The sequence below is a fragment of the Alligator mississippiensis genome, chromosome 6 (assembly GCF_030867095.1).
Source record: "Alligator mississippiensis isolate rAllMis1 chromosome 6, rAllMis1, whole genome shotgun sequence".
Classification (NCBI taxonomy): Eukaryota; Metazoa; Chordata; order Crocodylia; family Alligatoridae; genus Alligator; species Alligator mississippiensis.
In genome coordinates this window covers 48,525,861-48,647,756 of record NC_081829.1, presented here as the reverse complement: position 1 = coordinate 48,647,756, position 121,896 = coordinate 48,525,861, and the positions used below count along the sequence as shown (strand labels likewise).

General features: G+C 44.7%; 1 protein-coding gene across 4 annotated transcripts; it reads left to right on the top strand.

The window, feature by feature from the left end:
• Nucleotides 1-19,565: 19,565 nt before the first annotated feature.
• TMEM26 (transmembrane protein 26) lies at nt 19,566-95,597 on the top strand. Of its 4 annotated transcripts, none has more exons than XR_009463036.1 (8): nt 19,566-19,922; nt 28,544-28,622; nt 58,081-58,194; nt 59,451-59,671; nt 62,310-62,386; nt 86,383-86,428; nt 86,525-86,962; nt 94,846-95,597. XR_009463036.1 is itself a non-coding variant. In XM_059729857.1 (8 exons), the coding sequence occupies exons 1-8, from the start codon at nt 19,732-19,734 to the stop codon at nt 86,770-86,772; spliced, it is 804 nt and encodes a 267-aa protein (XP_059585840.1). In that variant the 5' UTR covers nt 19,566-19,731; the 3' UTR covers nt 86,773-95,597. The 4 variants fall into 4 exon arrangements, 3 of the variants coding, with proteins under 3 accessions (XP_059585840.1, XP_059585839.1, XP_006267487.1); XM_059729857.1 differs by having other exon boundaries at nt 86,525-86,592; nt 86,765-95,597; XM_059729856.1 differs by having other exon boundaries at nt 86,525-95,597.
• The last annotated feature ends 26,299 nt before the right edge of the window (nt 95,598-121,896 follow it).

Below are 121,896 nucleotides of genomic sequence, written 5' to 3'. Positions count from 1 at the left end.
CCCCCTCTATGGTAGAACCCTTAAAGCCAATGCAATTCTAAATTTATTTCCCATGAAGTTTGGAGGCAATGGTGCTAATCTACCTCATTTGTATTGTTTTAATTTAGGAGAAGAACTCTTAATGAGATCATCTTTTTCTCCCCACTATTGTATTTCTTTAGTATTGACACTGGATCATATATTAAATATGAAAAATTCAGCATGTAATTATACAAGTTCAGTCATTACTTTTTCTTTCTCTACTCAGGTGCTGAATATTTCCTTGTCAAATAAGAATGTAATGTCTAATTCAAATAATGTTTATCAGACTCAGCAAATTCCATAAAGGACTCTGGAATCATTAGTGGTTTCCATACTGTTTTTTCCTTATGTGACTTTTCCCTTCAGAAACATTCATCCTTGACATTCAACTTTAAGGCAGCTTAAAGACCATTAGAAACAGGCTGTGACATTGCTGAGTCTAGCTCTGGAAGATATTTGTAGGTGCCTATTACACTGTACAGTCCCTTTTATTCTTACCTCTCAAGTCATTATCTACACCAGGAACAGCATAGACAAATGTCTCAGATAAAGGATGAAGCAAGTGTAGTCAATGGGATAAAGTACTCAAGAGGAGGAACAGATTAAATTATTTATAAACAAGCTGCCATTGTTAGCCACATGGAGGGTGTTATCAAAAACAAAATTGTTAGTGATCACTCATTTTTTGATGCTGTCAGACAACTCAACAATATTGTTTTACTTAGAAAAAATGTTCTAAATCTCTGGATGGCAGATCAGGTATTAATAACTTGGAAATAAACATTCAAAAAATGTTCTGGCTCTCAGTCTCTCTTTTTCCTGATACAGAAAATGTTTGAGCAGATGGTTTGTTGAGAAACTACAGCCTTTGGGAGGACGCTTATTTGCAAAATTGAATATATTTTGAAGCCAACAAACATGTGGAGATTTCTGCCATTGGAAAGGTTTTGCAGCTGTATAAGAGTGCAAGGAGGAAACTAGTATGTTTAGCTTCAAAGAAGCTTTGGCAAACTGTATTCCTTTCTGTTCTGTTTATCAGGACAGTGGCAGCTAAGATGCAATAGAAGAACATAATTAAGCATCTTGACAGTCACTGAGGCCTTGCTTTCAGCAAAAACACCCATCTTATGTTTCTGCTACAAGTAATGATGAATTTCATTAGCAGACCAAGTAACTTGCATTCTTTTTTAAACCTACATGCAAGCAATCTGGGCAATGGACTTAATTCATTTTGAGGCATGTCTTTCTCTCGGTTGGCCAGACCTCCTGCCTTTTCTTGCCCCTCTTCAAACTCCACCCAAGAGGAGACCAGAAAGCTGTCTGGAGATTCTTCTAGCATGCAGAAGCCCATGGATTAAAAAAAAAGCAACATGGACAGACTATATGAGGGGAATATACTATTATCCTCATTAACCCTGGGTGCACATGAGAGCATTGGGACATAACTGGGATAATGAGCGTTACTGAGCTTTAATTGTCTCAGAAAGTAAACCAGTCTCTTGGAGTCAAAGCCATTTGGCATTGTTTAGAGCTGCCCTGAGGTTGCTCTGAACCATGTTTGGGATGCCATAAAGCTGGCCTCCATATCCAGGAGCTAAATGTATTCTTTGCTGATTTTTCATTTGATCTGTAGCAAGCTGTGCTTAGAGCTCAGTATAGCCATGTAATTCCTATTAATTTTCCTGAATGATGCAGTCTAGTATTGTAAAGAAATTGCACTCCATATTCTCATTTTTACTGAGGCGCCACTAACACTGCTCTGTCAGAAGAGCTACTGTAAATGAAAATCTAAAAACTGTTCTGGTCTTAAGCTTATTAACTTTTCTTCTCTCATTATATCTGTAACTTTCTGAAATAGAAGTTTAGTGTCTGAGTCCTGTGAATATTAGGAATCTATTGTTTCATTGTCACAACATTCAACAACATTTTCTGGCATGACCACCAGATGATGTTAATGTTTATATAACAGGACAAATAAAAAATAGAAACAGGGGGTAGGAGGGGGACCAGATGATCTTGTAATGATGTAGAAAGACTAAATAGGATTCCTAACCTTAAAAGGATGTAAATGTCAGGCAGACTATTAATCTCTACAGTCTCCTAAAAAGCTAGATGAAGTGACACGATCTCATCCCTATGTAGTATTAATTCCACAATTTTTCATACACGGATATACTCTATACCATCTGCCCAGTCAGTGAGTGAAGCAATGACCAAACAAAAGGGTTATGGCACTGGGCTGCTTCCAACCATGACAAAAATCTTATTTGATGTATACAATATTGAATAAGCCTGGAGCCATTTTTTTTCAAAAATGGGGAGATGAAGGGAGCCAGGGATGGGGAAGAATGACTCTTAGAATGTCACTGAATTTCTGGGTACAGTTTTGTTGTCCGGTTCTCAGAAAAAACAATAATCCCTCTGGAGCATTTTTCTGTCACAACTATAAAGCTAACAGGAAGGATGTGTCATCGCAAAAAGTCTTACATTATGCACATGCTTCCAACTAACTTTTCTTTAATATGATCAAAAATGTTTCCTGTCATGCATCATTTTGGAGCTGCCCAGATTTTGTTGTCACTGGAACTATACCAGTTTACAACCACCGAACATCTGGCTGGATGCTTATAGCTAGCTTTAGCCCCTCACCACTAATAACTGAAAACACATTATAATTGAGAACACTTCATAACAAGTACTTTCACCCCTGAAAATAAGGTATGATTTGGAATCAGTGTCAGGACAGCCCTGGTCTCCTCAGTTCAGCACAGATTTTGGGGAACTGTCCCAAGACAGGCAGCAGCTTCCTGAGGTCACTTTTTTGAGAAGCATGGCCCTGGACAATAGAGACAATAGCTAAGTGGGAGAGACTATAGAAAGGCAGTGAGAGAGAAGGATGGAATGAAATGTTTGGACAACATTATGACAAGAAAAAGAAAAGGTGAAGGGAATAAGTGGAGGGAGGAAGAATGAGGGAACTAGAGAGAACTGACAAAACAGAAGAGATGAAAAGGGAGAAGAGAAAGCATGGGAGAAATGGAGGATTTATAAAAGAGACAGGGCAGCATTTTAATGCTTACAAAGCCACATGCTTAAAATGAAAGGAAGAAAAACATTAGAGGAGCCTCACTGCAGGGACTGTTTACTACAGCTGAGAATGTGAAGTTCCTTTCAGTGAATTATGGCTTAACAGATACCACACATTGAAAGCCTCCCTTCTCACCAACACCTGTAAAACTGCATTGGCTTTATCAGATAGCTCCTGTTGAGCCCATCTAGTTGATGAACATTCTTATCAACTAGCAAATATAAATGACTTATGGGGATAATATTTCAATGTATAATGACACTGCTATATCTAGGATTCTTTTAAGATCTAGGTTATTAAATATTAAAATAGCAAAGCCGTAAATTATTGTAGCAGCTTTATATAACTAAATTAAATTCAAACAAAACCTAATTTCCTTAATCATTGACTGTAATCCTCCAGGAACATATGCTATTAACTCTGCTACAAATGGCACAGAAATTGTATGACTACAGTTAAGTTATTTTATATCAAATTCTAATCCAGGGCAGAGTCCTCAGTAAATCTCTGACAGGGATTTTAATGCTTCTGCAATTATATTGGCTCTTAACTGGAGAGCTAATCTTTTTATACTCTGTTTTTTCACTCCTTTATCCATTTCCCTCACTCTCTGATTTTGCTAGCTAGTATATTCTACTCTATATCCTGTTTTTAAATATTTGGCTTTCTTTCTTCTCATATTTGATCATTCAGAGTCAAGCTTTTTCTTACTTAAAAATTAGATTGATTTTTGTTTTTCTCATGTATAAAACTGAATCACTCAATCACTTAAATATATACGTTAACTACCCATTTGTTTTTTGCTAGAGCTAGCATAATTGTTCACAGTTTGCAGCTAAGCATCCAGAAAACAGACTAATTTTCTCTTCTTTTTAAGAATCCTCTTGGAAAAGAATATTTGCAAATGTCATTTAAATAAACAGCTTCCAGAGTGGCTAAGGACAATGAGAAGATGATAAAGAGAAATGAATGCAATGATACAAGAAAGGAATCATTAACATTTCTGAAAGCCCATGAGTTTCTCCAAGAAGACTTAATTCCAAGAACAGAAGGTTCTGTGCATTTTTAAATGAACTACTGTAACTCAAGAGACAGTAGATGATACCTACCTATTGCCCAGAACAGATAATTTATTGGGCAATATGAGGCTAGCCAAGTAATTGTCCATCATTGGCATCGTTTTGAGATATTGTTAGGTATCTCAGCAGATAGATGATTAAAGAAAAGGACGAACAAACTATAGCATACATTTAGTTGAAGCTAATGCTTTGAAAAATAGCCTAATGTGTGCTGGTAAAAGATTACCTGACGGTCATGTTGGAAGATATTATGAAGTAGTGCAACCAAAAGGAACCAAGTTCTAATGCCAGATGACTGTAATAGTATATTCTAATCCTCCAGTCTTCTAGTATTACTCTTTCAAGATGTATCCATGTAATAGGACAGATTATGTTGACAGGAAGTATTGCTAAATAGGCATTATAATATTTCACTGCCATGAAATATTTTTATTTACAAATTCATGTATCCTGTACACAGCAACACAGCAATTCCAGTTAGACACACACAAAGAGCCATCCTAGCTGATTATCTGCTCAGCTTCTAAAAAAGCATTGAGCCACAACTAACAGAAAGCATTTCTCCAATATGTCCTTAGGTAAACATTCAGTTTAGCAAAACTGAAAAGGCTGTGTGTTATCTCTTAATGATGCTACAGATGCTTTTTTTTGCTACAGCAAAAAAAAAGGACACAAGTGTGAGGTTAATGCTGAAAAAATGCTATGGGAATTTTGTGGCTAGGCCATTCAAATGTTATGCTGTTGGTTATGAACCAATTACCACACATACAAGCATGCATATACAGTCTTTAACTGTAAACCAGAGAAGTCCTACAAAAGAAGTTTTTTCCTACAAAAGGAAAAAAAAATGTGTGTAGGGGAAGCCATGGCTGTCCCACCCCTCCTCATCGGGGACCCTGCATAGGGCTGTCCAAAATGGCTGTGTTTCATTTTGGTTTTGGATTCAGTGTTTCAGAGGGACAGTGTTTTGTTTCAGTGTTTTGTAGGGCTGTGCAAAATGGCTGTGTTTCATTTCAGTTCAGATTTAGCATTTTGGAGGGACAGTGATTCATTTCGGTGTTTCAGATCGCTGTCCCGTTTTGTTTCGACCAAAACTGTTTCAAAACTGGTTTGGAATGTTGACGTTGTTTCAGTGTTTCAGCCATAGGCTATAATGGGGAGTTTCAAAGAGATAGGTAAAGGGGTTCCCAGAAATCCCTGCCAAGTTTCAAAGAGATAGGTGCAGGGGGTTCTGGGAAAATGTACCTCAAACTGTTCAAAGCAAAACTCATGTCACTTGTGCATGTGTAGGCAGAGTGGAATAAAAAATGCAGGGATGCCCCCTCTGAGTCCATGAAGCCTGCCAAGTTTCAAGGAGATAGGTGCAGAGGTTTCTGGGAAACTGCACCTCAAACTGCTGAAAGCAAAACTCATGATGTTTAACTTTGTGCATGTCTTAAAGCTCAGTGGGATTGTAGCTTTGTGTGTGTCTTAAAGTGCTGCGGGATGGAAATAGAAGGGATGGTAGCCTCTGTTCTCACCCTCACATCTCCACTGCAACCAGTAAGCCTCAGGTCTCTCAAAGATCTTACAGACCTGGGCTTTCCCCAACCAAGACTATGTGGTGGCTGGAGGTCATCAGGTACCACCTACCCACCTTTCACCAGGGAGGTTCACTGTCCTGGCATTTCCTGGGGCTGCTGCACCACTGGCAGTCCCACCCAGGCCTCTCTACTGTGGCAGGGTGCAGTTTTAAGTAATGCCCAGCATGACGTGGGGCCTCCCATTCCCTATATAGCCCTGGCCCTTATACCTCCAAGTTCTTCCTGGCAAGGGAGCTCAGCAGGAAGATGTTCTTCCCTTGCTGGCTGGTGAGAAACTATACTGCCGCCTCCAGCTCTGAGAGTGGTGCATTAAATGGCGACCCTCAGTATCACCTGTCCTGCCACATACATAGCCCCCCATGTGGGCACGAGGCCTGCCAGGTTTCAGGCAGATTGGTGCAGGGCTTTTTGTGAAACTGCATCTCAAACTGCTGAAAGCAAAACTTGTGTCACTTGTGTGTGTTAAGGGGTGTAGGTTATAGCCATGTTAGTCTAAAGACATAGCCCAGACAAGGTTCTTAGGGTCAATCTGATATCTTTTATTAGACCAACTGAATAGTTGGAGAAATTCTTCTTTGCAAGCTTTCGGGTTTAAAAACACTTAGTCAGGCTGAGGAAGCATCTGCAGTTTGTGTGTGTGGGCTCTTCCTGCATGGAAGGAATAGTAAAGAAGCCAGAAACTGGCATGCAATGCAGGCAAGAAAGCCAGTCAGTGAAAATGTAAATTGAGGTGTCAGGGGGTGAGATACAGGCTGGGGGTGAGGGGCTGGAAGGGGGATGTAGCAGGTAAAAGTGGAAAGGTACCTGCTACCTGGAGTGTCAGATGTCAGGCAGGTTGTATTGTGTTATAAATCCAATGTTTATTTTGAGTTCATGAGTTTCTGTACCTAGGAGGTTGATGAAGTGAAGTTCACAGGCCCATCTGTGAAAAGTGGTTTGTAAATTCAAATAAGCATCAAACATCACTAACCTCATCACCAGAAACCAACTTCCTATAGCCCAAAACATACCAAATGGATCCAGACCATGCCATGACAAGAAATGCAAAAGCTGCCAACATATATCCAGTACCCCCACAAAATGCACACCAGAATCTATTACAGACAAGAATACCCAACTACCTGTGGGGGCACATTAGTCACAAGGAAACCACTCTGTCTCCAGTCTCTCAGTTCTGATCCTCAAAGGTAATTTACAAACCACTTTTCACAGATAGGCCTGTGAACTTTACTTCATCAACCTCCTAGATACAGAAACTCATGGACTCCATATAGACATTGGATTTATGACATACTACATCCTGTCTGACATCTGACTCCCCAGGTAGCTGGTACGTCTCCACTTTTACCAGCTATATCCCCCTTCCACCTCCCCCCACTCCTCCCCCCAACCCCCGCAGCCTGTCTCTCACCCCCTGATGCCTCAATTTACATTTTCATTGACAGGCTTTCTTGCCTGCATTGCATGCCAGCCTCTAGCTTCTTTACTATTCCTCCCATCCAAGAAAAGCACACACAGAACTGCAGATGCTTCCTCAGCCTGACAAAGGGTTTTAAACCCAAAAGCCAATGCTTCACAGATGGCATCCCAGGCAGCTAAGCTCACATGGAGCCTCACAACTCCACTGCAACCAGCAAGCCTCAGGCCTCTCAAAGAACTTACTAGTCTGGGCTTTCCATAGCCAGGACTGTGGGTGCATGTTGTGGCTGGAGGTTATAAGGCACCTCCTATCTGCCTTTTACCAGGGAGGTCCTCAGTCCTGGCATTTCTTAGTGCTGCTGCACCACTGGCAGTCCCACCAGGCCTCCCAACCCTGGCAGGGTGCAATTGTAGGTCATGCCCAGGACCTGGTCCCTCCTCCTTCACCATAGTCTCAGGCCACAACTCCAAGTTCATCTTGGCATGGGAGCTCAGCGGGGAGATGTTCTTCCCCTGCTGGCTGGTGATGCAGCGGGTGCTACCTCCAGCTCTGAGAGTGGGGCATTAAATGGTTTTTAAAAAAATTAAAAAAGGAAATAGGTGCAAATGGAGTGAGGAGGGTGGCACACACTCCTGCACGTGGACCTCAGGGAACCCCAGCAGCAGGAGGTTCACCTTGAGGAACACCAACTGCTCCACCAAACCAGAATCCAAGGAGGTGCGGTGGGGTGTCACAACATCCCCAGCAATGGTGAACACCCTTTCACTTGGAACACTGGTCAGTGTTCCTGGCCAACCGTGGCTAGATCCTGCCACATCAGGCTCTGGGTTGCTCAATAGACCAAGGGGTCACAGTCCAGCGGCTCCATGTCCTCACTGAGATAAGGATCCACTGGGGCCTCCATGTTACCTGCCCAGTTGGGGTCTGGTGCCTCTGGACCCCAACATTGAAGCCATGCCCTTGGCCCACATTAGCACCAGCTGCCATGGAGAAGACTGGCTGCTACTGGGAGGGCTGGCATGGAAAAATGGATCCCCCTCTTCTACATCCCCCCCCACCTGTGCCCTTCTGCCTCCCCGACTCTGTTCACCAGCATCTCCATCCATTGATCCAGGGTTTTGCTGCCACATGTGTGCCCCTTTACCCCTTGGGTTGCACATGGCCACCAGCAAGTGGACCCTACTGGACTGCAATGGATCCAGCCATTTCTTGATGCCCTCCCTCAGCCACTTCACCAGTGCCTGCACCTCTGGTGTCAGCAGATTGCCCCAGCCAGGAACAATGATCCCCTAGAACTTCTCCATTTGATTCTCAAGTGCCATCACTATGGGGATCACCTGGCTAAGGAGGAATTGCCAGCATTGATGGTCTCGGTGGCCTCAAGGAATGGCTTGAGGACCACCAAGATCTGGGAGATGGTATCCCATGCTGTTTTGTTAAGTGGGCTGCTGATCCCAATCTCCCCGAGCAAGGCCATCTCATGGATGGCCTTCTGTTGGTTTACCAGCCTTTCCAGCATGAGGTATGTGGAATTCCACTGAATATCCACATTCTGGATGATTTTGTGCTATGGGACACTCAGCTCTGCCTGTTTGTCCTGCAGCATCTTGCCCCCTTTGATGCTCCAGTGGAAGTGACCCACCACCTTCCTGCATTTTGAAAAGAGCTAACCGGTTGTGATGGTGCCATCACCGGCAGCTCTGTCCCCCTCCCAGTCATCCCTGACTATGAGGTAGAACTTGTGTGCCACACAGCAGACTGCCTTGACTATATTGGCCCTGTTGTCAGTTACCATGAACCCTCAGTGAGCTCACCCTGCCCAATGAGCCATCTCTGCACCATGCAGTTTACGGCCATCACAATCTCCGTTGCCACGTGGGACTCATCTCTCACCTCAGCTTGAAGGAGAGCTCACTGATGGCCTGACTGATGGCACCAGTGCCCTATGAGAGAGAGGTAGGCATGATCTCCACTCCAGATGTTCCAGATGTCCAAGGTGAAGTGCAACACCACCTGTGGAGCTGCCTTGCACAGCTCCTCCCTCAAGTACTCCCTGCCTGTCTCATACAGGGAAGGCACCACCATCCTGCTGAAGGTGGTGCATGAGGGCACTTGGTAGAATGGAGCCACAAGCAACATGAGCCGCTTGAACCCTGACTGCTCAACTAGGGCTGGCCATCCAGAGGAAGCATCTCCCTGATGCTCTGGGTGATCTCACTCACCTTTGCAATGCGCCCCCCTTTCTGTCTGCCTTTGCCCCACTGTTTAAGGGTGGCCTGCCTCTGCTTCACTGGGATGGGTGCTTTGGAGTGAGGGGCGGGGGGGGGGGACTTCTTTTTGTGCATGTTCCCACTGGTGCCAGGCTGAGGAGGAGCAAGGGAAAGGGGGTGGTGCCTCCTGAGATGCATCAGCATCCCCATGGTGCTGAAGTGTTTAATCTCCTTGCCCCAGCTAGTCTTCTATCAGCCATGCAGGCAGATAGCATATGTGGGATCATCTTTCATCTCAAAATAATCCCATATCACATGACCCCCTCGCTTCTGAGGTGCGGGTGCGGATCCTGCCTGACCCCACTTCTCAGGAGGCAGAGGCACAACAGGAGGAGCTGACTCAGCTGAGCCACTTGCCTCCACAACGTCAATGTCAACCTCCTCTGAACTGCCTTCCAGGGAAAGAGACCTGACTCTAGGGGAACTTGGAGAGGAGTGGAGTACAAACTCAGATTCCTCCTCAGGCCCCAGAATTTCTGTTGCTAGGGAACTCAGGTTCCCTGCTTCCAAATCCAGCTCCTTTTCTGTTCAGCTCTGCTCTCCCAACACAGGCTGAGAACTGAAATGGGGGTGGAGGAGACTGATATACTGGTGCTGCTTGTCATGCTGGTGGTGCTGGGGGTTATTGTTGTGGCTGGTGTTATTGAAGGGGGTGCAGATGCAGGCACTGGGCCCACCTCTTTGCTGCCACTAGCACCAGAAGCTTCATGCCTCCTAGAGATAGTAGGAAATAGGGTGCATCTAAGTTTGGGGGAAGGGGAACTTACAGCTCTCCCTCTGCCCCTTCTGGCTCCCCTGCCAGAAGACCTGGCACCTGCCTTTCCAGCACTCCTCATATTTCATGTGCTGGAAAAAAATGTGTTTGTGTGTATAATGTATGTGTAGTGCTTTCCTGCAGTGCACAGTGATGAGATACTGGCAGGTAAAGCACTGCTTTCTTTTTGTTTGGTGGCGGGGAAAAAGAAGAACAAACAACAGAATTTTGGGGGAAGAAAGGGTTGCAAGGGATAACAATAGAGAGGGTAGGCAAGGGTAAATAGAAAAGGATTGGCTAGAACTTGTTAGGAAGGCACTACCAAGCTGCAAGCTTACAGATGCTGTTCTCTGCTGCTCCTCTTGCTGCTACGCAGACACAGCTGCAAAATGGCACAAAGCAGTTTACGAACAGCCTTTTATGGTGCTTCTCTGTCCCTCCCCCAGAACATTGGTATTGGAAGGGACCTCAGGGACAGATCATTGTCACTAGCCAGTTACAGATGTCAATATCAGAGCAGCCCTCCTCTCCCTAATCCGTCTTAGTTCCTCTTTCCCTGGATCTGTTCCATTTCAGAGCTGTTTCAGAGCCTTGCATTTCCTTTTGGATTTGATGTTTCGGCTGCCAAAATGTCTGAATACAAAACAAAATGAAATGGCTGCTGCTGAAATTTCACACAGCCCCACTGCCTACCCACTCCTGCCCTGGCTGATGCAGCCCTACATGAGCCATCTGGACCCCCACCAGGCCCACTTCAACCACTACCTGGGCTGGACCTGCACCCTGGTGGAATGCGCCTTCAGCCACCTCAAGGGCCGCTGGTGCTCCCTCACTGCCTACCTCAAGTTTGCTGAGGACAACCTCCCCCAGGTCATTATTGCAGCCTCTGTGCTGCATAACATCTGCAAGGCCTGGGGGGAGCAATTCCATGAGGCCTGGGTGAAGGAGGTGCAGCATGTGGAGGATGCCTAGCAGTGGAAGCACCACCTGCAGTGGTAGTAGCAGTTGTGCTGCCCCCCCACCCTCCCAGGTCCCAGGAGAGCCTTGCACCTGCCATCAGGGATTGGGGCATTGGGTGCAAGAAGCCCTGACCAGCCACCTCCTCCAAAACTCCCTTCTTTAGCTCACCAGTGCTGCCAGAAATGCACCCCAACCCCACCTCCCAAACCCCAGCACCATGCTCACTGCATACACATATTACAAGAACAAGATTTTATTTCCTCACATTAACTAGAGCCCCACTTCCTCCCCAACAAACAGAGCCCCCTCCCACCTCAACAAACAGAGCCCCTCCACCACCCAACCCACCCATCAACAATAAAAAGCTTCTTTCCTGTGAAAACTATGTACAATGTCCTTTGTGCACCATCCCAGGGTAGGGGGTCACGGGGTAGGGAGGGCCAAGGGAGCAGAGCACCCTGGCCTCTGGCTGTTCCCTTGCAGGTGCAGACATGTGGCAAGTGCAGTGGGTAGGGAGCTTACTCAGAGGTGATGACAGGTGGTGTTCCCCCAGTGCAAGTGGCTCCCCCTCTGACAAGTGGAGTCCAGGCCCAGTAGGGCCAGTGAGCAGTCCAGGCACCACTGTAGGCAGCTCTGGCTCTGCACCCACATAGAGCTGGGGCGAGTGGGGTTGGGCCAGGTTGGAGGGCTGGGTGGTAAGGCACCAAGGGTGGGGTGCGGGCCAGGGGCTCCTAGTTAGTGGAAGAACCACAGAACCTCAGAACCACAGAACCAGGTGAGCCTGCTGCAGGGTGGTGGGTTGTTGCCAAGGGGTGTGTGTATGACAGCATAGGGGGCAGACCCAGGCTGCCCCACAACCTTCTGGAGGACTGCCTGTATCTGTGCTATATGTCCCTGCCCCCTGCAGCTGAGGAGGACATTGCCACTGGCATCAATGTGTTCCTCATCCTGTGAGAGGAACATGGCTGCCTAGCTGGGAGCATGGGCTGCTCAATAAAGTTTGGCACGGTCTCCTGCTTCCCTGCATGCTATGGTGGAGAGGGGTGAACTCAGGGCCAGGGAAGTGCAGGTAGGCCAGGTGGGGAGCATGGACAGGAGCTAAGGGCAGGGGCAGGGGCTGGGAGTGCCCTCCCCCCAGTGCAAGCCTTACCACATGGCTGGAGCTGGCATGTCCAGTGGCTCCACTCAGACCTGGCTGGCAGCAACAACACCCAGCTCCAGCCAGTGTCCTCCAATTGGGGGGGGGGGTGTGCACTGTGCAAGCTCCCTGCTGGCCCCTGCCCCCACTGGGAAGAGCTGGCCCTGCTGGAGACTAGCAGTGTCATGGCTAGCCATGCCTCATACCTGGGTCTGGGGCTGTGGAGCTTGCAAGGCAGGTGGTGGCCAGGGCTCCTTGAGCTGCTGGTGGAAACTACAGCTGGAGAACTTGGCAGGATAGGGTGCTGCACATCCAAGAGGTGCTCCTCTGGTGATGTATCACTGGAGGTGCCAGGATAGGGCAAGGGCTTAGACATTGTGCCCAGCTGTGGCCCAGGTCCCGGGGTGCAAGGTTGGCCATCAGTTGCCACATAACGAGGCATGGGCTTATAGGCACCAATGATTGTGGTCAGTCACAGCTACCCAGTGTGCCCGCAAAGCCTTGATCTTTATGCAGCACTGCTGCATTGACTGGTTTTGCCTGTGCTCCCAAATCCAGCCTAACAGACTTCATAGATGTAGGTGTTGGAGCACCCACCCCACTTGTATCTGGCACTGCACTTCTGCTATGCCCCTCAGCACCACAAAGTTACCACGAAGTCTCCTCCTTGGCCCAGTTGGGGTCCCAGGTGGAGGATACAGGCCTGGGCAAAGAGGATGTCAGGGTGGGTCCTACACTAGTTCTATGGGCCACTGTGTGGCTATCCCTGCATTGCTGGCCCTGGGCAGATGTCTGCAGTGCTCAGCACAGGGGCACAGCAAGGCACTGGCAGCTGCATGGCACAGGCAATGCCTCACAGCCATGTGGCAGTGCGGTGCCAAGCAGCAGCATTGGGGTGCAGGCAGGCAGGCACAGCTAGTCTGTGACCTGCCCAGGGGGACACAGGGCCTGGAGTGCCTCAGGGCTCAAAATGCCTGCAAGCTTTTAAAGCCTGTAGGCAGGGGCTGCCATAGAGGCAGCCCAGCCCTGAGGCAAGAGAGGCTCCCAGTCCAGAGCCTTGGGACTGGCCTGAGGCTGGCCCCGTAGTGGCAGGGCAGACTTGGGAGTAAACTTGCTCCTGAGTTGTGTCTGCACGTGTGCATGCTTACTGAGCAGTAAAAACCCTTAATCCCATGTACATTTGATACTTGCATTTGCAGGTAGAAAATTTATGTGGGATTAAGGGTTTTTAATGTACAGTAAGCACTCACACGTGTAGTCGCAAATGCTTACTGCACAGTAAACTACACTAATGCACATTTGTGCATCTCATGTAGATGTGTCCACTGTTTATTAGACCAAAATTCATCCCTGTGACAGGTCGCCCTCCCCAGCACCATCTTCCGGATCATCTGCGCCTTACATGGGGCACCCTTGGAGCCCTCTTGGACCTCTGCTGTCCCACTCTAATCTTGTCTGCCACGTCTTAATGTTATTAGTCTGCGAGCGGGAGACTACCGATCCTATTGTGTATGTTGGGGGTATCTCCTATAAGGTTCTGACCCCGGTACCTAAGCCTCATGGGCTATGCATGGCTCCTACCACCCCAATACCATGCCCCAAGCCTCGCGGATGGAATAGACGTTGTTCAGTCTCTCTCTGTCTCCCTCCTTCCACGCCCTCTCTCAGGGCCTTCTCTGTAATGCTGCCCTCCTCTGGGGCTTTTCTACCATGCCGCCCTCTCTCAGGGTTCTTCTACCATGCCGCCCTCTCTTGGGGCTCCTCAGTAATGCTGCTCCCCACTTTTCACCACACTGCTGCCCCCTCCTCTGGGGATCACCACACCTGCACTGGGGCTTCTCCACAATGCCCCCTTCTCTGGGGCTTCTCAGCTGCCCCTCTCTGGGGCTGGGGTCTATACACCCCAAATACTGCGCCCTCACCGGCGCTGGGGTCCCCACACTAGTGAGAGTCCCCTATGAGGCCTCCTCCATCCCCTGATAGCCTCACCCAAACCTCTGGTCATAAACAACATAACAAAACACAAACCCCTAGGCTATAACATAACTTAAAGCCACCCAGCTGATAGCCATCATCCTTTACCCAGCTTGGGCTGTACCTGTGGTTCTCACATCATTGCTCGGGGAGCTCCTTCCTCTCTGGCTGCTGGCAGAGAACTGCCGCCTGGCCTCCTGCCTGTGGTTTATACAGGAGCCAGGCCCTGCCCCTTCTTGTCAGCTGGCCAGGCAGGTGCGGATCATTAGCTCCCTCTAGTTGCCTCAGCAACCGGCACCTAAGGAGTCTTCCCAGCTTTCTCAGTAGCAGGCACCATAGTGCCCTGCTACAATCCCACATCTCTGGAGGATGTTTTTATAACAAAGTGTTTGGCAATAAACTAAGGCTTGTAGCCAGCTTCCTCACTGGCTTGGATGTTCCCAGGGTTCCTACTTCAGCTTTGCCCACTGTATGCTTAAAATTTATCTAGAGAGCCACAGATCATTTAGTGGTACATTATGAGGATGAGTATTTGAAATGATAATCAGTCATGTCAAAATGTAATTACCATCTGATCACAAAATAATTAGAAATGTTATGAATATATAAAATAATCTGTATGTTACAATAATCAATATAAACTTATATAAATTATGTAGCATATGTTTAAGCACATTATCAATATATTCAATAGATAAATAATTGTGATTAATATTTATAGATGGTTTTATATTCATTATTAATACTCATAACACCAATAAACAACCCAAACACTCTCTGCATCCTCTACCAACAAACCAGCATTAAGAATGTAAAACAGACTGGGCTCAGGGACTTTATTTAGCCTTGCCTGTCATCCAGCTGGCTTTGAGAACATGGCATGAACCATGGTCCATGCATGTGTCCACCAATCATTTGAGACAGGGCCAGGAACACCTCCCAACCCTGACTATCCAGAAGTATGCTTAACCATAAGCTACTTATCAATTCAGCTCTGACTTGAAAGCACCCTCCAGGTATGAAAGAGGGCCACCTGTTAGAGACTTTTTTTTTAATCTGGAGGAAATGTGGAAAGGCCACTAGTGGATTTCTTTGCCACCCAGGCAATATTTCCAGAATTCATTTTAACTTTAAGGGTGTTTTGACCCTTTCAGTGGAAACACTATTTCAGCAAACTGTTTTGAGGAAGAGGAAGTGGAAGACAATTGCCTGTTGGCCCAGCCATTGGCTGACATGACAAAATCCAATTATGAATTCCAAGCAAGTAGATATGAACCTGATGTCTTAGTTTTTGGAATAAACCTGGAGGCCTTAGACAAAGAGGGTCACTGATGCTGAAGGAGGGTGTCTGCAAAGATGCAGAGGCGCCATAGTATAGTTTGAACTGAGGAGGCAGGCTCAAATAAACATGTTAACATGCCAAAGGAAGGGGGAAGGCAGGACTAGGTGGTCAGAGCCAGTGGTAAAGAGAGAGGGAATATGTAAAAAAAAGAAAAAAAATCTAGAAATTGGTGTTTCTTCCTTAAAGTCTACCAACACCCGGATTATACCTTTTTAGAGATCCCCAAGAGCCTGTATGCTGGAAGTTCTGTGCAAAAAAATGATTGGGGTCCAAGCTATTTTATCTTGTATCTGAAATATAGTGTTCAAGACAAACGTGGACCATGATAATAAGGAGAACTGTATGACATTTGAAGGGCATTGGGCATAGAGTTAGCTAAGCCTGTTTCACACTGGGCATGTCTACATGCGACATTACATCACCGCAGCAACATGCTATGGCAACATAGCATCCATGGGCAAAAATGGCAATGCTACAGCTACACTGCCATAGCACTGTGCTCCCTCAGTATAGTGCATCACTACTGTGATGTAGCAGCTAAGCATAACCATGTGTCGTGCAAACAACACAGTATGGGCTGTTATTGTGCCATTATTTAGTACTTCTGACAGTATTAGCACAGTAACAATGGTGCCATAGGGGCATTTGTAGACATACCCACTGAGTACAAGAAAGTGTTATGTGAACTATTTATGGTGCGTGTTTTTTGCAGCGGTATTGCAGGGCAGGTGAGCACCCAGGACAGTAGCAACTTCTAGCTACCAATGTGGCTGTGGAAGCAGCTGTTATTTTAAAACAAGTCAGCACCAGGGACTGCTTTCCCAGTTGTCCTTAGTTACACTACAATTTATTTGTTATTTTACAATATCCTTAAGCATTGTTTGAAGACTGAGGGGTACACCATCAAGGCATTGGGAGAGCCACAACAGGGGGAATTGGTCTTTAGAGGATATAAATCAGAAGTTTTGGTATGTCTGTGCTGATCTGTGTTTGGGAAGTATATGAAATACTATTGTTGCATTAGGGTATGCTATGCAATGTCTGCATTTTCACTCAAAAAAGAAGATCTTGGAGTGTCAAGCAAGTATTAAGCGAAGAGGGGATATATGCACCTTTGGTGCATACAGTGAAGAGTGTTCACATATAGTGAATGCCTACTTGGCACCAGAACTGATAAAACTATGGTTAAGAAAAGAGCTGATTGCAAAAAAATCTAAAATCCTTAAGTAAGAGTATGGTGTAGGAACACATATCAGTTATGGAATATAATCATGGCTTGGTAGTACTACATGAAGCAGTAATAAAAAAGGACTTGTGTGCCTATCTGTGTCACTGTTATTGGACGTATGTAGGCCTTCCACAAAAATGGTGGATACCTTTAGTGTTTTAAAATAAAATAGATTATGAAACACTAGGGTTGTCTTTTTAAGAAAAGAGAGCTGTCCTTTTACAGAAAGAAGAGGTGAAAATGTTTGGGAAAAATCCAGAGGGAAATAAACCTTGTATGTAACTTAATGCAAGGTCCTGCTTTGTAACACTTCATAAAGCATGGTTGTTAAATGTCCAACTCTGCTGCTTAATTACATAGCACAAGCTCAGGACACTGTGTCTTACAACAATGGTTCCAAGTACAAAATGATGTGAAGATCTTATAAATATTTTGAAAAACTAGTTACCCCAAATTGCACAGGGTTCCCCATAATGCTTGGGTACTCCTAGCATGAAGTCACTATTTGGCTAAGTACAAACTGTCAAAAAACCTAAAGCTAAATTGATTAAGTCTTTGCAGGTTAGTTTAAGCTACAGAGACTGAACTGATAAGCAAATGAGGACACATTCACTTTTGATTCAGTAAATGTAGCCACATGTCTACAGTGGCTCAAGCCAGAAGCCAGGGGATGCTAGAGTGCACCTGCTAGCCACTGCCAAAGGGGAGGGAATAGAAAAAACCCTCCAAGACTTTTTCCCCCTCCCTGCTGGAGTGGAAGGGGCAAGGCTAGGCCCTCATCTGCACTCTGCCTGGGTTTGGGGTGGGGGTACTGGCACTGAATTCATAATAGCTCTTTCTCTGAAAAACTATAAACTGACAAACTATAAACACAGCATGGGGTGTGTGTTCACTTACAGTATGCACACCTAAAATATCAAACATTATATATTACACTTCTGGTCTCTAATATTGAATACAATTATTTGCTTACAGATTATTTAATAAGCTTCAATAAATATGTAATAACACTATTTTTATACTTCAATTATTACAATTTTGTTTTTCTACCTACCTGTTGTGCTGTTACAGTCACTGAAGTGCCTTTTATGGTTTCAGTAATAACTAATTTAGAGTTTGGGTCTGCTAATTTAGAGTTTGGGTCTGCTTGTGTTAAAATCCTTTATAATATAAACCATGGACCCTGAGATTTAAAGTGTAGAGTAGAAGGGCTATAAGCAGGGCGATAATCAGTGATAGACCCCTGACGCATACTCATTTCCCTTCCAGTTTGACACTGAAGTTTTGTTGACCTCAAAAGGCAAATTTCTAAACCCATTTATTTACTCAGGCATTTCCTGAGTGGGTGCTCTAAGTGGTGGAAGTGGATTCTTTTGTCTTGGGAAGGATTTTTTTTTTTACTGGTTAAGTATCATTAACCTTCCTTTCATGCCCAATCTAGGTATTTGTTTTTTCACTATGATGCAGGATGGGCAGAGAGTATATAATTAAAAGGATGAATATTTTGGAAACTTTGGGTAGCTTATATAAACTATAAAACTGGTTCTAACTAAATCATGTTTTCTCTCAAAAAAACCCAGGTCAGTTAGGATGTCCAGAAAGGATTTCCTTCTGTTACTGTAAAAATGCTGCAGTAAATGAAAAGAGAAGGAATAATTTCAAAACTACAGCTGCTGAGCAATGCTGAGTCCTTTGTTTAGTGCAGCAGTTTGCCTAAAACCAAGTTCATGGGTTAGATCATTTGGGGACCAAAAAAACCCACACTGGGACTGATTCTCCACTTTGCTACCTTAAGATTGCACATGTATAAAACTTGAGTATTACAGTGATGATTTAGTCCAGATATTTAATTTTAATTTAGGAGACTTACCTTGTTTATTACACAGTATAAATATAAATATTGGTTATCATTACAGTGGGAAAAGCTGAAGTGGTATTAATGAATACTATATGTTATAAATTATTTCCTTGGAAACGGAAAGAACACATGAAAGCAAGTAATTCAGAGATAAATGGTATAACACAGACTTTTGTGTATTTTTCTTTTTTCTCTGATGATGAAGGAAAGGCAGAGCAGCTGACCAGATTCCAACTTGAGTTCTTTGTTGTTTTGTATCGGATATGCTTTCAAACCTTAAATCAGTTGCAGGAATTACTTTTTTTACCCAGTACAATATTTACCAGGGAAGATAGAAAAGCTACCCAGCACTGAAATTTGTGCAACATCAACAGCACCAAAAAATTTTTTTTCCTCCACACAGGAATTAAACCTCTATGTTCTGAATGACATTTTAATTGTTGCTTTATTTATTCAAATGTAACCATTATTTAAAAGACTTACTTCTGCCTTTTGGGAATTCAGAGTCCTAATCATATATGATGGAGGTGAGTTGTACAACTAATTTCAGAAGATGATTTCACTGGTAAATATTCTGATTTGTTTTCCCTTTGATAGAAATGAAACAGAAGCAGCAAGTCATGAAGAGTAGAGTTGGAAATTACCACAGAAGTAAATTCCCCTGATTTTTCTAGCCCCTGAGAGAAGGATGTGAATGGGGCAAAATGAAATCCTTTATGCCTGTGGCTCACTGTGCTGAAGCAGAACTGTGCTGCTGAGTCCTGTAATGGAAATCACTGTATTTTGGAAGCATGATTTTTTTTTTAAAAGAGTTTTCAGGAAGTCTGGGGGAGGGGCAATGCTGTTTCTTTTTATTATAACAGGCCCCTTTGTTGAGATGGAACAAGAGAAGAGGTCTGTCTCCTTGTCCTGCTTACACATATCAGTTATTAGCAGGGCGACTTCCTATCACTCCTAAGAGGCACTGGGCCCCTGCAGTGAAGAATAACGGAGAGGAGGAGGGGCGCAAGCTGAGAATGGAGCTTCTAGTGCTAATCAATGCCCTGGTTACACGGCTGCTCTTTATTTTACACTCTCTGATCGGGGTTTGGAGAGTGACTGAAGTGAAGAAGGAACCCATGTACTGGCTGCTCGCACTGCTCAACCTCCTCCTGTGCCTGGAAACAGGGCTCACCCTCAAGTTTAAGCAGGGGAAGGGCTACAAATGGTGAGCATATTCCCTCAAGTCCTCCAGAGGGTTTCTTAGTTCTTTGCATGTACGTTACTGCAGATCTGAGGCTCACTTGAACTGGGCTGTTATTTTATAGCAGGGCTGATTCTTTCTTCAGTTCTGTTCCAGGAGTTGCTCCTGCTTTGTCTTTGTTAAGCGGTCAGGGATTTTTGCATCAGCTGCTACACCAGGTTTGCCTCTGGGATTTTGGGGGCTTGGGGAGCTTTGGCAGCAGCAATGCCAAATCCAAAGGGCTTTTAAAAGAGGTAACTTGTGAAAAAGGCTGTTTGAAAATCAAACATTGTGGGGTGTGTCATGGGGAACCTTGAGAGTCTCCTGCCAGAAACTTTTTGTTCTTATGCTGCAAGACAAAGCACATTTTTTCCTTTGTGTTGGTGCTCCATCTACACAGACAGCAGCTTTGGGCTCTTTTTGAGCAACACCTCATGAAATAGCAAGCCTGTGCTTGGAGCAGATATCTTGGCCACAGCCCAAGTAGTGGACTGTGGAGAAAGCAGATTGCCAAGGCAATCCCCCATCTCCTCTGATAACCTCACTAATATCTACAGCTTTCCTGGGCATTTTTCCTCAGCAGTAGTGCTTGTAGGAGTGACAGCCCTGAGCCTACTCTAGAACAGTATCAACAGACACAAGATCATCAGCACAGCATGATGTATATTCTACTAAGTATTTCTAATCAAATTGGATGTGAATTTAGAGACTGTTTCATAGAGAGGCCACTGAGTTGTATATGCTCTGGTAAAAATGAATTGTAAGAGAATTCTTAAAATGTGTACCATAGTTCACCTAAGTACAAGACCATTACAGGTGTCTGGACAGCATCTATCTAGAAAGGATGATTTAGCTTTAATCCGCATCCTTTGCAATTCATTAACATAAGGCAGCCAAGCCAAATACTCTGTAAAAACAGAGATAAGGTATTTGTAACTGCCATATTGTGCTCGTCCATTTTTTAAAAACTTTGGAAGACAAATCCATAGGTAAAAGGTAAGGTACTCAAAGGATCACAAATGCTAACACCATCTTGCAAATGTATTATAAAAGTTCAAAGTACTATGGTGAAACAAAACATACAAACATTTCACAACCTAAACTTGAATATTCTTACAGTACTAATTTCCCTTGTACATTTTAATAATACAATAATACCTAATGATTATAAGTGTCAAAGTATTTGTTATATAGGAGCAAGAAAAGAACATCCAGCTATGCAATTCTAAAAAGTATAAAGCTATGCAGTTACATTTAAGGCAGTAATTCCCAACCAGGGTGCCAGGGTACCCTGTGATACCATTAGATCCTTTGAAGGGTGCCCCAGGAAGTGTGAAAAGATAAGACAGTAGGGCTGTGTAAAGCTTCGGATCACGATTCAGATTCAGAGATGATTTAGATGATTTGGAGGCTGAATCTATTAATCTGAATTAAATCTCTGGAAGCTTTAGGCTTTCTGAATTGATTTGGAGCTTCCAAATCGATTCGGAAAAGATTCGGAGATTCAGCCATAGGGTATAATGGGGAATCAATTAAATATCTATAACTTTGTTGTATTTTGGATGATTAAGATGAAACTTTCAGGAACAGTAGCCTCTTCTAAGTGCATGATTCATGCAGATTTCAAGGTTCTAGGTGCAGGGGTTATTGGGAAACTGCACCTCAAATTTCTGAAAGCAAAACTCATGTCATGTGTGTGTGTTAGGCTACAGTGGGGTGAAAACTAAAAGGTAGGTAGCTCTTTCTGAGGCCACAAATCCTGCCAAGTTTCAAGGAGATAGGTGCAGGGGTTTCTGAGAAACTGCACCTCAAACTGCTGACAAGCAAAACTCATGACATGGGTGACACTGTGTGTGTGTTAAGGCACAGGGGGGTGAAAACTTCAAGGTTGATAGCCCCTGCTGAGATCACAAAGCCTGCCAAGTTTTAAGGAGATGGGTGCAGGGGTTTGGGGGAAACTGCACCCCAAATTCTTGAAAGCAAAACTCAAGTCATGTGTAAGTGTTAAGCCACAGTGGGGTCACAACTGAAGAGATGGTAGCCTCTGTGGAGGCCACAAAGCCTGCCAAGTTTCAAAGATATAAGTGTAGGGGTTTGGGGGAAACTGCACCTTAAGCTGTGGACAAGCAAAACTCATGACATGGCTGACACTGTGTGTGTTAAGGCGCAGCAAGGTGAAAGCTGCAGGCCTGCTAGCCTCTACTGAGGCCATGAAGCCTGCCAGCTGTCAAAGAGATGGGTGTAGAGGCTTCTGGGTTCTGGGGCCCTGCACCTCTGGCTGCTGTCAAGCAAAACTGTGCCTGTCTTGGGGCACCGGGGGAGGGGAGGGCGGAGACTACTGTAGGCCTGGCTGCTAAGCTACTGTTACCAATCAATCATGATTCACTCAGGGACCAGCTCAATACACAGTAGCTAGTGAGGATAATGAGTTAATGAGCAAGTATTAACACCTACAAAACCATAGACTAAGGAGAGGAAAGAATCAATACAGAGCCAGGAACTGCTTCTGCTCCAAGACAGAGACAGTCATTTGCACAAGCACCCATGTCACGAGTTTTGCCTGTCAGCAGCTAGGGGTGCAGGGCCCCAGAACCCCCTGCACCTATCTCCTTAACAGCTGGCAGGCTTTGTGGCTGCAGCAGGACCTAGCAGCCAGGTCTGCAGTAGTTTCTCCCCCCACTCCCCTGTGCCCCAAGACAGACACAATTGCACAAGCACCCATGACATGAGTTTTGCCTGTCAGCAGCCAGAGGGGCAGGGCCCCAGAACTCAGAAGCCCCTGCACCTACCTCTTTGACAGCTGGCAGGCTTCATGGCCTCAGTAGGGGTTAGCAGGCCTGCAGCTTTCACCCTGCTGCACCTTAACACATACAGTGTCACCCATGTCACAAGTTTTGCTTGTCTGCAGCTTCAGGTGCTGTTTTCTCCAAACCCGTACACCTATCTCCTTGAAACTTGGCTGGCTTTGTGGCTTCTATGGGGCCACAAAGCATGCATCCCTGCAGTTTTGACCCTACTGTGGCTTAACACATATACGTGACATGAGTTTTGCTTTCAAGAACTTGAGGTGCAGTTTCCCCGAAATCCCTGCACCTATCTCTTTGAAACTTGTCAGGCTTAGTGGCCTCAGCAGGAGCTACCATCCCTGTAGTTTTCACCCCACTCCTCCCAGCTCCAGGAGGTCAGGTATGCTGTGGGCACCCAGCATCCCCAGCTGTGGGACTGTGGGTCCTGGAAGCACCTAGAGTCCTCAGCAGTTGTAGGACTCGCAATGCCAATGGGCAAAGTGTACCCCTGTGGCTGAGAGCCCACAGCTGATAGGGCTCCCAGCCACAGGAACAACCCTGCAAATTAAAGCTCGATAGCAAGCAGGTATAAAGTAAGTGCACATTTTTGAGTTTTAACTTTATAGCTTGTTTGAGCTTTTTATCATGATAAGTACTTTGCACATGTAGCTGGTCTCAAGGTAATTGCACAACTAACCAGTTTATTGTGCAATACCTGTAATGTGTAGAGGGGGCCTTAAGGACATTGAGAATCATGAGACCTAGGTTTCTAATCCCCAAGGTACTACTGAAAGTGAGGATTAGAGACTTTGAAAAATCTACCTTATCCAACATTTTAATTTGAAGCATGGTTAGAGTTGAGTTGTTATGTATTGGTGATGAATAATTATGGGAAATATTTAAGGAGAACCTTTTTTGAAAAATATATGGTTGGCATAGTGCTTTTCCCCCCATTACAATATGCTGTTATTAATATACCATGGAAAGGTAACTGGTACCTTGTCATTACCAGCAGAGAAAAGGATGGAATGGTCACTAAATGAACAGTTCTCACTGCTTGAGGGCATCCTTCTAGGTCACGGATAAGGCACATTGTGGATGTCACTGGATGAAATGCACAGTTCCATTGGTTATATCCTCCACAACAGCCTGTGACTAAATAAGGGACCTTCTTCTCCAGTACTGTCACACCTTTCACACAAAATTCTAAAAACCCAGAACACAATTAGGAGAAGACTGGATTCATGTCAACCTATCTGCATATGTAAAAATTTAAGGACTGTCCCAGACTTGAGAAACCTTTGCTATTTCCTTAAAAATACAAAAATCAGAAGCCACTAAATTCACCATATACTAATGATAACAATCAGGTTCTCCAGTCTAACCCCTTGCTGATGCAGTATTATTTCTTAACTGGGGTTCATCTTTATTCTGAAAGCTCTGTAAGGAAAAACCTGGCTTATGTCAAATACTGTGTAATCTCTCTTGAACAATGTCATGCAAACTAGCCACTAACTTCAAAGTGAACAAAGGACTCCCACACAAATTTAGGTGAAGATTCAACAATATATAGCACTAGAACAGAACCTTGCACAAGTATGAAGACCAGTATGAAGCCTCCACTGAAATTGGTACAGACTTCAAGCCTGAATACTTAATACCCACTACATGTTATATGGGAAGAAGAAAACAGATTAATATGAGCAAGTAAATTCAAGCATTCTGCTGTCAAGGATGCTTACCTAGCATATAAAAATTTGATGACCAGGGCCACAGTCCTACAATTCATAGCTCAGGGATGAGCACGTGCATTTGCACAGAACCCAGATTAGTGCCAACAATGATACACCATCGCCTCTGCTTCTGCTTTGGGTAGTTCATCCCTAAAATGAAACTAGATACCTGCTACTTGAGTTTACATTTGTGAATTCCTACAATGCAATTAAACCTACAGAAAGAAGCATGCTTGACTTTCCGGAAGAATTTAGGGGTGTGTGAAGTGGGCCCTATTCAATTCGGATTTGGATTCGGCCCAAATCAGTGACAGTGATTTGGTTAATTTATTTGGATTGTTGTGCCTAATTCGATTCAGCTGAATTCGAATCTGAAGATTAAATGCTGATTCAGAGAATCAGCAATTCAGACACGGGCAGCTTTAAAAATTTTTTCTACATACCTTGAGGTAGCAGGCATGGCTTGTGATCACTGCAATGCTGGGGTGCATGGAGCATCCCACAGGAGTGCGGGGGGGGGGGGGGGGGCACCACATGCTCGGCGGCAAACCCAGAAGTGGACCAGAAGTACTTCCAGTCCACTTCCTGGTCTGCTGGGGAGCATGCTGGCTTCATGGGAACCCCAGGTGCCCCTCCCCAGACTCAGAAGGCACCAGTCACTCAGCCGGGAGGACATTGGGGTGTCCCCCTGAACACTCCCTGGAAGAACCGGAAGTGGACTGGAAGTGCTTCTAGTCCACTTCTGGGTTTGATGCTGAGCACACTGGGGGCCCCCATGCTTCGGTGGCACACTCCATGCGCCCCACCATTGCAGCTATCATGAGCCCCTGCTACCTAGAGCTATGTAGAAAAAACACATAAAGCTGTCTCTGTGTCCAAATCTCTGAATCTTTCCAAATTTCTCTGAATCAATTTGGAGGGTTCTGATTTGATTTGGAGAGCTTAAAGGGTCCTCTGATTTGATTCAGATTCAGAGATTCAGCCACCAAATTGGGCTGAATGTCTGCCAAATCAAATCAGGGACCAAAGCTTTGTACAGCCCTAGTAGAAATCTAACATTTTCCACCCCTATCCTAGAGCTTCCAGGATAACCTCTAGCAGGTTCATGCATCACTGTGGTATAACAGTTAGTAAATATCTGATTATTAAAGATGATCACTGGTTCAGCTATGGACTGGGGTCATTAATGCACCATGATCCTCTGATAGTGGCATACTATAGGCATGTCTACACATGCCTATTAATGCACAGTAAAAACTCCAGGGCAATAAACTCCCATGTGCACCTGGGATTGCTGTATGTTGAGCCAGGGCTTGCTGCATTTACTGTGCAGCTAATTAGTCAACTGCACAGTAAGCATCTTGTGTAGATGTACCCTGTAGGATCTTTTGGAAATATGAAAACTTTTGAAGAAGTCAGGGTACAAATCTTCCTTTAGCTTATATGGATAGACTGCTTTAAATCCTCCTAAAGGTAAACTAAAGTTATCCAAATATGTCAGAGGATCGCTAAAAATTTGGGGTACTTAGAGTTTCAAAGAAATTACATTTGGATGTTAGGGATATAAATTAATTCACAACACCATTGGATAATGGATTTTTCTGTAGTCATAAATACCAAAATTCAATATCAACAACTTAAGTTCATAGAAATACCCATGGTCACTGCATGTTTGTGTCATTGATCTGTTTACATCACATTGAAAACTGTATCTCCAGAATAGCCAGGTATTACATCCATAAATTGTAGATATAGTTTCTGGTTGCTTTAGCACAAGCAATTAACAGTGGCAGCCAAACTTGGACAAAGAATAGTTCCTCTGGGTAGCTTTTTCTGAAAGGAAAGTCAAGGCTAAAACTCCCAAGCTTAACTGGCTAGAGACAGCATTATTAGATCAGTGCTGCTAGTCTGCCAGCTGGAATGTTTTTCCTACAGGAAAAATAGCCAATCTTTGTTCAAGATAAAATATGGCAGTCTTCTGTTCTACACCTGCTTCATGTTTCTGGGTGGAAATTAGAGTTTGTATGTTCCCTTCCTAAATAATCTGGCCACAAGTCAGTAACAAAAGAATGAAGTAAAATAAATAAATAAATAAAAATAAAAACAGGCACAACTAAGTATTTTTGAAGGCAGTTGCATCAGGTGTTTGATTAGGACATTTTATGTCAGTTTAGCAAGCTGATACCAGTAATTTTCCCTTGTGCCAATCATATTGCAATCCAGTTTTTAAGCTTTAATTTAAGAGAGGCCAAGCTTTTACCCCCTATGTTTGGAAAAATAGTCCTTGCAACATTCAAAACATGAACAGAATTGAAATGCAGCCATGTCTGCACCCATCTGCAGATAGTGTGAAATGAGATTTATCAGTTTGTTGCAGTGGGTGCATCTACATGTGCCCTTTACTGTGGAACTTGACTGTGGAGCTATGGTGCAGCAGCCTGGCCCAGGCTGGCAGACTGACCCCCTGTGTCCTCTGCCAGCTGGGACTGCTCTGCCCTGGTTCAACGTACTGTGGTCCCAAGCACACATATAAATGCTGCACCCAGAAGCAATAAACTGTGCCAGAGTTTACTGCTATGTGCTAGTTGTACATGTAGATGCACCCAGTGGGTATTAATTACAGAGCCTAATAATAATAATTCAGATTTTAACAGGAAGCATTTAATCATTTTCAAATCCAAGAAAGAGAAGGAACTGATCATGTTGAGAAGATGTATATAGTCTCTGATATTAAGAATGGATAGAGCTTGCATTAGCTGAAGCAACTGGAATGACTACAGTCTCAGCAACAGGGAAGCTGTGATCATCAGATCAGTTTATGAGAAAAGTCCTACTTTAAAAAATACAAACATGCTATGGAAATAATTCACAATGTAAATTTAATAATAAGGCTAATATTTTCCATAATATCCCTAAAATGCTTTAATTCTACTGAAACATCATCCTAGCCCAAATGGTTAGGCTGCTTCAAGCAGTTTCATTTGACTAAAGTATTTACTAATGACTCTTATGAGAACCCAGTAAAATTCCTCAGAAGACTTGATCCTACATCACAGAAATTGATGGGAATTTTGCCATTCATTTGAAATAGGTGTAGGGTTAGGAAACTAGGATTTGATCACAATCGTATTGAAGCCAATGGAAAGACTCACCTAGATTTCAAAAGAATTTCAATAATGTTTATAGACTAGACAAGTTGGATGGAAAATTAATTACATAAGACCTCACTCTTAGTCCAAAACCAAGTATAATATAAAGAAACTGTTGGCAGGGATTTAATTGAAAAATGTAAACAACTCTCATAATAAAATCCCATTTAAAAGAGAGAGCAGCATTCCACTCTGTGAGAATGATTGAGGAAAATGTATGTAGAAGGTATGACAAAACACTTTATGTTCCTGGAAAACAAGCCCTGCTCTGGAAGGTAGTGTCAGGAAGAGAGTCTAAAGTATTACAAAGATCTTTGAACCAGCGAGAAGTAATACATAAGGTGAAAGAGAACCAGAGAATCAGATTCACAGTGAACAAGATTACAGGATTGCACATGTGTATATTGGACCCCATATTCTTATAGGCAGTTTTATTCCTTTTTGAAAGATCTTTGATGAGGAAACATTTGTTTTGGTTACCTTGGCTGCATTTACATATACTGCTCTCAAATGACTTTTATAGCATCTCACTTGTATAAAAGCCACAATAGAGCGACTCCAAATTTACACTAACTTGAGATAAGAAGGATGTTTTTGGCTAGAGATTTCTAAACACTCATTCTACACAGAATTCCATAAGTGAAGTATAAATTAGAAAACAGCATAATTTTGCTTTAGAAAGGTGTTCAAAGAAGTCTGTATAGATGGTCACATTAAGACTCATATGCATTGATTGCATTAGAAATTCAGTGAGAATTACATCCATTAAAGATGTTGTTTGCAGCTACTCTGCAATATTCAATATGGCAGAATCCACAAAACACTTAAAACATAGTTCACATTGAAAGGTAATATACTCAAAGCCCTACTCCTAAAATGGGATGATGTGATGCTTGAAGAAGTGTTGTAACTAAGCCATCTTTTCTTTTCCTTCACAGGTTTTCACCAACAATATTTTTATACCTGATTAGTATAGTTCCATCATTGTGGCTACTAGAAACTGGTCATGAGAATCAGGTATTTCTTATGTTTACATACCTGAAAACTGATATGTTTCTTGGTTCATTCACTCATGGTTTCAAAAGTCTCTAGTATTGTCTCTACTATTCATTTTACTTTTTGGGTCTCCTAATACAATTCCAACTCTAGTAATACACTTTTTAATACTTAATTAGTTTTGCTAATTTTGGCTTAATGAACCTCCTTACTAACTAGACCAAAGCCAGTCACATTTATATTCAGCTTATAGAGTTGAGACAGGAAATCTCAAGGTTAATCAGTTCCAGCTTTTCACTCTGGCTTACTGGTTTGAATCCAGCTCAGGCTGAGAAAAGGCATTACAGTCAGAGAGCTATTTTATCATAAGCATATGAAATAAGATGTTGGTTTCAGTCCAGTAATAGACAGGTATCATGGCCACAAGCAAGTAAAAAATTGAAACAGATCTGCTTAATATTATTAGTTTACTGCCAACATCATTCTACTTAGGAATGAATTACATTAGCCCCTTTATACAGGGCGACCACTTCAGCCTTATTTTAAGGATTTAAAGTAGGAAATTAATGGTTTGCAGTCCTTGCACTGGCCAGAGATTAATTTACTTTTGCCTTCTGTAAATAAATAGAGGTCCTCAGTATCCAGATCTACTACTCACCTAAATAAACATACAGAGATGGGACTGGGACACAATAGAACTAGAACTTGATTCTGTTTCTAGCTCTACAGTGGAGCCACTTTTTAACTTTAAGCAAGTAATGCTGTCTTGGCCTCTGTTTGCCTGGAAAAGGGCACTGGAGACTTACTATCCTTTGTGAACAGTTTGAAATCCCTGAAGTAAGAGTGTAAATAAAGGCAAAGTGTCAGATGCAACCTAAACCTAAAACTGCAATCCTCTGCACTGCTACCACCTAACTTGAAGGTGCTTGAAGTCCATGGGTGCTTGACTATTTTACCATAAATTAGACCCGGTACCTAAAATTCTGCTTTTTCTCATGCCCCAAAACACCACATACTTAACAGAGCCAAGCAGCTTAGTGCCCAGTTCATTCCAGTTAAATTCCTGAAATATAGGAGTTGCTCTGCCTTGAAATGCTAAATCTGGAAGGTGTTATTAGACTGTGCCTGAGTGTAACATACAGTGGTGGCTACCACTTCCTTTTCAACCAGATAAAGAGGTGCTTGCCCGCTTCTACACAATAGCCTGGGGTTTAGAGCACTTGCCTAGGATGAGGAAGATCCATGTTCAATTATCCCCTCTGCATGAGGTGATTCAGACATATCTCCCTGGAGAGTGCTGTAATCACCAGTTTACTCTGTGTAGCAGCCTTTAAAAAAATGGACCCACCTGAGCAGAATGGGAAAGGCTGCCTGGCAGAGAGACAGAGTTTGTCCCAGAGGGGACACTGTAGGCTCTGAGGGCAAGTGAAGCTGTTTTGGAAGCAGCTCTGTTGGAAGTGGGAAGGGTGATGTAACCCCAGCAAAGTTTTGAAATAGAGCTGTTAGCAAAAGCCCAGGAAGGGCCCTGAGCTGGAATTGTCTGCGAGGGTGCTTGATTGTAAGGGGAGGCTCTCCACTCAGGGGCGCTGCAGCAGCTTCCCAGGGGGGCTGGGCAGGGCTACTGGCTATCGGGTACCCCAGGATCCCATTGTTCAGGTGAGGGTGCATGTAGTGTCACGCCCAGGGTTACATTGTGGGGGCTCATCTGGGATTTCTTGGCAGTGTACCCATCTTAACAGGTGCCATTTACCCATAGCTGAGTGTCTCCCCCACCTTGCAGCAGGATTGTGTTTTTGTTTTGATTTGCTTATCCCAAATAATTTTTCATTCCATTGTGGGAGTGTTGGTGTGAGGGTTCTCAAATGTTATGGCCAAGGCCATGGCTAAGCTTCTGCAGTGGTTTATGGAGCTGCAGGTGAGCCCAGGGAGGGTGATTGTGATTACCAACATCCCCAAGGGCCTTTCAGCAGAGGCCATTCAGGATCTGCTTAGGGGTTCCTATCAATGCCTTAGACTATGTCATGTGCGTGGAGTGTGCCCTGATGAAAGAGGGGATCATCAGATGGCAGTATGTGAACTGACAACCACAGTGGATGCCCTGTGAATTCCTTGGGTGCTAGAGGTCACAGATGAGGAAGTCTGGGCTGTAACTCTAGTAGATAGGGGGCCTGTGCCTTGCTCAGACTCTGGAGGGGAATCCGAAGAACCCCCCTCCAGAGGAGCGGAAGACCCTGTACCAGCTGCCCCAGGTGAGAGTGGGGTGGGCTCCAGAGTGCCAGATCCAGAGTGGGCAAAAGCATTGAGAAAAGCCCTGAAGGAGGCACTCCAGCCATCACCTGAGTCGGTTGCCTACAAGAGGCTCTACATATTTTCAGAGAAGGACCCACTTCTCCCAGGGGAAGAGACTTTTGAGGCTTGGCATTCCCATATGATGGAGACTTTGGCCTTGTGAGCAGTCTCAGAAGAGGAGAAGCGGAGGCGGCTGCTGGAGAGTCTCTGAAATCCAGCTTTTGAAGTGGTCCGAATGATTAAGGAGGAAAACTCCAACATTTCGGTTCTCCAGTGTCTCAAACTTCTGTCTTGTGTCTTCGGAAAATCAGTGCAAGCCAAAGCTTTGTTCCTGGAATTTAATAAGACATACCAACAAAAAGGGGAAACACCCTCGGCTTACATCCTGCGATCAGAGAGAGTGTTACAGCAGCTAGTGGCCCAAGGAGGACTCACTCAGGAGATGGCTTGCAAGGCTCACTTGCAGCAGCTCCGGGTAGGAATGCTTTATGATGAACAACTGGTAGGGGAGCTCAACCTCACTTGGAGGAGAGAGAATCCCCCTACATTTGGGCAGTTGCTTCGGGAAATCAGGGAAGCTGAAAGCCTACAAGCTGTAAAGGCCTCCATCAAAGCGGTAACACCAGCGCCAGCCGAGGGATTGGCCGTGGCTCCGTGCCCACCACAAGCATTGGTTGTTGAGATGCTGATGGCGCCTGACTTTGACAACGATGCTCCACAGCCACTAGCTGTGCTGCACCAGCAAGACCAGGTGATATGGGGAAATCAGCCCAGGGCCTCCCAAGGCTCACCGGCTATCAGGTCACAATGGCCTAGCCAGCCCGAGGGGAAAGAAAAATTTTGTTACAGGTGCAGGGAAGATGGACATTTCAAGCGCCAGTGTACAAGTCAGGGAAACCCGCCCTTGGTATGGCAGTGACTGCAGGCAACAAGGGAGGAGCCAGGAAATGGTGGCGAGACCTGGGTAAGGAGCCGACCTGAGTCTCAGCTACCCCCAGGCTCTGACAGTCCTGGAATCCCAGCTCGGTTTCCCCCAGGACTAGTGGGGCCTAGGGCAGAGGTCCCTATGGTGATAAAGGGACGGAAGTATATTGCTGTTTTAGACAGTGGGTCACAAGTAACTATCATATTCCAGTCTTTCTATGACAAGTTTTTGAAGCATCTACCACTGCAATCACTAACTGGGCTGGGGCTATGTGGCGTAAGCCAAGAGGTCTACCCATACAGTGAGTATGTTACTGCCCAGCTAGAGTTCCCCAAGGAAGTGGCCGGGGTATGCAAGTCTATGGCTGTTACTGCGCTTGTGTCTCCAGATCCTAAGTGGATGCAGGGGGCCAATATAATTGTCGGAACCAACTCCAGTCTATTCCAGGTGCTAGCGCGATATTGTAGGCAAAAGGCCGGGAAGCAGTACTTAACATCTTTGCCCATGCATGCCCTTTGCGCTGGAGCGTATCAGCAGATTGAGACCTCAGCCGGCCCTGAAACTGATGTCAGGCTAGGAGCTTTGTATTATATAGGCAAGACTCCTGAAAAGGTGCCTGCGTGAGGCAGAAAGTTTTTACTCACTGCCCCTAAGGGCATTGCCCGGACCCATCACAAGAAGCTGGCTGTGGTAGAGCCACCTAAGAACTCTGGACCTTTAAGGCAGATGCTGGTTCCCAGTGGGGTAGTCGATACTGGATGGCAAGCTCCATTTTTAGTGACAGTATTAGTAGTGAACCCCACGGGAAAAGACATGACAGTGAAACTGGGGCAATGTGTAGCTGAACTGGTTGAAGCAGAGGTAGCTGTGTCACCTACACAGTCTTCGCAAACCCAGATTGTGGACCCTGCGAGGTTCAATTTTGGGAGCTCCCCGATGCCAGCTGCTTGGAAGACCCAACTGCAGGACAAGCTAAGTGCTCGAGGAAACGTATTCTCTGTGCATGAGTGGGATGTTGGGCTGGCTAAAGGAGTGGAGCATTCTATTCGGCTTCAGGACACCCGACCGTTTCAGGAGCGTTCCCGACGAATATGGGCAGAAAACAACAGAATACAATTCAACAAGGAGAAATGGAAAGTGCTGCACCTAGGGAGGAAAAATGTCCAGCATACCTACTGCCTAGGAAATGACCTGCTTGGTGGCACGGAAGCAGAAAGGGATCTTGGAGTCCTAGTGGACTCCAAGATGAATGTGAGTTGTCAGTGTGACGAAGTCATCAGAAAAGCTAATGGCACTTTATCGTGCATCAGCAGATGCATGACGAAAAGAACCAAGGAGGTGATACTTCCCCTCTATCAGGCGCTGGTCAGATGGTAGTTGGAATACTGCGTGCAATTTTGGGCGCCGCACTTCAAGGGGGATGTGGATAACCTGGAGAGGGTCCAGAGAAGGGCCACTCATATGGTTAAGGGCTTGCAGGCCAAGCCCTATGAGGAGAGACTAGGGCACCTGGACCTCTTCAGCCGCCACAAGAGAAGGTTGAGAGGTGACCTTGTGGCTGCCTATAAGTTCATCATGGGGGCACAGAAGGGAATTGGTGAGGTTTTACTCACCAAGGCGCCCCTGGGGGTTACAAGAAATAATGGCCATAAGCTAGCAGAGAGCAGATTTAGACTAGACATTAGGAAGAACTTCTTCACAGTTAGAGTGGCCAAAGTCTGGAATGGGCTCCCAAGGGAGGTGGTGCTCTCCCCTACCCTGGGGGTCTTCAAGAGGAGGTTAGATAGGCATCTAGCTGGTGTCATCTACACCCAGCACTCTTTCCTGCCTATGCAGGGGGTCGGACTCGATGATCTATTGAGGTCCCTTCTGACCCTAACATCTATGAATCTATGAATTTCCCTTTCAGAGATGGAGGATGTGAGGCAGCACCTCCAGGAACTTTTGGACCATGGCATCATCTCTGAGACACGTAGCCTATATGCCTCCCCAATTGTGGTAGTGTGAAAAAAATCTGGCAAAATTCAGATGTGCATTGATTATCGAACCCTCAACAGCCGCAATACTGTGGACCAATACACTGTTCCCTGAGTGCAAGATGCCCTTGATTGTTTGTTGGGAAGCCAGTGTTTCTCAGTGCTTGATCTGCAGAGTGGTTATTACCAAATTCCACTGGCGCAAGAGGATAAAGAAAAAACAGCTTTCATCTGCCCACTGGGGTTCTACCAATTCAAGCAGATGCCCCAGGGGATCTCCGGTGCCCCCGCTACATTTCAACAGTTAATGGAAAAGGTAGTGGGAGATATGAACATGGCCCAAGTGCTGGTATACCTGGATGACCTCATAGTATTCGGGGAGACGTTAAAGAAGCATGAAGAACGACTGTTGAAAGTCCTGGATCGATCGCAAGCTGCTGGGCTTAAGCTTGCCCTGGACAAGTGCCAGTTTTGCCAGACATCAGTCAAATACATTGGACATATAGTGTCCCAGGAGGGAGTCAGTACAGACCCCAATAAGATCAATGCCATGGCAATGTGGCCAAGGCCAAGGAACTTTTAGGAACTTAAGCAATTCTTGGGGTTTGCTGGGTGCTATAGATGATTTGTCCAGAACTATGCCAGCTTGGCAAAACCCCTAAACGACCTCACTCAGGAATATCAGACGAGAAGGAGCCAGATCCAAAGTAAAGGAGCTCTGTCTAAGGCAACAGCAGGCAGGCCCTTGGATTTGCAGGACCCATTAGAGTCATTTGGGCCACGATGGGATGAAAATTTTGAATGGGTGTTCAGAGCCCTCATCCAGAGTTTGACATGTATTAGTTTATGCAGACCCACAATGGCCCTTTGTATTGCATACGGATGCCAACCTTGAGGGGTTGGGGGCTGTGCTATACCAAGAGCCCCAAGGAAAATTAAAACCCGCTGCTTTTGCCAGCTGAGGCTTAGTCGACAGTGAAACTCGGTACCCGGCGCATAAGCTAGAGTTCCTTGCACTCAAGTGGGCGGTGTCTGGCAAATTCAAGGACTACCTGTATGGGACCCAGTTTGGAGTGTGGACTGATAACAATCCACTGACCTATGTGCTAACAAGTGCCAAGCTGGATGCCATAGGGCACCGTTGGGTAGCAGCATTGGCCAATTACCGGTTCAGCTTGCATTATAGAGCAGGGAGGAAAAACATAGATGCTGACACTTTATTGTGACAACTGTATAAGCAGGAGAGAGAAATAGCAATGGTGGATGAGGTGCAGAACATCTATGGTTTGGAGGAAAGAAAAACATCTGAGGCAGAGAGTCTACCTGACTGTGCAGCAGAAGTGCTGGGCCTGCCACCGGACAGTGTCCCATGGGCCATGGTGGGTTATGTGACTCTAGATCAATCACCACTGCCACGACTCAATGCCATGGGATGGCAGCGAGCTCAAGAAGCTGACCCTGACATAAAAGAAATTTTAGAAAAAAAGAAAAAAGGGGACTTGTCAAAGGAATTCAAGCCTAAAACACTTGGTGGCCAACACCTCCTTTGTGAATGGCCCCGATTGAGGGTCAAAGAGGGAGTGCTGTATCGAATGGTAGCTGCCCTGGATGGGGGCACTCACAAGCAACTAGTGCTGCCCCAAGAATACTGGACACTGGCACTGAGAGCATTGCATGACAACCTCGGGCACCTTGGGGTCAAGCGCATGCTGTCATTGGTTTGGGACTAATTTTATTGGCCTGGGATGGCCAGAGATGTCCAAAAGAAATGTGAAATTTGTGCATGCTGTGTGCAGTGGAAAACTTTGCCAACTAGGACGGCTTACCTGCACACCATTAGCAGTTCAAAGCCCTTGGAGCTGGTGTGTATTGACTTCCTAACTATTGAAACTGATCGCAAAAACATCAGCAACATACTAGTAGTCACAGATCACTTTACCAGGTATGCCCAGGCCTACCCCACCAGGGACCAAAGGGCCACCACTGTGGCAAAGGTTCTATGGGAAAAGTACTTTGTGGTGTATAGCCTTCCAGAGCAGATCCACTCTGCTCAGGGGCAAGACTTCAAAAGTCACCTATTAAGAGAAATTTCCCAGATGGCTGGTATCTGGATGTCACGGACCACTCCCTATCACCCCCAAGGGGACCCTCAGCCAGAGAGGTTTAACCAGACTCTTCTTAATATGTTGGGTACACTGAGGAATGAACAGAAGGATCATTGGAGCCAACACCTAGCTTTTTTGGTGCACACGTACAATACTACCAGAAATGATGCCACCGAAGCCAGCCCCTACTCACTCATGTTTGGAAGGGAACCTTGACTACTGATAGAACTCTGCTTTTGGGTTGCCAAAGACCAGGACGAGTCTGAATCATATGGACAGTATGCTTAAAAGCTGAGAGAGAGACTGCGGCGAGCATATCGGCTGGCAATGGAGGCTGCCCATCAAAACACAGCCTGGCACAAGCAGAGGTATGACCTTTAAGTGCGTCCACAAGGCCTACAGGTCAGAGATAGAGTGCTGCTGAGGAACCTTGGGGTGGTAGGAAAACACAGATTTGCTGATAGGTGGTGGCCCTCTCCTTACGTTATTGAAAGACAACTTGGGAATTTACCAGTCTACAAAATACACCCTGAAAGGGGAAGGGGCCCAGAAAAAACTGTGCATAGGAACTTGCTCCTTCCATTAGGGGAGTTGGTGGGACACCCATTGACAAGAGAAGGGGTTCATGAGTCCCCACAGAAAAGTACCACATGGCAGCGGATCCGTTGTGCAAAGCAGGAAGGGCGTGAGCTCACTGGACACTGGCATGAGCCCAATAGTGAGTCTGAAGAGGACTATTCTGAAGGGCTAGGCCTAGGTACTGGGGTTGCCTGGTGTTACTTGGAGCCTCAGGACCCCGTGGACCCCAGTGTGGGGCCCATCCCAGGGGGTTTCCCTCAGCCCAGGGAGAGTAGTAGCCCGGTTCAGAATATGACAGGAGTCTCATCAAATCCTACTGCAGGTAGCACCGGTGCAGAACAGGAGGACCAGGAGTTGGGGTCCCCACGTGGTCAGGGTTGGAGTCCTGATGGCACTGAAGAAGTTAGCTCCAAGGAGATAGTGCTTGATACACCCCGGCCCATTCGAATAAGGAAAGGAGTATCCCAGCTGACATACGATGTGCCGGGAGTCAGCGGCAAGGTCTCCATCTCTTCGCCATGGAAGTACTAAGGGACTGAGACTGCATCCAGCCAGGTTCGCTGGGACAACGAACCTTGATGCAGGGAAGGATGTAGCAGCCTTTAAAAAAATGGACCCACCTGAGCAGAATGGAAAAGGCTGCCTGGCAGAGACAGAGTTTGTCCCAGCGGGGACACTGTAGGCTCTGAGGGCAAGTGAAGCTGTTTTGGAAGCAGCCCTGTTGGAAGTGGGAGGGGTGATATAACCCCAGCAAAGTTTTGAAATAGAGCCGTTAGCAAAAGCCCAGGGACAGCCCTGAGCTGGGATTGTCTGCAAGGGTGCTTGATTGTAAGGGGAGGCTCTCCGCTCGGGGGCACTGTAACAGCTTCCCAGGGGGGCTGGGCAGGGCTACTGGCTATTGGGTACCTCAGGATCCCATTATTCAGGTGAGGGCGCATGTAGTGTTGTGCCCAGGGTTACATCTGGGATGGGAGTATTCTTCAGTTGAAGCTGCTGTACCATGCAGAAGAGAATTTGAGATCTGTTAGGCCAGAAAGAGGGCATGATTCTTTAGTCTGGTGGGTATGGTACTCAGGTAGGAGAGGGAAGTTCTGAATCCAACTCCAAGAGCTGTTTACAAAAAACAATTATTGAAATGCAAACACATAAACAGTTCTTATAGCCAGAATGGGAAGTCAGGGCTCCCCAGTCTCAGGTAAATGACCTAACCATTAGACTACAAAGTGAGGTTCTCTTATGCTGTCTCTCTCTCAAAGTGAATCTTGCATTGTTTTCCACACCCAGAACAATTTAAATGGGAGGTATAAACAGCAGCAGCACCCAGTCTAGTCTAAAGCCTTATTGTTAAGGTACTGTCCAGGGAAATTAGGAAAAACATGATTTTAATCCAGTCAGGCAGAAGAGGAGACAACACCTGGGTCTCCCAGATACTAAGTGAGCGCTCTAACTGCTAAGGATATTGTATGTAATAGAGACATTGCCTCCTCCAGACATGTTTTAAAAGAAAAAGTGTCCTCTGCTTGTTGTTTGGAAGAAAAGATGAATGAACATTCTTTCATGAGAGGGCTATGGATCCCAAGTGGATGGTAATATTTCTCAACAGTACTGAGCAGGGTATCAAAGACACCTCTATTTTCTGTATTTCTTGGTGCCCAACTCCAAGAGATAAAACAATGAACAGAATGATTTTAGGTGACAAATTCTTCCCAGGCACTGTCTGGGTAGACTAGGCAATTAACACAGGGTTCTGAATTCCCCCTAAATTGTAGGTGTCCAGATCCCTTGTTTGGATCTAACCCTAAGTCTTTTCATAATTCATGAGAATTACAGTAATATTAGATGTAAGGACTGAATCATGACTACTGTCTGCAGCACTAGGTAGAGATTAGTCCCCAGTCTTAGAGCCAATTCTGCATGAGCCCCAGCCTCTGCCAACAGAGTTTAAAGCAACCTTACTGTTCCTTCTCCCCTGGCATCCCCTTTATGAGAGCAGAACATGGAATAACCAGGTAACCCAGATCTTCATCAGCTGATGATTCTCCCATGCTGTCATCTCCCTACTAAGGGCATCTTCAAGTCTCCATAATGCTGCCAGAGGACAGTAAGAGGACTTAGCTCAGATCAGGATTTGGCTCTATGAGTTGCATTAAAACTTCTTCAAAGGAACCTGAGAGGCACATTAACTGAAAGCAATAGAAAAAAATACATAAATTAGATTAAAGCAATATGGCTGCCTTATTTTCTACGTTGAAACATTGTTAGATCACACAGAAGCAGTATCAAATATTCAAAATTGTGTTTATACTGAAAATGCCTCAGGCTCTTTCTAAATACAGCAGCAGGAATTCATTGGCTTCATGCTTTGCCAAATTTTCCTAAACATTCATGGACAGGTAATGCAGATATTGAGAACATTTGTCACAGTTAACTCTGCTCAAAGAAAACAAGCTAATTCTGTAGTCAAAGGCAGCAGTTTATTTCCCAAAATAATGTTAAAACATGGCATATTTTGTACCTTATTGATATACTGCTACTCTGAATTAAAGAGGGAGTATATCAAATGAACAGTTTAACTTATTCCTGAAAGTACATCTGAATGGGAGGAGATGAGTGATTTGTAGCCACAAAATACAAACATGGAGCCCATATTAGCATAGGTTACCAGACTGCTTCTCTGTGTGAGAGGTAAACTTCTAATGTAGTAAAAAACAAAAAAATTACAAAATTATCCCCAAAATATTTAAAACTACTCTAAACTGAACACTAAAAAGAAACCCGTCAGTCTCATAGAGACAACCACTGCTCTTTGTTTTCAGTTAGAATTTTCTAATCAAAATCTTGTACATCAGACTGCTAATAAAGCACATTTTTCATGACTTTCTCTACCTTTTTTGCATAGTACAGAAAACTATACTTAAACAAATGTCCTTTCCCTACCTTACACCCCAGCTTCTCTTTATGTTTAATCCTATAAAGAAATCATAGTGCAAAATGCATTAATTACATTACATTTATTTTTATAGCAACAGATCCTGACATCACCAAAAGAAATTTCATTCCTGTAGCCACGGATATACACCCCACAATCCAGGAAATTGCTAAGATCTCCAAACTCTCATAACCTTCAGCTGTCATTGGGAATGGAGGATACTCTGATTTTTGTATTATTGGGTCTAGAATACAGCTAGTTAAGTGACTCCATGTGGAAACTTTATTACCATATTTACTTGATTATAAGATAAGATCCCCCCCCCCCCCAATCAGCATGGGGAAAAAAGGCTCCTCATCTTACATTTATTTTTTTATAGACTTCATAGACGTTAGGGCTGGAAGGGACCTTGAAGATCATGAAGTCCAGCCCCTTGCCCCAGGGGCAGGAAGTCAGCTAGGGTCAAAGGACCCCAGTAAGAGCATCCAAGCATTTCTTGAATAAGTCCAGAGTAGGTGCCTGCACCACATCTGGAGGGAGTCTATTCCAGGTCTTCTGGGCTTGGGCAGTAAAGAATTTTTTTCTTATGTCCAGCCTAAAATAGTCTTATAGGAGTTTTTCCTTGGGGCGCTCTGGTGAACAGATGTTCTCCCAGATCCTGATGAACATCCCTAGTGTACTTATAGGTAGCTACCAGGTCCCCCCTGAGCCTGCGCTTTCTCAGACTGAAGAGTCCCATGGCTCTTAGCCTCTCTTCATAGGGCCTATTCTCTTGCCCTCTGATCATGTGCATGGCTCTCCTCTGGACTCTCTCAAGCTTCTTGACATCCTTCTTGAATTGTGGAGCCCAGAACTGGATGCAGTACTCCAGCTGCGACCTCACCAAGGTCAAGTACAGCGGGAGGATGACATCCTGAGATTTACCTGAGAAGCATCTATAGATGCAAGCCAGGGTTTTGTTTGCTTTACCAGCTGCAGCATCGCATCAATCATGACCCCCAAGTCTCTTTCAGCAGTGGTGCTGTAACACTGCCGAGTCTATAAGTATGCTGTGGGTTCTTTTTCCCAAGGTGGAGTATCTTGCATTTATCAGTATTGAACAACATCAGGTTTGTATCTGCCCACTTACTAAGCTTATCCAAGTCAGCCTGGATCACTAGCCTGTCCTCAGGTGTGGACACTATGACCCAAAGTTCAGTGTCCTTGGTGATCTTAGCCAGTGCACTTCTGACACCAATGTCCATATCATTGATAAAGATGTTGGAGAGAGCCAGTCCAAGGACAGAGCCTTGTGGGATGCCACTGGTTACAGAGTGCCATAATGACTCACTGCCATCGACCACTACTCTCTGGGTCCAACCTCAGAGCCAGTTTCCCAGCCATCGGACTGTGGTGTAGCCAAGGCCACAGTTGGCCAATTTTTCCATGAGGAGATCATGGGACACCAGATCAAAGGCTTTTTTAAAGTCCAGGTATATGACATTAATCTCTTCTCGCTTGTCTGGGTGATGTCACCTTGTCATAGATGAGATTGATCGGGCAAGACCTACCCATGACAAACCCATGCTGGCTATCCCTCAGGATGTTGCCCTCAGCCAGTTTGTCCAGAAGGGTCTCCTTGACAATTTTCTTGAGAATCTTACCAGGGATTGAGGTAATGCTGATTGGCCTGTAATTCCCAAGATCTACTTTGTGCCCTTTCTTGAAGATGGGTACCACCTTGGCCTTCTTCCAGTCTTCAGGTATTTCACCTGAGCACCATGAATTTTCAAATATTTTTGCCAGTGGTTGAGCTATGACACTCACCAGCTCCTTGAGTACCCTAGGGTGTAATCTGTCAGGACCAGCTGACTTGAAGGTGTCCAGCTTCTCAAGGTGATTTTTTACTAGATCAACACCAATGCTGGGTATAAATATGCCTTCACCCTGGTGTTACAGGCCAGGTGGACACTGTGAGTGAATCAAGTTAGCCACTTGGCTGTTTGGTTCGGGATCGAGGAGGCAGAGTTGGGAGTAAAACAATGGCAAATTTATTATAGCTTACACACACACAAACAGATAACAGAAAGATAAATGCGATGAGCAAATAATGCAATATTAAAGAACTAATAGTAAATAATAATAGATAATAACAACAGATAAATAGATCAGTCTGTCGCAAGCCAGTTACGCACTGCGAAGGTATCAGCCACTGGCTGTTTAAAACAACAAATAGACAGACATGGGTTGGCAATTTATCAATAATCCCTCAATGCCAGGTGCGCACCAGGTGATTCCAGCGAAGTCAGGTGTCCCCGATCGATGCTGTCTGAAGGATTACCAGAGAAGCTTCCTTGATCAGGATCTGATCCTCACTCACATCGGGAGTCCGGAGTCCACGCTTAGAACATCAGTTTCCATCCTGTTCTCTCCTTCCTGTTGGTCACCTGACACATGTGCTTTTTATACCTAGTCTTATGCTAATCTGCTGGCCTCAGGGCCATTCACAATTTTGTTTTATAGCTATTACCCTATGGGATTAAAAGGTGTTAAAATTATTATAAAAGGTTACTACCCAACCTTGGGTTTATCCAATAAGCAAATTGCAATGCAGCATCTTCAGGTTTGAAATTAACATTACCCCGCCTAAATTCAACCCCTTTAGAACTCTCTGACTATGCTTTTTTGGGATGTCCTTTCCTGGAATGTGCTGGGTAGGCCAGGCAGTTGAATCCAGTTTTTATCATCATCAAGGCTAAATTCTGAGCAAGAAAGAACTATTAGGTCAGCTAATTTCACAGCTATAGCTTTGTCTTTGAGGCCTAGTCAGTTCCACAAACAGTTACAAGTTACATTTGTGGGTTACAAAAATACAAGCTTTATATTAGACAAAAGTTCCAAATGCCTCTAAGAAGCACATATTTATTGCTTATTAATTTCTTTGGTTCTGGCCATAACACTCTGGCTATCCTGCATCTTGCTAGGCAGGGTGGTCCTACTGGACCGATGAAAGACCAACATAAAGTACCCATTAAGCAGGTTGGCCTTTTCCTTGAGTGTTACTTATCAGCTGTCTCATTTGGTTCAGCAGGGGTCCAATGTTACCCATGATTTTTTTCTGACTCCCTACATATCTGAAAAAGGACTTTTTGTTATCCTTGATATGTGAAGCCAGATGGAGCTTGGTTGCAGCCTTGGATTTCCTGATCCACTCCCTGCAGGTACAGACCAGTGCTGAATACTCCACCTTGGTGGTAATTCCAACCTTCCATCCTTTATAAGTCTCTCTTTTGAGGAGTAGGAGGTCCTCAAGTTCCCTGCTGAGCTAAGGGGGTTGCTGTGCCCTTTTGCTACCCTTCCTCTGGGATGGGATGGCCATCCCTTGTGCTGTCAGGATCGCTCCCTTGAGGAGCAACCACTCCTCTTTGACTCCTCTTCCAGTCAAGTCGTAGTCCTTTAGGGCCTCGACAATGAACCTCCTGAGCTTGTCAAAGTCAGCTTTCCTGAAGTTGAGGACTTCTGCTTTACTGACTAACTTGCCAGCTTTGCAATGGATAGTAAAGGTGATCAGCTTGTGTTCACTATCACCCAGCTTTCCATCGAATCTTAGGTCACTGACTGTCATCCCCTTTGGTCAGTACCAGGTCCAATAACACTTTGCCTCTCATCGGCACATAGATTTCTTGAGTCAGGTAGAGTTCATCCATGCATGTGAGGAAGCTTTGTGACCAATCGGATTTTGCCAAGTGCTCTTCCCATGAGATGTCTGAGCAGTTGAAGTCTCCCATGACAACCATGCACCAAGAGCGTGCAGCCTCAGCCAGTTCCCTGTTGAATTCCTGGTCCAGCTCTTGTTTCTGGTTAGGAGGTATGTAGTAGGTCTGCATACATGGAAACCTCATTAAGTTTATTGTCTATCATTAAACTGCTGCCAAAAGCACCATATGCTCAGTATTAGAAACCAACTATGAAGTTGATTAAATGCAGTCAACACTGCTGAGCAAGACTATAAAACACATGGCTCATATTGGGCAAACATACAGTTGGAAACCATTTTGGGGGGCCATTAAAAATGGGCAGGTGCTCTCTTCACAGGGAACTGACACTGAGCCTGGAGATACTGCAATACATGGTCAACACCAGCCAGAACCAGCCATGCTCTTCTCCACTTGGGGCCAAAACTGCTACATTTGATCTTAGCCAAAAGTACAACTCATATGAACAATATATATGGTAGTACCCATTGTGCTCAGTCCCCCTCAGCATTTATGGTTTTTCAAGTCATGGTGAGTCACAACACTGGCAATACATTTTTATTTCCTCTTCACTCCTACAACTAAGCCATGCCATTCTTCCTCATATACAGTGATTCCTGTTTTTTCACCAGCCTTAAATGTGTGGCAAACATCACCAAATGGGACCCCAAACAGTTCACGCAGAATCCCTCAGCCTGTTGCATCTGATTTGTATGCCCTCTTCTTCCCCCACCCCCATGAGGTAAAGCCAGACCAGGTTGCCCTGCACCTGAACCGCATATACATTTTTGGAGGTTCCCAGGACTCATGACAAGAATACCTGGTTCCAGTCATGATTCGGAACTAATTAGCATATGGATTATTTTGGGGGGTATCTGGAGTATGCACACATACTGAGCAGTGATGAACTGTGGGGTTTGAAATGCCGTGGACACTGGTGGGGCCCAGCCCAATGAATTATGTAGTACATCACAAGCTTTTGGCTTTAGACTAATATCATGAATACCAGGCAGGGGAAACGCTGTGACTGATAAGGTGGTTTTCCTACTGGCAGGGGATAACCATTTTTCTGGCAAGAAGTAGTACCCAGGTGGAGGTAATACATATTTAGTCTCCCATTTTCACTTCCAGTGGGAAGATCTTGCCTTTATGCCCACTTTATGGAAATGGGAGACTCCTCCCTAGATTGCTCCTGTGGCCATACAGCTGTGGGCAAGCAAAAATCAGGGGTATCTGAACCCCAAGCCTTTGGGCTTGGACCTGCATGTAGGATGCCTACCAAAGGATTTGGAAGCATCTGAAGCCCCAGGTGGGGGTGGAAGATGTTTGCTGGTAGTAGGGCTACATTTGGTTCTTGAATGACTCACAGGTTTGGAAATTATTTGCCTGATTTGACTTGGAACACAAAAATGTTTCCTTTAAAGGAAAAAAAGAAAAAAGCTTGTACTACCTGGCAGGGGAAATACCATGATCATGAAGGTGGCAGGGGGAAGTACCCTGACCTAGTAGGTGGCTTAAAAATGGCTTTGTGAAGTGGAGGCTGCACCCCTGTCTATTTGCAGTCAGGACTTCCTATGAGAGCCACTGGCCAGCTTCCAGTGGGAGGATCTCAACTAGATGCTGACTTTATGGAAATGGGAGACATCTCCCTAGCTTGCTCCTGCTGCCATACGGCTGAGGGCAAGCAAAATTTGGGGGCATCTGAACCCCAAGCCTCTGGGCTTGCATATAGGATGCCTGCCAAAGGATCTGGAAGTATCTGAAATCCCAGGCTGAAAAGTCTGGGGTGGAAGATACTTGCCAGTAGTAGGGCCACATGAGGTTTTTAAATTATTCAAAGGATTCAGAACTGATCTGACTAATTTGACCTGGGGCATGAAAAATTTTCCTTAAAAATAAAAAAAAAAGTTTGTGCTATAATATAAGTAGGTATAGAAGTGCTGCTTAAAAGTCTGTTTATGGTGTACCTGTGCAAAAACCTGAAGCAGGTTCAAAAAAAGGTAAAATGCATCAATTCTAGATGAACTAAGTTTATGGGTACCCCTAGTAATTTGTCTATATGCAAATTATTAGAGGCATGTTTATTTTAAAGGTAGCATTTTTAGATTTGCCTCTCCATTACATGTGCTCAGAGCAAGCAGGGTCTGACAGTTAGGAGTGGGGGAGGGCTGCAGAGGAAAGAAGTTAGGGGGGAGAAGGTATCACCTGGCCCACCCCCCACCAGATTTATTTTCTTTGCTGTGGCAGTGGGAGAGAAACAATTTCAAGGAAAACCTCCAATAATTAGTTTCTATAACATTTATATTTTTCCATATATAAAATCTAATTATTGGGAGGTCATCTTATATTCAGGATCATCTTATATTTGAGTAAATACAGAATTTGATTCTTGATTTTTTTTTGCACATCCATAGTCAAAATGAGAATTCTCACTGGTTATTTGAGTGTTCAACTCTGTAATCTGATCTGTGTAAATGGTCACATAAGTTAAATGGTATAGTTTTTGTTTCTTAATTGCATAACTTGGACTAATACAGACAGTCAAAAAGCCTAAGGCAGAATTGATTCAATCTACACAGCTTCTTCTAAACTACATATATTGAACTGATAACTAAATGAACTGCCACTTAGTTTTCAATTGGAAAAGGCAGGGGGAGGCCTGCACTGACCCAGGCCATTAGGTGAGGGGTACTAGAGCACATCTCCCAGCTCTCTGGCCATTGCAAGCCCAGCCAAGTGGGGCCATCCCTGATTGGCTCCCCAGCACATGCCCCCAACCCCCTGCTATCCCCCCACAGGGGGTTGAGGAGCCCCGTGTCCAGGTGCTGGCCCACCTTGAGGGAGCCTCCACCTCAGGGGGTTTCCCCCACCTTGGGTTCCCAAGCCCAGGAAGCCCTGGGGTGCTGAGGCTAATTCCCCCCTTCCCCCTTTCCAGCTGCTGATTGCTTCAGCCACTGGCACAGGAGGGAGGGAGAAGGAGCCCTTCAGGCTGGATGCCTGCCCATACAATCCAGCATGGGGGTACCAGGGAGCCCCCACCTCTGGAGGTTTTCTCCCACCCCAGCCTAAGGTCCTCCAGCCCAGGGAAGCCCCAGGGAGCTGAGGGAAATTCTTTCCCTCCCAAACCCCACAGCTGCTTGCTTCAGCCATTGTAAGGCTCAGGGATAGCCCAGGGCAGGCTCAGGGAGTGAAGAGAAATTCTTCCCCTTCTCCGCAGGTGCTTGCCTAAAACGTGTAGCTGCTTGCCCTTTCTCCTGTGGCAGTGGCTAAGGAAAGCAGCTGTGCAGGGGAGAGGGAGGTAGGGAATTCCCTCATCTCTACAGGTTGCCCCTGGCTAGAGGAGGGCTGTGGAGAGGTGAAACCCACCACCATGGGGGCTTTCCCTCCCCCTTGCATACTATGTAGACCCAATCTAGAGCAGTCTAGGGGTCTATTCCACCCCTCCCCTGTCCCTATGGGCTAATGGGCACAGGCAGGAAGCAGGCTAGGGAGAAGAAGGGTGGGGCAGTCCCTGCTCTGCTGCAGCAGACAGCACAGCCCAGGGCTGCAGAGCATCCTGGGATGCTGGGGGACTGTGAGTTAAATTTAAACCAGGAAGTGATCTGGGCCAGAATTTCCATAAACCAATTTGCTCTAAATCAGTTAAATCTGATACTACATCTATCCAGATTTATTTTTAACTGGTTTGGGCCATTTTGAAAGTGGTTTATGTATACTGAACTTCTGTTCCATTAAAAGTTTAAGCCAGTTTCCATTCACTTAAACGGGTTTATGTGTAACTTCAATCCTTAGCCTTAACGATTATAAATATGAGAGTATGTGAAGAAATTATTGAGAAGTCCAATCTCACTTCAGGAAGAGAAACACAAAACACAAGTTGGCACAGAAAATATTAGGATACTTAAAGTCTTTTCCTGTCCTGTTTTTGCATAGCAAAGAACTTTATTTATCTGTGTACACAGAGCCAATATTCAAGAATTACTGAGTTGCTTCTTGACTGAACAGCAAAGCAGTAAGCCTCATTTATTGTCAGCCTACGAAACTTATTCAGTTTTTTCTTGTCATATTCCCACTAAGTAATTGCATGTGTATAATGTATAGATTGGCTGGGCAAATATAGCTTTCACAAATACACCCATTCACATGCATATGTGCTGTGTAAAATTAAGGGCTCTCCTCAAGACTTTCAAATGAACAAACTCAAGTTTAATAAATATTCAAGAGAAACAAAACAAACCAAGGTACAAGCAGAAGTAAATCTAAGTAAGAGTTTTAGTTAAATGAATAAGTTTGCAAATATGGTTTTCCACTATTTGCCCACATATAGTCAGAAAGGACATGGTCCCTTCCCTAAGGAGAGCAATTCAGACCAAATGCTTAAGAAACAGCCTAGCAGAAGGGGAAAAGTCTATATTAAAACACAAGTATCTTTAAAAGTAACCCAAATCAGAAAGCATTCAGCCCTAGCACAACAGTGGACTCCCTTGCTAGCCATGGTACAGCTTTGACAGGATCAGGAGCAACAGAGACAACTTCTAAGCCTGGAGGAGAGAGAGTTTAACTGGGGACAACTGAGAAGATTATAAACATTCCCTTCCCCTTTCCTTCAACTAGCGGGGACTGCTGCTTCTTTCTTCCACATCTTATGCTGGAAGCAACAAGAAATAAGAGAGACAGGTCTCATAGTGCATCTACGCCTGGCTCCTAGGGACTGGTGAAATGACGTACCGTGGGCCTCTGGCACTGGGAGCCAATGAGTGCATTTGCGCCCCCTCCCCCCTCTATCCGCTGCTGCCCATCCTTCGCATAGAAAAACTTAGTTTCCCAACCCGGTCCTGTTTGGTTACCTGTTTTGGCCAACAAAGAAATTAAAGTCCCAGCACATGGCAGGAGGGGTGCCAGCCAAAATTTCTGGCTGGAACAGGTAACTAAACATCCAACCCACACAGCGGGTAGGTGGTTACACAACAAATGTAGCTGCCACCACCGTCTCTCACAGCTGCCATCAACGACCACAGGTCTTGCAGATAGGACTGGCCAGCCCTGGCTACATGTGCAATAAGAACTGTGAAGGGCCCGGCTGGCAATCTCACCAGGCCAGGGCCCAGGGACCATGGACCCCTCTCCCTGCCCCACCATCAGTCTGCCACTGGACTGTTGCTGCTCTCCTGGGCTGGTGTAGATGGCACAAGGCCAGGTGCAAAGTGCCATATGGTGGAGGTGGAGCATGAGGACAGTTCATACAGTTTGCTTCACAGGCTAGGGAAACAATAGCTACCATTTCTGTCTTGTTCTTACCACTTTGATCTACTTAGTGGAACTGTGGTGATGCCAAGTATTAGGCTGATGGCCGGTTCTGGGTCCTGGAAGCTAAATTGTGCAGCTAAACTGACAAACTGCTGTGTGGGGGGTTTCATATTATAACTCCAATATAAGAGGTCCGGTTTGGGGGGTTAAGTTATCATTGTTGCAGTTTTTTCAGGGTCATGTCCCCTGTGGGTTTTCTGGATTTCTGACATGTGGGTTTTCTGGAAAATTTTCCAATTCCCTAAATAGAGCATGGTCTGATTTAGCATGTTTATTTGAATTATATATTGCAAACAAAACTAAAAATGTATTCCCATGTTAATTTTATGTTCCAATAGCCACAAGTATTTGAACTAAAATATTTGATTAGGAAAAAAATTGAATACAGCATGCTTAATGTGGTTTAAATGTTATAGTCAAACAAATTCAAATCTTTATGTGGAAAGAAGTTGTTTTTATTAGACTACTTGTAAAAATGTAAAGACAATGAACAATGGCATGTACTTACCTTACATTGTTTGTTTAAATTTAAGAAAAAAAATGAACGAACTGAAAACTGCTGACACACTAATTTTAACACACCCAAAGAGCTGTGCATGACATGCCATGGTTGCCCACTCATCTACTTCAACAGAGTTTAACTCTCTTCCACTGAGGTCCTTGCAGCGCCTCCAGTTTCACTGTCACTATCTGTAGAATCACTTGCACTACTTATTAGTTCCATTTCAGAATCAACTTGAGGAAAATGTGATTCAGAACTACTTGAACCACATTCTCTTTTGCTAAGAGAAGTTTTTACTAATGAGTCTATGGGCAAGGGCAACTTATCATCACACTGCACCTTTTTCATAAATTGTGCTTCTGACTGATTCTTCAGAGGTAAGAAATTTTGAGAAATAGAACCAAGTTTAGTGGTACAATTCATTCATTTGTTAGTGTATTCCTCTTTTTTTTGTCTTTTTTGAGCTGAAAGCCTTCCAGTTCTATTCACAAGAAGGTGCTGTTGGTGGAATGCTTAGGATCCTTAGAGCAATCCTGGACAACAGCCGGGTGTTACAGTATCCCTTCCACCATGTGAGAAGAGAGATATTCTTTGCTGCCTGCCAAATGATGTCTTTGCTCCAAAGTTTTCCTTTTGCGTGGTGCTCAGCAATGTCTGTTAGCTTGGCTATTTCGTCGATGTTGGGGACATGCTTAGCTACTTCCATAATTATATCAAGAGCAGTAGATAATTCATCCACACAAACGCAAATCTTAGTAACTCCAGCGTCTAACCTAAAAGGCTTTTACTATTAAGACACATACATTCACAAATCCACAAATCCACTTTTTCCTGAGTTTCTAGATTATAGAGGAAGGTGTTCCTTTTATTTACAGCAATCACAATCAGAAGTCAGCTTTTTCCATAGGTGCTGCACACAGTAGTATCTGAGATACTTCACTTATTCTCCATTCTAAAGTGAAAATGTGGAATCTGAAATACAAGCATTTGCTGGAATGCGTTGTCTATTTGCTGGTATCCATTGTGCTGCATATAGTTTCTTAGCACAGTCTAGAAACATTCTAATAGGTGCAGGAAATTGTCCCTTGAACTAGTTTATAGATAGATGGGATACTGGGGAGAGAAGTGGCTAGATGAGATGTAAATCATTTGGTCTGTCAGAAACAGGAACAGGAAAAAGTCTCAGGAACTGTGAGAAAGATTTAAAAATAGTCTGCTGCAGGGCCCGTGCTGGAAAAAAGCCACTGAGCATTAGTTCACTGCTCTGTAACAATATATAAATATAGACTACTCTATTCAAGGAAGATGTGTTTTCTGAGGTTCAATGCCTTTATGGTTTTTACCTTCATTAACTCTCTTATCTTATGCACTCAATGAGAGTTCAAATATATGCTGTTCTTCTCTAAGGAGATAAATGGCAGCATATGTGTATCTTAATTATTCCTGACATCTCACAAATTAAATTTTTTTGCTTATAAGATAAAAATGGTCTCTCAACAAAAAGAAATAGTCTATTCTTTCATTTTTCTGAAGGAGCTGATAGGAAAAGTAGAAATAAAATGACCAGAATACAAAATTCTCCCAGATAGTACCAGATAAAAAACAGGTGCCTTGAAATAATCCTTCCTCTCAAAAACATAGGTTAAGTCTGTCCCCAAATTAGAATATAGCTGTCATCATGATCATGTACAGGCCCACTACCCATTACATTTTGGTCAGAGGAAGTCTGCAAGAATGCTTTATGAAGTTGCAAACAGGCTGGATATACAGAGTAAAATCAAAACTTGGCAGATGTTTCACTCTAAAACTGGACTCAGTAAGCAAGAGCTGATACGGTAGATGAAATTCACAGCAGCACATGAACTACCCATCACATTGGTCCCCACAAAAGGGAATCCTTCTGTTAGCACTCTGACCAGGGTTGGGAAAATTTCAGTGGACAGGTATCTTAGAAAAAAGCTTCCATTTTACTGAAAAGGACTGCAGTCACCCATAAATCACCACTCCCTCTAAGATTCTGCCACCATGTGTTGGCTTCCCCAGTATGGAAAACAGGCACTGATGCTGTTCTGAGGTCTCCCAGGTAGAAAAGAAACTAGGATAAACAGATGTCTGTGAAGATGAAAATGAGTGGAAGTTTGGAAGACAGAGTAGAGATGACGGGAGGAGAGGAGTGAGGGAAAAGCGTGAAGGAATGCAGGTCAACAGCTAAAAGCCAGGTTACCTGGTGTATTAGATGTCATGCGGCTTGTAATGTGTCATAAATCCAGTCTCTATATTCAGTCCATGATTTTTTATATCCAATAGATTTATGAAGTGAACTTCATAGGCACATGTACAAAAGGTATTTTAAGTTCCCTTTGAGGATTAGAACTGAGAGATCAGAGAGGGAGTGATTGTCTTGTGAGAAGCGTACACCCATAGGTAGATGGATAATTTTCTATAATGGATCTTCGGTTCACCGAACAACAACTGTGTTCATTCTGGTACGCAGTTATTGCTTAGTTTCTCCTAGGTATTTTCTGTCTGGGCATTTGATGCATTGGACAAGATACATTACATTTCTGGAGGTGCAGGTGTAAGGTCCAAGAACGGTGATGGTTCGGTTGTTGGGTGTCATTATTGTGGGATTGGTGGAGACATGTTGGCAGGTTTTACAATTCTTGTCCTGGCATGGTCTGGTTCCATTTGGTGTGGTCTGAGTCATAGGAAGTTTGCTTCTGGTGATGAGATTAGCAAGGTTTGTTGCTTGTTTACAGGCTAGGATGGGTGGTTCTAGAAAGATCTCTTTAAGACTTGGGTCTTCTTCTAGTATGGGTGGCAGTTGTTTGAGGATTTTCCATACAGGGTTCCAGGGAAGGATGGTATGTCATAACTAATGGTGTGCAATTTGTGGGGATTTTCTTTTTGCACTGCAGCAATTATTTGCATGCTACCTTGGTGGCTCTTTCAAAATTGCAATCTATCTCTCTGGAGGAGTGTCCTTGCTGGGTGAAAGCCCTTTTGAGATTTATGAAATGACAAATGCAGGTATTCTCTTCAGTGGAAATTTGGTGGTATTGGAGAGCTTGTCTGTAAATTATAGCCTTTTTGGTGTGTCTAGGGCAGAGGTGGGTAAAATACGGCCTGTGGGACAGATTCAGCCTGTGAGGCCATTCTATCCAGCCCGTGGGGTCCCTAAAAAAATTTTGAAAATGAAAATGTATCTGTCCTTGTTTCCTCTCAAAAATGACAGGATGCAGGGGCAGTAGGACCCAGGGGAATCCACGGCAGGCTCCTGCAACAACAGGACCCACCCAGCCCTGCCCCCCCAGCTGGAAGCCATAGCAGAGGCTTCTGGCCTGGGACTAGGTGGCTGCCCTGGCATGGGAAGCTCAGGTAAGGGGGAGGGGGAAGGGCAGGGAAGGAGCTGGTGTGGAGCACGGGGAAAAGTGGCCCCTCCCCCACCCTATGGCCAGTGCTCCCTGGTGCAGTTGATCGCTCAGGCACAGGCAGCCCCACATGGGTTGCAAGCAGCTGCAGTGCGGGGCGCCAGCCATGGGGCAGGCAAGGGGCCACTTTTCCCCTGTGCTCAGCACCAGCTTGTAACCTGGCCCTGCCCTGGCTCCGGGCTCACCCATCAGGGCTGCACCACAGTGGCAGAAGCTGCAGCCCCCCCACACTTGCCGCACTGGGCAGTATTTGCTGCTGCTGTCCACCCAGAGCTCATGCTGCAATGGGCTGCTGTGAGGCTGCCATCGCTGCCTTGAGGCTATCCAGTGTGTGAGCTCCAGGTGGGCAGCAGCAGCAGCAAACACTGCCCAGTGTGGCAAGTGTGGGGGTTGCAGCTTCTGCTGCCATGCACAGCCCTGATGGGCAAGCCTGGAGCCGGCATGGGGCCAGGTTACAAGCTGGTCCTGAGCACAAGAAAAGCAGCCCCTCCCCTGTCCCATGACCACACCTCACACTGCAGCTGCTCCCGGCCCACATAAGGCTGCCTTTTCCTGCTCAGGACAGCCCCATGTGGGCTGCGAGCAGCTGCAGCAGGGAGCACTGACCACAGGGCGGGCAAGGGGCCACTTTTCCCCATGCTCCACACCAGCTCCTTCCCTGCCAGGGAGAAGGGGCTCAGGGCTGTGTAATGCCCCCTGCCTGTACTGCGGGGCTGGAGGGCACTGGGAGTGAGTGGGCGTGAAAGCATAGGGCCCACACCAGTGTCCCAGGGGCAGCACCAGCAGGGCCCAGAGCAGGGTGATAGGGGTAGAGGGTCCCAGCCAGCAGGGTTTCTATGGATCTGGGCCAGCTTCCCCCTCTCCCTGCTGGTGCAGCCCAGCCTGGCTCCACAGACCCCTGCCAGCCTGTGCCTTACCCTGGGCCCCACTGGTGCTGGCCCTGGGGCATTGGTCCCAAGACATTGAGACATTGGTCCCAAGGTGGTGACCAGGAGGCAGGGCACCTGTTAAGGGGTGGGGCTACCATGCAGCCCTTGACAGCTTGCCAAAACTGGGTAAGTGGCCCTCTGCCCGAAATAATTGCCCGCCCCTGGTTTAGGGAGATTGCTGGTTCTGTGTAGATATGTATGTTGGTCCATGGGTTTCTTGTATATGGTGGTTTGTATTTTACCATTTCAGATATTGATCATGATGTTGGAGTATTCAAGAGAGAGTCTGATAGAGAAGTGATGATTGTTGAAATTGTGATGGAAATCGATCAGAAACTAGGTTTTCAGTCCAAATGATGAAGATGTCATCTATATAGCTCAAGTATAGCATGGATTTGATGGTGCAGTTCTTAAGGAATTCTTCTTTCAGGTGGGCCATAGAAAGGTTGGCATATTGTAAGGCCATTTTGGTGCCTATTGCTGTGCCCATGGTCTGGAAGAAGTGTTGGTTGTTGAAACTGAAGTTGTTGTATGTGAGGATGAAATGTAAAAGTTCAGTAATATCTTGAGGTCTGTACTCTGAATTGTAATCTTGCTTTTGTAGAGGTGAGGCAGGCTTGGATGCTATCTGGTCTGGGATGTTGGTATATAAGCTGTTGACATCCATGGTGGTTCGGAGGGTATTGCTGGGAAGGTGGTCAGTGTTTTTGAGTTTTCACAGAAAGTCTGTTGTATCTTGGATAAAACTCAGTCTTTGGATGACAGGAGGCTTTAGAATGGATTTGATGAAACCTGATGTTTCTTCAGTTAGGGTTCCATGGTTGGAAATTATAGGTGTACTGGGGTTCCCTTGTTTGTGGATCTTATAAAGTATGTAAAATGTCCCTGGATTGGGTAGTGGAGGGATCAGGGTCTGAAGGTTTTCTTGTAGTTCAGATGGAAATGATGTAATGGTGGGTTTTACTTTTGAGGTGAAAAGGGGAGTTGGATCTTCCTCTAGTTTTTCATAGTAGGTAGTGTCAGCGAATTATCTGCTTACTTCTTTTATATAGTCTTCATGGTGAAGGATAATTATAGCTCCTCCTTTATCTGCTAGTTTTTTGTAGATTCATAGATTTTAGGGTCAGAAGGGACCTCAGTGGGCCATCTAGTCTGACCCCCTGCCTCTGGCAGGCAAGAAAAGGGTCACCAAACCTGGGATAGTGTGATCCCAGCCAGGTGCCTATCCAGTCTCCTCTTGAAGACCTGCAAGGATGAAGCAAGCACCACCTCCCTTGGAAGCCCATTCCGGATCCTAGCAGCCCTGACCATGAAGAACTTTTTTCTAATGTCCAGTCTAAACCTACTCTTCAGTAGCTCATGGCCATTGTTCCTTGTTGTTCCAGGGGGTGCCCTGGTAAACAGATAGTTGCCTACTTCATGTTGCTCTCCCCTTATGAACTTGTACGCCACCACAAGGTCCCCTCTCAGCCTTCTCTTGAAGAGGTTAAGGTCTCCAATCAGATGAGTTCCTCTTCTTTGGACCCTCTCCAGGTTGTCCACGTCCTGCTTGAACTGCGGCATCCAGAACTGGACATAGTACTCCAGCTGCAGCCTGACCAGTGCCACGTAGAGAGGGAGAATCACCTCCCTGGACCTATTTGAAGCACCTATGGATGCATGACAAGGTGCGATTGGCTCTGCCAACTACTTCATCACATTGATGACTCATGTTCATCCAGGAGTCAACAGTGGCTCCAAGATTTCTTTCTGCCTCAGTGGTGCTGAGAAGGTCACCCCCCAGCCTATAGGTATGATGGCAGTTCTTTCTCCCTAGATGCAGCACCTCGCACCTGTCCTTATTGAATTGCATCCTGTTGCTCTCTGCCCACTTCCTCACCCTGTCTAGGTCAGCCTGGATCTGGTTCCTCCTCTTCAGGGTGTTAGCTTCACCCCATACTTTTGTGTCATCCACGAATTTGGACAGGGTGCTTCCCACCCCTTAATCCAGATCACTGATGAAGATGTTGAACAGCGCCGGCCCCAGATCTGAGTGCTGAGGGACTCCACTGCACACATCTTTCCAGGATGACACTGACCCATCCACCACTACTCTCTGAGTGTGACCCTTGAGCCAGTTTGCTACCCAGTGTACCATATAATCATTCAAGGCAAATCTCAGTTTATTCATAAGGATGGTATGGGATACTGTGCCAAAGGCCTTTTTGAAGTCCAGATAGATAATATCCACCTTGACTCCTGCATCTAAACATTTGGTGGCCTTGTCATAAAAAGAAACTAGGTTAGTCAGGCAGGACCTGCCTGCTATAAACCCATGTTGGTTACCCCTCCACATCACATTAGCCAGCGGGCTCCCACAGATGTGATCCTTGATAATTTTTTCAAGGATTTTCCCAGGGATAGAAGTAAGGCTGACTGGTCTATAGTTCCCTGGATCCTCCTTCCTCCCCTTCTTAAAGATTGGGATGACATTGGCCCTCTTCCAATCCTCCAGGACCTGACCCGAGCACCATGAGTGCTCATATATCCTTGCTAGTGGTTCTGCTATGACACTCACTAATTCCTTCATTACCCATGGGTGGAGTCCCTCTGGTCCTGGTGATTTGAACACATCCAGTCCCTCCAAGTGTCCTTTTACCATGTCAGCATGGACCGTTGGCCAGCTGATGTTCCCCTTGTTGGTGTTCATACCTAAAGAATTACTTTTTATTGTCCTTAATCCCTGCCGCTAGCCTGAGTTCTAGAGCTGCCTTGGCCTTCCTCACTGATTCCCTGCAGGTGCGGGCCAAGGAAGTGTACTCCTCCTTGCTAGCTACCCCCTGCTTCCACTTCCTGCATGTTTCTTTTTTTGCCCTTAAGGTATCCTGGATTACCCTGGTTAGCCAAAGGGGATTCCTGGCCCCTTTGCCCCCTTTCCTCTGCCACGGGATTGTCTCACCCTGAGCCCAAAGAATGGTATCCTTAAGGAATGACCACCCATCCTGGACCCACAAAGCATCTAGGTTCTTGGTTCCTAGTACCCTGCCAACCAATTCACTGAGCCTATTAACATCAGCCTTTTTAAAGTTTAGCACCTGTGTCCTGCTAGGTATAGTGCCCACCCTTCTCTAGATAGTGAATTTTATCATTTGGTGATTGCTGTCCCCTAGGTTGCCTTGAATCTGCAGGTCCCCCACCAGGTCATCCCCGGTGGCCAGCACCAAGTCAAGCAAGGCGTTACCCTTTCTGGGACTCCTTACCTCCTGTGTTAGGTGGAGGTCCTGAATACAGGTTAAGAACCTGTGTGAGTGGTTAGATCTAGCTGACTCTTCCTCCCAGCATATGTCTGGTTAGTTAAGTTCCCCCATGACTACCATGTTTCTAGACTGCACAGCCTCTGAGAGATGCCTGTAAAATTCCCCATCTACCTCATCCTCCTGATGCGGAGGCCTGTAGTAGGCCCCCACCACCAAGTCCCTTTCCCCCCATCCCCCTTGGATCCTAACCCACAGAGTCTCTGCTTGTCCATCCTCTGATCCCAATTTGATTAGGGAAGATTTGTACTATTCTTTGACATAGAGAGCAAACACCCCCTCCTTTTTTCCCTCCTCTATCTCTCCTGTACAACCTATAGCCCTCTATTCCTACCACCCAGTCATGAGTTGAGTCCCACCAGGTTTCAGTTAGTCCCACTAAGTCAAAGTTATTGCTCGCAAGCAAGAGTTCTAGATCCTCCTGCTTGTTTCCCATGCTCCTGGCATTTGTATATATACACTTAATTCCCCTCGTGGCTGCCCCTGGAAAGTCCTTACACTGCTACCTAATAGGTTCTTTGATACTTACCTGGGCTGATCTTGTGGGTATCTCGTGGTTTAGTGTTCCATGGATCCCTCTGTCCTTGTCCTCCCCTTCCTCCGATGAACCTAGTTTAAAGCCCACCAGAGGAGATGAGCCAACCTGAAAGAGAACACATGCTTTTTTGGCATTAATATTTTCATTGATGTGGAAATATTCCTTCATACAGAGGTGTTAGAAAAAATCTTCTATTTCTCCACATTGTAGTGTCTTGTTCAGGCATTTTTCAGGATAGAAATTAAGGCCTTTGGAGGGGACAGATTTTCCAGCTTTGGTAAGTGTGTGTGTGGAGAGATTGATAATATTTGAGGATTGATTAATTCCTTCTGTTTCATCAAGTATGAGGTTGGAATGTTGTACAGTATTGATGTTGTTTCTCTGAGGGTTGTTTTGTGGCTGGGAAAGTTGTTTCTGTAGTAATTGGTTCCATTTCTTCTTTTTGGTTGGATGGATGTTGTAAAAAATCTTGGGTAGTCTTTTTGTATACATTGTATAATGTTTGGGAAGATATCCAGATTTCTGTCTTTTAGGTTGTTGTAACATATATTGTTTTCCTTCTTCAGTTGATTACTTTTGAAGTAGGTTATGTGAAGATGATTTCTAAGTTTTTCTGAAGTTTTCCTGCATAGTTGCGAAGCATATTTGGAGTTGTGGTAGTCAGAGGCTTGTAGATGTTTAGTTCTCTGGGAATGATGTGGTGTTTCTTGAATAGTCTTAGAAAATAGATGGTGCTGTTGAGATTAGCTGGGGTTTTTTTAACTGTAAAGTTCAAGCTAGCAAGCAGTAAATAAGAAGTTGCTGCAAGGATATACTGCAAATGTGGCTAAAGCACAAGACTGAAAGATTGGAGTTAAAATGCCAGAAGGGAGGAAGAGGTGTCTGCTCAGAAATCTACCTCCACATGGTGTATTTCACATCTGATGTTTTGTTTTATTGCAGTTTTGCAGTAATGGATATGAACAAAAGCTGCAGAATATCAGCCACAGAGAAGACTTCAATCAATCCAAAGAGAATAACAGAAGCGAGGCAGCAGATCATCACCTAATTAAGCTGGTGGAATACTTTTCCCTATTCTATATCCCCATCATCTCCCTTATGATTAGAAAGGGGCATATGATAAGAAATAACTGGGTCTATTTGGTAAATTCTATCATAGTGGACACAAAAAGGATATCGTTGCAAGTAATAACACTTATCAAAAGACACTGATGTACAGTGCTGGGCAATAAAACTTGTTGATAGAAGTCTTAGTTTGAAGGAATTTTTTTCTTCCCTAAATGTGACAAGATGAAATTCAATGGGTTTTAAGCTGTTTGCTCTGCAAAGGGTAGTTGTCACAGTGCTGCGTCCCCAGGGTTGGCCATGATGCTCCTAGGGCTCCATGACTGTGTCAATTCTGCCCTGCTGGCACCTTCTTTTCTCACCCACCATGTCTTGTTGGTATAAATAAATAATAGGCTGCCCACAAGTTTCTGCATGGTCACAGTCCTATTGGACCCCACTAAACCCTGCAAGTTCTTTTACCCCTTGCTGGGTCCTGCTCTAAGTTGGTGCTTCATGGAATACCCCAAGTATTTTGGGCTAGATGAGTGGCTCCAAAACCTCCCCTTTACCATGTCCTATATCTCACAGGTGGTATATAAATATTATCTCACCGATGAAGTCTTGTCCTAACTTGGCCTCCAGTTGTCACTGAGCCCCTGGCCCCTGCGACTGCACCCCTCTGGTGCTGGGCTGTCCAGCCCCTGTGAATGAACCCCTCTAGTGCTGGGTTCTACATAAGTGTGTGCCCCAACGAGGCCTCCTCCTCCCCAATTAGCCTCTTCCTGATCCACCGGTATAAAAGACAACAGAAAAACAAGCCCCACGGGCTGCAATATAAGAATAATAATGCAGGCCACACTCTGCCTCTTTAAGGAGGTAAACTTCTCTTTTATTATTGTGTACCACCTAGCTCTACTAATCTTGCAGGCAGCAGCCCAGACTGTCAAACATCTCTAAGTAGTTCTTCCTGCAAGAGCTCCTTACCCTGGTGGGCCCAGGGCGGGGCAGCAGGAGCACCAGGCCTGAGCTGGCATGTGGGGCTGGAGTGGCCAGCAGGCAGGTGGGGCAGGGTAAGGGATGTGGCAGTGGCAATGAGAAGAGATAGCAACCAATTATTTCTAGTTACATTCATTCCTATGGTGAAATGAGTTTTGCTTAGCATTTGGTTCTGCTTAACACTCAGTTTTTCCAGAACCAATTAAGAGCATTAACTGGGGATTGCCTGTAGTTAAAGCATTTTTTTCTTTGTTTTGGTCTTTAAATAGGCTAAGGTTCTTGTCAGTCAGCTCTCCACAGTGTGTGAGAGTGCGTGGACGCTGGGACTTCACCAGACTTTTCTACTACTACTAATAATTGGGAGATGGCTTCTTCCTATTGGTGGTGAAATCACCCGTGATCAGTTGTCACAGCTGCTTCTTATGTTTGTGGGAACTGCAGCAGATATACTTGAATTCACTAGTGAGACCTTGGAAATAAAAGACATAAGGTAAATATTATTTCCTGAAGTACATACTTTACATGCAGCAGAGAACTACTCAAAGATATTTGTTTCACATTAAATTTTGTTACTTTCTGTACATTTTAAGTCAGTGGCTCCCAAACTTGGGTTGTGACCCAAGGGTCCCAAATCAGTCCCTCGCTCCTCCTCTACCACCTGCAGGGTGCACAGTCCACATGGCTCTCACTGCTGCTGCCCCCCATGATCCCAGCATGCCCCAGGCTCTGCTGGCACCACCGGGTATGAGTGAGTCAGCGACGGAGGCATGGGGCTGGGATCACAACCTAGATTTAGAGTTACAGCAAAAAAAAAAAACTTGAGAGCCACTGTTTTAAGTTGTTGTATCAGAGATAACTGCTGTATTCAGTGGACTCTATTATATTCCTAACTTTCCCTAACCCAAGTGTTGTCAACTGGGGGGTACGCATAAACCCAGAGATACTTAAAAAGGTTGGGTGTACGTGCAGGTGGGTGAGCATGGAGTGCACCCTGGGGTGCAGCAGCAGTGTCTCCTCTGGGGAGGGGGAGGGATGCGCTGGGTGCCACCAGCCACACATAGCACACTGCAGTGCCTCCCCACCCCAGCTCGCTCTCCTGATTAGCCTCTACCCCCTTACAACAGAGCTGTGAGGCTCTGAACAGCAGGGGTGGGAGGAGAGGGAGTGTGTCCTCTGCCTGCCTCCAGCAGCACATGATTTCCTGGGTGCAAGACCAGTCAGCTGCTGGTGGAGCCTCATGTGCAACTGGCCATGGGAAAGTGGCGCAAGGCATGGTGGAGACAGCAGCGTGGGGTGTGAAGACAGTGACAGAGATGGCAAATGTTTGTGCAGATGCCTGAAAGTGGTTATTATAAATTGAATTAGTGCCTGATTAATCTTCTTCTGGGCCTGCTAGCCCAGTGGGGTGCCTTTGACAGTGCAACCGCTCTTCTTGCAGGACAGCTGGGCTTCAGCAGTCACCCTGTCCCCAGCCACTCCCTTGACAGCCTCTGGATGTGGCACCAGGCTCCCAGTGTCCCAGGACCCAGCCTGGTCTAAATACCCTTCACTCCTGCCCCTACCCCACACCCTCCTGCACTGTGGGGATGTCCATCTGCCCCCTTCCTGCAGCCCCTTCCCTCCCCTCCCCCCTAGCCCACCCCTTTCCCCCACACACACTCGCCTGCTGGGGGGGTGAGTCCATGTATGTATCTGTGTGTGACTGCATCTTTGTGTGTTGTGTCTGCATCTTTGTGTGTTTGTATGTGTGTGTGTGTGTCTTTCCCCTGCCCACCCAGGGGCAGGAGGGACATGGCGTCGCATGGCTCTTGGGGCAGCAGCAGCAGGGTGTATAGTCCAGCCTGCAGCAGCAGCTGCCTCTGCCCCATGCACAGATGTGGGGGCACGTTCCCCTGCCCCGCCTCCCCACACCCCCCAGACAAGCTGCTCTTGTGGCTCCATCCCACACTTTACCCTGGCTGTGCAGTGCCTGCCTCTGCCCCTGCCCCAGCCCCAGCCCTCCCTCACCATGGGGGCCTCAATTTTCACACACACACACCGCCCTTTTAAAACAAGAAAAATATATAAAGAGGTACATGAGCTGAAACTTTGAGGCAGAAGGGGTACACTTATTAAAAAAGGTTGAAAACCCCTGCCCTAGCCCTTCCTAAGGGGCACAAGTAGGTCCCATGAGTTTTATTGGAGATATTGATATATAACAAACATAGAAACTTACTACATCCCATAAAATAATGGGGCTGAGTGAAGATATGGTGTAATGTGGTGTTACAGTACTTACAGCTAGAGCTAGTCCAACTATTGGTACAAATATGTAAAAACAGAGAAATGTAAATCAGTAAAAATGTGTTAGTAAATCGTTCATAAAATTCTTTTTCATAAATTAGATACTTACTGACTGTGATGTTGTATTAAATAGTTTGCTTTATTTATTATCTAAATTGTGCGGTTGGTTATTTTATGTAGAAAACAGGGAATGTTTCCAGTGTGAATTTGCAGATGACGAGGGACTTGCACAACTTTGGAAGCTTTTAACAGATAAACATTATCTGATTTCTCACAAATAATGCAACTCCCACATATCATGGGGAGCTGGACTCTGTTTTCATCTCTGAAAATATGTATAAACCAGGTGCTTTTCATTATTCCACTAACCTTTACACCTACCAATCAAATTTGCTTCACAGTAGGAAATGGTCCCTAACACATAACAGAGAAGGTTCAGCCTGATAAAAAAAAAAAGCTACAAGGGCAAAGCATCTACTTCCTCCCCCTCCCTCCCCCCTCCTACCCCCCCCCCCATGTAGATGAGAAAATAAAATAAAACATTTCTTTTGCTTGCACACCTCAGGGCTTTGAACACTTACAGCTCCAAAAATTTGTTTCCATGCTCGGATCAGTTTAGAATATTAAGCTCTGGGGTAATCCTCTTACACACATGGCTGAATCACATCAAGAACTGCAGAAGTTCTTAGCAAGGACTGTCCCATGTTTCTCCATAATTCTCCTGGAGTGTCCCAAGAGCTTTCAAGTACCCAACAGCTATACAGTTACATGCAAATTCCTTTACAATGGTGATGTCCTAAAGACCCAGGGGCCATCTCCTTACCTTTTTTTTTAATTTTTTAAAGGAATAACCATGTTCTTGTGTATGCAATTCTTGCTGTCTGGACTTGGAGTATGTTGCAGTTTCCACTTGATCTTGCAGGTTAGTATGTGCATGTAGATGAGAAAATAAAATAAAACATTTCTTTTGCTTGCACACCTCAGGGCTTTGAACACTTACAGCTCCAAGCAAATGAACACCCCCCAAACAAAAACACCCCCCAAAAACCGCAAAAAACCCAGCAGAGAATATACCAAAGGCTTTGGGAAGAAAGAGACTGACATCACAAAAGACTATGATAAGATTTTGAAGGATTTTTTTTTCAGATTGAGCTGCAATTTCTCTAACACACAGTAAGCTTCCAAGCAAGCTGGAATTGGAACAAATAGGACTATCTTCTCTGGTGCCTTCCTTAGAATGGGAACACACTGACTGAACCTTAACTACACAAACTCTGAAGTTAAATCAACTCCTGGGACTATGCTGGCAGCCACTAAGGTAGATCATGGTATCACAGCAGCAGATTGGACAGGAATCAGGAATCAGAGCTGGAGATCAGACAGGGGGTGCATCTACATGAGATGCTAACTGCACAGTACATAAAGGTATAATTGATAGGAGACATGTACAGTGCTTGCATAAAATGTGAATTACTCCAGTCTTGTTAATTTACGGATACCAAAAAACACAGGATTATCAGCACTAGTATGCATGAGTCTCCTTTAACCCTATGAAAAATGTTCCCTGGATGACTTTAAATGATTGATTATAATGATACTGTGCCTGTAAGACAAGATAATATATAGATTTTACTTATGGTGCATATAGTCTTTTCCAGTTTCAGGCTATGGGCTGAGGAGGGAGAGGAGGATCAAGGTAGCAAACCAAAGACTGCAGCGCTGGTGTCACCGTGAAGACTTCAGCTTATTTAATTGATTTCATAGACATTAGGGCTGGAAGGGACCTTGGAAGATCATTGAGTCCAGCTCCCTGCCCAAAGGGCAGGAAATCAGCTGGGGTCACAGGATTGCAGCAAGATAAGCATCCAATTTACTTTTGAAGGTATTCTATGTAAGTGCTTGAACCACCTCCGATGGCAGGCTGTTCCAGACCTTGGGGGCTCGGACAGTAAAGAAATTCTTCCTTATGTCCAACCTGAATCGGTCTTGCAGTAGTTTGTAACCATTTGACCTTGTCATCCCTTGGGGTGCTCTGGTGATCAAACGTTCCCCCAGATACTGGTGGTCACCCCTGATAAACTTATAGGTAGCCATCAGATCATCCCTGAGCCTGCACTTTTCCAGGCTAAGGAGCCCCATGGCTCTCAGTCTGTTGTCATAAGGTCTGTTTTCCTGACCTCTGATCATATGCATGGCTCTCCTCTGCACTCTCTCAAGGTTCTCCACATCCTTTTTGAATTGTGGAACCCAAAACTGGATGCAGTACTCCAGCTGCGGCCTCACCATGGCCGAGTACAAGGGGAGAATGCCGTCCCAGGATTTGCTTAAGAAGCATCTATGGATGCAAGCCAGCATTTTGGTTGCTTTACTAGCCACAGCATCACATTGCAGGCTCATGTTCATCTTGTGGTCAATGATGACCCCCACGTCTCTTTCTTCTGTAGTGCTAACCAGTGTAGCACGGCCGAGCCTATAAGGATGCCGCAGGTTTTTCCTCCCAAGGTGGAGAACCTTGCATTTTTCAGTGTTAAACACCATCAGGTTCTCATCTGCCCATTTGCTGAGCCTGTCCAGGTCAGCCTGGATCACCCTCCTGTTTTCTGGTGTGGATGCTTTGCCCCAAACTTTGTTGTCATCAGTGAACTTGGCCAGTCCGCTTCTGACTCCAGTGTCCACATCATTAATGAAGATGTTGAACAATATGGGTTTAAGGACAGAGCCTTGAGGGACCACAGTGGTCACAGGGCACCATGATGATTGACTTCCATCAATTACTACCCTCTGGGTCCGACCACATAGCCAATTTCCCAGCCAGCATATCATGGTGGACCCAAGGCCACAGTTGGCCAGTTTCGCCAAGAGGTGATCATGGGATACCAGATCGAAGGCTTTTTTGAAGTCCAGATATATGACATCAATCTATTCTCCCTTGGCCAGGCGATAGGTCACCTGGTCATAGAAGGAAATGAGATTGGTGAAGCAGGACCACAAGAAGGAAGACCGCGTAGAAGGAAATGAGATTGGTCAAGCAAGTTTCCATGACCACAGTCTACTCTTTGGTGAGAGAGGCAGTGAGCTGCTGGGAAGGGATGGCCTCTACTTCTCTCTGCTGGGGTGGAGGCTCTTCTTAGCCAGACTGGCTGACCTGCTCCACTGGGCTTTAAACTAAGCCCGCCAGGGGATGGGGGGACTACTGCCACTGCTGGCCCACTGAGCAACCTTTGCAAAGCCAGCAGGCTAAGGCACTTAAGGGAGCCCACCCCCGCCCCAGGCCTGGAACAATCTGTAGGCAAGGCAAGGGCCCCCAAAGGGACACTTGCGTGCCAGTACACAAATGCCAGGAGCTTGGGGAATAAACAGGAGGAACTTGTCCTCCTGCTTAACACAAATAATTATGATGTCAGGGATAACAGAGACCTGGTGGGACTCCACCCATGACTGGGCCACAGGTATAGATGGCTATACCCTATACGGGAGAGATCAAGTGGAAAAAAGGGGCTGGGGTGTAGCTCTTTATGTCAAGGAAAGCTACGTGACCCTGCAAGCCAACATAGGCACCCAGGATGGATGACTGGAGACCCTCTGGGATAAAATCCATAGGGAACACGGCACAGGGGACACAATGGTGGGAGTCTACTACAGACCGCTTACCCAGAATCAAGAGCTTGACCAGGAGTTCACCAGGGAATTGGCTGAGGCTGCATGCTTCTGGTGCATGGTTGTCATGGGAGACTTCAACTACCCAGACATCTCATGGGAAGAGTGCCCAGTGAAATCTGAATGGTCACAAAGCTTTCTCACATGTGTGACTCAAGAAGTCTACAGGCCAACAAGAGGTAAAGCACTGCTTGATGTGGTAGTGGCAATGGGGGATGACCTAACCAGTGGCCTAATGATCGAAGGGAACCTGGGTGACAGGGACAAGTTGATAATCTTCACCATCTGCCGTAAAGCTGGCAAGTCAGTCAGCAATATAGAAGTCTTTGAATTCAGGAAAGCTGACTTTGACAATCTCAGGAGGCTTGTCAGTAAGGCCCTAAGAGACCACAATCCAAAAGGGAGGCGAGTTTAGGATGAGTGGTTGCTCCTCAAGGGAGCAATACTGGATGCACAAGCAAAGTCTATCCCATCTCAGAGGAAAGGCAGCAAAAGGGCACAGCAGCCCCCTTGGCTCTGCAGGGAATTAGTGGACCTCCTGTCTAAAAAGAAAGACCTACAAAGTATGGAGGACTGGATCCACCTCCAAGTGTTAGGCCCCAGCCCAAGTCTGGGTTCGTGCCCGGTATGCAAAGGCCAATAAAGATACCAGGGGTGAAAGTATAAAAATGATTTATTGCTAGCAATAAAAGGTGCAAGCGGAATAATCTCCCAAGACAAGCACAAGCACATTCAATACTGAGCCCCTTATATACCAGAGGTTGAATCTTCATAAGCATCCTTGTTTGCTAATTGGTTATAAAGGAGTGACGCAAGGAGTTCTTTACTGAGCATGTCTCTATACCTGTGTTTTAGCTATGTATCTCATTAACGTACATATATGTTCCATTAGCATATATCTTCCCCGCCTCGGGGTGTGATTTTTAGTATTTTAATGAGCTCTTTGCTCCAGTACCTCTGATTCTGTTTTTTTGTTTTCAAGCTTCCTCTATCTAAGACTGTCTGCCCCTTATCATTGCAGATGGGCATTCGACACACAACATTCACTTTTGCTTAGGCTTTGCATAGTAGTTTCTAGGTCAAACCTTACATTTCCCTCATCTGGAGCATTTATAATTATTATTAATTATGATTGCTTCATTCAATTTGACTGGTCTTATTACAGAAGATTTTTCTACCTTGGTTCAATTTAAAGCAATTACTGGTACAATTCACTATTAAGAAACATTCAGAAGCATTAGCTGTTGCCTGAACCCGTACAGAAAACATGTCTCTGCTTTTCTCTTTTACAATAGTCCCCCACTTATATATATCCCCACACTAAAACCTTGAACAATTTCATAATAAGGCTTGTAAAACTTGATCAAAGATTGACAAATTATTCAAAGTTCCTTTCTTTTGAATAGGAATTTTAAGTCCCTTATTGGCTCCACCTTCCACTGTTCTCTGCCTCCGGTCCCGGAGTTTGCAGGAGTTTCTTCTTGTTCTGGTTCAGCCACCGGCTTTAGGCGACTGGAATGTATCCAAGTCTTGATTCCTTCGAGCTTTGCTGCCGTTGGGGTCGTTAAAAGTACTCTATACGGGCCCTTCCATCTGGCTCGAAGTGGTTCCTCGTTCCAATCTTTCACGAGAGCGTAACTTCCAGGTAATAATTGATTTTCCGGGGTAGGAGACTGGTTCTGTGTCTGCAGCACGTCCCGTACCTGCTGATGAATGGAAGACAAAACAGAAACCAAAGACCATACATATTCTCTAATCATTCCCTCTCCTAAAACCCGTAACTGTTGTTCAGTACCCATGGGCAGACTCAGAGGGTAAGGCTTACCATACATTATCTCAAATGGGCTTAATCCCAATTTAGAATGTGGTGCGACCCTTACTCGCAACAGGGCCAAGGGTAGGGCCTCTGGCCATTTGAGTCGAGCTTCTTGGCAAATCTTTGCAAGGTGTCTTTTTAAGGTCTGATTCATACGTTCCACTTTTCCACCGGACTGGGGTCTCCAAGGGGTGTGTAAATGCCAGCTGATTCCCAGGAACTCAGAAACCTTTTGAGTAATTTGTGCAATGAAATGTGGGCCATTGTCTGACCCTATTCCTTTTGGAAGTCCGAAGCGAGGTATAATTTCTTGTAGGAGTGCCTTGACCACCTCTCGGGCTTGGGCAGTCCGACATGGGAAGCACTCAACCCAATTAGAGAAAGTGTCCACAAAGACAAGGAGATATCTCATCCCCTGTTGCCGGGGTAACTCAGTAAAATCCACCTGCCATTCTTCTCCTGGCCCATTGCCTATTCTCTGATGTCCTGAAGTTTCTTTTCTCCCTCCTTTTCGGTTATTTCTCTGGCAGACCTCACATGTCTCTGATATCTTCTTGGCAGCCTCTCTTAATCCCACTCCAGTTACATAGTGACTGATCCACCTTATCAGGGCCCTGGGTCCATAGTGGGTGCCATGATGAGCTCTCTTCACTACCACATGAACCCAGGCAGCTGGGATGATAATGCGGCCATCCTTTGCTACTAGCCACCCGTGCTCCCCCTTCTTTGCTTGAAACTCTCTTATCAATTGTTTGTCTCTTTCCCCGTACTGTGGTGTCACAGGCTGGTATAAGTCTGGGAGGAGAGGTAACAGATTACTTACTTCGGGCAGCAAGTCTGTCTGAGGTTTTTTAGCTGCTTTCTTTGCTGTAGCGTCAGCAAATCGATTACCTTTTGTGGAAGAATCATCATTTTTCTTTTGATGAGCTTTGCAGTGCATTATCTCTACTTCTTTCGGTTCCCAGACTGCCTTAAGGAGGGCTTTTATCTGCTTGCTATGTTTAATGCCTGTTCCTTTTGAATCAAGTAGACCTCGCTCTTTCCATAGCGCTCCGTGAGCATGTAAAACAAGGAAAACATATTTAGAGTCAGTATAAATATTGACAGTTTTGTTGGCCGCCAATTGCAAAGCCTGAGTCATAGCAATGAGTTCAGCCTTTTGAGCTGAAACAGATGGGTTTAAAGGTCCTGCTTCTATCACATTCTGTGCAGTCACGATAGCGTATCCGGATTTTCGAATTCCATTCTCTATACTCGAGCTGCCATCAGTGTAGAACTCCAGGTCAGCTTTTTCAAGAGGTCTGTCTCTCAAATTTGGTCTTGAAGAATAAACAGTTTCCAATGTTTGCAAACAGTCATGCACAAGATCTGGTGTGTCACCCATAGATGGCAACAGTGTTGCTGGATTTACATTGCGAGAAATGGCTAATTTTATTTCAGGCTTATCTAGGAGGATGGCCTGATATCGAGCCATTCGTCCCGGAGTTAACCAGTTCCCTCCTTTCTGTTCCAAGACTGTAAGTACCGCATGAGGAATATATACAATCATTTCATGGCCTAGGGTTAATTTTTCAGCTTCTTGTATTAGCAGACAGGTAGCAGCAACAGCCCGGAGACAAGCAGGCCATCCACATGACACAAAGTCTAATTTTTTTGAAAAATATGCCACTGGTCGTTGCCAGCTACCCAATTTCTGTGTTAAGACTCCCACGGCTACCCCACCTCGGTCATGCACAAAAAGGGAAAAAGGCTTACTCATGTCCGGTAGTCCTAAGGCGGGTGCTTCAATGACAGCCTGCTTTAACTGGCAGAATGCTTGCTCACACTCTTCAGTCCATTCGAGTACCTTTTCATCTCCGTGTGTTGCCTCATATAGAGGTTTTGCAATAACCGCAAAATTTGGAATCCAAATCCTGCAAAAACCTACTGTACCTAAAAATCCTCGTAGTTGTTTCTTTGTTATTGGGGGTGCCAGCCGGCATATAGCTTCTTTTCTTTCAGGCAACAGGGCTCTCTGTCCAGGCTGTAATTCAAATCCCAAATATGTGACCTTCTGGGATATGGGCTGCATCTTTTTCCTGGAAACGTGATACCCTTGTTGACCCAGAAAATTAAGGAGGCAAATTGTTCCTTCCAGGCAGCTTGCTTCAGTGGTGGCTGTTAAAAGCAAGTCATCTACATATTGCAAAAGAGCACAGGACAGTGGCAATTCTAGCCTGCGTAAATCCTTGCTTAATGCATTGCCAAATAACGTTGGGCTGTTTTTAAATCCTTGGGGTAAAACAGTCCAGCACAACTGAGTCTTAATGCTAGTATCTGGGTCTTCCCATTCAAATGCAAATATTTCCTGAGATCCCTTCTCTACCGGTATACAGAAGAAAGCATCTTTTAAATCAATAACCGTAAACCAATTATGATCTGGGTTCAAAGCAGATAGCAAGGTGTACGGATTAGGCACGCCCGGGTATATACTCACAACCACTTTATTTACAGCTCTCAAGTCTTGGACGAAACGATATTCATTACTCTTAGGCTTCTTCACAGGCAAGATGGGTGTGTTAAAAGCTGATGTACATTCACGGAGAAGGCCATACTCCAGGAACCGTTCAACTAACGGCTTCAGTCCTTTCCTGGCTTCCATCCACAATCGATATTGTTTCACACATGGAGGCTGGGCCCCTGGCAAAAGTTGAATCTTCACAGGGTCAGCATTTTTAGCCTTCCCAGGTCGGTGACCTGCCCATACCCATGGAACAACAGCATCGAGCAGGGGTTGAGGAATATCCGGTGTACTCTCCTCTTGGAGAAGGCCGAGAAGGCAAGCCTGTAAATGCCACCCCTTTTCAGGGGGCACTGTTAAAAACATTTGCCCATCCTGGAACGACAACGTAGCTTGCAGTTTACAGAGGAGGTCTCTCCCTAAAAGGGGAACGGGGCAGTTTGGCATGTACAAGAATTGATGGGTAACTTCGGCCTGCCCAATATTACAGGTCATTGGCTGTAGGAAGGATCGTGTTACTGCCTTCCCTGTAACCCCTACCACCGGCACAGTCTTTTTACTTAAAGGTTTCAGTTTTTGAGTTAAAACAGAATGGGCAGCACCTGTATCTACGAGAAAATCTACCAATTCATCTCTGTCCCCTAGTTGCATTTTAACCAGAGGCTCGTCAGGGGACACTGGGATCTGGGTTATCTTTCCCTCCCGGGCCTCCGGTCCCCTTCAATCTGAATCCCTTCCAAAAGCGAACAATCCACTGCTCTCCTCTTTCTTCTTTTCACCTTCCCCAACTTTTCGATAAGGGCATTCCCGCTTCCAATGTCCTTTTCGTTTGCAAAAGGCACATTGATCTTTCTCTAATGGACCCCGTCTCTGCGGCTGTCTCCAGGATCCCTCATCTCTAGGTTTTCTCGTGATTGCAGCTGCCACTAGGGCTGCCTGCATTTTCATCTTTCTCTCCTCTTTCTTGTCCTGTTTCTTTTCCTGAACACTTTCTCGGTTAGTAAATACTTGGTAAGCAATGTCTACTAGTTGGGAAATAGGCATACCTGTTGCTCCGTCTGCCTTCTGCAACTTCTTTCTAATGTCTGGTGCACTCTGAGCCATAAAGATCATATTTACCATGCGAGCGTTCGATGCATCCTCTGGATCCTCACGAGTATATTGTCTGAAAGTATTGTAAATTCTTTCCAAAAAAGCACTCGGGGTCTCATTAGCCTCCTGTCGAATCTCATACACCTTACTGAGATTTTGAGGTTTTTTCACAGCATCCCTCAATCCTCGGAGGATATATTCTCGATAGGCACGGATGGAGGTCATATCTTGGTCTGGTTTCCAATCTGGCTCCTGGATGGGGACATGATCATCTCTATTTCCTTGCAAGTTCCCTGCAATAATTTCCTTTTCCACGTACTCACGAGCTTTGTTCACTACCATTCTCCTTTCCTCTGGTGTCAACAAGATATCTAGAAGAGACTGAACATCTGCCCAAGTTGGGTTATGGGTTTTGAAAATCATTTTAAACTGGTTCTGTACCTTTTCAGGATTCTCTCTCAAGCTGGGGTTATTGTTCTTCCAATTATACAAATCTGAGGTATTAAAAGGAATGTGCACAAAGGTTCGACGGTAGGTTGGCTCACCGTCATCTTCGAGAGGCCCGGGTACCACTTGTTCTCTTAGGGGAAATACCCCATTTCCCTTCCCACGGCCAGAATCAGATTCCCTGTGATATTTTCCCTTAACCCCGGAGTCTGCTTCTAACTGTACTCTCCATCCTCCTCCCGGGCTTATATCAGGAGAAGTCGGGGAGTTTGGAGATTGCCAAACACCTGACGGCCATGGTTGGCGCTGTTCCAGATCCCTATGTCGGGGAGTATTTACAACTTCTGCCTCAGGGGGGGGAAGAAGCAGGAAGAGCAGATGCCAACGAGGAATCAGATGAATCAGGAGGAGGAGAAGGAGGAGGAGGAAGAGGATAAGGTAAAGGCAACACAGGGGGAAGAGCCTCTGGCTCCGGACAGTCCAGGACAGGATTTGCAGCTGGTCGAGCCACAGCCATCTCACAGATCCCAACCCCCTCCCCCAATCCACATTCCTCCAAAACTTTTTTATCTCTACAAAGAGACATAAACGCTTGCGCATACATCAATTCCTCCCATTTACCATTCTGCCGGCAGAACAAAATCAATTGTAAGATGGTATTATAATTAACACTTCCCTCCCGAGGCCAATATTCTTTATCATCTAGCTGATAGCGTGGCCATGCAGTTTCACAGAAGAGTTTAGCTTTCTTCTTAGTCATAGCATCCTCACCAAACTCTGCCCAATGTCTCAATACACAAGAGAGGGGGGTACATTTGCTAACCTTACTGTTAATAGTACCCATTTCAGGACCCTGTTCTGACCGTCCGACTTACCTGGGATCCAGGGATCTGTTTTTAGTCCTTGTCCTCACAGGGGAAAAATCACTGGTCTTGGACTCGGGCCAGACAGAATACTTACAGAGATAATCCCAGGCAGACGTACTGACGGTAGGCCTTATGCCCTTTCTACCCTCTCACCCAGGTGCCTGTTACTGATACTTTCACTCTATGGCGTTGCACCGTTAGGCTACTGCCGCCTCAGCGATCCAGCTTCTCCTGAAACAAAAGTCTCACCGGGAAAAGAAATCCCGGGGCGCGCTTGACTTTTGATAAGAAGAAGCAGATAAACTGGTCGTCAGTTAGTCCGGGCAAAGCTTATCTACGGCAGTCCCATCTGGGGTGCCAAAAACTGTTAGGCCCCAGCCCAAGTCTGGGTTCGTGCCCGGTATGCAAAGGCCAATAAAGATACCAGGGGTGAAAGTATAAAAATGATTTATTGCTAGCAATAAAAGGTGCAAGCGGAATAATCTCCCAAGACAAGCACAAGCACATTCAATACTGAGCCCCTTATATACCAGAGGTTGAATCTTCATAAGCATCCTTGTTTGCTAATTGGTTATAAAGGAGTGACGCAAGGAGTTCTTTACTGAGCATGTCTCTATACCTGTGTTTTAGCTATGTATCTCATTAACGTACATATATGTTCCATTAGCATACATCTTCCCCGCCTCGGGGTGTGATTTTTAGTATTTTAATGAGCTCTTTGCTCCAGTACCTCTGATTCTGTTTTTTTGTTTTCAAGCTTCCTCTATCTAAGACTGTCTGCCCCTTATCATTGCAGATGGGCATTCGACACACAACATTCACTTTTGCTTAGGCTTTGCATAGTAGTTTCTAGGTCAAACCTTACACAAGGAGGAATATTCTGCACTGGTCCAGACCTGCAGGGAGTGAACGGGAAAGCCAAGGCTGCAACTGAACTCCAACTACCTACAAGTATCAAGGACAATAAAAAGTTATTTTTTAAATATGTGAAGAGATGGAGGAAAAGCAAGGGTAACATTGGATGCCTGCTAGACCAGACAGGACAACTGACAACCGACACCCAGGAAAAAGCCATCTTGCTAAATGGGTACTTTGCGTCGGTTTCTCACCAGTCCCTCATTATGGGATGGGAAGGCTCGGGTGAGGGAGATTCCCTCCATCAATGCTAACCTTCTGAAGGAATACCTTTCGAGGCTGGATACCTTCAATTCAGTTGGCCCTGACAATTTACACCCCAGGGTACTCAAGGAGCTGGCAAGCATCATAGCTCAGCTCCTGGCATGGATCTTCCAGAACTCCTGGTGCTCCGGTGAAGTGCCCGAAGACTGGAAGAAGGCCAATATGGTGCCTATCTTCAAGAAAGGAAGTAAAATGGATCCAGCAAACTACAGGCCCATCAGCCTGACCTCTATCCTGGGGAAGGTCTTAGAAAAGATTATCAAAGAGACCATTCTTAACAGACTGGCTGATAGCAACATCCTGAGGGATAGCCAGCATGGGTTTGTTGTGGGTAGGTCTTGCTTGACCAATCTTATTTCCTTTTATGACCAGGTGACCTGTCACCTGGACAAGGGAGAAGAGATTGATGTCATATATCTTGACTTCAAAAAAGCCTTCGATCTGGAATCCCATGATCACCTCTTAGCAAAACTGGCCAACTGCGGCCATGGGTCCACCATGATCCGCTGGCTGGGAAATTGGCTCCATGGCTGGGCCCAGAGGGTGGTGATTGATGGAAGTCAATCGTCATCGTGTGCTGTGACCAGTGGGATCCCTCAAGGCTCTGTCCTTGGGTCTATACTATTAAACGTCTTCATTAACAATGTGGACATTGGTGTCAAAAGTGGACCGGACAAGTTCACCGACGACACCAAACTTTGGGGTAAAATGTCCACACCTGAGGACAGGAGAGTGATCCAGGATAACCTGGACAGGCTCAGGAAATGGGCAAATGAGAACCTGATGGTGTTTAACACTGAAAAATGCAAGGTTCTCCACCATGGGAAGAAAAACCCTCAGCATGCTTATAGGCTTGGCAGTGCTACGCTGGCTAGCACTATGGACAAAAGGGGCTAGGGGGGTCATAGATTCATAGATTCATAGATGTTAGGGTCGGAAGGGACCTCAATAGATCATCGAGTCCGAACCCCTGCATAAGCAGGAAAGAGTGCTGGGTCTAGATGACCCCAGCTAGATACTCATCTAACCTCCTCTTGAAGACCCCCAGGGTAGGGGAGAGCACCACCTCCCTTGGGAGCCCGTTCCAGACCCTGGCCACTCGAACTGTGAAGAAGTTCTTCCTAATGTCCAATCTAAATCTGCTGTCTGCTAGCTTGTGGCCATTATTTCTTGTAACCCCCGGGGGCGCCTTGGTGAATAAATACTCACCAACACCCTTCTGTGCCCCCGTGATGAACTTATAGGCGGCCACAAGGTCGCCTCTCAACCTTCTCTTGCGGAGGCTGAAAAGGTCCAGTTTCTCTAGTCTCTCCTCATAGGGCTTGGTCTGCAGGCCCTTGACCATACGAGTGGCCCTTCTCTGGACCCTCTCCAGGTTATCCGCATCCCTCTTGAATTGCGGCGCCCAGAATTGCACGCAGTACTCCAACTGCGGTCTGACCAGCGCCCGATAGAGGGGAAGTATCACCTCCTTGGACCTATTCATCATGCATCTGCTGATGCACGATAAAGTGTCATTGGCTTTTATGATGGCTTCGTCACACTGCCGACTCATGTTCATCTTGGAGTCCACTAGGACTCCAAGATCCCTTTCCACTTCCGTGCCACCCAGCAGGTCATTCCGTAGGCTGTAGGTGTGCTGGACATTTTTCCTCCCTAGGTGCAGCACTTTGCATTTCTCCTTGTTGAACTGCATTCTGTTGTTTTCTGCCCACTTGTCCAACCTGTCCAGATCTGCTTGCAGCTGTTCCCTGCCCTCCGGCGTGTCTACATCTCCCCATAGCTTTGTGTCATCTGCAACTTGGACAGAGTACACTTCACTCCCTCATCAAAGTCACTGATGAAGACATTAAAGAGTATCAGTCCAAGGACCGAACCCTGCGGGACCCCACTGCCCACACCCTTCCAGGTCGAAACCGACCCATCCACCATGACTCTCTGGGTGCGACCCTCCAGCCAATTCGCCACCCACCGGACTGTGTAGTCATCCAAGTCACAGCCTCTTAACTTGTTCACCAGTATGGGGTGGGATACCGTATCGAAGGCCTTCCTGAAGTCTAAGTATACGACATCCACCCCTCCTCCTGTGTCCAGGCGTTTCGTAACCTGGTCATAAAAAGAAACTAGATTGGTCAGGCACGATCTGCTTGCCATGAACCCGTGCTGATTTCCCCTCAGCATAATTTGTCCTGCCGGGCTCTCACAAATGTGAGCCTTGATAATTTTTTCAAAGACTTTGCCAAGGATGGAGGTGAGACTGACTGGCCTATAGTTGCCCGGGTCCTCCTTCCTCCCCTTTTTGAAAATGGGGACCACGTTGGCCCTTTTCCAGTCCTCCGGGACTTGGCCCGTGTGCCACGAGCGTTCAAATATTCCCGCCAGTGGCTCTGCAATGATGTCGGCCAGTGCCTTCAGCACCCTCGGATGGAGCTCATCTGGGCCTGCCGACTTAAAGGCATCCAGTTCTTCCAAGTGACTCTGCACCATCTCAGGGTCTACGCATGGAAGTCTGGTGCCTTGCTGCTGCCTCTCTACAACCCCAGTGAGAGACTTGTCATGCCCCTCGCTTAGGAACACTGAGGCAAAGAACTCATTGAGGAGTTCAGCCTTGTCCCCCCTGTCTGTCACCAATTGTTTCTGCCCATTTAGCAGGGGTCCTATTCCTCCCTGGGCCTTCCTTTTACTCCCTATATCTCTAAAAAACAATTTCTTGTTGTCCTTTACTTGGGATGCCATCCTCAGCTCCATGGTAGCTTTGGCCCACCTAACTGCCTCCCTACAAGCACGAGCAGAGGAGGTATATTCGTCTTTGGTGATCTCTCCCTGTTTCCACTTTTTATGTGCTCCCCTTTTGGCCCTTAGGCTGCCCTGGATTTCTCTGGTCAGCCAGGGAAGCCTCCTGGCCTCTTTCCCTCCTTTGCCTCGCTCGGGGATCGTCTTGCTTTGTGCCCGAAGGATCGTTTCCTTAAGGCACAGCCACCCTTCTTGGGCTTCCATTTCTTCAAATCTACTCTGCAGTGCGTCCTTGACTAATCGCCTGAGTTCATTGAAATCAGCTTTCCTAAAGTCTAGCACTTTCACCCTACTAGTTACCTTACCCACTCGACGTCTTATGGTGAATTCTATTATTAGGTGATCACTGTTCCCCAGATGGCTACCGATCTGGAGGTCCGCTACCATGTCATCTCCCGTTGCCAATACCAGATCCAGTATGGCATTCCCCCTAGTGGGACCATGTACCTCCTGTGTCAGGTGGAGGTCCTGTATACAGGTTAGAAACCTGTGTGAGCGGTGGGACTTTGCTGTCTGCGTCTCCCAGCAGATGTCCGGGTAGTTTAGGTCCCCCATGACTACCGCCTCTTTAGCTTTTATGGTCTCCGAGAGTTGCCTCAGGAGTCCCGAATCTCTTTCTTCCCCTTGATGTGGGGGTCTGTAGCAGACCCCTACCACCAAATCCCTTTCTCCTTGCCCCCCATGTAGCCTAACCCACAATCCTTCTACTTCCTCATCCTCGGATTCCGTCTTGATGAGGGTTGATGTATATTGCTCACTGACATAGAGCGCAACCCCTCCCCCTTTCTTCCCCACCCTGTCCTTTCTGTACAATCTATAGCCCTCAATATGTACCGCCCAGTCATGGGATGAATCCCATCAGGTTTCCGTTAGCCCCACTAAGTCATAGGTGTTTAGTGCAAGCAGGAGTGCTAGTTCATCCTGCTTGTTTCCCATGCTCCTAGCATTAGTATATAGGCACTTGAGCCCTTCGACTGGTGCCTTTGCTGCCCCCCCGCTCTGAGTCCCAAGGGGCCCTTTGATTCTTACCTTCTCATTTCTTACCTGTGCCGTAGCGCTGGCCTCCCCATGGCTTTCAGGTTCCCAATGCTCTCTTTCTTCAGGCTGGGCTGTCCTTGTGGGTGCCACATGGTTTGGTGGTCCACAGCTTCTCCTGCCCTCATCTTCCCCTCCTCCCGACGAGCCTAATTTAAAGCCCGCCGGAGGAGATCCGCCAACCTAGAAGAAAACACACGCTTACCTTTGGGGGACAGGTGAAGCCCATCCCAGCTGAGCATGTCCCTCGTCATGATGTGCGGGTCGTTGTCCAGGAAGCCGAAGCCTGCCTCGAGACACCACTGCCGAAGCCGCCAGTTGGTCTCTCGGATGCAGTTCTCATGCCGTCTTCCATGTCCGTTCACTGGTAGGATGGAAGAGAATACCACCTGTGCACCGAACTCCTTCAGCACGCCGCCCAGAGCACTGTAGTCCGCCATCAGGTGATCGGGGGTTCTCCTGGCCGCATCATTAGTACCCACATGGACTAGGACCATGGGGTAGTAATTGGTGGGCTTGATCCTGGCCTGGATTACCTCCGTCACATCCCGAACCTTTGCTCCAGGGAGGCAGCATACCTCTCGTGCTGAGGGGTCCTGGCGGCAGATGGGCCCTTCCATGCCTCTCAGGATGGAGTCGCCTATGACGAGCACTCTTCGCCTCCTCCTCTGGGTCCTCTTGGATCTCTTGATCTGTTTGGAGTGTGAAGAATGTGGTGTTTCTTCCTGCCCAAGGGTTTCCTCCTCCCCTTCCATCTCCTGCAGGATCTCCAGGGCCTCGTACCTGTTCTCCAGTCAAACTGGAGAAGCTGGTACCGATTCTCTGCGAGCTGCTCCGGTCCTGGCTGTGACCGTCTGCCACTCTGCTGCGGAGGGCATTCCCCGGGCTGCTTCTTCCTTCGGTGCCTGGTCCTGCAGGGAAAGGAAATATCTGTCAATTTCATCCTCTGCCTCCCTTATCCCCCTCAGCCTGCTAACCTCCTCCCGGAGCTCCCTCACCTGCACCTCCAGAGCCCCAAGACGGGCACCTGCCGGACAGGTGTGGGGGCCCCCAATCTCTGCCCCCCCCAGCCCTGCTGGGAATCCCCCACAGGCCAGGAGGTAGGGGGACAGCAGGGCCCATGGGCTCAGTCTGGGTGGAGGCCCCAGACCAGCCGCGGTTAGCCTTGTCCCCCTGGGCAGAGGCCCTAGCAGCACTCCTCGTAGACACCATTCTGAGCTGCTGTTTGTAGACCTGTGTGGTGTCTACACCCTACCCCTACAGGAGTCTTACTCCTGGCCCTCCTGGCCCACCCGCCGGCATGAACGCCTGCGCAAACGTCAGCATGCTCTCACAGAGCGCGCCTGTTTGCGTGCTCTGTTCGCGCTGCGCAGCTCGGGAGCGCGGCTCCCTACCGGCTCAGCTATATGGGACCCTGGGGGCTTCCCCTCTGGATCCGGCTCAGCTGCGCCGGGTCCCTCCGCCTCACTTACCTTTGGGGGATCAGCTGTTGCTGCCCCCGCTGCCGATTCCTCTGCTGCTGCTGCTGCTGCTGCTGCTGCTGCCGCCGCCGCCTCCGATCAGTCAGTTGGTTAAGGGGGCACACGTGCGTGCGGGACACACGTGTGCCTGGCTCCTCTCCTTCCCGCTGCTGGTTCCCGAGTGCTGGGAACTACGTCACCCCACGGCTTTAAAGCCCATGGTTTGAATTACCCGCCCCTGCTCCAACGGCCAATCAGGCGCCCCGGTCTACCCGGAAGTGCCTGCCAGCAGTTCCGCCCCCTACGCTCCCCCGCTGGGGGGATCCGCTGCCGCCGGAGCCTGCTCCCCAAGGGTTAGCCCCGGGGGTGCTCTCTGGCCTGGGGGGACAGTCCCCTCCCTACCCTCCCTGTTTGCACGCTCTGTTCGTGCTGCGTGGCTCGGGAGCACGGCTCCCTACCGGCTCAGCTATATGGGACCCGGGGGGCTTCCCCTCCGGATCTGGCTCAGCTGCGCCGGGTCCCTCTGCCCCACTTACCTTTGGGGGATCAGCTGTTGCTGCCCCCGCTGCCGATTCCTCTGCTGCTGCTGCTGCCGCTGCCACCTCCAGTCAGTCAGTTGGTTAAGGGGGATACACATGCGTGCGGGACACACGTGTGCCTGGCTCTTCTCCTTCCCACTGCTGGTTCCCAAGATTGACCCGAGATTGACCTTCCCGCTGCTGGTCATGATTGACCACAAGATGCAGATGAGCAATCAATGTGATGCTGCAGCTAGTAAAGCGAGCAAAATGCTGGCTTGCATCCATAGATACTTCTCAAGCAAATCTCAGGACATCATTCTTCCATTGTACTCGGCCTTGGTGAGACCACAGCTGGAGTATTGTATCCAGTTTTGGGCTCCACAATTCAAATAGGATGTGGAGAAGCTTGAGAGAGTCCAAAGGAGAGTCACACACAGGAAAACAAACCTTATGATGAGAGGCTGAGAGCTATGGGATTCTTCAGCCTGGAAAATCGCAGGCTCAGGGGTGATCTGGTGGCTGCCTATAAGTTTATAAGTGGTGCTCACCAGGATCGGAGGAAGGTTTGTTTGCCAGAGTGCCCCAAGGGATGACAAGGTCAAATGGTCACAAACTCCTCCATGACCGTTTCAGGCTGGATGTAAGGCAGAACGTCTTTACTGTCCGAGCCTCTGAGGTCTGGAATAGACTGCCACTGGATGTGGTTCAAGCACCTACTTTGAATGCCTTCAAGAGACATTTGGATATTTATCTTGCTGGGATCCTATGATCCCTGCTGACTTCCCGCCCCTGAGGCAGGGGCTGGACTTGATGATCTTCCAAGGTCCTTTTCAGCCCTAATGTCTATGAAATCTATGAAATCTATATATCAAACCTGACCTCTAACACCTACTGTACAGGCCATTTTCCACCACTGAAAGCAGGCAGACTTTTAACAATGAAGCCCCAGTAACCATAGGAGCATATTCCCAAATGTGGTGAATTCCTTAATGTCTTCAGATCAAGATAGGATGCCTTTAAATATGAGTTATCAGGTGCAGGCACTGGGAGATGCTTCTAGAGGTCTATTGTATAGGAGGTCTAACTACACAATCTAATGATCCATTGTAGCCTTTAACTCTATGAATAGTAGATTCTATGGTGGTTTTATGATGTAGAAAAAAAAACTGGCAGGAGATAAAAACCTGTTCTTAGGCCCAACTCATCAACTCCTTAAGCATATACTTAATTTTGATGAATGTGTCCTTAAGAAAGTGTTTTGTTGAATCAAACCAGGGACTTGGATGCACTCTCTTAAATCCATTTCTCCAGATTTGAAAGTTTAGTACATTAATCATCCAATCTACCTTTGATCTGCTCATTGGACTTAGATCATTATAGTAACACAGAATGTCTTTATTTACAGTACAACATATTGGCTGCAAAACATCTAAGTCATCTATGAGAATCCCCAATTTGCTGCTCTGCAAGCACAGTGCAGACCTGTGGAACATTGGAATAAGTGTTTTCATACAAGATGGTCCCTTCTTTGTTGTACGTTTGATACTGATGAGCTATTATGGAGTAATCAATCAGATGCTGGTGTTTTTCACGGCTAAGAATATCTTAATCTTGATATTACAACTGTACCGTTTAACAGTGTTATTGTTAGACTTCCGTACTTCCCTCCAGGATCAGTCAAACACCTGGAAAGGAGGAGTCAACTGCTGCCCAGGTGAGCTTAAAGACACTGGTCCCCCACCCAGTGACGGTGCTACTGATATGGGAGAGCACACTGCTATTGCTCTGGATGATTCTTCTATACCAATAGATTGTCAGTGAATTCATCCATAATTCACTACAATAAATGATGTTTCCCTTGGATTCTTTGAAAGGGCTTGGCCTGTTTATGTTCTCAAGTGGTCCTCAGTCCTTATGGTTCTGACTCATCTCCCTTCCACCGTAAGATGGATTTTTGGCTCTGAAAAACAAGGAAAGATGTTGAAGCAATATTGCCAAAGCATTGACTTTTTCACTGGATTTTGGTGAGTTGCCACCATATCTATATCATATTTATCCAATGGAAATAGGCAGCAGTAGTTTGTAGAAATAAAAGAAATGAAGCTGCATTTGATACATTAACAAACTTGTTATCATCTTTGGTGGCATTGTGCTAATGTACTCAAGTGTATTTATGTCTAAGGACAAAGATCAACAGAATTACCTGAAACTGAAAAACGTTTAACTTTGCCTCTATCGTCAATCTGTAGATACAGAATGGTGAATGATATATTTGCCTATCACAAAAGTTATTTCAGCAATGCATAAAAGTGCATGTGAACAGAAATAATGCATTTCTGTGGTCACTATGACATTTACATGTTGTACATTCAGGGAATGCAAAAACAATTTCTTTAAAGTTACCTCATACTTCAATGGGTTCCATGAAAACTATGCAACTCTACAGAGTAACATTCAAGACCAGGAAAACCCTTTCTCAAAATGAGTGTTCCTAATGCTTCTTTGATTCCAAATCTGGAGATTTTTTAATTTAGCCCTGTAGCTCTCTAAATGAAGGCTGTTTCTGTATTTCTGTCATGTAGGCATCCTCTGCAAAGGAATTTGTCTTTCAGTTACAACTAGACCTAGCCAAAAAGTTAAAATCAAGAAAAAAAAGCTTGAAAAACTTCTATTTCACAGTGTTTGAAATTAAACCAATGTTTTAAATTGCTCTTTTTTCACTATTTTTTGCCTTTACTCAAGCATGTAGTCACACTGAATGCAATGGAAGACTGGCTTTCGTTTTTCACTTTATAAAGCACCTAAAGTACCTTTTACCTAGTCCAAAGGCTGTCTGGCATTCAAATACAGGAGTTACAGATTTTAAAAGTCACAGTAATAATTCTTACCATTTCCTGCTCTTTTAATTTTGGACTTCTTTTTAAAGAAAATGTGCCAGTCATTATTTGCAGAGATTTTGTGATGTGGCCATATGGATACTAGGAGGCAACTTAGTTTGGGTTTTTAATTCAGATCTAAATGTAAAACACTACAGCATGGCTGCTAACCAGCTGTTCTCTCTAAAACCCCGCACTGTGGTAAATTTAGAATCAGGTTTTGAGGCTGCAGCACAGTTTTTCTTTTGGACTTAATGCTGGGCTATTCACATTTATTTTTAATTTTCTCCACTTCATCAATATATTAATTACCATGTAAAACAGTGTTAAATGCATTTGTTCATTAATCTGCAATGTGATAATCTTACTATAATATTCTCACAGATTCACAACAAAAAGGCTGCATGAATTGTTTTTACCCCACAATCTACTTAAAGGCTGATCTTAGTGACAAAGTGCAACAGAAGCTGTTGGCTTAGTAAGTGGTCTCTGTATCCACCATCAGAAGGATTTGATAGCAGTATTAATCTCTGATTTTCAGTCTCCCTTCTTTTGCACATTGGGAAAACTTGCATTATCTTCACTGGGGGCAGAACCAGTCACAGAGATTGGCCTCTGACTGGATCCCAGCACTGCTGAATTTTCTTGGCTTATAGGTTCACCTCTCATACTAGCTTTGGTATAGGCTAAACGTGTGTCTTCCTCATGGTAAGACAAGCAGATAAATTAACAAGACGCTTAAGGATGAGAAGTCTATCCCCTGTGAAACCTCAAGTGTGGTCACAACACATCCCAGAGGACAGCAGACTGGTCACCTGGAGTCACAAATAGTTCAGTAAGGAGCTATGGAGAAGCAGACTAAAAATTCTACTAGTTTGTGTCCATTTAGTCATGGCAGAAGATTTTATTTGCAGGAACATTATACCTACCCTCTCAAATGTTTTTACTATACAAATGAGTTATGTTTCCAGCAGCCTTTATGAATCAATTGATTTCTATCTAAATCACCCAGCTGGGAGCAGAGAATTGCATTGTAGTATAAGCCTTTCCGATTTTTGCAGCATGGAAGAGAGAGAAAGTATTTTCTTCAAAATACACCAGTCTCTGTGACATATCTCAAGAACAGTTGGAGCCATATTTACTGCCTTTCAGATCTGGAAAAGAAGCTTCTGAGAATGGGAAATGGTTAGCAAATTCACCCAAGGAACTACTCTCCCCCGAGTCAGCAGAATTATATTACAGTGTTTCCTCTTCTATTTACAGATATTTATTTTAGTTGCTTTATATGCTATTTGGTATTAATCTTCATTACAATTCTTACTTCCTGTTCCTTCTGCAGCTGAAATGTATTCCTTTTTGTTTTGACATTTGCTCAGGAGTTTGTAGCCCCTAAACTTCTAGAAAAATTGTGACTGTTGAACATACTGAAGTCTGATTTTACCTTGTTTCTATTTGCATTTGTAGTGTACTGTACTTTCTGGAGCCATGTGGAAATGGAAAAAAATATGCGATTACTTAAAAGATTCCAAGTGTTTTTTTGCAAATAAAAGGCAGTTACCTCAGGCATAGCTGCCAACTTATTATATGAGACCTGACTGTTATATGTTCCCATTAATTACATCACCACATGCTGATTTAATTAATGTTCCCATTGATTACATCACCACATCACCACATCACCGTTTTCACCAATGGTATGTTAATTACTTAGCCCAGATTCTGATCTCACTCAGTCCAAAGTAAATCCAGCCCAAAGTAAATCCAAATCAATAGCAGTGAATTCTGTTCCACTCCACATAGGTTATTTTACCACTCTCCTCTCCATAGTTTCTGACTGTCACTGAAGTTGCCAACTTGATCATTTTCTCTCTTATTTTTAAATGTATTTCGGTCATTCTAAATTGGCTGAAATGAAATCTTTTTATTTTGAAGACCCTGAGAGATTTAGAGAAAATAATCCTGATATTTAAAGGACTTTTAGAAAATCTTTAAAAACTTCTAACATTGTTAGGAACACAGCATGGTTATGGCAAAATTGGAAAATAATCTTAAAAACAATATGCCCCCTTAACAAAGTACCACTAAATCAGTTAGTTTAAATAGTGATAAGAGTAGACTTTGACAGAGTGTCAGGATACACTTCAAATCAGAGACCCTGAATGCAAAACAACAATTCTTTCCACATCATATTCTTCTCATTATCTAAGATACTTAGCCTAGCATATTAAATCTGCCAAGATGAACTATTACCTTACCAAAAGGGTAAATTAATTTTAATCAACAAGCAGCAGTAGTATATGGGCTCACCACCCTTCAGTGCAAATGTGACAGGTGGGTGGGACCGGAAGTCCTGCCCCCTTAGCCCCACCCCTTTCCCTTGTATGGTGCGTGGTGTCACCAGCCTCGCCCCCTGACCCCAGTCATGTGGTGCATGACATCAGCAACTTCGCCCCCACCCCCAGTCACATGGTGTGTGACACCACCACCACATGGTCCATGACATCAGAAGGACAGCCCATGCAGACCCCCAAAGCCCAACCCCTAATGCTGCAAGAACCGCCCTAGACCACGTGGTACAGTTATGACCTATCAGGTCCCAGACTGCTCTAGCCCCGATCAGAGCACAAGAATGGCCTATGGGGTGGCAGGGTGGTGGTGTGACCCCTCTAACAACCCACCCCACCACCCCCAACCAATTGGCTGGGATTTCAGAGGCCTCAGACCTCCCAAGAATGATGCTAAACCAATTGGAACAAGTAGAGGGGGTGGGATTTAGGCTGCAAGCCCCACCAGGTCTATCTGCTTTCCCAAATGACCCCTCTGTTTATCTGAGACCATGCTAAGGCAAGCAGAGGCAGATATGGATTCTTTCACAACACCTGTAGGCCCACTCACTACAACCCCAAGACGGTCTCATAGAAAGCATTACTGTAGAAATAGTTTTGAGGAGGAGGCCAGGCTCCTAGTCCAAAGACTCTTTGAAATGCATGACCCTATTTGGGAAGACCCAATAAACAGGCAAATGGAGGAGGCCCAGGCCCCGAAGCAGACGTTGAGAATTTGGAAGATGGTGCCAGAGCCTGCATGTGAAGTAGAGGTCATTGCAGAGGAGAGACCAGTAAGAGACTTGGAGCATGGTTGTGATGGCACTTGGATTTTAAGGATAGTGGTGTGGGTTCACTTCATGGCACCTGTGAGTTTGGAAGTAGCTAAGGACTGATTAAACAGCAGCTAACTCTTATTTGAACGCCTTTGCAGTTAGATGAAGACTTTTTAATGACTCCAGAAAACCTACTCACCAGTACACCAGAAGGAAGCATATGCTTCTGCAGAGAACAAAGACCAGATGAGGCTGAAGAGTTCAGAAGACAATTAAGCATTGAATCAACAGATGCTGTTACAAGTCGTGAACGTAAAGTATTCATGAAGTCTCTTGTTCATGTTTCCTTTTATGGCATAATGAAATACTGCTTGAGGAAGAGACTTTTTGACTTATGCTGTGGATACACATTTGACCTAGTGAGTCAAGAAGCCCACAAATGTGTGAATTGGTTAGATGAAGACATAAATCAAATAATTCATTAACTTTGCCAGGAAACATGTCTTGATAGCATTTTCAATGCTGTTATAGCCATTGGGTTTGCCAGGAACATTCTCAGAATTATTGGGAAACATTTAATTCAGGTTAGAGAGCTTCTAAACGCTGTGTATTCTTCAGGAGATCCTAATGCTGCCCTTCATGATTTGATCACTGAGGAAGATAAAACACTCATACCCTATATTGAATGCTTAATTGGTACTAGAGATTATAAAACCCTACTTAAGAAAAGGGCTTAGCAAAAACAGTTTAAAATGGAGGGGTTTATATCTTTTGCTGATCTTGGTGGAAGGCTGGTAGCTATGAGGTTGTAAAGCACATCAACAGTTTTCTACATCTAATGTAGATTAGCATTTGGTTTAGTGTCTTGGATCTCTAATCACATACATATACTTTTTTTGTAAAGATAAAACCAATGAGACTTAATGGTCACTAGAAATGATAAAAAAAACCCTTCTTAGGAGAAGGGGTAACAAAATAAACTAGTAAATATTGTAAAAGTTTTTGATGGAAAAAAAGACTGAATTTAAAAATATATATTCTTACAGCTTTTGTTTGGTATGGGGGTGGTGGGTTGTGTGTGTTATAAAGAGAAACCAGACCACACAAAAAAACAAACAAACCATGACCATTGTGTTCAGAGCTCTTCATATTTTAAGACTAAAGGAGTTATCTGTTACCAAAAGGCCTGCTGTAAAGATAAGGCCAACAAGGCTTAATGGTCACAGGAAATGATAAAAAAGCATTTCTTATAAGAAGGTTTAATAAAATAAATAATTAAATATTATAAAAGTTTTTGTTGGAAATAAAGACTGAATTTAAAATAAAAATATTCTCACCGATTGTGTATGGTATGGGGTGGCAGGTGTGTATAGTAAAGATAAACCAGATTAAAACAAAAACAAAAAAAAAGCTGACCTGTGTGTCCAGATCTTCACATATTTTAAGACTAAAGGGTGGAATTGTCTATTTTAAAACAGTTATATTTTACTTTATACATACACTATTTTCCTTAATGTATTATTTAATATTTTAATACAGAGGACTTACTTATTGTATCATTTCATTTGTATTACAGAGAGCTTATCAAGTGGGGAAGCCACATGCAATTTTACCACAGCAAGGTAAAAATTATTTTTAAATGGTGGGTTATTTGTGGCTGTCTTAATATAATCACATTAAATTATAAAAACTGTTTGTACCTGTTTGTTTTCAAATAGAACCTCTTCTTCTAAAATAGAAAAGCAGAACAAACACATACAGTCATGTTTTTATCCAGTAGTAAAAGGTAATTTTTCTGAAATCAGCTTTTGAAATTTTATGTGTTTCTTGTGGGAGGAGAAGCTGTGTGTAGGGGTTAAGCAAATTTTAAATTTGTAGTGTGTGTGAGGAAAGTGAATTCTCAATGCTGAGGTGTAAATTTTATATTTCCTATGTGATGACACGCACCACTCCCAAAGAAGAGTAGGGGCCTGGACAGAGACCTCTGAAAACACAAGCAAAAAAACCCAGAAATGCTCAGCCTGCAGATTATAATACCCAAGGATCAGAAGACCACCGGGACAGAACAGAAGGGTATGGTTCCTCAGAGGAAAACAAGCCACATACCTCTGAGAAGGCCATATGTAAAAAGACAAGGATTCACACCCCCAAAACAGGTGATCTGGACATTGTGAATAAGAAACCCAGGACTGATTGATCACACAATTTAGAGAAAGAGGAGAGTCTTTCTCCTTTTTTGAAATATCATGATTATTGTGAAAAAAGAGGGGGGTTTGAAGTGGTGTTGGCAGGCGTATACATTTCAGAAAGAGTGTGCGGAGCACTTTGAAAGATGATTACTACCAGAGCAAATGGGTAAATTTTACTCAGAGAGGAGGTAGTCTGTGTAACGTGGACAACAGTCATGGCTTGTATCATAAGAGGGGGAGTCATGGTAAATATGGGGGTAAGAATGAGTGGCCAATGAGCAAGTGGCTCACAGGGAAAAAAATAAGGGCCTAGTTCAAGAGAAGTGTAGGGAAGGCTAAACAATGGTTGACAAAAAATAAGAGATCCCCTAGTACTGGCACTTTAGAAGGCCACTCAAATGCTTCCCCTCCTCCCAGGCCTGACCCTTCACCAGAACCCACGGACCCTGAGAGAGGGGGTGAAGAATATGATTTAGAAAGCCTTTCGAGGGTGCCTCAAATGTACCCCAGCCTCCCAGACCTGACCTTTCACCAGGACCCACAGATCCAGAGAGGGGAGATGGTGACTATGATTTAGGAAGCCCTTTAGAGGGCCCCTCAAATGTTCCCAGGCCTCCCAGGCCTCCCTCACCACCAAGACCTGAAGGGTCAGAGAGTTGGGATAACAAATCTGGTGTAGAAGGCAGTTTAGAGGACCCTCAAGCACTCCCTGGTCTCCTGAGTCAGCAGAGGATGTTTTACCAGATGTACATATGGTGTGGGTGAGAAGGCAAGAGTGGCCTGTAGCCAGGTTTGGAGGCATGAGGTACACTGAGGAGTTCCATTTTGTGAATCTGGATCATGTGCCATTACACGTGGCATACGAAGCCATAAGCCAAGGGGTAGAAGAAATTGTAGCAGAACTCCACCAGAGATTCACAGGCAATGACTATGACCAGTTATGTATTCAGGCAGATAGCATGGCAAACTGTTTATACTCTTGAGTTATTAATTTAAATAAGATGACCCCAGAGCTGTTTTTAGAGTGGTTCAACAATCTGTTAATAAGCCAGAGAGAAATATTACTCGATTCGACATTTTAGCTGGTTGTGGTCATTGTGAGAGGCCGGGGAGGTGGGAGCCATAGAGTTATAAGCTCTATCCCCTATTCCAGATCATTGCTAAAAAGAGGAAGTATTTAATTGACTTGAATACCTATGATACTAACCTGTGCTTTGCAGGCAGTCTATTGGCTGTTACAAAATGTAGAGGGGCCAGAGATGTCGAACTGCTAGATGGTGCCAAAGAACTGCGTAGGAAAGTAGGCATGTCTATAAATCAAAAGGTTATGTTCTATCAAGTACCTTTGTTTGAAGACCTTGAACAGGTTAACATTCACATAGTGATGCATAAGGAAAAACTTGGGTGGAGTTTATTTAAAACACAGGACACACCCAGATACCCCAACACCTGTTTTCTTCTGCTGCATGGTGAACATTATTATGGTATTTGGGATGTGAAAAAGGTGTTTGGCATGAGAAATTATTACAATCTTTGTCAGACATTGTACAGCTATAGCCACACATGTAGGTTCCGATGTCATCTGTGATCATTGGACCTCAAACACCCAGTCACGTGCCACCTTGCTCCACATGATGGGGGGTGTTCGCCTTGCAGACTCCCGTAACTAGCCAAGTAGTTGTTCACTGCCAAAGTAATTTGCCCCTATCTTTCCTGCCATGACTTTGAATGTTCCCAGTGGGGGGCTGACTCCTCAGGGTCTTTCTGTGGCACACAGTCTGCCCAGCTGTCACTTATGGGGCTCCACCACCCCTACACCCCATCCTTATGCCACCTTGCTGGTTGGATCTGTTTTCTTGGCCAAGTCCCTCTCCTCCTGTTGTAACTGAGGGCCTTTCAGTTGCTTCCCATCCTAGGCTTTTTTACACTTGGAGGTCCTGACCGTAGAACCTGGGCTTCGTTAACACTTACCCCTGTCCCATGGATTAAATCACAATGTAGAGCCCTATGATCCCTGCCCCAAGCACTCAGTTTGCCTAAGCCCATTCTCTCTCTCTCTCAACCCCTTCACACGGGGAAACATAAAAGACAAAACCACAAAAGAAAACCATAAGATAACTCACCTGTTGCCTGGCTAAGAGCCTAGGAATCCCCCTGTTCTGCCCCTTTCATTTAGGTACCAGGAGCCTTGTTCCCTGGAGTCTACCTGGGGTATGACCCCTGCTTGGGTCATACTCCCGTGGTCTCCTCTTAAGGTAGTCCTTTACCTTTTGCAACTCTTTCCACCAACCCCGTGCTTCCCCACTTCTCTCCTTTCTGGAGTGACCCTGCCTGGGTGTGTCATGGTCTGACTGAACGTGGCTGACCACCTTCTGGGTTCAGGGTAAGTGCTCAGCTCTTCTGTCGCCCTTCCTGTTGCTCCTTCTGAGGCTCTCCTCATGGGGTTACTTCCTCCTCCTCCCCGTCATTCCCACTACTCCCACCTGTTATACTGTGGGTCTTTGTAGGCTCTTCCCTACCACCTTTGTTGCTGCCATCTTTGCAGCCTACAGAGGCTGCTTCTGGCATGTCTTTGCTGTTATTGTCACGTTCTCCACCGCTGCCGACACACCCCTCCTCAGGAGCCTCCACTGACTCCTTGTCCACAGCTCCACTCTTCCTGGGAGATTCTCGGCGTGTGTCACTCATCCACACGCTCCTCCAGTCCATTCTCTCTCCCTTCCTTCCGTCATCCACCATTTTTATTCTTGCCGGCCAGTGATTGCTGGTGACGTCACCGGCCGGTCTCAGCTGACGAGCTGCATGGGTTTCTCTTCCTGCTCCTGCCACGCCGCGGCTCCTGCTGCAGGTAAGTGTTTTTTTCTTATTTTACTTTTTCCATTTGTCCCCTCTTCCTCTCATTTACTCTGTTCCCCATAACTTTCTTTTCTTATTTGGGGTCCTTCCTCCCATTCTCTCCTGGGACATCGTCTTTGCCTGAGCCCAAACTGTGCTGAAAACTTGAGCAGGACACAAAGGTGCCCTAATTGTAAGCTGTTCTGTCATTCCAAAGAGTGCTTAGAAAGGCGTGTGGCCCTGGCCTCTAAAAATTGGATTGAATGTCTGACTAAAACTCTGTGTGATGAGTGTAAATCTTACATGGACAAAAAGCATGAGTGCAAAGGGCGGCAGTGCAAACAGTGTTATAGGAAAATTACGGACAGCTAAAGACAGGGGAAAAAAACCTCAGAAAGCCACAGGCAAAACCCCCCAAAAGGCTTGTAAAGCTAAGCCCAAAAAGCCAGAAAGCACTTGGGAGTTTAAGGGTGAAGAGTGTCTGTCTGATTTTATTAATGTCTTTATAGATAAAAAGTTCAAGGACTACACCTTTATAGCTCACAATGCCAAAGGCTATGATGGTTACTTCATTACCAGCCAGTTATTGAAGGAAAAAATGGGCATTAAACTAAGCATTCAGGGTGGTAAACTCATGTGCATTGAAGTGACCAGGCTAGGCATTTGTTTTATTGATTCTTTAAACTGTTTGCCAATGAAACTTAGCAGACTTCCACAGGTGATGGAGTTTGAAGGATGAAAGGTTATTTCCCACATTTTTTTAACATGGCAGAAAACCAAAATTATGTGGGGCCTCTCCCAAAGGTGGAGTACTACGGCATTGAAAATATGATGTCCGGTGAGAAAGGACAGTTTTTAGAATGGTATCAGAATAACCGCGACAAGACCTTTGGCATGCAAAAGGAGCTGGCCTATTATTGCCAGCAGGATGTAAACATTTTGAAAGAGGCCTGCTGCCTCTACAGGGATGAGATTATGAAAATGACATGGTGGGTAAACCAAGTGAAAGTAGATGGTGAACTCCAAAACGTAGTACGCTGCATAGATCCTTTCCAATACATCATGCTGGCCTCCATCTGCATGGCCATGTACAGGTTTATGTTTTTGGAACTGCAGACCATAGCATTTCTCCCCACAGACAACTATCACAGATAGAAAAAGAGATTTTCAACCCCATCTATCCAGTGGCTAATGTACATTTCAGAGAAAGAAAATATTCAAATTCGACATGCCTTACAGGGTGGGGAATTTCAAGTAGGCCCCTATTTTTTAGACGGCTATGTCAACATTGATGGGGAACCTACGGCATTTGAATTTAACAGATTTTTTCCACGGTTGCATCACTTGCTACAATGAGAAAGACCAGAACCCGTTGACAGGGACCACCTTTGGGTTTCTGAATTATCAGGAATTGCACAAGACCAATTATCTCAAGAGAGAGTGGTTTACCGTTAGGACCAGTTGGGAGCATGAGTGGAAGGCTCTGTTAGAAACAGATGGGGATCTGGTAGATTTTTTTAAACAAAACCCTGCTGCCTTCTCCACTGGTGCCTAGAGATGCTCTTTTTGGGGGGAGAACTAATGCCATCTGTCTATATTACCAAACTAAACCCGGCGAACAAATAGACTATTACGATTTTACCAGTCTTTACCCCTTTATAAACAAAATGAAGGAACACCCAACTGGACACCCTGAAATCATTCATGACAATTTCTAACCCTTGTCAAGCTATTTTGGAATAGTCAGGGTGAAACTGTACACACCAAAAAAACTTTTTTTTCCCTGTGCTACCCACCAGGGTGAACAGGAAATTTATGTTCACACTGTGCTGCCTCTCTGCAGAAACAAGAAAGCATAAGTGTGACCACACTGATGAAGAGAGGGCCCTCCTGGGCACGTGGTGCACACCAGAACTGAATAAAGCTATAACGAAGGGGTATAGAGTAGCTCAAATCTATGAAGTCTGGCATTTTGCCAAAAGGCCTAGCACCCTTTTTTCATGGTACATAAAAATGCACCTCCGACAGAAGCAGGAAGCCTCAGGATACCCCGCTTGCTGTACTGAGCAAGAAAAACAAGAGAGATATGTGGCCAATTTCTTGCAAAAAGAAGGCATGACCTTACACTGAGAGCATATCAAACCCAACCCTGCAAAGCGCCAAATAGCAAAATTGCTTCTAAATTCTTTGTGGGGTAAATTTGGTCAGAGAACCAACTTGCCCAACACCAGCATCGTTAGAGACCCCAAAGAACTCTTTGGCTACCTCTTTTCTCCCACCTATGAAATTTAATCTTGTGACTTTATTAATGATGAGGCAGCCTGTGTGTCTTGGAAACATGCCAAAGAGCATAACACGGTCTCTGGTAACACAAACATCTTTATAGCCTGTTTCACCACCTCTTATACACGCTTAGAGTTGCATGAGCTATTAGACAGCTTGCAAGACCAGTGTCTGTACCATGACACAGATTCTGTGATATTTGTGAGCCGCAAGGGAGATTGGAACCCCACACTAGGTGATTATTTAGAGTTTGTGTTCGCTGGTCCGAAAACCTATGGGTAAAAGTTGCCCGGGGGAAAGGTTTGCTTGAAGGTCAAAGGGATTACCCTGAATGTGGCCAACAGTGAAAAAGTCAACTTTGAAACCTTGAGAGATCTTGTTCTAAATTATGAGGCAAACCCCGCTGGGGACATCCCTAAAAAATTGTGATACAACAGCGCTCTATCATCAGGAACAAAAGCAAGTGGATGATAGAAACCAAAACCTTGAGAAAAATGCAGAAAGTCATTTATGACAAAAGGATCCTCACAGAAAACTTTAACAGCCTCCCCTATAGTTTTTAAAGATGGATATGTGATGGAAGCACCCCTTTTTTGTGGTTTTGGCAGGCCCTAGCAACTGTGGTAAAAGTTACTTTATAAAAAACCTTTTGGATCACGCTGAAAGAATGTTGTCTGTTATGCCTGAGAATATCGTGTGCTGCTATAGCTGTTGGCAGCCTTTGTATAAAGAACTGCTTTGTAAATATCCTTTTATCAGGTTTGTGGAAGATCTACCGGACAGTCTCAATGACAACTGTTTGTTTCCTCCTAATAAAATAAATATGGTTGCGGTAGATAATTTGATGGACTCTGCCTGCGACAGAGGTGAAATTGAGAAAGCCTTTACCAAGTACGTGCACCATCGGAATCTTAGCATTATGTATATGGTTCAAAATGTTTTCTGTCAAGGGAAAAGGAGCTGCACCATTGCCCTTAACACAAAATACATGGTTTTATTTAAAAACCCCAGGGATATGCTACAGAGAGTGCCCTTGGCTCGACAGATGTACCCGGGTAAGGCCCAGTTCTTTCTAGAAGCTTTTGAGGATGCCACTAAAACACCTTACGGGTATCTGGTGGTTGATTTAAATGCTTCTACCCAGGATGCTTTTAGATTAAGAACCGGGCTTTTTCCTCCTGACCAACCAGATGCTTACACTTTTAAAAAAACAGCAGGTGGGAATAAAAAGAGATGATGTAGCAGCGGCCTCTTCTTAGTTCTCAAGACAGTGGAAGGGGAACAAGTCTAACTACGTAAAAAGAAATTTGGTTGTCTTAAAACTGCTTCTTCAACCCTCCCCACAGCAGAGAAAAGCTATACTCTGCTCGGCCTCTGATGATTTAGTAAAGGCCATTTCAAAAATTGCTCTGAACACCTTAAAAGGAAACATCCCTTTGACACCGCATCAAATTCACATGCTGAAAGAGATGTGGGCTCATAAAAAACCTAAGTAACAAAAGATTGCCTCTTAAAAAAAAAGAAACAGCTGGTGAAACAGTCTGGAGGATTTATCAGACATCTGTTAAGTGTGATGGGCTAGCTGGCAGTGACTTAGCCCAGGGGTTTTGAAAGTGCAAAAGATGATTGGAGGACTTGGGATTCCCTTTCCTCACCAATCTGGTAATGATTTGGCCCAGGGGTTTTGAAAGGGCCAAAGATGATTGGAGGACTTGGGATTCCCTTTCCTCACCAATCAGGCCCCAGAGACTCACACTCCATGTCCCCTGATTGGCCTCTTGGGTCACTTGGAGGGGGATAAAAGGGGCAGCGCGGCTGACTCTAAAGAGACCAGTGAGGGACCACAAGGAAGGAGATTCAAAGAGCTGCCGAAGAGCTGAGCCAGCAGGGCAGGAGAATTTGCCCTAGAAGAGCCTGAAGGAGTGGGACCTGCAGGCAGCAGTTGGACCCTCAGGAGCACGGCATGCGGCCAGCAGAAGAGGCTCCCCACTGGGATCCAGGATTGCCTACGAGAGGCTGCAGCCAGCTGGAGAGGCTCCCCAGATCCAGCAAGGATCTGAGCAGTGACCTGAGAGGTTCCCAGCCCTGCTTCCAGCTCCTCCAGCAAAAGGCCAGGCAACTCGACATGAGGCCAGGCATCCTGGAAGGTCAAGACCCCTAGCAATTTAGACTAGTACCATCTCTGGCGGCTGTGTGGTAACGCTTCTGCCTACTATGTAGCAGATCCAAGTTCAAGTCTTGCCTGTGGAGACTTGGAGTGAGTGAGCTAACAGGGGGAAATTCTTCTTGCAGTGGAAAGGAGCCATTGTGTCTTTTCCCCCTCCAGGTACCTAGGCCCTATATTCCTTGTCATTTGACATTTTGTATTTTGCGCCTTTTATATTTCACCAACCAGTATTGTTTGTTCTGCTGTTTGTGTTTTACATTTTGGTTAACCCTGTCTTTTTTCAATGATTGCAAGTGTCTAACCTGTGTTGAATCCTGCCCCCTCAGGACATTGTAGTGTCCCCTATACCCTCTGGTTTATACTGGTTATGTTCCCAGTATTGTTCTCTCATTAAAAGGTATATGGTTAAGTCCCCATTGGTGGTCTGGCTCTGCTCCATAGGGGGAAGAGAGTCCCTACACCTCCCACACTGCTTGTGCACCTGCTTTGATCCCTTCAATTGGAGAGGGGGTACCTCTTGGAGTACCGCCCAGGTTACATAGTTTTGCTCTTCCTCTGATTACAGGGCTTTTGGCTAGCCGGTGATGGAGCACGCAGAAAAAATGTACCTGGTGCCCAAACATGAACTGGAACAAGTAAGGGCTCCCCCACCACCTCAGGAAAATATCAGAACCAAGGCAACCCGCTTATTGGATGATGAAATGAGGGATATTCTCCAAAGACTGGGGTTAGCAGAATAGGATATGTATGCATCCATGCTTTCAGAAATACCTGACCTACATAAAGCAGGGTGATCTGGACACGGAAATTAACCCTATTTCTGCTGCAACAGACCCCTCCCCCCCCAGAAGCTGGATACCCCTAGAAACTCCCACAAACCCCAACACAATCGTTCAGGAAGTATTGGATAACATGCATGCCCAATACAGAAAAAATGCTAAAGTACTGCTCACTAAGCTGAGCCAGCACAAGGATATTTCTTCTTGGGATGATCAAGGGGGTTTCATCTACAAAGGGATGCTCATCAAGGGTAGTAACATGCTCAACTTGGTCCGGAGAACCCTTCAGACTCACGCTGGGACTACTAAACATCCGCCTAAAGGCTGGGACATCTTTATGAAAGCCATGGCCAAGCTGAACGTACCTTCTTCTGTTATGGACAACATTGTGAATCATGATCATCTGGAATGGCTGAAAGTATCTGCCTCAAACCAAGAAACACCAACAACACCACCTAAGAAGCAGAAAACTGTCTCTAAAAGCCATTGGCTCTCCATGTAAAGTTTTACACTTTGAATTAAACTATACTGCTGTAAAGTTTTTGTCTACAGAGGATTTTTTGAATGAAAACACATGCACACACATATTTAAATAACAACAGCTTTATTTACAAAACATCAGCTGAGTGTTTTATTTAGACAAAGAATTTGTGAAAGTCATAACAAGAAATATATGGGCATGTTGAAACATGTTTTGAGCAGGCCCAGCCACACAGAAATTTTTATATTTACTTTTTACAAAATGCATCACCACCCTATCATTTTGTGCTAAATCGTCGAAATAATACAATTTTAAAATCTGTTCAAATGATAGCCCCTTGCGACAGTGGTGTAGGAAAAACACACAATGGTATTTGCAGGTGACAGATTGGGGGTCTTGTAACTGTTTCATCTGAAAAACAGTGTCGGTAGCGTTCTTGTTTAAAAACAACATAATGCTTTGAGGAAAGAGAGTGCTGTTTGGGGGGTGACTATACAAGTCAAAAAATTCTCCGCAGTTCCGATCCTCCAGGTAAACAGCCAACCAGTGTTCTCCGGGTTGATTATGTGGGTGCGTGTTGACCACCAAGCTCAGGGGCCTTTGAGACAGTCGAGTCTTAGGAAGCCAGTCACAGGGGAAAACATCTAAGAAAGTTTCTTTGGCATAAGGGTCTGAAGACAAAACCCTGATGAGCTGTTAGGTGTCCATCTTCACATGTAGTCAAACAGAACATTTCTCCTCTGATTTATTTCTATTACGGTGTCAAAGACCCCATACACAATCATGTTAATCATGTTGGGCAAAGCTGCAGCAAAGCGTATTTCTGCTCTCAGGTTCCCGGTTTTAATCAGCGAATAATGATCAGCACACTCCTGGTCAGGAGACAGGTCAAAGGCAAATAAGGTGTACCCCAGATCAAACGCCTCACGGTTGATTATCAGGGCCCAGTCTTTCATATGTTTACTGGCTGTCTGTACCAGCTGGATGTATTCTCTCATGCAGTTACCGTTCTCAAAATCTGGTTGTAGGGGCTTTGTCAGGGTTTGTTCTCCATTGACATACAGGGCCACAAACTTAATATTGTAATGTTTAAAGTTAAAGGGGTTCTTAGCATAATTCCTGCTAAAGGCATCATTATCCATGAACCCGATGATGATGAGTTTGGGCAACTGCCCCAGAAACAGATTCTCCTGGTTGCTAACTCAGCTGCCAGCAGGAATGTGAAACACTTTCATACCCACATGGTCTACAGGGTATTTAGCTCTGGTAGTAAGCAAGGCCTCCATGTGGCCCAGTCGGACGCCCAGGGCTACCTTCACTTTTTTCACAAAAAGTGAGGCGTATGTGATTTTTAGTTTACATTGGCCAGCCGCTGAGTTGCCCATCAAACAGAAGGCATCTTTGCTGTGTGTCAGCTTAATTTTCACATCCATGCCATTCAGCAACAGTTTTTCTTGAAAAAACATATCGCTATGGAGATGACCAAGCAGCTCTATCTTTTTGCTCCAGTCTGTCAGGTTTGTCCATCTCTGAAACCCATGATTATCGCCATCCCGCATGGCTGTTTCATGATGTCCAGGGGTATCTTTGTAAAACAGACCAGCAGAAAATTGGGTGGCGAGGGTGTCATCACTGTTGTTGAGAACCGGTTCGATGAAGGCTTGGTAAGAGTAACAGTTGTTGCTCTGGCTTATGAGATGATCTCCCAGAGTGACATCCAGCTGACTGAAGACAGAGGCTAGCAGGTAATTCACCAGACCCACTACTGCCCCAGCATCAAGATCAGTTCCATCGCCTTTTACAATCTTGCAGCAAAGGTACAGCAGTGTATTGTTCAAATCCATGTAATCTTCGCCATTCCCAGCTATGAAAAAGTCAAGGGGGCTGGACTCGGTAATAGCCGAGAGCGGGGGGATCTCAACATACAGGCTTTTCTCAATGCAGGTCTGTGTAGGGGCTATTTGAAACATATCCAGTTCAGATTTGGCGCATTCTTCAGACCTGCAGTGAACAAAGGCCATGGCGGTTAAAATATATTTCTGTTTCCTCCACGAGAGTGCCCCTTCTTTGTCCCAGGCTGCTTCTTGGTTTTTCATGTCTGGCTGCCCTGTCAACTTACCCTCTTCTTTTTAAGGGGTTGAAGAGGTCCTGCACTTCCAGAGTCTGGTGCATCTCTCTTTCTTTTAAGGGTCTTTCTTTGAATATAAATGAGGCCGGACCCCTCCTGCTTTGCCGGCTTGACCACCTTGTCTAGGACAGCTCGGGAGACATGAGCAATCACATCTTTGGCTATGTTTTACACTGCATTTTTAGCAAGGGGATTAATAATCTCCACACCCCTTCTCAAAAGCAGAACGGCTTTTCTAAAGAGGCTGTGAAATATGCCTCCCACACAAGCTCCGTACATCACGGGCACCCCCTGATATCCGGGAAGACCATGCCCAGCCTGGGCTTTATAATAATTTCTGTACAAATTAGGGTCCCCATAGTTTTTTACCATCACCATCATGCTTTTACTTATTTTAAAATCTCAAAGTCTTCCGGGGGTGTAGGTGAAGCTTAACGATCAACTTACCAAAGCAAAATGAGACGTGTTTCTTCTGATCCATCTTTATTTCAATGCTGATTGTGTCGATGTGGTGCTGACTGATGGGGACGTAATGTGGGTTGTCATATGAGATAGTGACAAACTCGTTGTTGCTCCCATGGACAGGGACAAAGTGTAGCAAAGGAACCACAAACTCCCAGACAAGCTGATGTTCCACAATGTCCGTCTAGACATACAGCAAATTGAACTGACCAGTAATATCACTGGGAAGGGTGGTTTTTTAGCAGAGGCCCTGAGTAGCATTCCCAAAATATAGGCTAGCTCACCATGCTAAAAACCATAAGAGTTATCTTTGGATTTAAGTCTCATTTTTCCAATTCTTTGGTCATAGTGCATAACTAATTTGGGCGGAGTAGGATTGGTGGAAATTGTATTGTTCATAAGATCCAGTAACTCTGTGATGGTTGTATAATACCCCCGAGGCAGGATGTACCCCCACTTTTTAGTCCCAGAAATGATTTTGAAAGGTGTGTCTTCGTTGATGTTGTTCCAGCTGTGCAGGTATTGTATTTCTGCTAACCCTATCTCCCAGTTCCCCAGCAGATCCAGAGGTTTAACCAGCTGTATGGTAAAGCTCAAGCTGGTGTTCTGCGGAAAAATGCTGGTGCAAGTGTTGTTGGGCAAAGTGATGTAAAAGTCACCATCACACATCTCGGCCTTCTAACCGAGGTACCCCTATATGTTACAAAGTTGGGTGACTTCCACCCTGCTGTTAAATTTAGATGGCCACCCCAACCATTTCACCAACAACCACTTCTTTCTTCCCTTTCCTTTCATTGCTGGAACTTTTTCAGCCCTGTAAACTCTGTACTGTTTGGGGTTCACTTTTTGTAGTTCTTCAGGGTAAAAAAACCCTCAATAGGTTTGTCTGCGTAATCTTTTAGGCAGTATACAGGCATCTGCACATGTCTAAGGACTTCATCCACTATGAAAATCTCATTGGTGAATGTTTGTTCATAACCTTTTTCAAACCTCCCTTTGGTCCTAGACACCTTCATCTGGTCTCCTTTTCTAAACACGGCTGCTGCTGGTTTTATCCTGCAATAGTCCCTGTACACAGCTTTCCACACCCATGGAGAGTTTGAGACATTCACGTCAACAGGCCTGGTGTGGATAGTTCTGTGAAAACTGTGGTTGTAGCTCATTATAAACTCTGGTAACACATCAATATGGCAAAAGGTGTTGCAGGCTGTAAAATACCTCCACAGCTTTGATTTTAATGTTCTGTTAAGCCTCTCTACCACTGCCACTTCCACTTCACTATTCATCACAAAATGGTGAATATTATACTGTTTTAACAGCTTGCTTAAAGACTTATTACAAATTCTTTCCCCCAATCAGTCTGTAAATTTCAAGGTACACGGCCCTCTGTAAAAATGGTTTTAAAGGCCTGAGCTATTTCACCGCCTGACTTGTCTTTTAGACCCACAGCCCAGGCATACTTTGATAATATGTCTATCACTGTTAAGACGAACTTAACCCCATGATTGTGGTTGGAAAACTGCTGCATATCCACCAAATCTGCCTGCCATTGCATATCAATATCTGAAACAACATTCTTGTTTCTTTTAAAATGTCTTCTTGTGTAGGGTGTAAGCATCCTGATCTGAAAGCCAGGCAGCCACCCCACTTCTCTTCAGAACCTTATTCTGCCTTTTGGTGGCTTCAAAAAGTGTGTTCACTCTGCCAAAACTGCCAGCTTCACCAGGAGAGTAATAAACTTCCTTTATCATAGCCTCCTGTGTAGACATGTCTGGTAACCGCTACCCCCACACCCACCCCCACACTAACACCTGTGTGGTGCATTCAAACGCTTGAGGACAAATTTAAACCATGGCACAAAGATACCATCATCCAAATTCTTAATGCCTGCTTCGGGGGCCTGGGTGATAATTCATAAGTGTACCACGTAATCTGGGGCAGTTCTTGCAGCATGAGGGGTTGGGCTTTGGGGGTCTGCATGAGTTGTCCTTCTGATGTCATGGACCATGTGGTGGTGGTGTCACACACCACATGACTGGGGATGGGGGTGGAGTTGCTGATGTCACACACCACGTGACTGGGGGTGGGGGCAGAGTTGCTGACATTGTAAGGAGTGACCTAGAAACCTCTACTCGAAGACGAAGAAGAAGAGAATGCTATGTGAAGAATGCCCATCTGCAATGATAAGGAGGAGACAGTCTTAGATAAAGGGGGCTTGAAAACAAAAGAAGAAACAGAGTACTGGGTTAAAGGGCTCATTAAAATACTAAAAATCACACCCCTAGGTGGGGAAAAAGTATGCTAATGAAACACACATGTATGTAAATGAGATACATGGCTAAAACACAGGTATAGAGACATGCTCAGTAAAGAACTTCTTGCGTCACTCACTTATAACCAATCATTAAACAAGCACGCTTGCGAAGGCTTGAAAACTCCTGTATAAAAGATGCTTAGAAGTAGTAGTAGGGGTGCTTGTTACGTGAATTATTCCACTTGCACCTTTTATTGCTAGCAATTAACCTTCTTTGTACTTTCACCCCTGGTATCTTTATTGGCCTTTGCATACCGGGCATGATGGAATTCTTGTCTCTCTTATCTAGTGACTTGGCCTAACTATTATTTAACTTAGTTCCCTAACTTCACCAAAATCTATATTCTATAAGCATTTGATTGATTTTCTGAAAATGTTCTTGGACAACACTGAATTTGGGATGATGTCACACCAGTATAACTGAGAAAAGAATTTGTCCTTCAATGATCTTGGAAGCAAGACATCTACGTAAGTGTCTATGTGCATACTACATATGGTTTTCAATCTATACATACAAGATTACACACATTTATACCTGGCAAAGCATGACAGAACCAACTTATATTTCACTTTATTATGTTATGTAAGTTTACAGTGGAAACAACTCTTTATGTATGTCTGCAGAACAGTTACAGGACAGTATAAAGGTTTTAGATCATCTTAAATACTATGCACATAATTACCACTGAAACACTATAATGCTGGGGAAAAAATGTTTGGTTGGTTAGTTATGGAATTAATTGGTTCCATGTGGTTTTGCTTAGTTAGATATCTTATCCCCAAAAGAGCTCCCCGCATCCCCAACCAAATTAGAGAACTAGTTGATCTAACATTATGACATAATTGCAAAGATGATTTCATCTCTCATATCTACCTTAACATTTTTGTAAATATTAGTTTTATCAGATGATAAAATTAGTAAAGTTTGCCATTTATTTTTCTGCAACTGGCTATTAGTTGGGACAGAGCAGGTAATAGACTGGGACACAGTAATTTTCCCCCACACAAAATTATATGCAGAATGTTGTGCCCTCACACATGCTTACTCAGTTCAGTTAAGTAATCAATATATCATTGATTTCTTAATCTTATGTTTAAAAAACACCCCTCTGTCCCTTGAATTCTCTGAGTAGCAGATCAATTATATTTGGTCACTTGTGATAAATGGATCTCAAATACATACAATATCATGTGCAAATTGGTCGGAATTTCTCTGATTGAGTACATTCTTGGCCTGCCCAGCTAACTTAACCAACCTGAAGGTTCACATTCAAGTCAGAAATCACTGTGTTAGTGCTTTCTACCACCTCCTCCTCCTTTTTGTGGGTTTCCTTTCTAGTCCCGTCTGTCAAGCCTTAGTCATTTTGGGCACTTTTACATGTGCTTCAGGGCCTGGGGGGAAGGGGTGTTGTTTTAATTAGAGCGGTTCTCACCACATGGTAATTACCATGCTCCAGTGACGACTGGCCTGGCACAAGGGCTATGGTAATTATGTGGACAGAGGTTTGTTACGCTTATTTACAGTGCCAGGGTTCTGTGATTTGATTGCACCTGAAAGGGTTAATCCCTCAGAGTATTGGCCTGTGGCCTAGCCCTACCCTGAGGCCCACTACTGTTAATGAAAGCAAACACCAAGGTAAGGGTTAATAAGCAAATCTGTATTATAAGCCAAAGGTATCAACAATTATAACAACATGAACTAATCAACAACCACTGAACATAACACTATATACAAATATGTAAAGAGAGCAATACTGGCCTGTGACCAGCAGTGGCAGCCAAGAGCACTGACAAACAGGCTACAGGGCCTACTGTCAGGTCCCTGTCAGACAGAGGATTTCTATCCTTTCCTCCGTGAGTGAAGTACTCAGAGACTTCTGAGAGGAAGGGTGATACATTACCCATCAAATGGGGGAATGAAGGTATCTCAGGTGGAATTCAGATGCATCTTGGTGGATTTGTCCTTGTCCCCACACACCACTCAGCACCCTCACTCCCAATATTCCCCAGCCTTTCACACAAGGCTACCACTCACTTCTACCACATTGCAGCAAATTCAACATCATACAACTCTTTTAGGCTATTAGCCACAACGCCCAACTCATACAGACACCCAGGCATACAGCCAGTCATACACTATCAGTCACATATATCTGCATATACACAACTCACACAGCCTCTTGATGCATGCACTCCCCCTGCACACATGCACGCACGCGCTGAGGCAACAGTCAAGACCTATTTTATGGTGACCACCTCACGCCACCTGCTAATCATGGCAGTGGTCCAATCACAACTCATTCATTCCAATCAATCAATAACATCACTTTCTTGGACCAATCCCATTAATTATTACCACATAATTTTATTAACATAACTTTCCCGCTCTGTTGCTATATAACAAGGTTGCAACTGTGCATGTCTCAGTTTCCTAAGTACTATCCTAACATCATCAAGGTCAGAGGTTTAGATGTGCCAGAGACTTCTAACCTCTAGCCATCCTATGCGTGAATAATCAATGTTATGACTAAGCCAGGACTCACACGGTTTATACCATGTCTTCTGCATCTCAGGTATCAGCATCCCTGCACTTAAAAACAGTGGTGAGGGCACTTGAACTAAAGCACACTCAATGAACTTTAGTTCAAGTGCCCCTGCCACCATTTTTAAGCATGGGGATGCTGATACATGAGACGCAGGAGGCTGCTGGACCATGGAAATTAGCATGTTCCAACAGACTCGATTAATCGAGTCTGCTCCAACATGCTGTAATTACAGCGTGTCAAAGCAGCTTCCAGGCTCATGGACATGCACCCTCTGTTTATATGCCTACATTTGTATGGCAGATGCTTCAGTACACTGTGCCATTTCCCCACATTTTATAACCCAAACCATTATCTTTGTCTTGCATTTTCTAACATTTTCTGTCTCTCTCTAGTAAGTAACACCCTCAGACATTTCAAAGTGGCTTTTACATGCTTAGCACTGGAGTCAAAACAGATATAAAAGCAATGGAGAACTAGAGAAATCAATACCAAAAGATGCAGGAGTTCTTTCATTGATAGAAGTTGAAAGAAGATGTTAAGGGAAAACAAGGTGAAAAAATCATTTATGACAGAAAAGACAAGAAATACCAGGATATTTTACCTCAAGCAGTACAAATTTGATCCTGGGATTTTTGCCTCAGCACATGTGCCTGGACATGCACTTTGTTGTGGAGCAAATTGTGCCACTTGGGGCAAAATAACCCTGCCTGACTCCAGATCTGTAGTCACTTCTGGATGAATTTTATCCAGCCCCCCACATTGGTCTCCAGCCCCCTGCTCATTCTTGTGTTTGTCTCCAGCCTTGGGAGGCTGGAGATGATCAGGAGAATGAGCAGGAGGCTGGAGACAAGCAGGGGGACATCTTCAGCTCATCCCCAGGGGCTCATCTCCAGCCTCCTGCTCGTCTCCAGCCCCCTGCTCATTCTTCTGCTCTGTCTCCAGTCCTCTGGAGGCTGGAGACAAGCAGGAGGATGAGCAGGATGCTAGAGACAAGCGGAGGAGTGATCAGGAGGCTGGAGATAATTCAGGGATTCCCCAGTCAACTCCAGCCTCCTGATCACTCCTCCACCCAGCTCCAGCCTCCTACACTACTTGCAGCTTACCAGCAGTAGCAGCAGCAGTCAGGGCCACTCAGGGCCTCATGGCACAGTCCCTCCACATGGCATGGGGCAGTGAGAAGCAGCGGGGCTTGGCCCTGGCCACCTGGCACCTGTGCTGCTGCTGCCACATTGTGCTGGCATGGCCCAGCCCAGCAATGCACTGCACGCTGTCTGGAAATTCGGGGGTGCTGCAGCTGTCAACCAGGGCTCAGTGCCACTCAGCCCAAGCAGCTAGAGCTCTGAGACAGTGTGTGGCACCCTGCTGAGCTGGGCCACACCTGCGCGATGCGGCAGCTGTGGTGCCAGGCAGCTGGGGCCAAGCTCTGCTGCCCTCTGTGTATGGGGGCTGTGTCATGAAGCCCCAAGAGGCCCTGACTGCTGCTGCTACTGCCGGTGAGTGTGGGGGAGGCTGGGAGAGTGAGCAGGGAGCTGGAGGAATGAATAGGGGTGGGGGGAATGAACAGGGGATGGGGGAAAGAACGGGGAGTTGGGGAAATGAGCGGAGAGTTGGGGCTCCCCCATGGTCCCTTCCCCCCTCTTCCCTCCTCGCAGACCCCTACTTACCTGGCACAAAGCCAGGTCCAGGTCCCTGCAGCTTGCACTGCCGCCTGCTGCCCCACACAGGCAGGCAGCGTGCTTCAGCACCGGGTCAAGGGCCAGCCATAGAGATGTTCTGGCTTTCTACCAGAGCATCTCTGTGGAGGACTGAGCCTCCAGTTGCTTCAGGGCATGGTCCCCTCTTTTTTGTCCTGGGGTATTGACCACTGGATATCCAGGGTTCTAACTTTGAATCGAGGGGGAAGGTTTTTTTATTTCCACACGTGCCTCTTGCAGCGTCTCAAAGGGGTTTGAGACGCTGCAAGACGCATATGCATGGTCGTCTGGAGGCACCCCTTGAAGGGGAGCTAGGTGGCATAAAAAGAGAAAGATGGGATTTAAGGATATTAATATAAGCACTAAGCATTTATGGAAGTAAATAATTATAATTACATTATACCATATGGACAATGGCACAAGCCAGAGATAGGGGGTAGAAATATGTTTCCCTTGTCAACAGGGAAGCGAATATATTTCCCTTGATTACTTTAAAGGTGCATACTACATGGTTTCTTGCAGCTTCCTGAGTTAGCTGCTGCTGGGCACTACCAGGAACTACTGGATGGTGTAGTTACAGTATGACAATGCCTACAGTATTCAAGTGCTGTGATAGACAGCACTGTGCAGCTGGATAAACAATAACACTTGTTTTTCCACATGTGAGCAAAGAATAATGTTTCTTACCTACAACAAACCGGTGTGTTTAAATCACAGATTAAAGGTTGTTAAGAAAGTGAGTGCGGAGGAAGTCCATTTCCTGAACAGTATATTATTTCTTGGTAGAAGCCCATGATTCAATTTTGTAAAACCTGAGGCAAGCTCAGTAATAGTCTCATGTGACCTCAGCCTGCTAGCAGGTGGTGGTGTTGACTCCACAAAGAGGTACTAAATGAATCTTCCCAATTTATTCTTACAGATGTGTTGTTTAACAAGTGACATATTAAACTCCACCATGGCTGTAAGGGAAGTGGGAATGGCCTTCAGGCAAGACAGATTTAGGCTGCAAGGCAAAGAGCACAGGTGTAAACTAAGCAGTCCTACAGTAGAAATAACCCTAGGCGAAGCCTAGTCAAAACAGAAACTTCAGGCCAAACTTTATTATTATTGTTATATAGCCATGTGCCAGGACTGGGATGAATTTAGATTCTATGCAGTGATTTTTACAGCAGAGTTGGAAAGAGTCCTGCTTACATCCTCCTTAAGGAATGTGCAATAGCACTGGAATAAGTAACTTCCATGAAATTTAACTCTTTGGAAATAGTTTGCTTGGAAAAATAATACAGTTGGCTTTTTTTTTTAGTATCTTGCATAAAAGCACCTTCTGTTCCAATATACTTCATGACCTGTCTTTTACAGCTATTTTGTATCTACTGCTGCATGCTTTTAAGTCAACTTTTAGTGGAAAGTACAGGAATCAATAATGTTTTTATTTCTGCCTTGCTTAAAAACTTTGCTGGAGAAAGTATATACAAAAGATATGGGTTAGAAAGAGATTTTTTTTTCAGGCCCTGTCATATTGCGGCATTTTGCACGTTCTGTGTCTGATCACTTTAACAATATGTAGCATTTGTTGAACATCTTTCACTAGGAAGAATCTTTAAATACTTTGCAAACAGCAAAATAACAGCACATCCCCAGACACTGTATCAGGTCCCTCCTTCAGGTCTGGCTCAGGGGAAAACAGGTGGCCTCTTACCTTGAACTGGAGAACTTTATTTAAATCCACCCTTATTTAAATCCTGCCATTCCTTTTATGCCTTTGCAAGAGGCAGAAAACCTCTCAAGAATAATTCAGTCCAAGCAAACATGGCCAAAAAGGGTTTGCTGTCTAGTAAGAAGAAAAACATGTATACTTGTAATGTGTGAAGTTCAGTAAAAAAAGCGCCCACAGCAGGAAATTATAGTGATGTTCTGAAGAAATAATGGGATAAAGGAAATACAAACATCTAATAAGGGACTGATGACTGAGACAACCCGACAGAAGTACTCTTTTCAAGAACTATAAATTTATTATTATAATATTGAACAAGAAAGATTCCTGTTGGCAGGTTCCTACCAGATTCAATCCCCCACTTGCTGCTACCTCTAGCAACTTAGCCTGTACTGGAACTTGCAGACAGAAGGAATCCTTGATAGGAAGCCAAAAAATTGAATATTCACATCTGCCTTTGAACCCCATTCCACTACTCCCTGTGCTTCCTTATTCTGGCTCAGTCTCTCTGTCTTCTCTCTTTGAATCTGGTTTAAGGAACTTTATCCATTAACTTAGACTCACAGTCCTTCATCTTACTTTATTTTTTTCCTGCCTTTGCTCTCTTCCTGTCCTCATTGCAGACAGAGTATTTGGGCCCACCTGTCCCATCTCTTGGTACACAGATAGGTAGATTATAGGTACTTGGAATGGCTTCCGTCACCTTCAGTACAAACTTTACTGCTATCTGCCATAAGAGCCTCTCAAGAATAACACTAGAAACCAGGCCTATTTAAATAAAAAGAGCAGAATGAACTTCCTCCACTTTAGTGTTTAGGTCTCTCCAGTTTCCCAAAATACTTGCTTAATTTATTTGTAACTTCAGTGAAATAAATATTTTTCCTAAGAATAGTTAAAATATTTCTCTTGATGGTAGGATGGCAAACCAAAATACCAGCCCCACTCCCTCCAGCATGCTGGGTCCCCATAGCTGATCTTCCTTTTCCATTACTAACTAGGTTTTATTATCAATAAACTTTCAGAATAGGGCCGTGAATTAAATGAGGGGTATCTGAATGATACAAGATATCTTCCAAAACATGTCTTTTTAATGTGAAAGAGCACTGAATGAAGAAAGGTGGGCTAATGTGGAATCATGATAGTTTGGGAAACAAGCATGAACTGAAATGAGCTGAACAAAACCTCAGTCTACTCTACAAGTTTCCAATAGTCTAGTTCAGTTGTCCCAGAACACTGCTAAAACAACAGGAATGGGTGTGAAATCTTGGCCCTATTGAAGTCAGTGGGATAGCTCCAAGTCAGACTTTCTGATGCAGAGGACCGATTGAATGGTACTGGTAAGTCATTTTTGTGCTGTTCTGAATAAACCAATGCTCCTTATTATAGAGATGTGTTATACTTAATTTTATACAGAATTCTGCCTATGTGCTTAAGACAATTTCAGTTTCCTGACAAAAGTCTTAAAAAGCTTGTCTTTCAAAATAAGCTAGCTGGAGCATCTTTCAGTTTTGTGTGAGAAAGAATAGACAATGGAAGGCTCATCAGTTGTACATGAACCAAGACAGCTGTCAGTGGTTATAAATCACCACAGGTCTAATCCTGCTCTTAGTCAGCATGCAGAGCACTGCCACAGAAGTCAGTCAGAATTTTTGGGATGTGCAAGAGCATTAAACTCTATATTATTAAAGAAATGCCAAAACAGAATGAATATCTTCGCATCTTAGAGAAGCTGGAAAGGTAGGGAACTTCTTCTAGGGGTGATCTATTTATTAATTAAAAACCAGAGTACAGAATAGTTGGTCTTGTCACACAACAAGTAAAAACATCTTCTTTTTTGCAGATTTCATTGTGTGTATGGAATATTTGTTCAGAACCAATAACAAACCAATATAAGAGAATAAAGGCTTTCCTTTGTGTTACATTCCAAGTTTAACTTAAAATTAGGGTGCATTGTGGTTAAAACAAATGAAACGACTGCTTCCTTGTCTAATTCATGGAATATCATTCATTAAAAAAAATCTTTTACATATAGCAAAAGGAGAGAATGCATTAGTAAAGGACTGCTACAGGGGTAGCCTGAAGCCATATGCCAGCAAGTTACTGTGATTGTGTATTATGAGAATTTTTATCCATCTAATCAATAAGAAATGACTAGTTACTATGGCAATTTCTACATTTGAAGGCAGTTGTGCTGCAATACAGCAAGTCTTAGAAAGAATGATACACTCAATGTCATGTAAAAATGTAGGCCTTTGCAGTGTTACAGTGCGGTGTGTAGACTTGAGGAAAGGTAAAAGAATATACTGGGTCAGAAATTAGCTGTGGTGGCAAAGGAGAGGTTGAACTGTTTTGGCAATCTTAAAAGGTTAGTAAAGGGCAGGTTACAATAATCCAGAAATCCAATCCTGAATGGCAAAATCAATTTGGTAATTCTAGGCAGAGTAAATTCGGAAAAACTGTATTGATTTCAGTGGAAATCAGTAGATAAATCAATAGATTTTAGTGGAAATAAATACTTTCTAGAGCAATAAGGAAGGGTTGTCATAGAATCAGAATCAACTCTACATTAAATCAAGTATTGCTGAGGTCAGTCTGGCACATTATCTAGACATGCTGTGTAATTTCTTTTGAGACTCCTGCGAGTTCCAAATGAACAATGAAAACAGACCACATGCCTTGGGATGTATAGTATAGTTGTACCTCTTCTAGAAATGGTTAACTATTAAAAAAAAAAAGAAAACCCCATAAATGGTGCCACAAAATTCTATTTAAGGGTGCCACAGGGTACTATGCAATTTTAGCAGTGTTAGATGTGCAAACACGTACATGTGATTTATAAGATAAACTCAATGGTTTCAAATAAGAATCTGTAAAACCAAAAACATTCTGACCTGTTACAGTTTTTCTGAGTTCTTTGCAACAGAAGAATTCCTCTATTATTTTCCTATAATAATTAAGAAACAAGGAAAAACTCAGAACTGACCTTTTCTGAGGGGTGCCTTAAACCTAAAAAGGTTGAGGACCATTGCCCTCACCTGGTAGATATTTATTAGGGCTGTGCAAGGCTTCGGGCCATGCTTCAGATCCGGAGAAGCTTCAGATGCTTCATTGTCCGAAGCAGCATGTCTGGATCAAAGCACTGGCTTCGTTAGGCTTTCCAAAGTGGTTCTGAATTTCTTTGGAGCAGCTTCAGAGCCGCCTCAGAGATCCAGCTATAGCGTACAATGGGGAAAGAATACAATATCTATAACTCTGCTGTTTTTGCAGGAATGGTAGACTATGCAGAAAGCATGATGCCTGCCATGTTTCAAGAAGATTGGTGCAGGGGTTTGGGGGGAGCTTCACCCCAAATTTTTGAAAGCAAAACTCATGTCACGTCTGTGTGTTACACCACAGGGAGGCGAAAACTACAAGGATGGTGTTCTCTGATGAGGCCATAAAGCATGCCAAGTTTCAAGAAGATAGATGAAGGGGTTTTGGGGAAACTGTACCCCAAATTCTTAAAACCAAAACTCATGTCACTTATATGTGTTACAACCAAGGGGGGTCAAAACTGCAGGGATCGTAGCCCCTGGTGAGGCGATGAAGCCTGACAAGTTTCAAGAAGATCAGTGCAGGGGTTTAAGGGAAACTGCACCTCAAGCTGCAGACAAGCAAAACTCCTGACATGGGTGACACTGTGTGTTAAGGAGCAGCGAGCTGAACACTGCAGGGGTGGTGGCCTCCTGCTCAGGCCACAAAGCCTGTCAGCTGTCAAGGAGATAGGTGCAGGGCTTCTGGCTTCTGGGGCCCTGTACCCCTAGCTACTGACAAGCAAAACTTGTGTCATGGGTGCTTGTGCAACTGATTGTCTCTGTCTTGGGGCATGGGAGACACTACTGCAGGCCTGGTTGCTAAGCTACTGTGTTATCAGTTACCAATCAATCATGATTCATTCAGAGACCAGCTCAATACACCATTGCTAACTAATGTAGCTAGTTAATTACCATCAATTAACACCTACAAAACCAGACTAAGGAGAGGAAATAATCAATACAGACAATCTACTGCCCCAAGACATAGACAGTCAGTTGCACAGGCACCCATGTCATGAGTTTTGCTTGTCAGCAGCCAGAGGTGCAGGGCCCCAGAATGCCCCTGCACTGATCTCCTTGACAGCTGGCAGGCGTCATGGCCTCAACAGGGGCTACCATCCCTGGAGCTTTCACCCTGCTGCACCTTAATACACACAGTGTCACCCATGTCATGAGTTTTGCTTGTCTGCAGCTTGAAGTGCAGCTCCACCCGAACCCCTGCACCTATCTTCTTGAAATTTGTCGGGCTTTGTGACCTCACCAGGGGCTACCACCACTGCAGATTTCACCTCCCTTGTTGTGTAACACATACACATGACATGAATTTTGCTTTCAAGAATTTGGGGTAGAGTTCTCCCCAAATCCCTTCACTGATCATCTTGAAACTTAGCAGGCTTCATACACCCCACAGAGGCTACCATCCCTGCAAGTTTAATCTAAATCAGATAAAAAACAACAAAGTTATAGATATTTAATTGATTCCCCATTATACCCTATGGCCAGATCTCCAAGGCGGCTCCAAAGCTTCGGAGTTGCTTCAGCTGGAGTGAAACAGAAACCCAGTCCAGAGCTCCAGATTGGATCGGTTCACTGCCATCCAAAGTAGCCGGATCCAAAGCCGGATCAGATCACTGCCGACTCACACAGGCCTAATAGTTATCTATCTGGAATCATTTGACCAACACACTATAGCGAAGTGCAGGCTGGGCCTCTGCTGTAATGATCACTAGGGTGTATCTGTTTGTTGCACTCATCCATCCATGTTATCTAATGGTGTCTGGAAATCTTAGACAAGTGACTCTTGAAGTTATTTTAAAAGTATTATATTAATATCCAGAACCCTATACTAAATATATGAGTAGCCTTCATAAAACATCTTGACACCCATCTTGCTGGGGTCATCTGATCCCAGCAGTCTTTTCTGCTGAAGTGCAGGAAGGCTGGACCCGATAATCTGTAAACTCTCTTCCAGCCCCTAACAACTATGAAATTATAAAACAACTACCACCATCACCAAAAAAACCTACAAACAAAAACACACTGTATCTTTATGAAATATATGCACAGTATACATAGATGCATGGTACAAATCATCAGTACATGTATCCTTTCCCATGGAGTCAAAACGATGTGGGAGCATCTGTTTAGTTGAAGGAGATATTAAACAAGCCTTTGGGCATAATCTGCCATTCCTCAGGCCTGGGCTTTTTATTAATGTTGTGGATTGTCCATCGCTTGTCCTACTTCTTCAAAGATATCAGCAACCCCATCCCTTGTTTCTCAAAAATACTCCAACCCTTCAAACAGTGAACAGATATCTTTAAAAAGGGATATGACAAATACATGCATCTAATTGAGGTCTAATTTTGTTTGATTATTTTTTTGCTCAAATTGAGTGGTATCACATTCCAAGCAATAGATCAATAGCATTGTAGCAAAACCCCCGGTTTTTCTTTTTTAATACATACAAACATATATATATATATATATATATATATATATATATATATATATATACACATGCATTGGACAGGCTGATCAGTGCCCACCCCGATGTTGAGGCAGGAAAAGGCCAGAAAAATCCTTAACTTAGGATGGCCACCCTCCTGGAGGTAACTGCTCCACTTTTTCAATATAAAAGAAAAGTACCCCAATAATGGAAAATGAGGTGTGCACTGCCACTGCACATGTCAGCATTGTACTTTGTAAATATGAATAATCAGCCACTGCAAGGAGTTTTCCTTGGCAGGTTTGTTTGTGTTTGTTTTGCAGAAACCACAGTGTAGTCAAAGGTGACCGATAAACCATAGGGCCTCATTACCACCAGCAGCATCTTCCTCATCACAGCCATGGCAAAAATTACAAAAAAATTGTCTTGTCTGTTTGTGTTGTCTTGTTATATGTTTTGTGTTTGTTTGTTTGGTTTGTTTTAAGTTGTCACAGTTTAAATACATATGAATATCTGTGGATCCAAGACCAGACCATTTCCATCCGGGTGGACTGGAAAGTTGTTCTGATATTTGAAACAAGGGCAGTAATTCTCAAAAAAAAAAAGTTTTAGATTCCACTTGGTTAGCAAAATGATATTTATTAATGGTTATGTGTATTTTGGTTTTTTGGCGGGGGGGTTGTTTTGGGGGCTTTTTGTTTTGTTTTTCCCACCCCCTTTCTCTAAACTATCTGATAAGATGTCAAAATGTTTTGTTTTTGTTTGTTTGTTTGTTTGTTTGTACTTCTCTTAAGGATATAAATGCTATTTAGAATATCAGTATAACAAGATGTATGTAAAAACTGCATTCAAAGTCATGTTTTAATAAGCAAAGAGACAACTGTATTATTGTAACTGTTCAAATCAACCTTTTGATGTTATTTTCTTTCTCTTCCACCCCCCAAGGTTTTTCTCTTTCAATATCTTTTAACTGCCTAAGTTTTGTTTTAACTTCAAACCAGCTGAAGAGGACACACCTCCTTTCTATGTAGCTGAACAATGGTGTTCAAACATATAGTGACATCACCCTTGTGACCCCACAGGGAAACAGCATTAATAAAAAAAAAAGGTACTACATAATATAAAAGTATCAAACTTCAGCCCATAGGAGTTATAGTTCACTGAATGTTTTATCTGTTCTAAAAGCATGCAGTAAAGAAGCTACAGGTTTTCCAGTTTGGAAAGCTCTGTGAGTAGAGATTTCCTTGGAATACTAAAAATGGGCACCAAAAACACCTAAAGGATGGCTTCTGAAAGTATAACAAATATAATAACTGTACACAGGTTCAAAAGAGCTCTTTGAAATGGACCAGTACACATTGAAATGTTCATACAATTGGGGAAGAAAAAGCAAAGGTTATATATCAAAGTACAATAAACTTGGGCAAATCTTTTGTAGACTGGAAAATCAAATAATATTTGTTTATTGTGGTCCATTTGAAGAATGAAGCAATGTCTAAACATGTTAATAAAACTCAATAGCTCTGACTGTACAAAGGAAGAACTCTAAAATGGAGGGATTGTTTGTCAAGGGAAGCCACCAGCACCCTGCTTTGACAAGCTGTGGTATCTCTAGAGAAGAAATGAGATTGAGTGTGGGAGTTTTATGAACTCACACACCAAAGGGACAGCTTCTGACATTCTTTTAGCCTCATGAAACTAAGATCCATCACCTACACTGCTACTGCTTCGCAGAGCCCACAATTAGACAAGAACAAGGTTGAAATGGTTTGCTCTATTTTAATTACTTTTTTGCCTAAGGGAGCTGCATTTGGATTTAACTCTTGATTTTGGACACATCCTCACTGAATATTCCAAAGATAAGTGATTTTCTATTATTGAGGAAAGAGAAAATATTAGTGTTCTGAGGTAGCCAGGATCACAACTGTAGGCTTAAGAAAAAGCTTTAAGCCTTGTCTTGACTTAAGTCTTAACTCAGTCTTTAGTCCCCATTTGCCATAATACTATGGCCTCAGGCTGACACCTTGCTCTGGAAGTCAAGCAAGGGTGAGAAGGCCACTCTCTGTGATCAGACAGTGTTACTATGATATATTATAATGATGTTGCACTTTATCACTGTACAGATGTCTTTAAAGCATGTCTCCTAATCGTTTATTCTTGTTGTACTATAGTACCTGACCTTTTCTGATACAGATACACCATAATCTGTAGCCACCACCCCATTTAAAGCACTCTTAAACCTACTTCTTTTCACTTACTGTGTTCTCATACCCACTGCTTCAGTATACCCAGACTGCCATTTATAGCACAGAGGAAGCCCTACCTATCACACAGGAATTTTGCTGGGGAGATTTAGGCTTTTTGCAGGAAAGACTGTCCCAGCTAGTGCCAACAAATCAAGCTCTCCTTGCACAGAAATGCCATGTGCTACAGGGGTTTAGGTTGTAGCCGTGTTGGTCTAAGGACTTTTCATTCCAGCCAGGAAGAGCACACACCAACTGCTGAAGCTTCCTTAGCCTGACGAAGGGTTTTTGAACCCGAAAGCTTGCTTAATAACTATTCTCCAACCATTTGGGTTGGTCTAATAAAAGATATCAAATTCACCCAAGGAACCATGTGCTACATGCACTCATTGACAGCTATTTTCAAAACTCTAGCCTAGATTCTTTATAACTACTACCCAAATTTTGTATATCTAATCACATTTTCCTTTGCACCTAGGTGTGGGGTTAGAGGGTATGTCACTACACAAGTGTGCTCCTGGACAGAGGTTCTTTATACATCTTTAAAAATGGTAAAGTTTGAGCTGCCTGTTTAATTAGATCAAAATTTGGGGCTTTCCATAAAAGTATTGAAAATAAGAGAAGGCAGACCAGAAAGTATGGCTTGTAATGTAAATACAATAGGAGCTGATTATGTGTCTAAGTCATTTTCTGTGGGAATGTTTCTAATAAAGCACTCCAGTGCATTTATATCTTACAGTTTAAAGGCCCTGACTGTCAGTGTACTCTTTGAATGGATTTTCAATTGCCCAAATGATTCTCATTACATGAAAAGCAAACTTTTTTGGAAAAGCAACATACTTACATCTTTGCTATACAAACAGGACCATCAGAGCCTATTGGATCCTAAAAATTACCTTTGAAAGGAAAAATAGTGTTTGCGGCAATTAATTGTTTGACTATGAAGAAAGGCACTGTGGCATGTCAATCACCCCCATATCTACATGATCATATTGTCACTTCCATACAAACCTGAAATGACTCATATGAATTATGTAACCCCACAGGGTTTATTTTCCAGTTTTAACAGGTTACACTTCCTGACATCACTAAACTCAGCTTCTAATTACTGAGTTACGAGCCAACATCCTTCTATTTATAGAGATCAGGCTTGTTGCCAACTATTGTCATCAGTGGTGATTGCTTGGAATGCATTTCTTTACTTTCAAATTTCAGAAAAAAAATCAACTTCACAGTGTGCTGAAGGATTTAGTAGAACAGCTATTACAAGGCTCTTGGAAGATTACAGGTCTGAGAAGGAGCAAAGAGAATACTAAGTACTTACCAAAAACAGAAATATGAAAGGGGATGTTTAGTGCACTGATGGTGGCTGAACAGTCTGAACTTTTAAATTAAAAGGCCAGATCATTTTTTTCTGTGGAATGGCCTTCTAAATTGTTACAATGACAACAAGTGAGGTCTGTTGCTTTTCCTTCATGCCATTCCAGGCTCCAGAAGGAAGGAATCAACTTTCTAATCCTTCTCCCTTTGAAACCTTGTTCTAAGGAGCCTCACTGTCAAGAACCATCATTCTTACAGTCAACCCAGAAGTTCCTAAAAGATAGGCATTATCAACTCTTACCCCAACATCTTGTGAGTTCCACATATTCCTCATGGAGTTTGTGCAGGGATGGAGAGTGATGGGAGTAGGGGGAAATGCCTCCATCTTCCTTTCTTACTGTGGATCCCCAACCAATATAGTGTAAGGTAAAAGCTGGCAAGAGAGGAGGTGAAGGAGGGAAGAACAGTGCTGTAGATGCAGTGGACTCTGGTTCACCTGAAAAGGTGCAGGACATTAGTCAGGACCCACAGGGGGCGTTCAGTATTGTGGAAGAAAGAGGCTTCACTCTATTGTTTGGTCACAAATTTGTCAGAGACCTTTATTATACAAGCAGCTGCAGGGGAGAGCACCGAACAGACAGAACTTCCTCTTATCAGTCCCGCATGCCCCCCGCCACAGACAATTGAAGCAAGCCTTTTATATGTTTCAATTCAGGTCACATTACGCAAGCTATAACAAGTCAAAGAAAAACTGGTTTGAACTAGAAAACTGCAAGAGGGCATAGACTGTGGTTTGACCTATTGACCTCATTGGCTTACTCAGCTCAACAAGGGAAAAGGGTGGGAGAAAGCAGATTTCAGAACATGTGGGGAAAAAGCGATCATTAGCAAATAGTGTACTAACTCAAAGAAGTCAGCAGAAATTAAGGCCTGGGGTTTTCTTCTTCCACATTCCCCACTTTTGTATTTATAGTACAACCGATGAGATTTTGTAACCATGTGTTGGGTAACAGACTGCAAGTGAGTTAATGGGAGAACAGTCTGACTTATGCATCTTTCTAGACACAGTGAAACTTGTTCTTAGGTAGAGTATCTCTCAGTGCGCTCTTTGGAACAACTGTGAGATTAATTTTAATGGACTCAGCATCACGTTAGACATATCTGTTGCGTCTTTTGCGGGATGCATTAAGGTTACAATTGCGTAACAACAGAAGGAGTACTTGTAGAAAGAGAATAAACTCGAGGACCATGATTGCTATGTAAAATAATTTGGCCCCAAGTCCGCTAAACCATTCCTAAAGACTTCATTGATCAGTTTGGTGCAGCTTAGCAGCTTTTTTTTCAGTAATTTTGTCCTGGTTCTCAATAGCACTAGAAGCATCTGGTATATAAACACAGCATTCTGATTTTATTAAAGCACACACACTTTCTTTGCTAGCTAATATATAATCTAAGGTGAGTTTGTTTTGTAGAGTCATTTGTCTCATTTCTTTCATTTTTTTACTTATTTCACGAAAACTAATGGCAGTAGTATTAGCTATTTTCTCTAGGGATGCTGCAACTTTCTTTATTTCAGACATAGCTGAGCCTGCGCCATAGTTGGGGAACATTATTCCCTAAAACCTTTGATTTTCTGTGATTTTGTGAACATTGCAAATTCTTCCTTTAGGTAAGTGAGATCTAATAGTAAAGGCAGGATATGCTGCAGAGACATAGCATGTTTCTCTCCAACCAGAAGGAAGATTTTTATACGCCTTATCTCTACATACAAAATAGTGACCAACTAGTGCAGTAACCGAAAAGTTACAAACTGGTTTTAACATCCATACTGAATAATAACTTAAATATTTAGCTGAAATGGGAGAATAACCGGGTATCTAGGAACCGTTAGAGAGCCAAGCACCATTTACCTTAAATTCTACTTCACACTTACTGACTCCTACTGTAACATGAGATCCATTACAAGTCTAACAAAATTTTCCAGGGGTCGTATAAGCTAGTCGTACATAGTCAGCTCGGTTACAATTTATATCTTGACAAGTTTCGTTTTCATGAAAGGCTGAATAATAAGGAGCTGACTTTTGGGTCACATTCAAGGGTACTGGTATCATGAGTATCCCTCCGGTAAAGTGGATAGGGACATGACTACATATCCAACAATGAGAGACATTTAAGTCTATCCTAATTTGGTTAATTACAGACAAAAACACATTCCCATAGGCCAGGTTTAAAAGTCTAATACAAATAGTTAATAGGAGGGACTCCATGTTCGGTTATTAATGGACTCTTTTCTTGGAGTCTTAATCTTTAATCCTTGGTTTCGTCAGGAGGAACAGTCTTTTTGCAGTGCGATGCATGGATCTAAGTAGATAGTCTCTGACACTTTACTGCAGTGTTAGTGATGAGAAGAACTTGGAACGGACCTTTCCAGCGAGGTTCTAAAGCTGAAGTTCTTTGGTGGATTCTTACATGAACCCAATTTTCTGGCTGTAAGGAATGACAGACTTCTTCAGGCTCTCTGGGTAAAGCTTCTTGGACCTGTGAACGAAAGGATTTAACACATTTCATTAATGCTTGACAATATTGTAATACAAGATCATCAGCTAAATGGATGTTAATCTGAGAAGGTGGTAAGGGTGGGGAGGATGGAAGTCGCATAGGTCTCCTCATCAGGACTTCATGTGGGCTGAGTTTAGTCTTCCGATTAAAGAAGGGGTGGATCTCATGCTCATATATGCTAATGGTAGAGCGTCTGGCCATTTTAAACCAGTCCCAGCACAGATTTTTTGCTAGTTTATTTTTCAGTATCTCATTTTGTTTTTCTACAGCACCTGCTGACTGTGGGTGATAAGGGCAGTGAAAGTTCTGTTGAATCTGCAGGGCTTTACATATTGCTAGCATAATTTGCTCAGTAAAGTGAGATCTCCTGTTACTATTGATGGTAAGTGAGATTCCAAATCATGGGATAAGGTCTTTTAAATGGATTTTAGTGACAGCTTTAGTATCGGCCCTTGTCACAGGATAGGCTTCAATTTAACTTGAAAACATACAAACTATAACAAGTACATAATGATATTTACAACATTTCGGCATTTGTATAAAGTCAATCTGAGTATTTACAAATGGTCCTCAAGGTGGGGGATGTGTGGCTTTTTTAGTTTTAACAGGTTTGCCTACATTATGGGCTTGACACACAGGACAAGCCTGGCAGTAGTGCTGAGCTATGGAAGGAAAATCTGGAGCATACCAATCAGGTTGAATAGCTGCGATCATCTCCCCTTTGCTCACATGGGCCACTCCATGGTAGATGCGAGTAAGGTTGGGAAGTAAGACTTTGGGAGCAACCAGGCAGCCATCCGGGGAGTGCCAAAGGTGATCAGGGTGTAGTATGCACCCATGCAGTCTCTAGGTGTCTTTTTCAGAATCGGCGGCCTGATCTTGGAGGAGTGCACCATCATGAAGAGTTGCAATAGGAGACTGCTCATGAGACAAAAACAATTGTTTAGAGTGAGGGGGTGAAAGGGCCGCAGCTCTGACTGCAGAGTCAGCCAGAGTATTTCCATGCATAACTTCATCCTGGGAAGACTGATGAGCAACACATTTAATAATAGCAGCAGCAACAGGTAATTGAAGGGCATCTAATAAGGCGGCTACATAAGAACTATTATGAATGGGTGTGCCATTTGAGGTAAGAAACCCACCATAATTGCCCATAATCATGGACAACAATAAAGGCATAACGAGAATCTGTATATATATTAACAGTTTTACCTTTAGCAAGGGTACAGGCACAAGTGAGGGCAACAAGTTCAGCAATTTGGGCAGAATAGACAAAAGGTAAAAAATTACTTTCGAGTACCTCGTGCTGGGAACATGCAGTGTAACTTGCAACAAGAGAGCCTTTGGAATTTCTTACGCAGGATTCATCAACATACAAGACTAGGTCAGCATTTGGAATGGGAATGTCCTTAAGATCAACCCAAGGTAAAGTTAAATGAGCGGTAACAACGAGGCAGTCATGAGGCTCGCCATCAGAAGGTGCAGGTAACAAGGAAGCAAGATTAAGTACAGGGCACCAAATTAAAGTAATGTGGACCGTAGAAAGTAGCAGAATTTCATATTTTGTTAAAAGGGCATTTGAAAGGTGTTGGGTTTTGGTTTTTAAAAGAAGTGCGGCCACTGAGTGGGGTACAGCAACAGTTAAGGGCGAAGCTAAAACAATATTTGAGGAAGATTCTACAAGAATAGCAGCAGCAGCAACTGCCCGAAGGCATGGTGGAAACCCAGTTGCTACGGGATCTAAGGCTGTACTATAGTAGGCAATAGGACGATGTTTATCTCAATGGGATTGAGTAAGTACTCCCAGAGCAAAGCTATTTTTTTCATGACAAAAGAGTGTCAAAGGTTTTGAATAATCAGGAAGTCTCAGTGCGGGTGTCTGTGAAAGGGCAGTTTTAATGACAGAAAAGGCATTTTCAGCTTCTGGAGACTACTGCAAACATTCAGGGGTGTCCTTTAAGGTAAGATTTTGCAAGGGTTTTACAATTGAGCCATAGCCCAAAATCCATTGGCGGCAATATTCAGCAATATCCGTGCTTAAGTAGGTGTGCATTTGAGAAACAATTGTGGGCCGAGGGATTTTGAGAATTGTTTCAACTCGTGCAGTTGAAATGTGACATTCTCCTATGGAAATATCATGGCCTAAATAATTAACTTTTGGTAAGCAGAGCTGAAGTTTTTCTTTAGAAGCTTTACGGCCTTTTAGAGCAAGACAGGTCAAAAGGTGTAGAGAATCAATTTTACACGCTTCAAACGAAGGTGAGGCAAGCCAAAGATCATTGACATACTGGAAAAGGACATAACAGTTTTTTAACTGAATGTCGTCTAAATTTTTCTTCAAAATTTGTGAAAAGATATAAGGGGACTCTGTATACCCTTGTGGGAGTCTAGTTTAAGTATATTGTAAGCCTTTATAAGTAAATGCAAACAAAAACTAACTATCTGGATGAATAGGAATTTTAAAAAAAGCAGAACACAAATCTACAACAGTAAAGAAAGAAGCTTCCGGTGGGATGCAAAAAAGAATGGTAGCTGGGTTATGCACTACAGGAAAAATAGGTAAAACAACAGAATTAACGGCTTGCAGGTCTTGCACAAAGTGATAAGTAGTTTTGCCTGGTTTCTTAACTGGCAGAATTGGAGTATTACAAGGACTAGAAGGGGGGATCAAGAGACCTTGTTGGCGGAGGGAAGAAATGACTGACACGATTTGCCTGGTTTCTTAACTGACCTCCTTGCTGAGAGGATACTGAAAATGCACGGGAGCTGCTTTCATGGATCCAGATGAATTTTAACAGGTTCAATGGTGTGTATCTGCCCAACTTCATTAGCATGCTGTGACCATAGGGCAGGGGGTATCTGTTTAAGGATTTCTTCTTTGAAATCAGGGTTTGTTGCAGAAATAGGTGGGATTGCTGGTTTAATCATAGCAGCAAGAACTGCGCATTCATTTTTTGCTGGCACTACAAGGAAAACTCCATCCGCTGTACAATAAATAGTACAACTAAGTTTACAAAGTAGGTCATGACCTAAAAGATTAACAGGGGTAAAAGGGCTTAAAAGGAAGGCATGGTGGTCAGAGATAGGACCAAGAGTAATAGACAAGGGTTGAGTTACAGGATGAAAAATTACTTGGTTAGAAATGCCAACAACATTAACTACAGCATTGGAAAGAGGTGTGTCACAGAGCACTGAGGTGCCCTGCTCCTAAAGAGGGGAAACTGCTAGGGAGGGAGCCCTAGCAGTGACTAAGGAGCTCAGCTGTGGGTTGCCAGGGCAACCAGTGAAGGTCAGCTGACCAGAAGCAGCAGGGCCTGGCTCCCTTATAAACCCTGGAGCTGGGGCCAGAGTCAGTTCCCTGCCAGTAGCCCAAGGGGAAGGAACTCTCTCAGGGATGAAAGAGGAGGCCTGACTACAGGAGCAGCGTTTGACATTGCTGAGGGAAGGAGTGTTTCATGGTAGGTTTGACTGATATTTTAGCCGGGCAGCTTTAATTTATGTTACAGCCCAGGGGCTTGTGTTTTGCTGTTATTTAAAAACTGGTGGTTTGGGTGAGGCTATTAGGGGTTGGAGGAGGCCTCATAGGGGACTCACAGTGGAGTATGAGGACCCCAGTGCCAGTGAGGGTGCAGCATTTGGGGTGCATAGACCCCCAGCCCCAGAGAGGGGCATGATTGAGAAGCCCCAGAGTGGGGGGAATTACTGAGAGGCCCCAGTGTGGGCATGGTGGGCCCTAGAGAGGGGACAGCCTTACTGAGAAGCCCCAGTGTGGGCACAGTGAGCCCCAGGAAAGGGGGCAGCCTTATGGAGAAGCCCCAGTGTGGGCACGGTGAGCCCCAGGAAAGGGGGTGTC

Coding starts and splice junctions, on each gene's coding strand:
- TMEM26 (XM_006267425.4), top strand. CDS start 19,732: ATGGAGCTTCTAGTGCTAATCAATGCCCTGGTTACACGGCTGCTCTTT. Junction 28,623..58,080: donor AAACTGGTCATGAGAATCAG/GTATTTCTTATG, acceptor GTTTTATTGCAG/TTTTGCAGTAATGGATATGA. Junction 59,672..62,309: donor TTGGAAATAAAAGACATAAG/GTAAATATTATT, acceptor AATTTTTTAAAG/GAATAACCATGTTCTTGTGT.